Source organism: Gadus morhua, chromosome 23, assembly GCF_902167405.1.
Source record: "Gadus morhua chromosome 23, gadMor3.0, whole genome shotgun sequence".
Lineage (NCBI taxonomy): Eukaryota > Metazoa > Chordata > Actinopteri > Gadiformes > Gadidae > Gadus > Gadus morhua.
Window position 1 is genome coordinate 5,382,749 of NC_044070.1, and position 133,897 is coordinate 5,516,645.

A 133,897-nucleotide genomic window follows, 5' to 3' on the forward strand; every position below is an offset into this window, starting at 1 on the left:
GAGAGGGGAGGACAGGGTGGATAATCAGCTGTGGGTTTAGTTTTCATGACATGCACTACAATCTGCTACTTTGAACTCGGCTGCCATTTAGGGTGACTCCATTTGTAGAGGGTTGGTGGGAGGGGGTAAATATGAAGAAGAAAATAATACATTCTTATCCCATGTTGGCCGTTTGAGACTTGAGTGACTTATTAGAGACATGTGAGTGAATTATTAGAAACCGTTGTGGCTCACAGAGATTATAGCGCCTTCATCGAGACACTTTGAAGTGAGAGTGTGTGTATCTGTGTGTGCACACGCACACGCCCGCGTGTGTGCCAAAGACTGTGGCCGTTTCGTTTCTGTTACTCTTTCTACATGAAAAGGAACGATTGGCTTTAAATAAATCGACAATCCTATTACTTTACACGTCCAGTATTTCAAGGTATTCCCGAGCTAATCAACCAATTATTTCCACAAAAATGTCTTCCAACCAGCGACACAGACCACAAACAGCTCAGCGTATTTATTTGTTCTTAGTCCATCATGTCTGGAGGTGCTCCCATGCCCAGCCTGTTACACGGTACTTATGGATATTACTTTCCATTGATCAGGAAGTGTGCCCCCCCCCCGCCCTGCCCATCCTGAAGGGTCTGGAAACACTTCTGAACGGGGACCGAGCAGCAGGTGACCGGCCACCTGGTCTTTGAAGTGGGCCTGCGCCGTATTGATCCCGTGCATATTCTCAAGAATCAAAGAAGGCATCAAAGGCATAACTAAACTCTTAAAGACCCTGTGTGCTGTGTGTGTGTGTGTTTGTACACACACCCCTTCCTCCTACACCAACACCAACAGCAGAAACAGGAGGGCATCAATGACAGCGTGAACAAGCAAAGCAGGTGGTGGCCACTGGCCAAACCAATCAGCCCTCCACCCCCCCCCCCACCCGTCGTCCCCCTCCTGCCTCCAAATAGCTAAGCTAACCGTCTATTTATATACATAAGGAAGTGGCCAGCGTTCTGGTGGATTGATTTTGATTGTTATGATATAATCAATACACCATTACTGATTACACTTACATAGGTGATTCAAAGTTGTGTGAGGGAATTTTCCGCTTTTTTCTCTTGCTCGCTGAACAAACCCGGATTGTAGAGCTATAAAAATAAAGACCACGCAACACCATAAGGTCAGAGCCGCGGCCATGACCACCAATCACCGAGCCAGCCGAGCAATACGGCGAGCCATCAACTCCACCGCCAACGACCTCCTCGCTATTGGTTAGAACGGATATCACCACCTTAACTACGCTGGAAGCTGTCCTTCCCCACAACCCCAAGCTATTCCTCAAGTTCTAGACCCCCTCCACGCTTGATGTATCACTCTCTCTCTCTCCCTCCCTCTCTCTCCCTCTCCATCTCTCTCTCCCTCTCTCACTCTCTCTCTATCTCTCTCCCTCTCCTTCTCTCTCTCTCCCTCTCTCCCCCCCCCCCCCCCCCCACCCCCCCCCCCCCCTCTCTCTCTCTCCCCAACCCCTTTCTCTCTCTCTCCCCCTCTCTCTCTCTCTGAGTCTCCATGGCCCCAGCAGGGTTCCCAGGCTGCCAGGACGACCACGGCCCTGGGATTACCCTCATGGCATGAGTCTCTGGGGCCCCTCACTCTCGCTCCCTCTCTCTCTGTGTCTGTCTGCCTGCCTCTCTCCCTCTCTCTCCCTTCTCCCCCTCTCTCTTTGGCCCTCCTCCTTGCCCTCCCTCTTCCTCCCTCTCTTCCTCTGGGTTCCCGCAATGTCTCTCACCCACACTCCCTCCCCTTTGCTCTCTCTCTCTCTGTCTTTTCTCTACCCTCCCCCCCTCCTCTCAGCCCCTGCCCTCCCCCTCAGGACGGCGCACGGCGGGGGGCCGTGGGTCAGGCGGTGCCCCTCTCCCTTGCGCCGGCCGTCGCTGAGTGCTCCTGAGACGCGGACACAAAGTGGCTCCCTTCTCCTTCTCTTTTTTTTTCTCTTCATCTCAACAACGTTGAATTCCATTGGCTGTGATGGGAGGATTCACGCCCAGCGCTCCCCAGGGAGCCAATCGGGGGGGGGGGGGGGGAGAGGAATTTTAGATTCGAGCGATTCAGAAGGCCTTGCTCACAGGGTCTCCACATTGGTAAACACGTGGCCCGTGACACATCGTTTGTTTAATGTATACGTTGAGAGATGTATATTCCTACTTCGAGTATGGCTCTGATCTCCGGTTCTAAACGTATATTTTCCTGTGTGTTTTTTTCATTGTGTGCTACAAAATAAGAGCGAGGGGTTGTTTGTACTTAAAGCCTCAATGTAGAAACAGCATGTGAACGAGGCAATCTGGAGCGGTGCGCCGCAGCTCACTGTACAACCCACAGGGAGCACGGCAATCATGGAGGGCTGGGTAAATGTATGGTCCTTCTGGAGCAGCAGGAGTCGTTTCATACGCAGGGTGCACCTATAGGCCTAATCCACCAGTACATTAAGCAAAATAATAATAAACCAGTACCAGTGCATTGAGCAAAAATATAAAAATAGTTGACTCCATTTATTTTATTTTTTACCTCTAAATACTCCAAAACAACTGTTAATGAGTGAGTTAATGAATGTAAAGTGGTCTACATTTTTGCATGAACAATGCAGGTTAAGTATAGCGTTAGCCATTAGCTCCATACAGGGTCTTCCTGTGCCTTATGCCCCCTGTGGGATCCCATACAGTCATCGTCACAGGGCAGGAATAAGTGTCAGCAATTCAAACACAAATACAGATACATGGTAACTGGTTCTCCTTTTCCACTGCATCTTCTATTAATACCTCCTTTTTTTTTTACCGGCCAAAAAACATACATAGGAGGCTTGGGACTCTCCACAAATGCGTTTGATCATTAAGGAGCTCATCTGGTTTTCTAATCAGCTCCCATTCGTTTAATCTCTTGATTGTGTTCCAGGAACACCAAAGCAATTTGGCATATTTTTTTGGGTCTTTAATGCAAGCAATTTTTTAAACATTGCTCTGCGACATGATTTTAAGGTGGATGTTTATCTGCTTTTTTTTCTGCTTTTTTTTCCTTCTTCATTTGCTATGATTAAAACTCAAAAATCATACAGGAACATTCTAGATGGCGCTATCCTCTTCAGAAAAAGCAGCTCAGGCAATAAGAAAAATAAAAAAACAAGCTTATCCTGGCTTTCCTCAAGAGACTGAAGCACAATGGCCACAATGAGGCCGCTGACCCCCGAACGCCTCCTTTCCGGGGTGTTCCGTTGGTGTTTTATCATTTATTCCACGGGCGGTGTCCGCTAAGTGTTTGGGGTTGTTGTGCGCATCCCGTACTGGGAGTGCCCCGGCCCCGTGCTGACTGAGGAACATCTCCTCGGGAAAGCCTCTCCCCTCCGCTGACCGCCCAGGAGATGGGACTTGAGTAATGTTCTCGCATTAGAAAGGGGCCAGCAAGGCGCACGTCCGCAAATTAGGATAATTAATCCAGTAGGGCTCCACCATCGCCCATCATTCAGTTGTTTAAGTTGTTGTGCTGTGATTTGAAAAATAAGTCAAAAGCCATCAGACACACTAATAGTTCCAAACCGACCAACCTAGCATGACTTTGAGTTACCAATCCTTTTTAACATAATTACATGTTATAACAATATGTTTTACACTGTAGTAGCGGTGGACATGGCACTTCTACTCTTCTGACCTTGTAACATTGGTTGTGGGTCACTTTGATTGACATCGTGTTTCTATTCCAGCCACTTAGCTACTTACTTAGCCAAGAACTGGCGTCCCAAACGGCGGACTGAAGGGCCACGGCGTACGTGGGCGTGGCGGGACATTCGCCTTGCTTTGGGAGGGCGTGACCCATGTCATGTAATTAAACACCAGACGTTGTAAGCGTCGTTTTAAAACAAGATATTGCGGTGACTCAAACACTGTGTGACGGCAGTTTGAGACCTGTTTTAAAAACTGTTTTTTCTCCACTTGATAAAACAACAATAAAGCAACCTCTATTGGGTTAATTGACTGATTTGGGGGACTTTATTTAACTTTAAAGAAAATTGTTATTCTTTTAACATACTTGGACCACAATGGCCTCGCGAAGGGCAATCGGGTGTTTAGAAAGAGTGTGGAAGAGGGCTCTGTCCCTGGTTTAAAGAGTGAACTGATGCAGACTGCAGAGTGAATAGGCCTTTTACAGGTCAGCGGCTCCATTCAGCCCCCTGACTTTGTCATTGTGCGAGCGTCATAGATGGACCTAATTAATATTCTAATCATAGGGCCCCCAGAACATTTTAAACTGAATTATTCTGCGAGTGCCACTTCCCTTGATTCAGTTGTTCTGCGACACCGTTTGTAAGTAACTAAGAACTAACATGAATTAAACTCAAGTCTTCTATGAGCAACATTTGTTCTGGCTTGCTCTTTATTTTCACTCAAGACATATATCATTCCACTCCTCAATTGTTATATTATACACTGCATAGTAAATAGAAGATTCTTAGAAGACTCCTAACAGTGTATTGCTAAGGTTATAATATTGGGTTTCATGTGGAATTAATGAAGAAAGTCATGTTATGAATAATAACAAACAACTCAGTACTGTGTTGCCTTAAGGTAAAAATATGGGTTAAACAATTATATATAAAAAATACAACATACAGCAAAACCTTTTCAAGCTTTGAGGTTGAATGATAATTATTCATGCTTCACCTGGGTGAATACCAAAAAGTGTGATACATTGTTCCAGCTCTTAATTAACATACTGTGATAAGTAAATACTTGTGCCCGGATTATTAAATTAAGTTGCAATCTACATTAGGGGTACCTGCATAACTATTGGAAATAGTACACTGCCGATTTAGCTAGTAAACACTCTCAAGTGACTTAATGTAGAAGGGGCTACAGCAGTATTTGGAGAATCAGGCGTTTTGGAGTGAAAGCCAGAGGAATAATTAAAGCAAAAGCTAACTCTTGGTCGCACTCGTTCGGCTTATTGCGAATCTCCTAACGATTACAAATCTCTTCACACATTGACTCGGATTCCCAGTTGATCAACATAAATATCTCCGGCGATATGAACACAGGGAAACAAATGCTCATCCTCGCGCAGCACGGCAATTTTTATCATTGACAAATCCCTCGAAAACCGCGGTGACACAACGTCCTCGAAGCGCACTGTAACACCGCTGTTGATTATCCAGCCGCAAATCGACGTCGTTAGGGCCCCCGTCAGGACGGGGCGCGTCTCCTCCTCCTCCTCCTCCGCCGGGGGAGGGCAGAGAGTTATGGAGCTGTGGAGTGCCGTACAGAGGGAGAACCCCGAGCCCGGCCTCCTTTTGGGGCTTTGGTTTTCACGACGGAGCCCCTTCAGACGGGGTAGGAGGTGGGGTAGGAGGTGGGGTAGGAGGTGGAGGGGGTGAGGGGGGAGGGGGGCACTGCGAACAGCCTGAAATGCTAATTTCCATACGATGATAAATCTGCGGTATGAATTTGTCAGTACAGCACTCCCGCCCCGAGGCTGCGCGTTATTGCTTTATTCTATTAGTCAGTTATTACCAGCGATCACAGTCGACCCCCAGCGCCCCCCCCCCCCGCTCCTGCGCTACCCCAGCGACACAAAGCCCCCCCCTTTTACATTACATTTATCAGCCGCTGCACAAACGCTGGAACCATACGACGGCGGCGGCCCTCGGAGCCCCGTTTCCTCCGAGGGCTCGGGGGCCCCGGCAAGTGACAGTGGGGCCCTCCAGATGTCCCCACAGTGAGGTCTGATCAGCGTGGGGGCTAGGTGCCGGGGACCCCATCGGGGGCCACTTAAATGGGTCCTCCCCCATTAACGTCTCACCCAAGACGTCTTCTGGCGCGACCCCGTGTTTGTGGAACTGAAAACGGGCAATTTTGGGGATTCTGCTAATAGAGTGTAATGTTGATGGAGAAATGAAATTGTTAAATTGTGTGTGTGTGTGTGTGTGTGTGTGTGTGTGTGTGTGTGTGTGTGTGTGTGTGTGTGTGCAGTGTGTGTGTGAATTAATATATGTATTTATGTTTGTGTTCAGAACTGTCTTTGAGGCCATGCCCGTGGCTGCTACTGTGTACTAAAAGTAGCTAATCGTAGCATTAGCGGAGGCGGCGTCACTGGCCAGATGTTTGGCGCTCTGTCCTCCTCCACCTATTCATCTTCTTACAGTACCGCTAGCCGCGGGCTATTTACATCACAATCTGCCGAGTAATTACCATACCATTTAATATAATGCCCAGGCAATCAAAGGGCGATAACATGCAATTAAGATGGCGTCTCTTCAAAAATGTATGTAGGCAATCTTGCCATCTCTCCGGCCTTCGAGAAGATAAAGTGTCTCGCCAAATGTCAAACTCAAGTGACTTAATCCGGTTATTTTCAATTAATATGCATGTCTGGCGACGCCGGCTTCGCCACTGCGGTAGACGTTGATGAATGGAGCTCATCGCGCCCACATTTAGCCTAGAGACACGGGTTGTCAACCGCTTTGCTGAAGTCACCTGTTATATCCGCCGTCCTTTTTTTAAACTATCTTCTCTTCGTCCTCCATTTGTTTTGTGCTTCTTCTATACCTCCAGGCCATTTGCCTTCTTCTGTACCCTCCCTCCCCCCTCCCCGCCCCCCCTAGGACGACTAAATCCTGTGTGGGACTGTGGCGGAGAGGCGTTTATTGAGCGAGGGAACGACAGTCTGGGAGAAAGCACGGTGGGTATAAACAGGGTGTGACGTGCTATAATTGTTTGTTGTGGTGTCACTTCGCTGAACCCCAGCGAGAGCCTAGTTGGATGGGAGCCCGACGTCCCCGGCTGACAGGTGGGGTAGGGTGGAGGTTGGGGGACAGGAGGTGGTGCGGATACCCAGGACGCCCCTGGCACCACCTGGGCCTTCAGAGCCACCGTACCGTCTGCTCATCGGCCGCGCCTCTCCCTTGGGGAACAAAGTAACCTTTGCCCTGACGTGCTGTTTTAGGACCACCATCACCACCAAGAACCCCACCAGCACCACCAGCACCTTAAAAACCCCACCACCACCAGCACCACCACCAGCACTACCACCACCACCACCACCACCACCAGCACCAGCACAACCACCACCACCAGCAGCACCACCACCAGCACTACCACCACCACCACCACCACCACCAGCACCAGCACCACCACCACCACCAGCAGCACCACCACCAGCACTACCACCACCACCACCAGCAGCACCACCACCAGCACTACCACCACCACCACCACCAGCAGCACCACCACCAGCACTACCACCAGCAGCACAACCACAGGCGAACACAAGTGGGGCAGGCGCCCGGTGAACTGATTAAAGGGTGGATGGGGGGGTTAGGGGAACCAAATGGTCTGTCAACGAGCACAAGAGCTTTTTAATAGGAGCAGAAGTGGGTGCTGCTGGATGCAGCGGTGCGTCTGTGACAGCGCGTAACGTTTACACGCGGCGGCGGCGGTGGCGGCGCCGGTGGCGGCTGCTGAAATGAGGAGGAGGCGGTTCCGTCACGTCTCGCCGGCTCTCTCCTCGGCCCGCCCGGGGGACCGCGCTGCCCGCCGTTTGAAGATTAAAACATCGCACTGTCATTTGCTGCTCCACTGGTTGCTCTCCTCCAAGAGGGAGAGTCGAGATATGAATTGCGTTTCCTCCACTGACACTCCTCCGCCTCCACCCCTCCACCCCTCCACCCAACACACCCCCGAACCAACAGCCCCCCACCCCCCAATTCAGAGCTGATTATCAGCCCGGTCTTTTGGTGTGGCCTGCCGTGTTTCATGGTGGTCCGAGGAACAGAGGAACACAAGCCAGGAGAGAGAGAGAGAGAGAGAGAGAGAGAGAGAGAGAGAGAGAGAGAGAGAGAGAGAGAGAGAGAGAGAGAGAGAGAGAGAGAGAGAGAGAGAGAGAGAGAGAGAGAGAGAGAGAGAGAGAGAGAGAGAGAGAGAGAGAGAGAGAGAGAGAGAGAGAGAGAGAGAGAGAGAGAGAGAGACACAAGCAGGCCGAGCGGGGAGGCGGATCTGCTGGCTGTTGTGTGTGGGTGAGCCATTGTTCCCGGTACAACGTGCAGAAAGGTGAAGCTTGGCTGAGTCCACTTTGCCTGTCCTTGGTTGCACCGTGTGTGTGTGTGTGTGTGTGTGTGTGTGTGTGTGTGTGTGTGTGTGTGTGTGTGTGTGTGTGTGTGTGTGTGTGTGTGTGTGTGTGTGCGGGGAGGCATGCACCTTTACCAGTGTGAGCCACACAAGCCTCTGACCCATTGTGCGCTCCTCCCGACGTTTCCGCTCATGCGTCGGCGGCCGGACCCCGGTGCGTGTCTGTGACCGCGCCTCCCGGAGCCCCTCTGTTTGGCCGGCCCCCCCGGGGCCCCCCTGGATGTCTCCATCCAGCACCCGCACCAGGACTATAGGTGCCTTTAATAGAGCCATCAGTCAGGGGCCCCGACCAGCCAACCGTACCGTGGGGGCCTGAGCTTTAGTGCTGGGGGGCCGCATAGCGTCAGCGGTGAGGAGCGAGGGCCGTTTATCAAAGTGCATCCAATGTGAAGGGGGCTGTTAGTTAAGTGTGTGTGTGTGTGTGTGTGTGTGTGTGTGTGTGTGTGTGTGTGTGTGTGTGTGTGTGTGTGTGTGTGTGTGTGTGTGTGTGTTTCCTATTGAGCTAGCGACGAGTGTGTTTGGTGGTGTCGCGGTGCTGCTTGGCTGGCCCGGTACAAGGCGCTACAGTGTGTGGGTGTTTAGTGTGCGTGTGTGTGTGTGTGTGTGTTTCCTATTGAGCTAGCGACGACGTCAAACACAGCAGTGTGGTGGCTGAGTGAGAAGCTGATATTTAAGTGATATTTAACAGTGGAGCGATAAGGAAAAGCTTGTTTGATTCTATGTTACCAGGAGAAAAGTGACGTCTGGTTATTATTTCAATATTTGTGCCTGCGTGCTTGAGTGTGTCTGTGTATGTGCATGTCAGTGTGTAACTGTTTGTGGGGATGTGTGTGTATTGGGCTATATGGGGTCTGTGTGCATGAATGTGTGCATGCAAGTGTGTAGGTATGTGTGGGTATGTTTGTTTATGAGTATGTGCACATGGACATACTGTGTGTGTGCGCGCGCGCGCGCGTGCGTGCGTGTGTGTGGTTTTGTTCCCGCCACTTCCTGCGTGACCTTCTGGTGTGTGAGAGTATCCACAGCGTGACACACACACTACTCTGTGTGGTGCCTCAGATCACGCGGGTCCACACTGCTGACATGACATCATCGGACCCGCCCACTTTTGGCCGCATCACAAGTGTTCTCATCGCTCACGTTATTCACCACGCTTTAGCCTTTTTCCATTTATTTTCCATTTCTGTATCACAATCTCCTCAGAGTACTGTAACCCCTCACCCAGATAAAACGGTAGCCTAAGTGAGTGTTTCGTGTCCCACAGGACGCCGTTCCCCCCCCCCCCGGCCCTCTCTCATTGGGGGGATGTTAACGCGCTGACCCTAAGGTATGGGACATCGGTGAACCACAGGGAGGGCAGAATGAAGCCCATCTGTCCGGCACTCACTATCGCTACCCCTATACGCACCTTACACAGGAATCCTCTCAGGCTTGAACAATAAGCCTTGTAGCGGGCAGGTTCAATTCAGGCCTGTGGTCCTGTATGCCTCATGCGGTACCCTCTCACTTTCTATTCCCTTTCCTTTCTGTCTCCACTGTGCCATCCATCCAACCATCCAACCATCCATCCATCCATCCATCCATCCATCCATCCATCCATCCATCCATCCATCCATCCATCCATAACAGCACAAAAGCTCATTCTTTTTTTGTACATATAGACACAAACATTTACTCAACTCTGCTGTTGAAGTGTTACACCCTGGCTCTAAAGCGTTCTATTGCCTGTTCCACTAACAAGGATACTCAGTAATGGGTAAATCATTTGTGCTGCTTGAGTGTGAAATAGTTAGATGCATATTTATATACTTTTGGAGGAAGTAGCTCCACAGAGAATACATGCTAATGGTTGTTTACTAAATCCGACCGGCAAATAAAAAGCAAATACAATTCAAAAATATTTGAATTCATTAACTTAAGAGCATTATTTTTTTATCATCTCAAAACAGTTTTAAAGTATTCAATTAAGAATTCATAGAGAAATATTTCCAGCATATGGAGCAAGCAACGTAATACATTCTTCGAGATAAAAATATTGCCTTGGGGTGAAACTGAAATAGTTCAGCTGTTTCCGATCAAAATCTCTCTCCCTCTCCCTCTGCCTCTCTCTGTCTCTCACCCTCTCTCTCTCTCCCCCCCCCCTCTCTCTCTCGCTCTCTCTCTCTCCCTCTCTCTCTCTCTGCAAAAGAGAAAAAACACACACAGGAGTTGAGATGTAAAGATAGCTTGTGGTGAAATGTATAGATCTCCGCTCGCGTGGGACATGGGGAGCTTGTTTAGAGAATCCCTGATCAAAGCCGGGGCCCCCGGGAGCCGCTTTATTAGATCTCACACCTTCACGCCAGGGGCCAAAGAACAGAAAATCAACAAACAAAATACTAAACAGCCGTTTGTGTGCAAATAAATATTTAGGACTTTCTTACATTTCCCATCGCTGAGCAATCCCTTTGTGTTTATGTTTTTAAGGGTGTACCTTAAAAAAACCTTAGGCACAGGATACTATCTAGATCGACTGGTGAAGTCATCATCTCTGCTCCCCTTATGCTGTGCGATCCCCCCCCCCCCAAATAATCCTCCTCCCATCCTGGGCCCACCATGGCAATCAACCAATCGTGATATCATCAGCATAACGACGCAAGGGGCAAGACAGCAAACGCAGCGTTTTAATTGGCCGGGCATGGCTTTTGGGTAACCGGAAGGCTTTCTTGGTTGAATGAGATCTGGGCATGTTGCCAAATGAATAGAAAACGCAGCTCTCTCTCTCTCTCGCCCCCCCTGTCTCTCTTCCTCTGGGGCTAGCGATGGAGCTACCCCCTCGTTTGTTTTAGGGGGGGCACTCCAGATTTGATTTTAATAATATTAATAATGCCAATGTCTTCATTTTGTCTTCTCTGCTTTGCCTCCTAGGCCTTCCAGAGCGGTGGCTTGGGAGGGAGGAGCGAGTGGCAGAGTGATGGAGGTGAACCACACACACACACACACACACACACACACACACACACACACACACACACACACACACACACACACACACACACACACACACACACACACACACACACACACACACACCCACCCACCTCCGGACACTTAATAGTTTCCCTGCAAGAGAGGAAGGAGTGTGAGGGACCATTTGATGAAATGAAGGTTGACTTCTCCTGGTCGTCTATGGAGTCCGTGGCCCTCCCGACCCCTGCACTAATGACTCATAACATTATAATCTCTCGTTATCCTTTCATATTTCTGAATAAAATCACATGCATACAGGATCTTAAGAAGAAATGCTAATTGCATATCCAGGCAACGGAAATAAAAAGCTGCACTATTATGTATAGTTAACACCACAATGTCCCCTCCTCACCTTCTGAGGTAGCTCTATACACACACACACACACACATGCACACAAGCACACAAACACCCCCAAGTGTTTTTTCTCTCTCTAAATGAACTGTCTGGCCTGGGAGCTGGCGAAAGCCAGAGGTTAGAGCGACCATTTTCCCTCCCTCGCCGGCGCGTCGCCATGGCGACGGATATAGAAATCCCAGCGCCTCCTGGGAAGCGAGCGGCGGTGACACCATACAGTCGCACTTCTGTGGTTCATAAAGGAGAGCCCCGCCCGGTCAGGGACGGGTATTCAGGCCGCCCCCCCCGGCCTCAACGCTCTACACACCCTTAACAGGAACGATCTGGACCCAGAGGGTGGGGAGGGGGGGGGGGGGCTTGACTCCACGTCGGGATTTGACTCCAAGTATCACCCAAAGATTCACAAGTCGAGGAAAGGTGACCGCTTGATTTGAAGCGCCTTGACAAGCCTTCAGCAGCCCGGCCTGCTGTTTGAACAGTGGATTTATTCTATTTTGTAAATATTTGGTTAAACCCGCACATTTCCAATATGTTGCTTGTGCTACGTTTAGAGCCTCCACACCACAATAATATAAATATAATTTATTTTACACATAACAACACATTTTTCTGTGTTCCTGTGCTTGTGGTGTGTAAAACGGGGGTTGTACAAGACATGAGAGGCCTCTACTGGCCAACAGAGATCTGACATCCGTCGCAGTACAGTAGAAATAGGCCAAGTCTCAAGTCATGAGGGAGTACAGCATGCCTGCTCCCCCCCCCCCCCCCCCCGACTTAAACAAAAGCTCTTAGAGCATAAAATATAAGGCTAGGCTAACTAGCCACAGGAGCAACACATGTCATCACAAGTGAATTTCTCAACAATGGCCATAAATGAAATGCAAAGATAAAATGAAATGCTCACATTTCTTTTATGTTTTTGTGGCGGTGTTATCTTTATCTAAAAAAGGGGGAAAGGGGCTCTTCCTCTCCTTGTTAAAACGCATGTGTCAAAAAACGTTCGATAAAACCGTCAAAGGCTTCACACTGCTCGCCACACAAAGAAAATCGATACCATTAAACATGAAAAAAATAAAAGCTTAAGTGTGTCTCCTGAGGACTCGTATCTTATCGTCTTGAGTTGTTTGTCAATAAAACATTCTTGAACATTCCCGGGATCCTAAATTCTTCATTACATCTCCGAGACAAAGGAATTTGAGATGTACCGTCTTCTCTTATTTTTTTGTTCCCCCCCTACCCTCCAAATGTTTTGAAGATTCCAGGTTAACCGATAAATCAATAGAGAGAAAAAGAAAGGAAGAACAAAAACAGGGGAACATGTCTACCCTTCGTGCAATCAGAACTCCTTTTTAGCACCTAAGTTGTCTGGGATTGCCCGGCCAATCACAGCCCAGTCGCATCGGCCCCAACATTAATTTCCACAACCCCTCTCCGACTCCTACACAGGCATACAGGCAATCTCCCCATTAGTTAGGCAGAGGTAGGAGACCGCTTGACAGGATCTCGCCTTGTTCCCATCCTGCTACGCTGAACCGCGGCGGCGCCTGGTGACAAATCACGTTAAATTTGTGCACACGCCCGTCCGCACGGTGCTTGAGCTCAAACACACAAAGTGGAATACGGCTCTCTGTGACAGTTAACACCCAGGGCTCAGGCAGCGCAGGGTAACGTGCCTGAGATCTGCGTTATTCCTCCGCTGGTACACAGACGACAACCTCTCCCCCCGGCGCGGTAACAGCTTGGGGCCATTGAGGTGTATTTAGGGGCTAGGTGTGTGTTTATTCTGCTTTATTCTGGTTTATTCTGGGTTACTTGTTTATCTGCTCTTCCAGTTGATGGAGTATTGCAGCAGTAGAGCGTAGCCCCAGTGGTCGGAGTCTTAGGATTTGTTTGTGTGTATGTTGACTATAAGTGGATGCCTTGATCCAAGGTGACTTCAGGTACGTGGCATTCAGGAGCAGGGGAGGCGGTCCGAGCATTGGGGAATGACCACAGTACTTTTCGGCCACTAGCAACATCCCTCATCTCCATCGCTACAATGAGAGAAAGGACATTTGGTAACGTCACATTCACATTAAATAACTCCGCCAAACATTCAGTGCCGAGCAAAACACAAGCTCTGTGCGGCATGACATCATACATTGGAACAGGCCGGGTAATAGCCACACCTGTGTTCGCTGCTCGTCTTATTAAGAATCACTGTCACAACATCACACCTCCTCCTGTCATAATCACGTCCGTGATCGCATCTCACAGTAGACAAAGCGCATCACTGACCTAGTAAAGATTTGGCATGCGGCAGGCCGTCCTGGATTTACAGACAGACGCACAGTAAACCGAGCCATAAACCACACAATAAAGCGGCGCGGTTTGATAGGGAAAGCACCTCGCTTTATCTTTAATGAGACAGGAGTTACCGTCATAAAAGCCCAGGGGGTGCAGTGAAGAGTGGGAGTGGGGAACTATCTGCACAGACGCATTGGAGTGTGTTCAGGAGGTGAACGTACACATACCGAGTTATCCCACACACACACATTCACGTCTTGACGAAGCATGCTCGAAGCCATGCTGTGTGGAGAAACAACAAACATCACGTGCATTGTCCTGAATAAAAAGAGAAGAGCAAATATTGAGTTCTCCGTCTCTACCGTTGAATGTTGACTCTGTGACATTTAGAGGGTGGGTGTCCTCCAAGTGGCATGACCTATGCCCCACCCTCTGGTCCCCACCCTTTATGCCCCGTCACCCCTCCTGTAACTCCCCAAAACACCTCCGCCCCACCCCATCCCACCCAGCCCGGTCTGAGCCTCATCCCAGCGAGGAGTCCCCTCGGATGGGAGCGCTAGGCCCAGCGACGCCACGGCTAAGGAATGCTTTGCGGTAGGCTAAGGTCACCCCCCCCCCCCCCCCCCCCCCACCGCCCCGCCCCACTCCATATTCCCCCCCACCCTTCCCCGACGCCTTCTTTCAGTCTTAACCCCCTCACCCCCCCCCCTCCCTGGCCCGAATGCCTTTCTCTATTAATCAGAGCGCACCGCTCTCCCTCTCTCCCTCAACTTCCTTCCTCAAATCCGCGCTAAGCCTGTCATTTCTGGCCATTATTTACTTTAATGGGCTTTGGCTGATCCCAGGCTGCAGCCATGGATGTGAGCATAATGCGGCTGAGGGGCGGCGGGCCGGGGCGCGAGCGGCGGCGGCGGCGCTAGATTAGCCCGTGGCAGATGGGCTTTACAGAGGCTTCCTGTGCGCAGGAGTGTTGATTGAGAGGGCATAATGAGAGAGGTGCCGTCCGCACAATGGACACGGCCACCTCGCTGTACCTCTCGCGTCCAAACAACCCACCACCACCCCCCCCAGCCCTGTCGCCCCGAACCTTCTCTGACGCCCTGAGCTGGTTGTCCCCACCACCCTTTCCTCCCCCCTACCTCTCTCTCCCCCTTCTCCCTCTCCCCTTCTCCCTCTCCCCCTTCTCCCTCTCCCCCTTCTCCCTGTCCTTACCCCTCTCCCTTTCCCCTCTCCCTCTGTCTCCTACGCTCCCTCTCTCTCTACCTCTCCCTCTCTCCCTCCCTCCCCCTCTCTCTCCCCCTCTCTCTCCCCCTCTCTCTCTCTCCCTCTCCCTCTCCCTCTCTCTCTCTGAAGGAGGAAGTCAGAGTGCAGAGGCAGGCACAATAGCAACTGTAAATAAGCATGAATGTTAATCCAGCATTAATTGGTTTCCCTCTTAAGCTGGCTGTTCACTTCCACAGGCTCCAGCTCCACTCTGGGTCATTAGCAAGAGAGATAGAGGCCCCCATCTCCTTGTTTACTTTCAGCAAGGCAGACTGCGGCGAGATACGCTAACGGGATTTACACTCGCAGTTCAAAATGGAAAGTTTTGTCGGTTTTTGGGACAGTTTTAGGGAACCAAGCTTTAGCAAAGGTCAATAAGATAAACAGTTGATTGACCAGTATATTTAATGTTAGGAATGTTGGTTAAAATGTACAAGAACCATTAGTCCCTTGATTAACCAATAACACCTCTGTGGTTCTTAGGTTCTCCCCCATGTCCACCTGTCTCTCTCTCTTTCTCTCTCTCTCTCCTCACCGGCATTGAATCTCTCTGAGCTGTTGGCCCAGACAAGAACTTTGCTTGTGTGTGTGTGTGTGTGTGTGTGTCCAGAGTGCTGCAAAAGTCGCCCCCCCGGGGGTCAAGTTTGTGTACAAGAGTTGAAATTTTGTTGCATCCGACTTTGTGTGTCTCCCACTCTGAAAGTTTCCACACAAGGGGGACCCACTACACAATCCCCAGTCTCCAATTATCCCTACGGCTCCGAGCGCCTTAAGCAACTTTTCTTTTTTAAACCTCCCCTTTTCACTCGCCTCTTGTCTAGCGATGAAAGAGAAACCAAGCACCATGTCAAGGGAAGTCGGCTGCCTAGCAACAAGGGCCACAGTTTAACTCCCGACTTGCTCTGGAGTTCTGAGTAATGGGAATTGACAATGTTTAAGCGTTGTTTGTTGCCTGGTGAAACGCAAACAAAAATGGATTGTTTTTTCCCTCAAAGTCCTGAGCAAGATTGATGTTTAGAGACCATAATGGTGTCGTTCATTTCTCCCTTGTGTGTGTGTTTAGTTTTTTCTGTGTTTTCTTTCTCCTCCTCCTTCTTCTCCTTCTCCTTCTCCTTCTTCATCTCTGTGGTCCGGGGGTGGATGTCATATCTTTTCATGGCGAGTTAAAGGTTCTGGAGGAGCATGGAAAAGGCCGGCTTTTCATCTCGCTGGCAGACGGACGCCTTCCCCGCGTGCATTCCTACCACTGGAAGACGTTTAATGATGCCGTTCAGGGGCCCTCTGTTCGTCTCACCCAGAAATAATTTAATAAGAAACTTTGGCCCTTTTGGAAGCCTCTGTGTCTTGCCACAATGGTGGACTAAGGAGCAGCTCAGAGCAACAAAGACAAGCCATTAAATATGAAAGCCTTTGATACTTTCCATTTCTTCCCCTTCCCCGGCCACTCTTTTTTCTTTTAATAATTTTTTTTTGTTTTATTTGTGTCTTAGATTTTCTAATCAGGGTGGATTTTGATATTGTCATAAGGATTTTTTTTCCAGTGCAACAAAGCCTTTAAAAAAATAGGGCATGAAAATGTTTTGGGTTTTAAGTGTTAACACTGATGTTAGATTAGTGTGGTTTATATACTGATAGAAGTTTCGCCTGGTTGGTTTTATAGACTTAGATTGGTTGATTTAAGCCAATAACAACAAGGATACTGGACTTCAAGTACCAAACAATGCATAGTGTGTGACTGTTCGATAAATATGAACAACAACAACATTCAGAAGAGGTCAATCTGGGAGGTCAACATCATCATGGCATTTGGAAAACCGCCAAAGAGTTGTGTTTCACTGGTTAATTTACCATCAGGACTCCGACTTCAAAACGTCACTCCAACACATTCAAGTAAGTTTCCACTTTGACAAAAAACTGAAAAACAGCCTTCATCTCTGTGTATGGCATTATGTGCACACAAGCCCATTCAGAGAGAGAGAGCTCTGCTCTTGATGGTATTATACAGAAAACTGGTCATTTCTTCTGCTCCGAAGAGCATTTCTCAAAGCAGCAAATTACACAATAAGAGAACCATCCATCACAAAGGAAAATTAGTGTAGAAATAAATGGCAGTCTCTCTCTCTCTCTCTCCAACAGGCCGACGGCAGTGATTGGGCCACAATAACCGTGGTGACATCAAAGGCTGCCGAGGCCCCAGTTGAATTGGGGCTGACCCACAGAGGGCCGTCGACCTAAACAAACAGTGGATCACCGCCCCCTCCCCGCACGCGCGCGCACACACACACACACACACACACACACACACACACACACACACACACACACACACACACACACACACACACACACACACACACACACACACACACACACACACACACACACACACACCTCCAGTCCCCTACCCTCCACATAGCGGTTTCACAGGCGGTACCCGGTAAGCCGCGTTCACACTGGACATCTAAGTGGTATAGTTCTACGCCGTGGTGGTGCTCCCCATTACGGCTGGGCTCCTAATCCCAGGTTCACCCTGGCTCTGGCCCATCGTGTCCAGGGCCAGACACAACACCGAGGACATTCAAAGATCTCAAATTTGTTAATTGCAACACAAAAAAAATCGGGGCAGAGTATAAAAAGGGCATCCCGCTGGTGTCTTTGTGTGCCCCGCGTTGCCTTTTCACGGCCGCTTTAAACATATGGAAATTCTAATCTCTGTGTAGCTTCTTGGGTTTTTTTTTTCCCCCCGATATGCATTTCAATTCAGCCCTCATACAATGGGGCTCATTTGACGTGTGTGATGTCAGCGGAGGGGCTATGCATACGAGATAAGCAGCATACAGTATAGAGAGACGCAGGGCTTCGGTGCCTTTGATCATACTTCCCTTACTCTATTCATTTTTCCCACAGACTGTTATCGCAGGGCGCACTGCCTCCATGTCCCACGTTCAGCGGGCTTTGATCAGTCGTACCAAACGGTGTAATAGCACTTGTAATGGTGCTGGGAAAAACGGCCGCAAAAAGGCAAATAACTGAGCGATGAGTGATCCTCAAACCGCGGGAGAGATCAGCCACCAAACAAGGCGGATGGAACGCAGAACCGAGCACGCTGCCCAACGCCTCGCAGAGATGTTCCCCCACCCTCACGTATTGGGCCTCGCATTTCCAGAGTTGCTCATTTGCTCGACTACCGACACGCAAGACTAATCAAGGACTACATCTTGGAAACAAAGCGTTCCGCGCAACAACCAAAAGCACCACAGACAATAAAAAAAAGGACATATCTGACGTCTCACAGGTTTTGACGTTGTCAAAAAACGTCTTTGGGAGTCCATAACAAATAGCTCTTAGCACTTGTGCCATCTGTCCGTAATGAGTCCATTTTCTCCCACAGTCATTTCCATACTGTATTGTGCATCGTCCCGACAACATTTGCATAATTGTTCAAAGATTTTGCGCCAAAAGAGATATCCATGCTGGGAAGTGAGAGAGAGGGAGAATGAAGAGATGAAAAGAAAAGAGAGAGGGAAAACAGAGCAGGCAGAGAGATGGGAAAAGATGTTTGGGAATAAATGTGTGGAGAATAATCCTTTTCTTTCTCTCTCTCTCTCCTTCAAGCTACACAGTAACCTAATCAGGACTGGCTTTATCTGCTAATCCACATTTAAACTTTAACCTGTAGGGGGCCTCTTTGTGTTAGTTAATGTAAGCATAAAAACCAGAGGCTGGCCTGAATCCCTAATCAGATCCATCATAAATTGTAAGACGAGAGGAAGAAAGGAAAACAGAAAAAACTGATTTCCAAAAAGGAAATTGGAAATTAGCGTGACTTCACCCTCTCCATCCAACGAAGAGAAAAGAGGGAAAAACAGGAGGGCAAGTGTAAAATAAAAATGAAACAATGCCGATATAACAAATTAGTGGTGTGGAATGAATTAATGCTCAAAAGGCCAACTTCTTAATCAGCTCAGCCTTGGCCGCCCTCGATTCAGGAGCACACACAAGAGTCACGGTCACTTGGTAAACCGAGGAGATGGAGGAGCGCAAAATGGAGAAGGACATGCATATCATACAAATATGTGTGAGACCAATAAGTGTTCATGTGATTAAAAGCAAAGGGCTCTTCTGAAAGGGGAGATTGTTGGGCGACATACGGGACGCATTCACATCTGATGATGATAGATGACGGCCTGTGGCAGCGGACATATTGGGGTATTAATATTTTAGTACATATAAAGAGAAGTCAGAAGTTGGAAAGAGGGGGCAAATTAAATGGGACCCCCTCTGACAACAATGGTTAATTCATTGGAGACTTTACAAAAGGGGGGGGGCCTTCCATACTGCAGTACTAAATGAACCTGCTACCACAGTTTAAAACTGCTAAAATAATGTCAGTCACACTTGGACTATTTTCTGTTTCTCAAAAGTCTACGTTACCCCTGACAAACTATGGCTCACACAAATATAAGCACACTCCCCACATACATTCAAGGGAATGTTTAAAAAATAATCAAACCAGTGTGAACCATGAATATTCATCACTTACCAAATATAAGCAAAGACCCACTCCCCCGCCCCCAAAAAACCAACAACGCCTTGTTTACCATGACATAAGCACCACTCGTCGGATTTTACCAAGTCAATTACCTATGATAACTGCTAGATGCTAAATGGTGCAATTCGCATGAGGGATATCCATCGCGAGAGACAAGCCTTGTTTTGCTCACAACATTAAGAATCTGTTGACACTTCACGTTGACTCCTGAGCATTGGCTTCCTTAAAGCCCTCTCTATGTCACACCATCGAGACAAAGAGTTTCAGGTTATAGTGAATTGGGAGGACCTAGAAACATAATAATATTTAAGAAAATTTTAATTAGTCCATCTGTCGTTCACATTTGTTTTCCTTAAAGCTCTCTATGTGTTACACTATGAGACAAAGAGTTTTGGGTTATAGCAACATTTGAGGACGTGGAGATAATAGAAACTTTAGAAAAATGAAATTAGCACTTGACCTGGGAAAAGATAATTACATTTGATGAGCACTTGGGATTCAATTTATTGGTTGTTGTTTTTTCTAAATCCCTTTTCATGTTGAATCAAAGAGTTTCTGGTCATAAGGACTTGTGAGGTACTAGAAATAATACAATATTTAGGAGAAACTTATAAGCACTTATTTTCCTTTACTATAATACGTTTCACTGCTGAGACAAAGAGTTGCAGCTGTGTAAAGTAGTGAAAAGTGAGGACTGAGAAATATTTAGGAATGACTTTTGATTCATGTCCATGTTGTTATCTTTTTCTTAAACCCATCCACCAGTTACACAGCTGGGAAATAGGACTGGTTTACAGTGACGTTGTGAGGACAGACGGACATGCAAAAAGAAAAAGAAAAAAAGTGATGATTAAAGCCCTGAACTTGAACATGTCCTGGCGTTGTCACACACTGGGGCTTTAGAAAAACTAAGAGTTCAGCTGTGTACTATAGCGGCATGTCAGTAAGCTTTAAATAATCACTTTAATAACAAAAAATAGGACCTGAGACTCAAGAACCACCGAAGAGAACAAAGTGTCTCCTCTTCTTCAGCTAAAATGTTTCTCTGAGAGCATGTTTGTAATCACACTCAAACGCACAAAATGCCCTTATCCCTCTACCATGTGCGCTTTTATCCACCATTAAGACACGAGGCCTCGTGTGGCATCAAGAAGGGAAGAAAGGGACAGCGTGTCAGTCGCTCCTTAGTCTGGTATCTCGCTGTATAATTTCCCCTCCATTAGAGGCAGAGACAAGCCTCCGTGGCGGTAATAAAGTAGCAGACATCAAGTCATGCTGTCTAGCCTTTTTTACCCGCAAATCCTAGAAATCATTGGCCAAACCCCCCCCCCCCCCCCCCCCCCCCCCCCCCCCCCCACACACCTCTAGAATACACCTGCAAGTACGATGATGACGATGATGACCCGAGTTGGCAGAGATTTCCAATTTATTCTACCCTAAATAAATAAAGGTTAATGTCGAAGGTACTTGTGTCGCTCAGAAGCAAATCAAAGCAATATGATTTTAAAAGTTATTTAAGAGAAAAATGGTATACATAAATACAGCCTACATGATTATGTGTGGTAGAAATGAACAGCGGAATGTACCGGCATAACAATAATACGATTATTGACAGTTCAGGAAAACATTATTAACCGTACAGGCTACACTATTAAAAAATAATCAAACTAGTGATAATAACAAGGTTCCTTCACAGATTACAATAAACTAAAGATAATACAGATAAATCGTATGGCTATCAGCAGCGTGCGGGTAATTAGCCTGGCCTTTAAGAGAGGGTGAAGGGCAGAGGGGGATGCAAGCGTGGTGATTATGATTTCCATTTTAATAAAACAAGCTGGTCTCATGGTATATCACGTGCCGCTCTATTTATGAACTGTGCATTGGCAGCAGTGGTGGTGGTGGTGGTAGCGGTTGTGGTAAACACGGCCCGGGCAGTGGAAGATTGTACTGGGGGTCTCTGGGCAAGGTGACGATGCCCCCACCGCTCTCCGAGGTCTTCACGCATCAGCGGAGGCCTCGCTGTTCTTGCCGGCCTCTTGTTATTGTCTTGCTTCGACCGCGGTCCCTCGAGCGCTTCAGTGGGATCTGACGCCATCTAGTGGCGGCACAGGCTCACTTCAGTGCAAGCACACCACATACACACTGTCTGGGGGACGATAACAAATACATTTACCCACCGCCTCACCCTCAAAAATAACATCAAACTTTTGTCTGATGAAGTGTGTTCAACCTCCAATAACCCTGCATTGTATTTTAGTGAGAATAGTGCAATTACTTAGCATTGTTACCAAATAGGAGGCAGGGGTTGTGGTTTTTGCAGGGCCCTCATCTGGCCATGACTGCCAGAGAGGATGAGGCTAATAAAACAATTTTCGGGGCAATACACAGGGGCTGCTAATAATTTAGAAAAGCCATCTCAGGGGACGTGTAATCTTGGTACATCCTCTAAAGCTTATTATTACCATATCATCACAATAAAGTTGTCTCTGTCGCATTAATGTTGCTCCCGAATTCTAATGAAGTTGTCCGGTCCGTTTTCATTTAGCAGATTACGGTACATAAAGAAACAATAACCCACGCGGCGGCTTTTTGCGTATGTAATCACGCAATTTACCACTACTCCTAGGTCTCATATGACAGGCCAATTTCCACACTTATTAAGCCCCCTGACACACTGGAAATAATCGTATTAAGAGTTAAGGTTTTTTTTGTTATTTTGGGGTGTGCAGGGTTGAAATTGGCCCCCTATTTCTGGGAGACCTGATGGTTTAGGTAATAGACTCTTAACAGACCTCACGACGTCTCTATTGCCACGGGCCTGCGGGCGGGGGGGGGAGCAGGCCAAGAGACACCAGTCAATCCCAACAGGAGGAAGAGAACGCCAGGGCCCTTCTCGGCCCTCCACTGCCACACCCTGCTCCCACTGGGGTCCTCACCCGGGGGACCCTTCAAGCCCCTTACTGACTAGTCATTTAAATCACAGGGGTTCAGCAGATAGGGGCCGGGTTTTAATGGCTCGATAACGGGCAGGAGGTCTGCCGGGGCCACCGGGGGCCCGGGCCTTGGAACATAACCCACAGGGGGGTGTGTGTGTTTATTGGCCGCTTTGTTTAACACAGCGGACATTTTGTGGTGTTGGTGAGCGGGGTGGTGCGGCCCGTCGGGTAACATGACCAGTCGCGGTTTTGAAGTGGGTGTCGTTGTAATTCAACGAGGAGGGGGTGAAGCGTGGACACGCCCTGGCACCCTGGGGTGTGTGTCCCCACTTCCCCCCCCCCCCCCAGCCCCTCGCTCGGCCCTCTGAAGAATGCACACACACACACACACACACACACACACACACACACACACACACACACACACACACACTCGCGCTCTCTAGTTAGGCCTCCGCCACATCCTGGTACTTTTATCTTTGACCTCTGACCCCGGGCACATCTGGAAACATAGTTGGAAGCAACCAGGAGGAAGTCGGCCCCCCCCCCCGTCCCCCCTAACCCCCCACCACAAAGCGCTGTAGTTATGGTAGAAAGACTTTGGAGCATTTAGGTTTTTCGTGCGACAATGTATGCTTTGCAAACATGGGGATGGTGCCGGTGTCTGACCCTAGTGGTGCGGTGCAGCGTTTGACAGGACCAGTGAGTACTGGGTGGGGGGGGCGGGGGGGCTCAGTTGGAACACTGGCGCAGCCGGCAGTCATGTAAACATCTCCGAGGGACGGGGGGCTATTGGAGGCTTTGATGTTCACATGTTTAAAAGACGGCTCTTGTGTCTTAATGGACACCGCACATCACAGCCAACGCAAACATGTCCAGGCTGGAATTCTGGGAAATTGACAACTTATTTTATTTTTTCCACACTTTCCGGACATCAATGTCTCCATTTCATGTGTATTTGTTGTTTTAATTAACAGGGCTGCGAGTGGGTGGCAGGATAAACTATACAATATTAGAATACATGTGTAGGTCCAAATATATTCACTTTATAGATTTGTGTTTTCAGTGTGTTTCAGTGTTTGGTTTTTCAGTGTGTTCATCCCTGTGTTCATCCCTGAATGTATGCCAACACCCACACCATAATGAACTCCTTGTAAAGTCTTTGTGCTTTGGTGATACAATTGTGAGTCAGAGAAGATGACCAGTAGAAAAAATAAAACTAAAACAAAAGCAGCCCGCTAAAGATCTCCTCCCCAGTTCCTGAACAGCGAGACGTAGGGCTGACATATGCGCCCGCTGCCCTCGTATTATGAGACGTTTGGCCAGAGATCTATGGGGTTGCGATGTTATTCGCTTTTCATGAGCGGGTTTATGTGAACATCCCATTCGAGGGGTCGAGGAAACAGAACCCCGGAACGCAGGGTGACGTCCACACTTATTGCTGCATCAATATTATCTTCCCCTCCAAAGCTGCCTTTTTCTATTTTTATTATTATTATCACCATCATTATCATTTATGTTTGTATTCCTCATTAAAAAACAAAACGCGTGTCTGAGGGTCCTACGATATTAAACGTTACAGTGTCATCATTAAAACAGTCATTATGCTCCTATGCAGAGCCACAAGCAGGATAACATGTGACGATATGAATGGATGTTGTGTTGACGGATCAAATGTCCACACGTCTCGGTGGAATTATTGCCTCCACAGATTCTGCTACGGATCTTTGACTGTCTCGCAGGAATATCTTCTGGAATATCTTTAGTGCCATCAGGGACTCTGCCAAAAATGTATCGTACGCCCTTCTCTGGCCTTACGCACTCAGAAAAGGCCCACCTGCTGAGGTGTGTTATTTAGATAATCACTCGTTTGGACCCGGAGGGGCTGCCAAAAGTTTTCTCGTTTGATGTTTGCTTTTGTTTTGTTGTTAGCTCATCTTTCAGGGGACCCTGAACAGCCACAGAGCCATCCATACCCCGAGTCTCCCACCTCTCACAGGCATGTCTGAGAGCAGCCAAGAACACTCGCTACTTGTTAAATAAATAAATGCATTATATGAGATATGTAATGTTCGTAAACGTCTCCTTACGTCAGGCTCCACCGCCGTCCCCCCAAAGCATTCTGTGATATATCGCCGACATCAGCTCGCCCTTTTTTTCCAACTACGCACGCTCAAATCCCGGCGTCTCCTTATTGTTTGTACAGCTGTTCGAGTCTCCCAGTATATTCAACGTCGGCGGTTTATTGTGCCGCGAATAACCACAACAAATAACCTACCAACGCGAGACATCAAAGCTGTATCATCGAAGCTGTCGCACAACCCCTTCTCTTTGTTCCCTACTTTAAAAACAAAGTGAACACGACCAGCACCTCCACCAATATATCCTTACCAATCGAGTTTCCAATAAAATAAAAAAGTGCCGTAAAAATAACGACTTGTATTTTTACATCTGTGGCGCTGGCTGTGCAGGGATGACCGTTTTGCACATCATCCTGCACTGTGGTTTCCCGGCTTTACGGTCTCAAGGTCTATGCTCCCATTTTATTCCTTTATGGGTCCCCTCGTTAACTCAGGCCCAGAAACAACTGCGCAAAAAGAAACATTTCCCCCCCTGATAGTTTTAGATGATAATCTGTCCGATGGGCCCCCTTCATTGACTATTGGTTCCAGATAAAGTGTTTGTGATCGGCATGAGTCAACATGCATTAGCGTTTGGTGGCTTAGAAGATGTTTGTATCTTCACAGCTGAAAAACCCATCTGATGGAGCGACTCTGTTTCTATCTCTGAGCAAACTGTAAAGCACTTCATTGGACATCAATGACTGGATATCAAGTGTGGAAAAAAGAGAAAGAAAAATTGTGGTTGTGATATAAACAACTTTGAGGCGACAGAGACATTAAAGAAAGACACAAAAATGTTAAGAGATGGAGATAGAGATCGAAAGAAAACGACTATCGTCATAATAGGGTCACATCACCCCAAATCCACAAGTTCACTTAAGAGTGTGGGGTGTCAATAGATTATAAAAAAGGTTTTGTTATGCAAATCACAATCAAACGATGGAGAAATAGACTAATTGCTTGCTCATTTTGCGCAATAAAGAGTCAAGAATCCAGAGGTTATTAACATCTGAGAAAGTGTCCTTCATTGGAAACCGACCTCTGCAAAGGCTCTTGTTACTTTCCTTTACTATATTTTCCTATTCTCATTTTAATGCTGTATTCTGTATGCAAGACAAGACAGCCAGACCCACCACCAAGGGCTTTGTGGGTACATCCCCCGATAAGCCCCGGGCACAAAGACCCCTTGTCTATTACTGTTTTTGTTTTCCCAGGAAGAGTATGGCTGTTGGTTAATTAGCAAACATCATCCGACAAGACTTACTGCCACCGAGGATTTCATATTTTCGTATTTTCCACAAGTTTCTTTCGCCCCGAAGCCTTCTCCCGGATCCCGCCACATGTTTGTTCTACCAGAAATGAGACGAGAGAGTTTAATTGCTGTGGAAGCACGGCAGCGAAGCACAGCAAACCCCCTGCCCACCTTATCCACACACCAAGCACCCCCCGCCCACCCGCCCGCAACACCCCTCCAGTTACACACAAACTTCTCAGTTCAGGGCTGGCTAATTATGCTAATAGCCGACCGTTCAAGCGTGCTGATGATGTGTGTGTTTGCTGAGGGAAGTGGATGCGTTTCCCGTTCGCGCTCGTCATAAGCCGGCTGTGCTCGCACGCCCCGTACGTTACTCCTCTCTCGTGAGATCACTGGAGGCACCTGAAGGCACGGAGACTATGCCCTCATCCATCCTGCCTAACCCATTACCCTCGGACAGGGAAAGGAGGATAAATATTGTTGCAGATGCCTAAACTCCACCCCCCCCACCCCCCCACCCCCCCACACAAATGAGACTAGTGTTCGGAGCCCAGATTCATCACGCCGTGGCGGGTTGTTTAAAGGCTTCCGAAGCCTTGGCCCTTCGGCGGGAAAGAATGGCAGCACATGTTTCTGTATCACTCACCACTGTGCCGTTGCCGAAGGGTTATGATGATATAGTCGACTGCCTCTCCTGGTGTGCGGCGCTCTTGGAGAACCTCCATACCCCCCAGTCTGTCAGCCCTGCGCGCTGATCTCATCATCAGACCACGCGGAGCCATCGCAGCCTTTTAGGAAAAACACAAAGGGGTTTGTATTGTTTTAATTCTTAATCCTATACCGGATTTAGTGTGTTCTATTTGACTCTTTAGTGGTTTAGCCAGGCCCTGTAATCCAAATCAACGTAGTGTGAATGCGTTAACCAGTAAAAGACACTTCAATAGCAATCCATTATTCAAATAATAATGAAACAAAACTGCCGTGCAAACCATTCAGTCATTTCCCAAAGAGACTCAAAGTTAATTCAGATAGAGATTGTCAAGGAGCCGGTGTGTGGATAGGAGTACCTTGATGAAGGACGCCTTGCAGAAGACCTGAGAGCAGAAGTGTGTTGGCTCAGAACAACATGGCACATGGGTTGTGGCGGTGGGAACGACCGGGCTCCCGGTGAAACCTTTGGTTGACTGCTATCAGCGCCAGAGGAGTCTGCTTGTATAAACAGAACATACACACTGAGGGCCCTCTAGATCTGGACCGCCGCTTATGATTAATCTACACACGTGAGGAGAGAGGGTCTTCTTCATTGTTTTAATGAGAGGGGGGTCAGGGGCGGGGAGCTCCTCTGAAATTTTGGGGGGTCTAAAACATTATACAAAAACATGCATTTCTTCATTCCAATGCAATTCGCTACTTCGAGATGTGTAAACTTGTGATACACAATAAATAAACACTAAACCACATCACAATGGCATATGGAATAATAATTTGAAAAGCAGTCATCACGACCCTTGGATCATTCCAAAAAATTCCAAAAATTGCACAAAATAACTTCATCCTAAATTCTCAATTCAGACACTTGTCTTCACTCATAGCAGTGGTCGACTCAAACACGTTTCTCTAATTCACCCTCTCCTCCGAAGAGCCGCATGCAAGTTCTGCTGCCTAACCATGACCCGGTGGAGCGAGCAAAGGCAGAGGTGGCTAAAGGAGGGGGGGAGGGGGGGGGGTTACAGTACCTGTTGCCGTGGTCGACGCTCTTAACGACACTCGACGGAGCGGCGGCCACCTGTGGCCACGCGGCGTATTTATGTTGGCAATATATGCAAAAAGAATTAAGATCGTAAAACTGGATGACCACACAGGTCGCCGCCGCCGGAGTTTACCCTGAGCGACTGCCGTTTCGCGGAAGGCCCGGGTCTTTTATTTATGCAACTGTGGATTTAAGTCAAGGTGACTTGAATCCACCCCCAGCCCCCCCCCGTACAAACACTCCTCCCCTGACTTACGCTGCTCTGTGGCCGTGATGGGGAGACTGATGACTTGACACGACAATCTGTCCGTTTGCCTTCCTGAGCTAGTAATGTGTAGTGGTGTGATTTAGATTGTTTTCGGTGTTCTTTCTTGTCGATGTAATGCTGTTATCTTTTTCGGAAGAAACAACAGAACGCAGACCTATGTGCAGATAGCTGCATATCTCAAGGAGATATGGCAAAAAAACAAAACAATGAAAGAACTTTATGATCCATGTTTTCTTGTGTATGGCATCATTTTTAACTGAGATGCACCTTAGTACAATGAGCAGGATTTTAAAGGTCAATGTTTGCGTGAAAGCCTCTGAATTTAATACTGACTACGGCAACCTTTCTTCCTGCTCTGGGCTTGTCAGGCAGACCACTTGAATGGCAAAGTTCATGGCTAACAACAGAAGGATCATATTCACCTTTTCGGGAAAAGCCAGGTACCAGCCACTATGGGTGCTCCACTCCTAATCACCCTGGTTTCTAATGATCACTCTCCGCTATCCTTTTTCTTTTAGCGATGCTTCTGTTTGGTTGGATCTAAACATAGGGATAGAGAGAAACAGAGGAAGAGCTAGATAGAGACAGACAGAGTTAGAGAGAGACTTTCACAACTTAAGTAAGTTTCCCCCCATTTCTTTTCAACTTGATATTGTTGTCTAGACTCCAGGCTTGAGTTTCCCGGGTTCACTTACGAATGTCCCAAAGCTGCCATTACCAACACACTTCTTTCAGGAACTTTGCAACGACTTTCTCTGTTCGACAGCCTTAAGGGTCCCCAGCTAGCTAGCTAACTGCTTTCTACCCTACTGATACAAGAGGCAAACATAATATTCTGGAGATATTCTGGAACAGTATTGTGCCAACCTATATTGTTTGGTCCCTCCTCCAATAAAGGGATGCTGGAATGACAGATTGGTCTCCAGGCAACACTCCTCTTTTTGCCCATGCGTCATGTGACTCTAAAAGACAGACAGATAGACAGACGGCGAAACCCATAGGGAAGTGGCTTCGTAATAACTCTCTGTATATTCCAACCACTCCGCGCGACCACCACCGCCTCAAGGGGGAGCTCTAACCTGCAGAGCGCAGGGGGAGAGCAGCGAGTAAAATAAACACAGGGCTGACGCTAAATACTTTACCTGCTACCCCTGCTAGCCTGGTAGAGGAAGTAAGGACAGGAAAAACTGTCTCCACCACCACTACCACCGCCTCCCCCCTCTCCAGCCCAGCCCGAGACATCTTCTCTGTGGGCTGCTGGAACAACAAGACTCAATGCGATAGAAAGTCATAGGGCTTACGAGAAGCGGAAAATAACCACAATGAAAACGTGAGGGCAACGCCACCCGCGCCAGACACACTATCAACAAAGGGGCAGCGAAGAAAAGCCACTCCACACAAACGGTGACCTTTGACCCAGGCACTCCACTCCCACTCCCCCTCCTCCTCTCCTCCCCTCCCTCTCCCCAAATCAACACTTTTCCTTCACACACTCGTCGGCGAGACGACGGGGGAGCCCCGGAGTTTGTGCAAATGAATGATCTGTCAGGAGGCTGTTTATATCCCCTCTCGCTCCTTTACTTAACACTCCCGCATTAAAAGAGAGGAGCTTTTTAATTAGCTACGGACTCCTCTCTTTTTAATCAACTCACAAACGACGTCCAGCTGTGACAGCCGTGACAGGCGGAGAATGGCGACGGCGGAGCCACTCTCTTCTCCGCCCAGGAAAGAAATAAATAAATACATGAAGTCAGATTTCTCCAAAATTAAACGTAAAAGAGGTAGACAACCACACACACACATACACGGACACACAGATACACACACACACACCGTGGGATTGATAGGTTTAAGAGGACATTTTGAAGATGAAAATGTAACTGAAATGTCCTTTTACAGAGAAGAGATTGCTGCTGGTTCTTTGTTAATAATGTGTGAAAGTAGAAGCTGTAGAAGAGTACACGCCACGGTGTTATGGAAGTGCTGCTTTGGGTGTGGAGTCTCACTGCCATAATTCAGCCATCCTGTGGAACAGATCTCCTCCCAGATCCACATGATCGCATTATTTCTAAATAATTTTCTCTTTCTATCGTTTGATTGTATAAGGGCTGAGGCATTTTAAACTCTGCGACAATGTTTCCTTTGATATATTTGACAATATAAATTCTATAGAATATTTTTTAATTTAGTTTGTTCCTCATTGTGTATGTGCATACTTGCAGTTGTGTGTGTGTGTGTGTGTGTGTGTGTGTGTGTGCGTGCATATTTGTGTGATGCGTGTGTGTAGATGCATTTATGTGTGTAAGCTGTTAATAGTATTAAGCAGAAAAGCCAGACCAACCCCAGTGTAAGTGTAACCGAGGAACTGGGTTCCTTCATTTGATTTAGCTGCCAGGCTGCCAGTGGGATACTCAGAAATAATACCGTGGATCCGGGCGGCAGCTGTGTTCTGCTTGTCTCCGCTGAACAGATTGTGTCGGTCGACAAGAAATAGAAAAAAGTAAACAAATTAGAAAAGAGCTACTGCCGAACAATGGCTCAGATTAAAAGAGCAGCATCGTCTCACCCCCCGTCCCCCCCCTACTTTCTAGTTGCCCGAGACGACACGAACGCCATCGCTGACATTTAGCATGGAGACAATGAGTAATCTGATACGATGCCTTGGAACAGGGATAAAACGCTGAGAATCAGCCATGCATTTGGTGCGAGAGGCGTCGCCAATATAGGCAGTCTTCTCGGAGGACCACTCTAATTAAACAAACGACTCGTCGAGCCCCAATCAAATGGCGCTTGATTGTTGAAGTGAGAAGCGCCAAGCGCAAGTAGCTCTGTGGGCGGTTCTACGGCGATGTCGCTATTTTACCGGCGCAAAAAAATGACTCTTGCGCCCGGCGGAAATCTAAAAAGGTTTGGTCTGAAGTAGCCTAATTACCCGTAGGTGTGGTTTGGGCGTAACGTGCGATAAACCAATGGGAGTGCCAGCTCTTATCCCCTTTAAGAGCCATAAGCACATTTGAATCTGACGAGTTGATATTTTGACAGTGCGTCTGTAGTTTCCGATGAGACAGATGCACATGAATTTCAAACTTCAAGTGGCTCAGTTTTTGGCCAAATAATATGGCCTAATTCACACATGGAATAAGTTTTTCTTCCACAACTTCAGAAATACTGAGTCCTCAAATAAGTCTCAGCAAAGAAAACTTAACACACATATGATATGCGGTAACTGTGGTTGTATTTAATGATATACATTATAAACATAGTATCTCATCAGTATTGTATGCATTATCGTTATCGACTTGTGTTCCTAATATGCATGTGTCCCCCCGTTAATATACTTAGCCATGGAGTTTGTGTGTGTTTAAACAGATGTACGCGCACTGGTTTGTGGCGCAATTGGTTTTTGAAACTGCAAATAGCACCAGGGAACGTTTGAGCCAGAACACGCCTCCTCCTTTCGCTGAACCGCCCCTTGGGTCGCGAGATCAATCCCTAATTTACCGACGCGTGGCGCAGGAGGGAAAAGAACGCTCTGCGCCTGTTGCAAACTAGCAACGACACATGCACCGAGAAACTCAATTGCGCCGGATGCAAGATAGGGCCCAGAGTGTTTTCTTACAAGTGTAGTGACAACAATAACTTTTCCATTGGACTATTTTACTACATTAAGTTGCAATTAGGTGTAAATCCAGAGCGAGGATTAGACGGGATCTTCTCGTTTGTGCAGAGAGAACGTGAGGAAGTAATTCTTTCCTGCACTCCATGCAATTTTCCAAAATTAATGTAAAATTAATTTATTGCTACAATTATACATCACTAATAAATTTGCACCACCGTGTTTTATTACACTTCCTGCCGAGGAAGCTGTCACAGTACGTCTGCCGCGGAACTTCGTTAAAATGCTACATTTCATTACATAGGCCGACGCTCATACTTCTGCCGATTTAGTTTCCACGCAACCACCATTCTTTTTTCTTATTCTTCGCCCAATTCACTTACCCAGACTGACTGCGAGTGTGTGTGTGTGTGTGTGTGTGTGTGTGTGTGTGTGTGTGTGTGTGTGTGTGTGTGTGTGTGTGTGTGTGTGTGTGTGTGTGTGTGCGTGTGTATCGCTGGAAGTTTTCCATGCATCATAATCGTTTCGCTAATTCACTATGCTAATTGAGTAATTAATTCGGGAACAGGAGATTAGAAAGGGGGCAAAAAATAAAGAAATAAATAAACAAGTAAAGCGTTGAGTTTTACCGCCGGGGCTACCATTTCGTTTTGACATTAGAGATGCAAACTGACTAAAATATTCCGGCACTTTTGCTTCGTTAGCCCAGGGCTAGCCTCGTGTGTGTGTGTGTGTGTGTGTGTGTGTGTGTGTGTGTGTGTGTGTGTGTGTGTGTGTGTGTGTGTGTGTGTGTGTGTGTGTGTGTGTGTGTGTGTGATGAGCTTAGTGACTAGTCACATCCACCCCGGTGGCCCCTTCACCGTGGATGTGAGCACAGATAAGTGCATCCTATAGTGCTGCCACTGAGCTCCAGTGGTCTGATCATCCCTGCCCAGAATTAGAGCTCATTTGGTTTTTAGTATTAGCTATTAAATGGCGCAGACCACACAGGAGCACAACAACAGCAGGCTGACCCTACATCGTTGATAACCTTGAATAATTATTCATATTTTAGAATAACAAAAAACAATACATGGCTCTGTAGTGGGGCAATCGTGTGTGTGTGTGTGTGTGTGTGTGTGTGTGTGTGTGTGTGTGTGTGTGTGTGTGTGTGTGTGTGTGTGTGTGTGTGTGTGTGTGTGTGTGTGTGTGTGTGTGTGTGTGTGTGTGTGTGTGTGTGTAATACAGATATGAATCCACAAGATGGCACTAATAGGCCTACAATACACTGTTTCAAACACATCCTCATTGGTACATTGAATATTATGAACCCTGCTGGGGTCTAATTTAGCAAGTAAATACACTAAATATAATTTCCAGTCAACTGACAAGGCCTACACACTTTTGATTAGGTAATGATTGAGATATATATTCAATCTTATCAGAGCTATTTTTCACCAAATCCATAATTTAGCTGCAATTGGCAAAAACAATAAACTTAAAACCCTATCATTATTTATAAATGGATTTTGGTGGTGATATTCAGATAGATTGCATGGTGTCATTTTATGACTACAGACTTATTTTTTTGTATTAAGTATCACATGAAATATAAAATTTGACGTTAACATAATATCAAGAAGATGAGAGCTTTTGTGAAAAAAAGTACTTGTTCACATTCATTTTTGTCCACAAGGGGGCATAACCGTGACAAAGGGTTGGTCATCAAATTGAACCAAATAATTTTTTTTTTAACTAAATAATCTAGATGAAGGGTCATTAAATAGTTACATCCTTACTGTTTCAATACACATTTCCCATGTGGTGACTTCCCAAACACACAACATTAAAATATTATATCTCTGACTCTCTCTCGCAAGGGTCTTTGGTCCCAAGTGTCTCACATGTCCGAGACATCTTGTTCTGAACAGAAATGACGATGAAAGAACGACGAAGCCTAGTGACTCATGCGCCCGGGAGAACAGTTAAAAGGTAGTGCTAAAGCTTCCCATGTTTGTGATCAATCAAAGCGCTTTCCCAAGCACAAACGACCCCACTGGCCTCCCCAGGGCGGTAGAGCTGCGGGCGTATCGCTCTGGCCGGCCTTCAAGAGGACATCAGAGAAGCCCAGGGTTGAGTCAATCGAGTCACAGCTAACGACCGGCCTGGTCATTCTGGTCACTTGTTTCACTGTTTGACTATGATCTCCAGATGGGGAGGGTGGAGTGAGGCTGGTGGTGAAGAGGAGCACGAGGACTGGACTAATGGGTGCATGGGCCTGAATAAAAATAGTGTTTCCAGTATGGCTCCCTTTCATGTGTCTGCTGGTAAAGGTTTCTTCTAGCCTGAAAGCCAATGACATGAGCAAGACCCTGTTATGGTGTGTGTACGTGTGTGTGCCTGCCGATGTGTGTATGTGTGTTTATGTGTGTGTGCCTGCCTGTGTCTGAATGTGTTTTTGAGTGTGTACGTGTGTGTATACTCGTGTACGTGTGTACGCCTGCCTCTGTGTGTGTGTGTGTGTGTGTGTATGTGTGTGTGTGTGTGTGTGTGTGTGCCGGACTCTGTGTGTGTATATGTGTGTACGTGTGTGTGCCTACCTCTGTGTATGTATGTGCCTGCCTTCCTGCGTGGATGCGTCTGTGTCTCGTTGTGTGTGCGTATGTGCCTGCCTGCGTGCGTGTGTGTCTTGTTGTGCGTGTGTGTGTGTGTGTGTGTGTGTGTGTGTGTGTGTGTGTGTGTGTGTGTGTGTGTGTGTGTCCTAATGACCCTTTTTGCCTGTACAGATGGCCTCCATGGTTTTTTTATACGCAATTATGACGAGTCACCTTTACAGTAGGCTTGGATGAGTTTTCCACAACTGCTGGTATAAACACAGTAAAAAAGTACCGCGTCATTGGGCAGAGCTGTATTTTACGGGCTATCAGATCACAGTTTACGATGACAGTGTACATGTATGTGTATGTTAAAGAGGTATGGAGAGCATACGTGGCATGGAATGGGAACCATAGAAGGAACTGGTGGAACATCATTTGGGGCAGCGAGAAGAGGGAAAGGGGTAAACAAAGGTGATTCACTGGTACCTGTATGTACCTCTCCTCTCTCTTTTATAGGGAGAGAGAGAACCAAGACAGAGAGACAGAAAGACGGGGGAGAGAGAGAGAGAGAGAGAGAGAGAGAGAGAGAGAGAGAGAGAGAGAGAGAGAGAGAGAGAGAGAGAGAGAGAGAGAGAGAGAGAGATTGACTGTTGATTAAACCTCCTATTTAGTCAAATAGAAGATGCTGTTAGCCAAAGCAACATACAGTGAATTCAGATAAATGTCATAAAGGTGTCGGTCGGATTGCTTAAGAATGCAAAACCTCTGATCCACCAACATTTACATCAATTCAAATGCCGTACTTTATGCTTGCCAATTTCTTATTATCCAAACATTTCCCTCTAAATATCACCACTGTCGCAATTTCCAAAGACACTGCACAGATCTTCTTTGGCGATGAGAGTCAAACTGATTTCTATGGCCCCTTAATCACAGTGAATGCCAAAGGGCCTTTAGCGACAACACCCCCTGAACCATAAGCCTTCTGAGGGGCGCAAGGAGACACCCCCTCCCATACCACGTACCCCATTGGGAGCAGGCTTCCATGAGAAGGAAAACAGAAAGGTCGAGTGCAAGAACGTACGTAATCACATTGACTTACTACCATTGGACACAGAACAACACAATTAAAAGTTTCAATATAAACAAAGATGCATCAAAGACGTTTTGCATTGAATGGCAATTGGTCCCCAGGGATGAATATAAAAAAAGATCTAAAAGAGTGAAAGAGGCCAGTAAGTGGTACAGTCCCAGGTGGTGTATGGTGGTTGCACCGAGCCCCATAGTGATTCATTAACATATCCTGATGCTACTTAAAAATGGACAAGAAATCTTCAGGGAACCTGAGAAGCAGATCCCCCAGACCCGACATGTGTGCAAGTTGCACATGTTTCACAACGAGGCGAAGCCATGGGAAACCTCCTTGAAGAGGCGTGTTGAATGGGTCCGATTGATTGCACAAGAACATTCCATTGTAAAGGAAGAAATGATATCCCAATAGCTAACATGTGTCCATGACCGGTTGTGCAATAGCTATGAGATCAGAACATCATCCTTTGTTGTAAAAGGACTTAAGTGTATTTTAAATATAAAGTCTTGATTGGCTGGAGCTTAATGGTATATGCTCATTTGTTTTGTACGGCAGGTTATGCCTCGTTTCCACCGAGCAGTAAGGTACGGTGCTTGCATTACGGTACGACTCAGTTCACTTATATTGGCATTTCCACCGCAAAAAGGTGGGCAGGGTCTCAAAATAAGTGTGCTTTTCAGTACTCCTCCGTTGGGGTACCAACCGTCTAAAAGGGTGCCGAAAAGGAGGAGCTACACACACCATCCGTCAGTTGGTGGACAGAATCGTCTCTTCCGTGCAACAGGTGGATTAAAACAAACATAGTTGCTCTTTGTTTAATGTGTCACGTACTTCTTTGTCTTTTAATTTATAAGCAACCGATCTGTCCCGCTCCGAGCCACACCGTACCGCACCGCAACGTACCGCGCCGAACCTTACCCCATCGCTCGTTGGAAACTAGGCATTAGAGACCCATCTAATTTGACATATGAAATGGTTTCTTACCTTTAATAGCAACATTTGTAATCTCGCCGCAACATCCAAAGAAACGTGTCTTGGCTTTTCTGCAGAGGCTATCAAGGGGAAATAGCTGACATTAGAGGACTGAAGAACCTTACTAAACCTGAGCTTCAGCATCCCTGGAAACCACTGTCACAGGAGGCCGTTTACACAGACCATTTCCATTCAACTATTATGCGTAGACAGTGTTTATTTAACAAGGTGTTTGGTCTAAAGGGAAGTCCTTTCTGTCACTAGCACCAGCAGGCTAACTAACAGCGGTTAAAAGGCATTCAAACAAGCTTAACTGGCCTTGGGGTTTTCATTCTTTCAAGTAGAAATGGGTCTGACTCATTGAAAGAAGGTAATTGCTAGTGTTGTTCTGATCTAATTAAAGAAATTACGTGAGAAATAGCCTAATGAACACTACGTGTTGGTAAGACACGCAGTGTTCAGGAGTGAGAAAGATATCAGCAATCAGAAATGAGGGAGATAAGGTGTGGCGAGAGCGAGAGAAACAGAGAGACCAGGGAGAGACAGAGAGAGAAAAATGACGCAGAAGTGAGAAAGATATCAGCAAGAGAGAGAGAGAAGGAGAGAGCGAGAGCGAGAGCGAGAGCGAGAGAGAGAGAGAGAGAGAGAGCGAGAGCGAGAGAGAGAGAGAGAACCACAACAAGAGGTTCAACAAGAGGCAGATGCTCATGGGGGCTGATGCGCTGCCGTGTCTCATGGTGAAATCTATACGGCCCTTTCAACCCAATGAAAAATGAGAAGTGTGCGGTAACTCTGTTAGCGGCGGGCGGTGCGGCCAGGGGTAATAGAATAGGGACCAGGTTCGCAGGTCCCCCCGCCACACTCTGTGTTAGAGGCTGAGCTAACCTGATTTGAACCCCGCCTCCCCCGAGGGACCCACCCCTCCACCCGACTGATTGAATGAACCATGATGGACAGTTTACCAGCAGCCCATTAGCGCTGATGTCGCTCCTTTTAGTTCTTGCGTTGTTAATGTGTGTGTGCGTACCAGTAGCAAGGACTGGGTTATCTTGGGCCTTCGGTGGAGATACAGTGCGCTTGGGCCCTGGGGCGTGGCTGGGGTTATCGGCTCACAGAGTGGTTCTCCATTGCTTTTCCCCTCATGGGGATCACTTTCACTTTCCCACTTACCTCTGAAACAGCGTAAGCACTGCAGGTACACCCAAACGTCCGATAGCATAGCCATGGTCCTTTCACGTCCGTAATGTGTGAAGTACTGGGGTCAGCATGTGCCTTTCTATAGCTTCACTCAAACCACATGTTCTGACCATGGGACCGGTTTTGATGTTTGGCTTATGTCGACACACGTGGAGTCCATTCACGTGTGAAGATAACTTTATGTAAAAGACAAAGACCAAATAATGATTCATTGCCGAGGGGCACGTAACACACATTGCAGTAATCAATCATTACCATTGCAACTGCATGGGAGACAGTATGGATAACATCTTCCCTTTATCCAGTTCTTCAGTTGCGGGAATCTCGGTGTGTTGCACTGTTTTCCTTGGTTATAGTTCAGCAATACTTGTACCACATGGTACCAGCCATTCTGATGGTAAAATAAAGCACACAGCACATTAAATCATGCATTTTATGTTGAAACTCTGACTAAACTCGTAAATGAATGCCACGAGTTCAAAACACCCTCCCTCATGTACAGGTGAAAATGTGTTCATTATCAATCCTAAATAATTATGTCATCGACATGGTCATTTCAAGACATATTGAGACGGCTATTTTAACCAGTTCTATTTATAACAGTGATGAGATGTGTTGAGTGCGAGAGAGAGAGACAGAGAGAAACAGAGAGAGACAGAGAGAAACAGAGAGAGACAGAGAGTGAGAGAGAGGGAGAGAGACAGAGACAGAGAGTGAGAGAGGGATAGAGAGACAGAGAGAGACAGAGAGAAACAGAGAGAGAGAGAGAGAGAGAGAGAGAGAGAGAGAGAGAGGGGGAGAGAGACAGAGAGAGACAGAGAGAAACAGAGAGAGACAGAGAGTGAGAGAGAGAGACAGAGACAGAGACGGAGAGAGAGAGAAAGAAAAAGAGAGAGACAGACAGACAGACAGACAGACAGACAGAGAGAGCGAGAGAGACACAGAGAGACAGAAAGTAACAGAGAGAGACAGAGAGAGAGACAGACAGAGACAGAGAGAGAGACGTTGCTGTGTACCAGGTTCCAACAACATGTCTCCCTCGTTCCCTACTCCCATCTCGCTCGATCCTTTCACTCCTTCAAGATTAATTAAGAGCGTGAGACTAATCAATCTTCTACAGCAGAGAGGGAGAGGAGAAAAAATATTTACAAAGCTCCCCGGGGAGGGGTTTCATTAGGGTGTCCCACTCCTTGGGTCGCCATGGCAACGCGGTCCGAGGGGTGGTGTGAATCTTGACCCCTCGGAGTGCTGAGGCACGTCGCCTAGCATGTCAACATGCTAGGCACCATGACGCCCAAAGTGGAGGGATCTATGATGCAACATAAAGTAACTCCGAGACCAGATACACATAATAGCATCCCTTCTTCCACAACACTGTCCTCATTCCCTCTGAATCCCAACAACACAGGGCTTGCATAGGCAGTGAAATGTTGCAACATCATAAAAAATAACATTATGTTAACTGAGGTTCGACATAGATTCACAAAGCACAGCAAGACGTCGCATGGACCCCCCCCCCCCCCAACCCCCAGAGATCAAATCATCGAACCCATCCTGTCACCATAACCGGTTCAACTCTCCAGGGAATGGAACCAACACCTCATACGCCATCACAGGCCAATACGCTTCTTCTGTGTTTTTGGTTTAATGCTCCCTGTTTCTTGTTAATCTTCCTCACTTGGCTCCTGTTGATTGGCAGGGGAGACCCCTGCTGTGGTGTTATTTCCTTGAGGCATCACCCCCCCGTGTGCAGCCACTCCACGGGGGGCCACACTGACCCCCCTCCGCCCCTCAAACCCTCCCGCCGAGGGCCCCTTGGACAGTCTAGTGCCTCTGTGAGTGCCAGGGGTTAAGATACTGCTGGAGCATCTCTGTTCTCTCATATAAGAGTCTAATCTTTGAATTGATTAATTGAGGTTGTCAAATACTCACCACACCAAAGAGCAAACCTAAAAGGAGAAGCTCTGAAAACCCAAACTTTATAGACTGGGTTCATAGATTGGATTCATTTATTTAAATTGGTTGATGATTAATAATATTCTTTAAAGGATTTAGTGGTATCTAGAGGTGAGGTTGCAGATTCCAACCAACTGAATTTTTTCTTGTAGAAATATATCAGATATAAGATTGCATTGATAATATTAATTAAATCCTTATCACCCAGCATTGACTACAAATATGTCCAGGTCATTTTAAGCTACAAGCAAGTACATATTGCAACTTTAACCAAAATACCAGCGACCCCCTCACAATTCTAAATCTAATGGGAGATAATGTTGATTGCCATTTAAAAAGAAAAATGTTGATTGTTACTATCGCAAAGCCTATCATTCAAACAACACCAATATTGGACTTTCTATGGTTTGAATTAAGCCGCATGCAGCGAGTACTTTAAAGTCTTAGCCAAGGGGTCTCCCACATCTGTAAACAATCAAAATACTTTTGCTTCTATACGCTGTCATGTGAAACAAAACGTTGCTTTGTTTGCTTTGAACTGTACATTGGAATCCTTTCAGCCGAAGAAACAAACCCAAAATGGGCGTGCTTTGTTTTCGAGGTACTGTGTATTCTTGTCGTGTGACCTTGATGCCTTCCGCTCTGCACTCCTAAATCTCTGTTAGGGGGGTCAGCTGAATGCTAGGAAAGGGAATGTTTGGAACAAACCTACAGAGACCAATCACCAGCGGCACAGAGGGGGTTTCAATAATCCCTCCAAAGGAAGGAAGACCACCAAGGGGACGTATCCTTCCCCAAAGGAAAGACCACAAACATTTTTACAAACGTGTATAATTTGACCTGCCAATCGTGATTCATTACATGTTTTCAGTTTGAAAGCTCTAGCCTGGAGAGTGGAGAACCAGACTTCAGGGGTGTTGCTAACAAATATCGGCGCCCCGCAATTTGCAGCGAAGTGGGATTTGGGCTCGAGAGGGGGGGATGAGGGGAGAGGCTGGCCGCATATTGATGGGACCACAGAAGTGTGTAATTGACAGGGTTTTTATTTGACAATTAATTTGGCCTGATGCTTGAGGAGGGCTGGGGCGAGGGAAGAGCGCTGTGTTCCTAGCGCACCGCTGAGTCACGTTGCTTTAGTATCCAAAGGAGAACAGCAGGATAATAACTGGACCAGGAATGGGCGGGTTTATCACATGGGCTGACAGCGAGATGGCAATAACACCAGAATTAAACTTCTCCCTTTGGAGGTCATAGGCAGTGTGCGCCAACAACAAAATGTATTCCCGATTGGGTTCATTGTTTCTCTGTACCGAGGTTGTAAGCTAATAGCTCTCAATGGTCCCAATAGTTGTCTCTGAGAGACGTTCACGTTGTGGCACAAGGTGATATGAACAAATTCTCGGGGATCCCAGTGTAGTCTCGGCTTCGACTCCCAGCTGGACGCTTTTGGGTTCGATCCCTCAGAAAGAGGGCTACATCCATTATGTCCTCTATAGTGTCAGTATTAACTGGAGGCCCCCTAAACCATAAAATAGCAATGGCACATCTGCAAGATATCTACAGCTTCACTTGAGGCAGAGAAAGCATTCCCCAAGATGATTTCAATGTTAGGAAACTTACACCAGACAACAAGTATCACATTCTTCAACTCAGCTGGTTAACGACAATTGTAAACCATCTTTGACCTTTCTATCACATGATTTTCATCATATGAACACAAAATAATCAGAAAACCGTGTGAAGAACCGTGGTATAGTTAAAAGTGTATTTTTTAAACGCCAAAAGAACGATAACGTCCAATAATATACAAAACAAACCACACTTTTCCTGGCCATATTGGGTCATAAGGAAAAGAAGGTAAAAGGAATGGCAGATTCTAAAACAGTCAGCCTGGCCAAGGTTAGAGTTGAACACAGGTTCACTACACCACAACTGAAAAAATGTACAAGAAATCACAGCAGACGTCACTGTAGGTTAACGGCACAGAAGTTGGTCGGTTTGAATGTAGCAGGAATCTGCTGTAAAGTCGTAAGAGTCAAGTAGGGACACGATGTAGCATGGATCCTGTTATTTAACTTAAACCAAACACTACATTCCACAGTTAGAGGCCGTATGTCAATATTGTCTTCTTCAGGGTTACTTTGATTTGATTTGGGAGAAATGTACACCTTCAATTAATCTGTAAAAGGTAGACCGCCATTACAGATGATGAGGGACTGCACTTAGTAGGGGTCACGCTAATAACCAATGATTAAGAAGGCACAAACAAACATCAGCAGAAAATGCTTAAAGTGCTAATGTTTCGGAACTCCTTTGTTCCCATGACAACAATCCAATGTTTTTGCCGAAAAACAATGAATCGTAGTTTTATATAAGATGGTGATTCTTATTAGTCTTGGATGGAGCCGGTTGCAGTTGGTTCCATTCAAGTTGTAATCAGTGCTTGTCGGTCGGTGTACCGCCTCTCTCCAACAGGGGATTGTGTGTTGTGTAATTCCACAGTGTGTTGAATAACCTTTAATAAACAAAGCATGTTTCCCATCCACATTGTGGTATTAGCTCAGATTCAATTCAGCAGTTCCTTGCAATTCTTCTGGGTGAAAAGGACTGATGTACTGATTTCTTCAAGTTCTTTGATCGCAATGAACATTATCAATGCACTCATTTAGTATTATATTTATCCTGCCCTCGAAACAACATGTTATCTAAATTATGATGATTGATGGTGATAATTTTGTCAACATGCATATAAACACACATTTATAAATAGCTGTGAGTGCAGATTAAAATCCCACTGAATCTCTCTGCAAAACACATTTATCGGTGAGCAACATGATCCTCATCTTGCATCCGGCGAGAGGAGGATGGGGCAAAGCAGCAGCGACGCAACTTCTCGTTGGTTCTGAATGCCGATCAGTCGTTCTGAATTAACGGAATGGAACAGGACAAGATGACGGCCGTGCCAGTCGCCATCTTGTCCTACTACCAATACAACCAAATCCATTAATTCAGAACGACTGACCAGCATTCAGGACCAACAAGACCTTGTGTTGCTGCTGTTTTGCCCCATCCTCCTAAACCAACGACTGAGTTCCCCCCCCCCCCCCTGAGATATTGACCCAGCTGACTTCAAACCAACAAGACCTGGCCTTGCTATAAATGAGGCCGCAAGAAGAGCGATGCAACACTGCATGTTGCATCGTCCTGGAGTAGCAAAATAGTACCATGCAATAGGTACAGTTGATGGAATGGGATTGTAAAATGCCAGTGATGTAGCGCTCAGAGGTGACAGGGCAGGGGAGCTGCCCTCTGAGGGGCTGAGCATGTTTAATGTGTCAGAGAAGGGGCCGCGGATGTGGAGAGGCGCTCGTCTTTCAATGCAGTTCAGATAAGGACAGTCTGGTTAGGATAAGAAGCAGGCTTCTTGTAAACCAGTGCCTGCGCGCTTATTTCTATGCTTTAACGCATACAGTCTCACGCATGCACACAAACACACGCTCCCCCACACACTCATGTACACACACACACTCATCTACACACACATGCTCAGGTATATACACTTGCTCACGCATACAAACAACGCCATTCACAGACATGTGTTCAATACATACAATCTGTATGATGAGTTGTTGGAGGCTGGAATTCTATCCATTAGGCAGACACCTGAGTAAATGAAACCTAGAACCACACGCACACACAAGCACACACAAACACAAAAACACACCTTTCGACGTCACCAAATTGAGCTGTGCAATCAGGAATGGGACAGCACGAATGAGATTGCAAATTTGACCCGACTCCCTCCCCCCTAAACACACACACACACACACACACACACACACACACACACACACACACACACACACACACACACACACACACACACACACACACACACACACACACACACACACACACACACACACACACGCGTAAGTTAATGTGAGGTTAGGGCGCTGCGTCTGTCACCCGATAAATGGGCCTCGGAAAGGCACGACGCTTCCGTTTCATCTAAAGCCAAATTTATTTGTTCACTTTCACACACTTAGTGTCTGAGACATAGGCGTCAACATGATGAATCCATTTAATAAGAGGAATTAAACCCTGTAGTCGACAAAACAAATAAAAAAACTCTGAGGCCGCCAACCCCTTCTAACTCTCCGATCGTCTGAAGAGCAAAGCAGGTTTCCATGAACTAGCAGAACACGTTTTACACAAAGAGAGGTTTACACAATGTTTACACAAACAGATAGGACCAACACAACCAGGAAAAACAGATAGGATCGTGCACATTTTCCAGGAGGTCCTGGCCAATGTATGTGTGTGTGCGTGCACTGTGTGTCTCCGATAAAATCAAATATCAAAAGTATTCACGTGGGAGGTTAACATCAGTGTACAAGAAGGCAGAAAGGCCTGGGTCCGGTATCTAAGAAATGTGTTATAGACAAATCTTATTAAACAAACAGGAAGCCATCGGGAAGGCCTGCACCAGGCCTTCCCGATGGCTTCCTGTTTGTCTAATAGATTTGTCGTCTCCAACATGTCCTTTTCGTGTGTGATTAACTGAGCCCTGTGGCTACATGGTTTTTTATGACCTCAGGTCGACCGAGGGAGAGGTCAACGGTTTCCGTGACGTTGAGCTGGATTTAAACCCTTTGGTGAACACCAGGATGTGTGCAGGTCTCAACTCCCCTCTCGGTGGGCATGTAAATCTCTTACAGTTACAGTTTAATCACTCGTAGCTCCAGATATTCGCTGGGAGCACACAACTTTTAATGTGAAACACATGAATACCCTTCTCTCTCTTGCTTTCTATCTTCATGCTCCTGCGGGCATTGCTCTTTCCTAGTCATACACAACCACACACGTACAGACACACATAGAAAGAAACAAGGTGGCACTCTCACTGTGACACCCACACACAAACATACACACACAGAAACATGGTGGAACTCTCACTGGGATACACATACTCACACAAACACACGCACACAAAAAAGGTGGAACTCTCACTGTGACACATTCACACAGACACATAAACACACACAAACGAGGTGGAACTCTCACTGTGACACTTTCACTCACACACACTGGCACACAAATACACACACACACACACACACACACACACACACACACACTCATACATACAACAACAAACATGCGGGTGAACTACGTTGAAACGTACACCTGCACACACACCAGCGCACCCACACAATCACGCACACATAAACAAGCACACACAAACAAACACACATACACTTCTACCCAGAGCCTAGCTAACAGGGTTAACACATTCACTTGTTTGATATAAACACACAAACACACACACACTCCCACACCCACCTAAACACAAAGACACACATCCAGAACCTAACTTACAGGATAAATTCATTCAGTTTGAGGAAAGATGTAAATATTTTCCTGGCCTTGGCTACCCCAGTGAGATGGCTCCAAGGTTGTCCTTGACACCTCAGTACGCAGGCAAAACAAACGCCTTCTCTCAGCCACAATCGACCCATCGCAAGTACGATGGGGGGGTCCTGAAGCCCTCTGCAGCGGAGGAGTCATTAAGGATGTTCACAAACAACAAAAGACAGGATGGTATGCTGTTGACTTCTTCAGGCGCTACGCTCATTCAACAGATATATTGTTTACCTATTCACTAAAGTACAACCCAAGTCCTTATTGCTATTAAAGGGATACTTCTCCGATTCAGAACCGGCGTTCTACCATTATAAAATTGCTATTGTAATAAATAGGGTTAGGGTTAGGGTTAGGGCTAACCCTAACCAAGGCTCCCCTTGGCCCAGCTTTCCTGATCTAATTTTCTCCTGAAATGACGTCAAATGACGCGTTTGACGTCCAACTTTGCTTGCCTGCTAGAAGGGCCGAGGACTACAAACCACTGGTTCCGCACACCAATAAGGAATGAGGGGAGGCGGGAGCTCGCACACGAGATGTAAACACAGCCAAAGTACATTTTGAAAATGTATTGTTGGATTCTGACATTCAGGGCTATTTGTACGAGCCAGAATACAGCCAGGAAGAATTGACACAAATAGAGAAGGAGGCTGCTGCGGCTGCAGCTGAGCAAGCCTTGCCTGTTGCCGAGGACGAGGAGACAGAGCGCGCCGGTTTGCTCTGTTCGCCTATAGAGACTAACACAGAGTCCCTGTGCTGCAGCGAGTTTCAGCGATGCCAGTTTCTTCTAGAATAAATGGCTGAATCTGGCGAGGACGGGGCCATGTGTGTAACCTCTCACCCAGGCTTTATGCCTCATCTGAACAGTAGGGTATTGGATACATATTTACGGACCCTGAAAGTGAACTGGAAATGCCAGCCAAAGCCCGCCGGGAGGAACAGAGGTCTGAGCATAGAGAAAGTGTTAGTTTTTTTACTAACACATTGGCTACAATAGTTTTGAGTCCCAGGGAATGTGAAAATGTAGTTATCCGAAAGTAGCCAATCGTATTTGCAGAGCATAGGCTACGTTACGTTAGCTTGAAGTCTGTGTAATGCTATATAGGTTACTCAAGGCATAATTAATCTTGCTTTGCTAATGTTGTTCTCTTTCTTTCTTAGACAGTATCGGCTTCCTGTGTTGTCCAGCCCATCAGAGCTATTTACCCAGCACAAGATGGGCAGTACCATGGCTACCAGGAGACAGTAGATGCTCAAGATGAGCTGAGACTATGTTGACTCTAGCAAACGCACCCTACACGTTTTAATTTTGTAAATAGTTCATATTTTTTCATGAATAAAACTTCTAATTCATGTTGGTTGTTGTGATTTGTTTACTAACCCAAGTGCTGTTATACTAAAGAAGACCTGCTGCATAAGATAAACCATTATTTCAGCTGGGGAGAAAAGGTTGAATACAAATTGATATGCTGAGCTCCTGTAATTAGCAAATGTTTTTATGCTGTACAGTCATATACAAATGATGCGTTTGAAAAAACGAGAGCAGAAGTCTAAACTAGTCAATGTAATACAGGGATATGTTAACAAAGTTTGCTCGCGCTACCACTCGCGCTAGGACCAGGGGTCCTTCCCCCTCCAAACGGAAACAGGCGGGCGGTGCAGCGAGCACAATGCACCGCGGTATGTGGAGGATTTCTTACTTTTGAGCCAGAAAGACACTTTCTGCCTTTTCTCAGGTTAGGATGAACCGATTTTAATTTTCTTTGCACATTTATAATACATATAGTTATATACTTCATATAACCTTCATATCTCCACTGGTGAAGAATCCCTTTAAACGATGTCTGCATTTGAATCCAGAATATGTTGGCAACGGCAGAATATTTTGGTGTTGGTATTGTGATTACTATTGGTAGTCCGTTTGTAGTGCGAGCAGTATTGACCAATCATGTTTCAGTTTGCTTTAGTTGCATGCAAGTAAATAGTCAGTTTGGAGGGCAACAATCTCAGAACCCATCGGTTATCATCTGACTACGATTCAGCTTTTTATAAGCTGTGATACAAATGTATAGATATTAGCCAAAATGTTGTCTGGACCTGAAACACCTTCAGAAGATATTTAAAATAATGACCAGCACACAGAGAAGGAAGTCGTGGCCTGAATATACATTATCCAGCTACACAGGATAGGAATATTGCCCGGTTTCCTCTGAGTTAAACAGATACAGATGATAGCAAATGAGTTACAAGATTGCACAATTCAGAATCGAGTTAACTTCGTAACTCCCTCTACAACTGAAAAGTTTTGTGACGGCATTGAAAGTGCTATCAAGCCGGGGACTGCAAGCGATGATCATAACACATTTTAAAGATCAATAATAATTTCATCACTAATTGTTTGCATCTCATTGTTGTTTAACCTTAGACTGTTTATGACGTGGGATTTGGGAAGCTTTGATTACGGCCGGGTTTCTTCAGTATAGAGAGGCAGATGGAGGCACAGGATGGAGAGAAGTGGGCCAAGCATCAAACGTTGGCCTCCACAATAGACCAAAACAACTTTGATTTAGCGTCTGTCACCCATTGGTTTACAAATGTTATGAAGCCGTATTTTTCACATTAAGAGCACCGCCGTTGTTTGAGATATTTTTAAAAGGCAGTGGAAGTTATGCATATTTGTAACATTCAGGGTGGTCATTGAATGGCCATCGATGCATTAGTCCATATCCAAAACTCATTATTATTTAATCTTTAATACATTTCAATGAAATAAAACCGTCCAGAGGAGACCTCTCAAAATATAAAACATGGAGATGAACCAGCTACTGGGTTCGCTTTGTATAAAAAAAATGAACTCCAATTCACTTAGAATGGATAGAGTGTCGATAGTCACTTCTACCAGGGCTTCACGACCAGGTGGTCAAGGCTGCCGCTGTCAACACCTTTGGCGATTGGTGTTCTGGTGTTGATTTACAGTTTTCTTATGGATATCAGAAAACTTTATGTGTCAGAGAGGTGTGACTTTGAACTGGGATTGTCCAGAGCCAGTGGTGATGAGAGCACATTTCAAGACAGGTGAGGGGGATGGGAGTCATGGAGTCAAATGCAAAAATAGAAGTACAGGACAAAATAGAAGTACACAAATGTCAATAGTGTATTTCTCTAACCAACTCTGGTTGGTTAGAGTGTGGTGGGGGATGCCAAAACAAGCAGGACTGGGGGAGCCGGCTGACAGTATTTATAGATTGTCTCTTTTAAATTATCTGCTTCGCTCAGTCTTTTGTCGGGTTTCAGTAAGACAGTGAAATTCCATCAAGGAATTAATAGACGAAGATACTTGTGTGTTAACCAGAGAGAAGGATGTGGGGTTGCTTTCTGACTTGTTGAAGGGACTTGGCTAGGGCTTTGGTGTTGTTTGTTGTGATCACAGAATGAGGAAGTGAGCGCGCAATGCCGCCGGAGAAATTGGATGGGAGTTCGCCATGGAAGATTTGTAAATAAACTTTTCGGGGTGTTTTGGTTTCTTTGCAAGCCGGAGATTAGATTACATTAGAATGCCAGAACATGTTTCCCACTCCCCAGCATGCTTCTGAACAACACAACATCGGCTCTCGCTCCTGCCTGCCGGCATGACTCGGTCAAATGCAGCACCAAACCAAATCGCTTTACTCCTACATTGGTCCTGCACTAATGTCCTGTATTACAGAGATATAACTCATATTATGGATCCTATGATCTCAGTCCTAATGCCTTTAATAAATACTATAACTTTATTGAAATACTTTAACCAGCTTAGATATACCTCACAATTAAATACATTATTCAAATGGCTATTACTCAAATTAGTCAACAAACTCATAATGAATGAAGATTGGTTAAAATTAGAGCTGTCAGTTAAACGCGTTATTAACGGCGTTAACGCAAACCAAATTTAACGGCGTTAAGTTAAAATATAAGTAACACAACAACGTAATTGATGTTTTTGGATATTGAATGACAAGCATTGGCAGTATTTTAATCGCTAAGACAGCGGGAAGTGACGCAGTGGGGCCCGCTGTCAGTCACTGGTCTACAGTAAACTCACGGTCATCCAATCTAACACGGTGTTGCCTTTCATTGCCAGGTGGCCATGACCACAGTTTGACATTTTCAGGTTCTGCTTTCTTCAACGGCTGCATCTCCTCCCTGCAGCAGCCCACCACGTGTGCATTGGTAATTACCTCCAGTAAGTCAACAATTCATTCTACTGGGGTTGAACGGAGAACAACACGCCTAATCGTGTTCAGAGTAATTTGATTAGCGGACAGCAATCCCACTCTGGCATCCTCCAGGGGGTAACAACACCAAGGTCCAGCCACTTCCTGTTGGTCGAGGCCTTTACTCACAGCTTTAACACGGTCACAGTGGTTAAAAGTGTAGAAAGTTGTTTAAGTGCCACAGCTTCTCCTTTTTAGTGGCTGCATTAGTAGAACTAATCAAACAAAAAAACTAACTGCCAATTTCGGTTTGGCAATCTGTAGCTACCTATAGAAGGATATTCATATTTATCTACCAAGTGAACCATCCAAATCTCCATGTTAAATCTCAATCCATCTGTTGCTGTCCCGCCTAGACAATAGTAAATCACTGCTGTGTAATGGAGTACTGTAATAATATCCTGTGCCCAGTCGCTCTGACATATTTGTTTTTGTTTGCGATATGTCGAAGATGCACAGCCCTGATATTAACTGCCCTGGTTTTCACTTCCATAAGCGCTCCCCGGGATGAGATGATTAGCGTGGTTAACTCCTAATAAAGTTAAGACCCAGTACAGCTTTTGGTTGATACCAAAGTGCAGGTGATGGTGCCTGTGACAGGATGTGCCATCTCTCTGAAGTGATAAGGTTTTTGTTGTTTTTGTCCCTAATGGATTGATCCTTATCATCCAAGGAGAGTTGAGGATTTAATGGCAGACGATCATAGTGCGCAGAGGTGTAAATGGCCCTGTTGCTGTGTGTCACAACTTGATATGCTGACGCTCTCCACTCCTTCCCTCTATCCCTCTCTCCATCTTGCCCCCTCCCTCTCACTCATTGTCTCTCTCACTCCGTGTGTTTCTCATTCTCTGTCTCTCCCTCTTTCTGTCCCTGTCTTTCACTCTCTCTTATGTTCTACCACTGTCTAACCTTCTGTTTTCCTGTTTTCTCTCTCCCTCTCTCTCTTTTCAATATTTCTCATTATCTTCTCTGTATCACACACGCACTCTTTTTGCACTCTCTTCCACTGTCTCTCGTGTTCTCTCTCTCTCACGGGTTCCCTCTCTGTTTGCCTTTCATTTCCTATCACTCTCTATTACTTCTTCATCTACTTTCTAAACTTTCCTGTATAGAAAGAAAAAAGGATAAATACGAGAAGCAACGGCAAGCCAAACGATCCAACATTGTTAGGAAACTAAACGCTCCTGAAAGAAACTAGTTGCTACTTTGAACTTACTTGACCCCTTGATAAGAAGCTCGAGACTTGCCTAATGCCATGACCTCGGAGCTAAGATCACAGGGCGGGAGACGAATACCTGTGAGGCTTGTACCGTCGGCGGGTGTGGCCAAATGATTTAGCCGGAGATGGGTGGGGTTAGGGGGGTGACAACCAATGCTGCCTCATCCGTCAATGTCCATCTCTGTTGGCGCAGGACATCTAGGCGAGGGTTGGAGGTAAGTAGGTCACCGTATCGGCACCTGTCACCTAGCGGGGAGACAAAGGGGGCCATTGAGAGACAAAGAGCTCCTCAGACTCCAGCGGTGACCGATGATTGTTTGCCGATGCTAATTATAGACACTTTTCCACAACAGTTTGGTTCTTAAGCCTCCAGTGATAGACGCATCGTATTTAGCTCCAATTTAGTCCATAAATCAAATGTATTTTTTACTCTTCAGGGATTTCACATTCCCCACCTGTTCCCCACCGATGAGTGATGCAGCGCTGTTTAAAGACAACTTAATGTAGTCGGAACTAGGAGATTGTGGTGGATGGATGCTCCCACCAGTATTGTCATGCATGTTAGGTGTCAAGTGATTGTTCTGTCGCACACGTATACATAGTACATAAATGTGTATATGTGAGGGGAGTGCGCACGCAGACACACACACACTTTCACAGCATCAAGATGGGAGTGACAGCTGGGTGACAATGGAAAACTCGCCTATGCTTAGAAAGCTCGGCAATGCAGGGTGTCCATCGGTAATCCAACTCCAAGACCCTGATCCCCCACCCACCCCCTCGCCTGTCCTGCCCCCCGACATACACAAACGGACACAGAACTTTCACACCCTGGGTCAGGTGGCTATCAATGTTGTGAATGTTGAAGACAGGTCGAACAGAACCACTGGACAGACTGTACTGTTGTGAGATTTGTGGGTGTTTTTCTGTTTGTATGTGTGCGCTTGGTTTGTGTTAGTGTTTTCATAACACTTTTAATGATGGAATGGACGCTGCAGATTGTGTAAGAGAGAGAGAGAGAGAGAGAGAGAGAGAGAGAGAGAGAGAAGAGAGAGAGAGAGAGAGAGAGAGAGAGAGAGAGAGAGAGAGAGAGAGAGAGAGAGAGAGAGAGAGAACGGAGAAGGGGACAAATTGTGCAATAGCATCTGTGTTTTTATATTTGTGATTAAGCACAATAAAGTAAAGTATGTGTGCCCGTCTGTGAGAGAGACTCTGTGGGTCTGCATATGTTCCAACTAATCGTTGAGCTGACACCTGAAAACAAGCCAAACATTTAAAGTGCTCCAATATTGTGTCTCTGAGTGTGTAAAAAAAAGAGAGAGAGAGAGCAAAAGAGAGAGTGGTTGTGTGTGTGGTGTGTGTGTGTGTGTGTGTGTGTGTGTGTGTGTGTGTGTGTGTGTGTGTGTGTGTGTGTGTGTTTCTTTGCAAGTCTGTAAAAGAGAGAGAAAACTAGAGGGAGAAAGAGAGCACAAGAGAGGGGGAGTGTGTGTGTGTGTGTGTGTGTGTGTGTGTGTGTGTGTGTGTGTGTGTGTGTGGTGTGTGTGTGTGTGTGTGTGTGTGTGTGTGCATGTAGTGAGTGAGCAAGTGCATGGCTTGTGTGTCAACCAGTGTTCCTGCTTGTCTGGCTCCTCAAGTTAAGTTGACTCAGAGTCAGTCCCAGGCTCAGCGAGCCGGTCTCCCACTCTATCTCTCTGCCTATCTCCCTCTATCACCAGCATCAACAGCCCTCCGATCTCAGCCACTGCAGGTAGGAACTTATTTTACCAGTTAATCCACAGCCTCTTATTTTGCTTGTTTTTTTTTAATTTGTTGAAGGTTGCGTTTACTTTCACTGGGTTAGGGTCAATGAAGCGGACCGGAGAAGCGATGATGGAGGTGGACTGAATTGAAATACGTTTAAAAGGTTTTGCCGTGGTAACCGAAGCCATCTAGCAGTCCCGTAGATTGCGTTAAAAGCTTGTTTTTCTTTTGGTGTCACACATTATATTTAAGCGTATCTCTGAAATCTTTCTGTTCATTGACTAATGTATTAATTCTATGAATTTGACTATTATCAACGGTTGACGCTTTTATTCCTCTCACATTTATATCAACCAAGCTTTTTTCAAGCAGCATTCTTTGCGTCACCTGTTGCTTCGGTGAGAGTCACCATTGTGAGTGTACACAGAGAGGGGAAGAGAGAGGGACAGTGAAGAGTAGACGACCAAACAGTGGGGACCAGCCGGAGCTATTCTCTCATCCCCCCATTCACCCACGGAGCCCCCCCCCCCCCCCCCCCCTCGAAGCGGAGGAAAGGCTGGGACAACTTCCTGAAAAACATTGTCCCTCTCTGTGTGGAAGAAGTGATTTCCTAGATGGGGGTGAGAGAAAGAATGGGAAAACTGTATATAGAATAGCAAGGGATTAGGGAGGGAAGAGGAAGCTTATGAAGAAAGCGATAAGTAAGTGTGGGTTGGAATTACAAATGTTCCGGAATATACATTTATTGGGCTGCATGACACTGAAGACAATGGGGCCGAAGAAGTGAGAAGAAATCCTGGATAGCGACTTGAACTCTAAAGGTTCTTGTGTTGTTAAGTGTTAAGATTTGCTCAAAAAATGTCAAACATTATATCATCACACACTTTCATTTGGACTTTGGAGTGCGTCGGGACATTGGTTCATTCGCAAATGTCCCTGTGGAAACGGCACAGCGAGTGGGAACAAGGTACCAGCGACACAGCACGGTGAAGGGAAGTACTGGGGGTTTCACTTTGCATAAACAGTGCAGGAAGTGATGGCATGGACTGCATGGACGGGTCAAACGTCACATAAACAGCAGTAGGCAGACGAGGTTTCTCAAGCCAATACATCCATTAACCCGTGTCCTGCAGTCCGTCCGCTGGGAATCTCTCTCCCTCTTTCTCCCTCACTGTCCCTCTCTCCCTCAGTGCACCCACCCCCCCCGTCTCAGTCTCTCTCTCTCTCTCAAAGGCTCCATCGCTTTCTCGCCGCCTTTCTATGTTTCCCACTGTCTCCCAGTATCTCTCTCTTTCCATATACAAGCACTTGTCTTTGTATGTGAATAACTAGCTTTCATGTCCAATTATTCTCCTTCCAGCGAACCCAGGGTATCTCTAAGCTAAACTTTGTGACACGTGTATGTTTTATATACCTATATAAATATACACCACTTGTATATGGAAGTCTATGTGTTACCGTTTTGTGATGTTGCGTAACACGGCTACACATGTGTTTTGCGTTACACAGCCAATTATGCTGCTGTTATTCCAAAGGAGAGCTAGTGCTTGGCTGATCCTATTGTCTTCCAAAGGCCTACAGGTTGAGCAACTCTTCAGAGAGACTGCCGTAAGATAAGACAAGGAGGAAAGGGAGCCGGGAATTCAATTGAAATTCAAATCACCGTAGATTTGAACACCAGGCATGCATGCAACTATTCTTTGCATCTAGCCATATATACATTTATATTCACTCAGCTGATACCAGTCAAAATATTGACCGTGGGGTTAGTGAGGAAAATGGGAATTATTCATATTTAATTAAAGGTGTTAAGAGCTTTGAGATTGCAGCAGAGTTAACAGCGGTGATTTAGTCATGTACATTAGTACATTGGCTTACATTTTCCAAGCGATATCACGCGTGATGAGGAAAGGAAGGAATAGTGTGAAAAGAGAGGGAGAGACGCACACACACAAAGAGAGAGAGAGAGAGCGAGAGAGCGCCAGCGCTAAACGAGAGGTGATCATTGTTTGATAGTGTGCATAAGGGTGGTGGCGGCAGTGTGCCTGCCAGTAAGATGAAAGCAATGGTATCATGGTTCTCAATATAAATCATTAACTCCAGCAGATTGACTTTTCTTTTTTTGAGGCCATTGCCTCTTTTGCCAGCCAGATGGTGGTGCTCATGTCAGCGTATAAAATAAAAGAGCGGCCCTCAGATAGCTCTGTTGATGGGAACCAGGCTTTGAAATCCACTCACATTCTAACCCTGATTCAATCAAATTCAGGACTTGACGGTTTAAGCCTGCCATGAGTCTCCCATGCTCTCCAAAAAGTTCTGTTTTTAATTTTTGGAAATATGTCCCTGAAATCGCCAATGGGAACGGAATGTCGTCCATAGTGGACCAAGTCCCAGTTCATGTCGGGGTCGTCTTAAGTCAGCCGCTGGTCGCTGTATATTTCCAAAAATCCTATTTTTTGTTAATGTGTGGTTGTCACTGGCGTCATGATGCGTCCGCTGTTGTCTCACTTTGGGGACATTTCATGTTTACCGACTACGGGTGATGAAAGTAAAGTGGATATGTGCCTTCCTGCCTGCCGTCACCCAGGCTTTATGGCGGCCCCTCTGTTATGCGGTGCCCTGTCCCTCGGCCAACTCAAGGGCCACACGCTGCACTAAATCCGGCTTCGTCCGCTCAGGACCAACCTTTTATTACGCTCATTTACATTAGGATGGCCGCTCTGATACTTTGATATACAGAGCATTGGCTGTGAGTCTCTATGTGCCGAGTGGCGTCCCACCCCCGCCGTGCGCACGCACGCACTAACAAAAACAAACACACGCCGCTCACCTTGTGCATCTGCCTCATGGAAAAGTTCTACCGGTCAGGAGGCTAGTCCTGGCGATACAGAGGAGGTCGGGTGCATGTTAATCACAGAATGCCCTTATATGGTCAATGGAAGTCTTTAATTCAACTGTGATTGGTTGTTGTCTGCTTGTAGAACTCACATTGAAGGGCTGCAGTTGACTATAGTCGTGAGTGAAACGAAAAATGTGTGAATTTCATTTTCATCAGAAAACAAACATCCTGAGTGTTATCCATGATAGGCTTGTGGCAATGTTCAAAAGAAAAATACAAAATAAATGGTGCAACTAATTGCAACACATTAAGCAATACTCTAAAACGTAACGGCTCTCAAGTAAGGGGCAGATTTAATTTGTTCTGCGTTCTTTTTTTTACAAAGAATCGGTATGAGGATTTTGACGAGCAGACCCAGATATATTCTATTATTCTGTCCGCCTTTGCATCCACACAGTACCCCAAACTAAACTCTCCACACAGCTGCAACTGATATGGTTGTTGCTCTAGCGCTAGCAGGAATGCTCAGAGGTCCAAAGGAATAAGGTAGATTATTGACTCAGAGTGGAAGTAGGTCTCCTGAAGTATATTTGAACTTCCTTTTATTCAAAATGTCCAATATTTAAATGAACTATTACATTCATGAATATTTTCTTAACATCAACCAGATGACCTTCAGAATATGGACAGCGCTAAATATAGTGTAACATATACTAATTACTCACACACACACACACACACACACACACACACACACACACACACACACACACACACACACACACACACACACACACACACACACACACACACACACACACACACACACACACACACACACTTTATATAAGGGTCTAACTGTATGAAGTAACATTACTGTACATTAATCTGGTGTGCCTTGCATTGAACCAAGCCAACCAAGCTATTTGATTACTTGTAGCAGTGGTTCTTTCAGGCCCACATCAGGATCTCCGTGCGAAGGTCATTTACATGTTACAGGTCAGCAGGTTGAACCGGAGGGGCTGTGGGACAAGCAGCTCTATACTAGAATGCCATCTTGTGGCAAAATGGAGGTCTGAATAATAATAATAATAATAAATAGTAATAATAAGTACCTCATTAACAGATATGGCTGTTGGTGGTATAACGTATTGTACGCTAGATATATATTATTTGTACATTGTACAATCATTTTAATTCAAATGTATATGAACCATATACTGTGTTGTACATTACCTACATGTATTTATAGGTAATACTCATCCGTATATAAATTTCAAGTTATTTACCACTTAGTCACTTGTCCATTTATATATCAAATTTAGAACCCAGGCGGGGGGCTGAAAATCATAGAATCATACCAACCTACTAATTAAAATCTTTGAATGATGTTAATTTTCAGACTTCATTATCATACTTTGTCCTTTAACTTGGTGTTCATTGGTAGCTTTACAATATATTAGAATGTAAAAGTAGGCAGGGACGCGGGAAGTGGGGGTGCTTAGGGTGCTGCAGCACCCCCCTGGCGGTCCCTGGCTGTAACTGCAAGTGAGAACGTTTTCTGAACGAATCAATACTTTTTTTTTTTTTGAGTAGAATTTTATCATACAACATGATTATTCATGAAATTATTGACATCCACCCTTTTTGTTATATTTATCATATTAGCATTTCATTTTATTTAGGACATTGTCTGTGTAGGCTGACGTAGTGACGCACAACGCAGAACAATGCTGTGTGCGCGAAGGGAAAATTCGAAAAGTCAAGCTTGTTACAAGTGCAATGTGTCGCAGAAAATAAGTATTTTCCGATTTTTTTGGCACCAAGAAGGCAAAACTTCGCGATCAAAACACCAGCCGGACATCCAATTCCCTGCATTCCGTATGTGACCTGTCCATAGCTCAATATGGTACTATGCTGATTTTACATAAGCATGTTGGTGTTCAACATCTGTTTAACATTCTAAAACTGGTGTAAAATGTTGCTGGCCATATTAATAGACACGTTGGATGTTATCGTTTTGATTCTGGAATCCCGCACGTAAACTGGTTGGCAAAAAAAGAGGGACGGTTCACTTGACGGAGAAATCGTCACCTTCCTCATATCAGACAACTCGTAAGTCTGGATGAAAATGAAGGCTTTCGTTTACTGTCACTTTCCTTTGTAAACCTTTAGAAATAACCTACTGAATCCTTGTTATAACGCTGTTAATAATCCCGGACCGCAACAGCTTGTCGGCATGTTGTTAGTGTGTGCAATTCAGCACAGTATCAGCCGAGTTGACTCTAATTTCCACATTGTTTACTTGCTAACGTTTTCGAATAACAGTGGCTAGTTGGCAGAGTTAGTATTTTTACACACCAGTAAGTGTTTATCAGAGCGGAGCCCTAAATGTGACGTCACCCGTCATCTCGTCTCTGTAAACATTAGATGTTGCGCAGCATTTATTATGACGTCATTATATAGACTCTCTCTCAGCACCCCCCACTCGGACTGACTTCCCGCGTCCCTGAAAGTAGGTGTAATATTGTTAATAATTGCTATGGTATAATATAACAGAATATATAGTAAAAGAAATAGAAAGCTCCCTTAGTGGTGGTATCCTATATTAGGCTTGTGGCAATATTCAAAAGAAAAATACAAAACAAATGGCGCAACTAATTGCCTCACATTAAGCCATGTTCTAAAATGTAACGGCGCTGAAGAAAGGGGCAGAATTTTTATCTCCTAGTTGTACGTTCTGCCTTCTCCACAAATGAAGCACACAGAGAGAAAGCAGTCAACGATCCCCGGGGCTAATTTTCCACAGCGTGCAGGTTGGGCTTTTCTCACCGAGAGAGGTTTCGACAGAGCCGTCGCCACCGCCGCCCCGCTGGCCTGTTTGTTTAGGTGTGCGCTGATTAGAAGTTCACATGCTGCGTATCTTAGCACACCGAGGGCTCGGAACGTGACATGTCTTTTACAGCGACTGGAGCCGGAGCCCGTTTTTTTCCCCTCGCCCCCTGCTCTTCGGTGATTCCGAGTTTAATGGCGTTGCTATTTGAGCACGTACTTTGCCGCGCAGTGTTCATTAGCGCAGGTCGTAACGCGCAGCCTAAATGTTCTCCTTCCGGGTGCCGACGGTTCGCCCAGATGGACGGCTATTTGATGCCAACGCTGTACATTTTTACTGTCCCCATTCATTAGCGAAGGGCCGTTTCAAAGGGGAAGAAGTAACAATGCTGACTATGTCTATATAATATTTAAAAGGAGCTTAAGTGGAATATTGAATTACGTACAGCATCTGTTCTTCCGAGGGCTTCTTATGTTATATGAATAAAGCTAAGCGTCACAATAGGTTTTAATGTGCTGGTCCATAATGAGCTGGCATAGGGGGGAGCACTTTCAAGGGTCCGCATGTGAATTAGCGTTTATGGGCTGTAACGGCAGTAACCATGGCTCTCCCCCTTGACTGTCGCTGACATTTTTCTTTTTTGTTGTGCCTTTCTTTCCTAGGACTTGCCGAGGCCTTTCGCCCGAGGCCCGTATCAGTCACAGACAGACAACCCCCCGCTGACGGGCACCTCCTGGTTTTTAGCGGCCCCAGAGCCCAACGGCAAGCATTGGAAATGGCGAACATGACAGCAACGGCCTCCGAGGGGATAGAGCTGACCTGTGGCATGTCCGGGAGGCACAGGTTCATCTTCACCCTGGTGCCCGTGGTGTACGGCTTCAACTTCGTCATCGGCGTGGTGGGCAACAGCATGGTGGTGGCGGTCATATACCGCTACATGAAGCTCAAGGCGGTGGCCAACATCTTCGTGCTCAACCTGGCCATCTCCGACCTCACCTTCCTCATCACCCTGCCCATGTGGGCCACCGTCACGGCCACCGGCTACTACTGGCCCTTCGGCAGCTTCCTGTGCAAGGCCTGCGCCGGGCTGGTCATCTTCAACCTGTACACCAGCATCTTCTTCCTCACCGCCCTGAGCATCGACCGCTATCTGGCCATCGTGCACCCAGTGCGCTCGCGGCGCTACCGCACGGTGGGCTACGCGCACATCAGCTGCGTGCTGGTGTGGATCTTCGCCTTTGTGCTCAGCGTGCCAACCGCGCTGACACGGGACGTGCACTCCATTGTCAACGGGACCACGGTGTGCGGCATCCTGCACTCAAAGGACGCCCCGAGGCCCGACAACCTGCTGCTGGCCATCAGCCTGATGAAGAGCCTGCTGGGCTTCTTAGTGCCCTTCCTCATCATCATCACCTGCTACTGCCTGATCGGACGGGCGCTGATGACGTCCCGGCACATCCAGAAGAGTGTGCGTTCCCGCGACGACGAGGTGCTGCGCATGCTGGCCGCCGCCGTCCTGGCCTTCTTCCTGTGCTGGGCGCCGCACCAGGTGGTCCACTTCCTGCAGGTGCTGAACCAGATGAAGGTGCTGAAGGATTGCTCCATCTTGGATATCATCGACACGGCCATGCCCTTCACCATCTGCATCGCCTACTTCAACAGCTGCGTCAACCCCATCGTGTACGGCTTCGTGGGGGCCAACTTCCGCAAGAACCTGCTGCGGTTGCTGTGCTGCGCACAGCGCGGGATCCCCCTCCCCCATCCCAGCATCAGCTCCAAGATGAGCGCGCTATCCTACCGCGCCAGCGAGGCCCTGAGCCTGACCACCAAGAGCAAGACCTCGTCCGCCGACAGCAAATGAGGACGGGACTGGAGCGAGGACGGACTGAGCCGCCCTGCACTGGCGGAATGCGATGCTTGTAAGGAAACCCCCCAACTGTATTACTAAAGCACTGAAACTCCAGGAGAAGACAAGCCCACAGATGTTGCATGTTGTGTTCCTCTATATTCTATATGACGTCATTCCAGGATACCTAATTAACCGTACACAGCACTAGGGTGCGGTCACAATCCTTATTTATAAAAGGTGAAACGTAATAAATATGTCTGCCAGACTTACCCTTGCTAGTATATTGGTCCTGTCCTACTCATATATACAGCTAACGAGCCATCATACCAGTGAGAAATTAACTTAATTGTCCAGTAGTTCAAAATGAGCACTAGAAATATATATAGCATGGTTCATATACTGTATACTGCAAGTTTTCACCGTGTCAACCTAGCCAGAGTGATGATGCATTGACGTTATTCCAAATGCTGTGTTCTTTGTGTCTTTAATGGTCAAATGCATGCAAGTATGGACGTGGAAGACCACAGGCTCACTGTTGCTTTGTGCTCCAACAAATTGGAAGCCCAATACAATCGGATGAAAATGATATATGTTGTTATGACGAGGGGATATGTTTATGTGCTTTATGTTTATGTTCAATATGCTGTGCTCCCGGTGGCAGTGTTGAGGTGTAGGTGTACGTTGCATACTGAAATTTGACTTGCGGTGTTAAGGAAGTTCTGGAGAAATAGAACGTATCGCACAAGCACTCCATGCAGGGTGTTTTGCTGTCCATATCTGTGGTGATTGCATCTTTGTTGTATTTAAACATGTTCAATGTTGATGCTATAGTGTTGATACATTTTTTTGTACTTTTTTGTGTGATTGTACAGTTTGTGAATATATGAAAACATAAATAAAAGGTAAATACATGTACAAGGCTTGGTGGTGAGGCGCTGGCTACATCAACAATAAATTCTGTTGATTCTCTCGAGTGGGCATTCAAAAATAGGTGACCTTGGTTCACACAAGGAAAATATTAGTTAATCATTAAGTGAGCATCTCATTGGTGCAGCCAATTCCTCTGAAGAACACATGCAGGTGTGCAGGACCTTCCCTGGGGAGAACTACATCGCTGATTAGGATTGGGGACGGACGCAGGGACGGGGACTATAAGAGCGGACAGGATTCTGCCCCAGCTACACTGTGCAACGATGAAGGTCTTCCTGCTGTTTGGATTGGTGGCATTGGCCCTGGCCGAGGTCACACGCTTTGCGGGGTAACATTTCTGATCAGATTATAGAATGGAAATTAGGTAGAATATATGTGCTGGAATAATATTCCTCTCTAGCAACTAACTTAATTATCATGGGTATTTTATATATTTTTTTCTCCTAATAGGTAAGGTCTAGCTTTACTTAAATTTAGGGTTAGGGTAAAGTCTAGCAAAATTTAATTATAGGGTTAGGGTAAGGTAAATGTATAAATACATATATGGTTAGGGTAAATTAAATATACAAATAGGGTTAGAGTAAAAAACAAGCAGGAATTGGCTGCTTGTTTAAATACCCATTTATATGAATATCTTAAATATGTGCGTGAAATAAAGGCTCCTCAATAGAACATATTTGACTGGTTCCTCTCAGTGGTGTTCGTATTTAGCATCCTTTTCTTTTCTTTCTACCAGGGAGAAGGTGCTGCGCCTGAAGCCCGTGATGGACGAACACGTCGTGCTCATTAGGGAGCTGGCTGCCAGCATCGAGGTAGGGCCATCTCTTCACACCATGCCTTACCTTAGCGGGAGATTCTCACTCTGCACAGGGGACAAATTGGCTCGCTAAAGGTGATGTAGGCTAAATTGGATCCATTTTCTCAGGTCATCCGCACAATTTGTTCACAACTTGCACCGAAAACAGTCCGATTCTCCTTCCACTTTTTCTTAGCTCATTGTAGACATAATAGGCTACGTATCCGGTCCTTTTTTTAAGGATTGGACAGCTCCCTATAGCTACAAATAAACCCATACCTGAATCGAAAACTAGAAGGTCTTACCTGCCTCTTCTGACATTTTGCTTTCGGAGGGTCTCGGTTTTGCGTTCAAGTGTTGGCCTATGGCGCCCCCTGCAGGTCGACTTCTGGAGCCCCGACAGCGCTGAGATGGTGACCATCGACATTGATGTGGACATCCACGTGCCGGCCGCCTACCTGGACCTGGTCAGCACCATGCTGCAGCAGAGCGACATGGAGACCGAGTAAGGCAGGGTGTTGTGTGACATGTTATCCCCTCTCCTTTCCAAACATTGCAAAGGAATCCTAATCCTCATTTCTTTTCGATGCATTGCTGAAGAGAGCTGATGAAAGTATTTTTTTTTCTGTTTAAATGCTGTGCTGGATATGCATCAGGTTGTAATCTAGAATAGACTAAAAAAAGACTTCATTTAATTGCATTATTTCGTTATTTTGCTGACATTGTTATCCAAAGAAACACAGGCTGCCATTAATTCAGATACATGTCATGATGAAGCAGCAGATTGGGGGAAGACCACTTGCTCGATGATGCCTACAGTGGACTGTGGACACTAGGGACTCACTGTGGTGCTGTGTGGCCCTCAGGGTGCTGATTGAGGACCTCCAGGTCAGCATCGATGCCCAGACCGGCCCCACTCCCAGGACCCACAGCTACACCAACTACAACAGCTGGGACAAGGTAAGACATGCACCCATCGATCACACCACTGCTTTCACATTCTGCATTGACATGACATTTCTACTCGTACTGTGCTATATATTTTTTTGTAGTCTAACTGCATATTCTAAAGAATTTATTATTATTAATTGAAGTTTTTATCACTTTAATGACACCTTCATTTCCCATCTGGGATTAATAAAGTACTTGTTACCTTATCTTATCGAATAGATAAGATATGATAATTGTGATACATTCAGGGTATCTGCAGATTTCAGCAAGTCAAATCTAAGACTTTTTAAGACCTTTTTAATACCACCTTGAATGAAATTTAAGACCTAAAACATGCAATTGTGGGGGGGATCCTGCTGTATTATAACCCAAGCATAGCATGTGTGTCACTCAATGAGACTCATTCACCTACCCATTGCACGCAGATAATCATTTATATATGCAGCTAGCAAGAAAGAAGCCTCTCTATAAGTCCTTCCTGAAAAGTCCAACGAGAAAAATAATGCCCCGACAAATTTAAGACCTTGAGTTACAGTATTTAGGATCAGCATATAACATTTGGAACGAATTTAAGATTTTTCAAGGCCTTCAATTTAGAAACATGAATTTAAGACTTTTTAAGACTTTTTAAGGATGCGCGGACACCCTAGATACATGGATCTCACTCACAGCACCGTTTTGGATTCTCCTTGTCCTTCTGATATCTGATAGGACAATCTGATTCAATCTTTTGATGCTGGGATCTCCATTTTAGGTCCAGTCTTGGATTGCCGCCATCTCCACCTCCAACTCTGCACTGATCAGCAAGCAGTCGATCGGCAGCACCTACGAGGGACGCCCCATGACGCTGCTCAAGGTGTGTGCTCATGGACACCTGAAGGATATTTACTATAGCCACTGGGGTGGGGGGGACAGGTACTATAACTATAGAGGATTTACACATCAGGCATTGCTTTCGCCCAAATCCTCCCCTTGGCGTTTACTTCCTCAACCACCCTTAATAGATCACCTGACTTTGACTTTGTACATTTCTAAAGCATCATGGCAAATAACCACCAATCAAAAGTGTGTTTACGACTCAAGTAATTCCCATTAGCAAACAGATTAACCTAAATCTCGTCTCTCTTGGAACAGCTCGGCAAGAAGTCCAGTGTCACCAAGCCCGCCATCTTCATGGACTGTGGCATCCACGCCAGAGAGTGGATTTCTCCTGCTTTCTGCCAGTGGTTTGTGAAAGAGGTAGGACTAAAACGACAGCACCCCTCAGACCTCATGCCCTCAAACCGGCCACATGATAACACATCCAGGAGGTTGACTGCATACATTAAACATATGACAACAACTCTATAGTCCTTAGATCAACAATGAAATGGACACTCATTTGCAAACTACAAACACCATTTAAACAAAGAAAGCAAAAAGTTGCAGCCGCAATGAGGTACATATGCAGACGGTGTTTCACATACATCCACCAGCATTGGGTGTAGATCTTGCCCCCTGCTTCAGGACTTTCGTTAGTGGAGGTCCGCTCATTGTTGGGGCTGAACCGGTCATGGAAACATTTTGGCTGAGAACTTTATGGGTCTTCCCTCCACCCTAAAACAATCTTTATCTTTCCCAGGCCCTGTCCACCTACGGAAGTGACTCCCAGATGACCAGCCTGCTGGACCAGATGGACGTGTACGTCCTGCCCGTCTTCAACATCGACGGCTACGACTACACCCACAAGAGTGTAAGTTCAACAAGGCTCGAAATACATCTTCGTCCAATGGACTCCCACTCACAGTGTTCTGTTGACTTCACATAAATAGAGTTACATGAGAGTAAAGTTCAGCCATTTGGGACCTTGTAGAACAGGATGTGGAGGAAGACCCGTTCCAGGACCTCGGGAACCAGCTGCCTCGGGACCGATCCCAACAGGAACTGGAATGCGGGCTGGTGCAGTAAGTCAGCCGTCTGTGAAGGGTTACATATGTCTAGACATCAGCCTCCAAGCTGTGGACGTTGGTGTGTTTGGTTATTTAGGCCGAGGGAAAAGCAGTCTCATTGTTTTATCCACTTGTTGGCTAGAGTAAAAACACGTGTGTTGATAACTGTTCTAGTTTCCAAACGGTAAAGGAAATTTCTCTTCTCTTAAATTTCTCTTCTCCCACATGACATCTCTGCTCGCTGGGTTCCTTCCTATAGCAACCGGAGCCTCCAGGAACCCTGCAGTGAAACCTTCTGTGGCTCCAAGGTCGAGTCTGAGGTGGAGGTCAGGAACGTGGCCGATTTCCTCCGCAGGAACAAGGCAGACATCAAGGCCTACCTGACCATCCACTCCTACTCCCAGCTCGTGCTCTTCCCTTACTCCTACACCTACGACCTGGCTGCAGACCACAGTGAGCTGGTCAGTCCCCGACTCATTTTCAAACCGACCAACGTCACATTCATGCACATACAATAAGGCAGCCTAGGAACCACACAGTAAACGTCGTCAAGCAAAGCACCTGCTATAACGATGTTTGATTATTTCTGATATTTTTTTACTTTCTGTAACAACACCATTATGCAATGTAAAACCTCTCTCTTGGACTGGAGCATATATATATATATATATATATATATATATGGACATATTGCTCTTCATATTGTCCAATATATATTTCTAAACAACACTTATATAAACAACGCACAAGTTGCATGTATAGATATATAAATGTATTTACAGGATGCAATTCCAGTAAATCATTAAATGTGCATGGGAGACCTTCATCCTGTGTGGGGCCCCCCATCGGTCCCATTATCACACCGATCTCTGGGATTTCTGCCACTGAAAATCATTGACTTCCTGACTCTTGATCATGTGATACCCCCCTACCCACCCCTTCCTCATAGGAAGCATATAGGGGGCTCTCTTACCACTCCACGGGGTGTACGACGACGGTGCTTAACACTCACACCTCCGCTCCAACTCTCACACTGAGATAGATCTCTCTCTCTCTCTCTCTCTCTCTCTCTCTCTCTCTCTCTCTCTCTCTCTCTCTCTCTCTCTCTCTCTCTCTCTCTCTCTCTCTCTCTCTCTCTCTCTCTCTCTCTCTCTCTCTCTCTCTCTCTCTCTCTCTCTCTCTCTAAATAACTCTACGAGTGTTTCATAACCTACCCTCTCTATCCAGCTCTGCTATTTCCTGTTTGAGCCTGTTGTCTGTGCCAGTTCATTTCCTGTAAACACAAGACTTCTGCTTTCTCTCAGCTATTGATTTTAATATCGGCAGATTGAAAATATTTTCATATGCTTAGCGCACTTCAGGCTCAAAATGAGAAAGATTAGTGCAATGTTTCATGTTTGAAACAGAATTATACGAGGCTACATCACCTGGCATCATATATTCATGCTTGGTTATTTATTGGTTTTGGTAATACGGTGTCAAGCCACATCTGATATTAAATGTTATCTTCATAGAGGGGCCCAATACTAACCATTGTGTGAACCATGAGTATGTACCAATATACAGCCCTCCGTCCCAGTAGCCCTTTTGTTTAAGCTCCACAACTAAAATACAGAACAACTAGAATATGGAACAATCTGTGGTGTTCTCAGATAACACATCTCCTCTTCAGAGTTCATTTTAGAAACGGAAAAAACATTAAAAAGAAAAAAGAAAAATCCCAAAACAAGGAACAAAGGACGAAAAATGTCTGGTCCTAGACATATCGCAATTTTTGTACATTTTACAGATTGATTGTCTGTTTTAATTGTTCCCAGTCTCACGTTTAGTAAGTGGCTGGATGTCATATGTGTCCAGTATTGACCCTTTGTTTACTGACCTCCTCCATGGGCAGCTGAAGGTGGCTGAGGGCGCCTCGTCCGCTCTGCGCGGTCTGTACGGTACTCGCTACACCAGCGGCCCCGGAGCGGCCACCATCTGTAAGTATACAACCGCAAGAAGAGCCGTCCCTCTCCACACTCCTCAGAAGCACACAGAGAGAGAACAGAGGGCTCCTTCAATGCCTGGCTTCATAATAGACATGGCTAATTGTAAAAAGAGAGGCTCAATCTACCTTTGACAGTGATCAACAATACCACAATGTTCCCTCAGTATTAAGCAGTATTCATCATTTAGTATGAGTAAAATAAAGAAAGCCCTGCTCTACTCCCAGACCCTGCGGCCGGAGGCTCAGATGACTACGCGTACGACATCGGGGTGAAGTACTCGTTCACCTTCGAGCTGCGCGACACCGGCCGCTACGGGTTCCTGCTGCCCGCGTCCCAGATCAAGCCCACCTGCATGGAGACCATGCTGGCCATCAAGTACATCGCCGCCCATGTGCAGGAGAACCTGTACTAGGAGAGGACCCCCGCCCCCCAGCCCCTCTCCCCCCCCCCCCCCAGCCCCTCTCCCTCCTCTCTCCCTGCCAACCCAGCTCTTCTATCTCTTTTCCAGAGAGCCCACCCTCCATCCCTTCACTCTCACAGCAACCCCCCCCCCCCCCCCCCCCCCCCCCCAAACCCCGCCTCCTCCAGCCCTGTGTCCATGGTTACGGGGCACCACCCGCCATGTTTCCTCACTGTGCTTGACAGGATGTCAGGATGAGTGCAAACAATAAAATCAATGAGCCATCCCCACCTGCTGAATAATTTGGCATGTGTTTTGCATGTGTGTGTACACCTTGGGTGTTATGGAAATGCACCATCTTGTGGACACAGCTTTTGATTTGATTCTATTTAAAAAACAGAAAAGGTAGAAATAAAGTATACCATAATTTCCCTTTCTATGTTAAGCATTACAAACTAAATAGTGATTAAGCAATTTCAAGATATTAATAAATATATATAATATTTATAATCTCCCTTGAATGCATAAATAAAAAACCTTATACTTCTATTCAGCCTACTTTATTCATCAAAATCAAACAAAATCAATTCTAGGGTACGAAGAAGAAAGAGCCAATGGTTTACTGTAGAGCCCTTTGTGACTGCATGGTCGCTCTTTATTCACTGGCAGTGCCCAAAAAGTGGGCGTGTGTCTGTCCATCATAAGCATTCTGGCCAGCTTCACAGTACGCGACAGCCATACTGTATCACTGCTTGCTTGGCAGTGTGTGCATTCCGCCGAGCACGTCCATCACAAGCGAAGACAAAAGGGCCAAAGATTTGTACAGAATGTATCTGAACCGAGTTCAAAGAGATTAAAAAATGCGGTTGAGGTAGTTAACTACGATTGAGATACTCGAAGGTAGTGATGATAGTAATGGTGTTTCTGTAGTTATTTGCAATTTGATTTTTCCTACCGACGTTGATACTACTCGGTATCGGTAGTATTGCCTTGCATTTCTAAACGATGAACCAAACAGTTCAACACAAAATCACCCTGGTGTTATTCATCCAAGTACTGTTATGGTACGGCGGACGTAGTACACTCTCTGTGCCACTAGATGGCGACAAGGTGTCATTGAAACGGGATGACAGTCTGCAAGCGGCCTGCGCGCTGTATGCTCCCACGTGTGTCATGGACTTGCTCCATTTTTCTTGTCATAATCATATTCACATATAGCCTACTGAAAAACTGACACGGTTTGCCATAATTAATGCATAGCAAAACATACTGTCCTGGGGGGACGACGCCAACGACGACGACGACGACGACATTCATGTGAAACATAAATGTTTTCCAATAATTGGATGTTTTCCTCAGGCCCAAACCCTCCATTTCGGTTGTACTCAAGTTTAAAACTTCGGACGGCCTTTGCATTGACATTTAAATATAGTATGAATGTGTTTTGAACTCCCTGAACTTACCTAGACCCTCACCACAGACCCTGGACAGGGCGGTTTCCAGAACACCGTGTACTGGTTCGTCGAGAAGGTCCCTTTACACGCGGGGAGAGGGGTGTGGGTGTGTGAAGTGGGGACGTCACGTGACTCTCCGGTGAGCCACGGTATAAATCCTACTCTGAGCACGCGAGGTCCTTCTCTCACGTGAAGGTGTCCTGTTCTGACGTCCCGGCTGCACCGTAGCTTCGACTTCTACTCTTCAGTCATGGCAGGTATGTGACACGATTGGAAATGTGTTATCATTTAATTGGAATCTAATGGATGGCATGCATTTTGCATACTACTGAAGTCTTAGGAAGATTGTGGAAAAGTAGCTGAGCATGGTTGACTGCAGGTGGTCTCAACTGTCGACAGTTAGAACATTTCTTAGTTATCCATTTATCGTTGTATCACAGTGTGGGGTGTGTGTTAACGCTTCAATCTGACAACCAGAATATCTGGGTTGCGTTGTCTTCTGAACAGCAAATACTGACGCACTGTTGAATGATGGATTTTACTTGGAAGAGGACTGCCTACTGAGGCGTGCTTTTGTATTGTTTCTTGAATTCTGACAAAAGTTTGAGTATAGCCTCTTGGCTACTCAAATGTGCACCAGTGTTGCTTCTGCATTGTTACTTTAACCACAAATAAACATGAATGAATGGTTGATTGTTTACACCGTCATCCAGAGCACATATTTATTTCACATACACATGAGAGCATATAGTTTCCTGTACTGTATGTCATTCGGTTTGACGATGTTCTCTATTGTGATTATTTGTGTTTTAAGTACATAGTTTGTAAGAACAACTATTTTCTTCGACGAGACAGTTGTTGTTCTGATACAAGGCTTGGCCACCGTCTGAAATGCCTCCCGCTGGCATTTGAATTGTTGATGTATGGGTTCATTAGGCCGTTGTAAAACAATTTGGCGTGAGAACTTGGAAGTTGTTGAGGTTGGATCTTGTTGAAGCATTTGGATATACCGGTGAATCACTAGTCAAACTTTAGCTTGACAACTGTTTGGACCCAATAGTCACATACATACATGCACGCATGCACAAACATACATGTTTATAATTTTTTGTTAATTCCATTCCACAGACCAGGCTTTCGTCACGTTGGCGACCAATGACAACTACGCCAAGGGAGCCATGGTCCTGGCCCGGTCTCTGCGCAACCACCACACCACCAGCAAGCTGGTGGTGCTGACCGGCCCACAGGTCTCCGACCCCTGCCAGTAAGTCACCATGGACCACCACCCCTCAGGAGGACCCAGATCAGCCAAGGGGGCCGACCGCAGGCTAAGGGCTCTGGTTCTCCCCCCCCCCTCTCCCCCCAGGTCTGTGCTGAAGAAGCTGTTTGACGAGGTGCGGGTGGTGGACGTTCTGGACAGCAAGGACACGGCCCACCTGGCCATGATGAAGAGGCCTGACCTTGGGGTCACCTTCACCAAACTGCACTGCTGGACCCTCACACACTACTCCAAATGTGTCTTCATGGACGCCGACACGCTGGTGGGTCACCGGACGGACATCTTGGAATATTTGACGGATATCGACTTGTTTTGGAATTGTTTGTATGTACTTCTCTATTTGTGTGTGTGTGTGTGTATATAGGAGCCCTTATGTGGGTATTGTAGTGGCCAGTATAATCCACTACCAGCAGAAAGGTACTGGGTTCGATCCCACAATGTCTGCAGTCTACCTGTTCTTGAGCCCGATGCCTGACCCTCCACCTGATCCATTGTAACCCGTCGGTGTTCACTGTATGCTTTGGATTACAGCCCGTGTCTGTAATTGCAGCATGTGGTGAACTAATGAGTCACGGTACCGAGTGCGTCCCTCTGTCCGCCCAGGTGGTCTCCAACATCGACGACCTGTTTGAGCGGGAGGAGCTGTCCGCAGCCCCGGACCCCGGCTGGCCGGACTGCTTCAACACGGGCGTGTTCGTCTTCCAGCCCTCCATGGCGACCTATGAGAAGCTGATGCAGTACAGCGCCGAGCACGGCAGCTTTGACGGTACCACTCTCAATCATTTGTTGATCCATGTGTTTTTTCTTTCATTGAAATCTGCTGAGGAAACGTATTATTTGTCATTTCGTTTTCATAGTGCAGGTCACCTGACTCTTGGTTATCTGGATATATTATCTTTATTAATATGAAACCTTTTTTTGTTTTGAAAAAGGCCTTTTTTTGTGGTTTACAGATATTTGTCGGGTGTTCGGGCATCTAGCTTGAAACCGGGAACATTTTGGAATCAAAAAGGGAGGTCTGATCTCCTTATCGGCACCTCGCTTTCAAATCCATTGTATTTGTATACAAAGGACAGTTTTCTCTGTTTGGCCTTCCTAGATGCTTCCAGGTTTGAACCTGGATTTTAAAGAGCTGTTGCAAATCGGTGGTCAAATCTTGACCGATTAACCCATGCTTGCTGTGTAGTTTAAGCCAAGCCATGATCACCCAGGTACAAGGCGCTTCCTGTCTCAGGCTGACCAGACACGCCAGGTTATTCTCAGGGGTTATTAACTCTCTTGAATAGGGGGCCGAAACTACAATTTGAAGAGGCTCCCTGGTTTTACACAGATCACTGGTTGGCATTCAGTGACTCTTGCAACGCAAAGGGATTGTGGTCTGCATCTTGGCGTCAAATCATGTTTTTCCTCAGTATGTAGCTATTAAATATAGTAAGTTAAATGCAGCAGACCCTTATGCCAGTTGCAGAACAAGCCACCCTTGTGTAACTCGATTGCATCACTGCAGTTTTTTGAGGGAGTTTGTCGTAAACCTTGAAGACAAAAAGTTTATTCATGGAAAGGTATTTTTTTGACCTTCGAAAGACTTGGGCATAGTCAAGTACACCATTTCATCACTTGGTTTCAGATTAACTTTTGCTTTGATACACTTGTTAGCGTCAGTGTGACGGTATGAAGAGCCAGAAAACATTTGTGCTGTGATGATACGTTGATGAGAAGTATATTGGACAGTGATTAATGAACTGTTCCTATTTTTACTAAGCATGTTTCTGCTTATTTATATCAACGCTAAACAGTTGCGTCTGACAGTTCAAACACATGCTGAAGATTGGAGTTTGATAGGAGGACATCTCCTGAGAACGTGTCTCTTTATTCTTCAGCTTTTGTCATCCACAAAAAACAACATAACTAGACTTTTGTGGGGCTTGAAAAACTCCAGTGGAATCAAAACTGAGAGTGAACCCTTTTCTTATCCAAGACATTAACGATGACGGATTTAGTTTTGTTTTTTTTGTGGTTGGTATTCCTGAAGCACCAATTAGTCCACTTAACGATGGCTCACACATTGTGAAGCGAACACCCAGTTCTCATCCACTCGCGGCTGGCAAGCGTTCAGTCTGTCTCGTAGCACAATAGACAACAACAAGCAGTTTACTCTAGTTTGTGGTCCAGAAACAAGCCCAGCCTCACCTTTTAGAACCCCCCGAACTGACACTCGGATGGCCCAGTGGCATTTTAATGAATAAAGATGTTTATATATAGCTGAGGATGGCCCCCTTATGCACACTGGTCCGTTACAGCTCTCCCTTTGACCTTTACACTAGCTTTAGCTCTGTAGGCTGTGTGCGTGTGTCACATACATGACATAACAATGTTTTCAACATGCCTATTTGCTAACCTCGGCCCATTGCACTTCGGGTTGTCCAAAATCATGCTCCATTGATTTCCCTATCACGTGGACTGATGGAAAATGACTGCTGTGCCACGTAGCGTGTATCTCTCTGGTTTTCAGTGTCCAGGGTTGTCTGTTGCCAAGAAAAACGGGCCCAGGGAGGGAGGGAGGGTGGGGGGGGGGCATTCCTGATGGGTTATACTCATCCTCCTTTTTAAAAAATGAGGATGCTTGTTCCCAAGCGTAGTTTGGCGAAGCGTAGTCTGTAGTGTGTTGGTTTGGTTAAACCACTGCGGCAATGAGTGTTATTTCTGACCTGAAGGAGCGTCTGGCTTCAGGGACTGTACAGACTACTTACTTGTTTGTGTGACCAGCCACGTTTTGACCACGAGTTTAACACATTTAACCTAAATGTAGTCTTTGGGCCAGGGTTTGTTATGCAGATGTTTGCACTGTAGATTGACCTGTTTGTCAGTGTCACTGGTCTGACTAGATAAGGTTGACCTGCTCCTATGGAAGATACTGAGACAATGATTTGTTGATAGCTTAATCATTGATTACAGATGATTTCATTCAAAGTCTGTAAAGTTGTGAAAGACAACTGAGTGAGGGAACAAATGGCATGTGAGTCTGTAAATAATGACTGGGGCTTTAGATGAGCTGTGAAAGACCAACATGCTATTAATACCTGCCCCCCCATCTCCCATTTGAACAAATCTCCCATGTCATATCCTATGTGGGATGGCATTCGACCCAATAGAAGTACTGATGATGCCATATCCCATGTCCTCCACACCACTCTCTCCCACCTGGACAAAGGGACTATAGCTCGGCCTTTAACACCATTGTGCCAAACATTTTAGTCACCAAACTCAAACATCTAGGTCTAAATACATCTCTCTGCTCCTGGGTTCTCAGCTTTTTGATGGACAGGCCACAAGCGGAGAAGATTGGGAGCTGCATGTCAAATACAGTCACCCTCAACATCGGTGCCCCCCAAGGATGTGTTCTAAGTCCCCTGCTTTATTCCATACACCCATGATTGCACAGCCAATTACAACTCAAACTCTATTGTCAAATCTGCGGATGATACAGTAGTGATTGGACTCATCTCCAACAACAATGTTACAGCCTACCTAAATGAAATTAAGATGCTGACGTCATGGTGCAATGACAACAACAGCCTTGAACTCAACATTGCCAAAACAAAATAATTGGTGGTTGACTTCAGAAGGGACAAGCAGAGGCTACATCACACACCACTGAACATCCATGGTGCCCTGGTTGAGACAGTGAGCCACTTTAAATATCTTGGAGTAGTCATCTCTGAGGACCTTTCATGAACATCACACATCTCCAACCTGGTGAAATAAGCAAGACGGCGCCTGTACAATCGTAAAAGCTGAACAAATTCAGAATATCCAGAGAGCTGCAGAAAACATTCTACTCAGCAACCATAGAGTATGTTATTTCTGGAAATATCACAACCTGGTACGGAAATAGCAACTCTCAGGATAAGAAGGCCTTGCATCGAGTTATCAGGTGTGCAGAGAAAATCACCAGCACTGCACTCCCTGGACTTCAGGTCATCAACACTAGATGTTGCCTGTCAAGGGCAAATACAATTTTAAAGGACTGTCATCACCCTGGCCATAAAATGTTTCAATGTTTGCCCCCTGGAAAGCGGTTTCGTTCTCAAAAGGCAAGAACAGAAAGACTGAGATTTTTTTTCCCCAAGCCATACGGACAATGAATGCAAAATTACCCGTCTTCATAAACTTTTTATTTTATTTTATTTAATCCCCAGCCCCCCTTCTCTTTTTGGAGTTGCAGTCGCAATCCCCATTTCACTGCTAAATACTTGAATATTGAATATTTAATGATTAAGATATTTGAAATTGTGTACCATTCCCACTGGCCTAAAGTTCTATCCTTTTTCCTATCCAACTTGAACATTATATTTTTTTCAACATTGTTTTAATTTGATGCTCAATTGCTTGTAATTCTGTCAAGGAAATGCCTTTTCAGACCTGTTCTGACAGGGTGAGAAAGATATGCGTGACGAGGAGGAAAAATGGCTTTGTGGTTCTGGCAGTTGCGACGTTTACACATGAGTTGGCTGTCACCATCTTTTAGCAAAGCTATCGAACCAATTGCCAAGTCTGTCAATACAAATCTTTGAGTGGGGATGCCTTTGGACGGGCGCATTGCTGCTTGTAATGTCACCCATTGGATTTCTCAATCCTATTCCAAATACAGTAGGACTGTATCCAAGAGGTCCCTTCCACACACGTTTGTTATGTGATGCGTTGACGTGGCAAGAAGAGCAATGCTGCATGGATACTACCCAGGGCTGCATGATTTAGATCATGCATTAATACTTTGCTGGCAAGCGGGCTTGACGCCACTAGAGTGTTAACCGTGCTTTTCTCCTCTCCATTCCTCCAGTGGTCACTGCACCCTCATCTCCAGTGTCCTTTCATCCATTTTTAGGATCTTCAATCTGTTGGTTAGTGCAGAATAGTCGATTTGGTTAGGGTGTTTCACTCCCAGCTTAAGGGCTCCGGGTTCAAACCCCAATGTTGGCCATCTAGCTGTAGGCATGCGTGCACAAGGATGTTACTCAAAAATAAACATAAAAACAATTATTAACAACTTTGTTCATTCATACAAAGTGTGAATGCCTTGTAATATGCCTCTCGAGGGGAGGGGTTGACCCATTTGTTGCTGTTCCTCTCCAGGGGGAGACCAGGGGGTTCTGAACGGGTTCTTCAGCAGCTGGGCCACGACAGACATCTCCAAGCACCTCCCCTTCATCTACAACCTCAGCAGCATCGCCCTCTACACATACCTTCCTGCATTCAAACAGTACGTATGCAAACCCACCACCAGCCCTACCACCATCTGACTTCATATCGAACCGTTCATACGAAGGTAAGTCTTTTAGACGTAGAAAAGCACTGAAACAAGGTATAGTGTGTTTCTGTCAGCGAGCTCCTCGGTATGAGACGCAAAGCCATGAGGTAAGAGGATATGGGGTCACATGAAGGCAGGTTCCTGCCCCCCCGTGACATCAGGTTACCAGCAAGGAAGAGCTTGGCCGGGGGGGCCACGAGGCCAGGCCCCCACTCATGCCTCCCCAACCATTCAGCCGGCTGGTCACCCCTCAGGTTCCAACAGCTGATGCCGGGGACCGAAATAGAGCAGGTTTTTTAAAGAACGGTCATACAAGAGTAACTGGCTGCTCATTGTGCTCTCTTTCTGGCTCTTCTCTCTCTCTCTCCCTCTCTGGCTCCCTCTCTCCATACTCATAACCCTAGACAGTGAGCATATCGATAACATGACCGTTGGCCAAAGGGATCAAAGCTGAATCACTTCTGACTCCAGCTCTGACAACCTTATTGAGGAACTGGAGAGGCTTCATGGCACCAGTGACGGGGGACACACCAGCGTGTGCTGAACTGGCAAATGACGTAGCCTTCATGCAATATGTCTTTACCGACGAGCTGCTCTGTTTAGATTTATTGGCCATGAACGAATATATCAAATCAACATTCTGCAAGAATACATATCCGCCATAAACACTTGCTGATTTGAGATGGATCCTATATTGTTTTTTCTTTTCCTCAATGGGGAGCTCTCTTTTTCAAAGAAGCAATGCTTACTTCCTGCCGTCACAATCTCATTTTAAAAGAAAAAAAAGACATAGTTCAGGTTTTTAACAGCGCTGCATTTGTTCCCCCATTTCAGGTACGGAGGCAATGCCAAGGTGGTCCATTTCCTGGGGCAGATGAAGCCGTGGAGCCTCACGTTTGACCCCAAAGCCCAGAAGGTCAGGGGGGGCTCCCAGGACGCGGTGGCCTCCCACTCTTCCTTCCTCCTGGACTGGTGGACCCTGTACTCCAGGGAGGTCCTGCCCCTGCTCCAGGAGCACTACGGAGACCAACCTTTCCACTCCGGATGTGTGGAGGTGAATAAAAACATTGAGAATTTAAATAGTATATATTTTATTTTAATATTCATTTCATGTTTTTCCACCATTTTCTTAAAATGAGTGCCTGGATTTGGATTTCCAGGGTTCTTTTTTTAAAGACTGTCTTTTTAAAAAATGTCCTCATTCAACTTCTCCCAGTACAGTGACGCCTGTGAGGAGGGACAGGTATGGGGTGGAATAATAATAATAATAATAATAATAATAATAATAATAATAATAATAATAATAATAATAATAATAATAATAATAATACAAGCTGGGCCTTGTTAACCACTACTACTGCCGAGTCCCGTCTCTGGTTGTTTGCTTTGTGCCGGTTGGAAATATCAATGCTTTTCAAACAATAAAGGCCACTGATGCACTTAATTCATTCCATTTTAAACCCTGAAGCTGGTTTTCCACACTCTTCCTTGGCTGGTATTTAATCGGTCACACCTTTTTGCGTCCTCCATCGTCCAGGAGGAGGAGTGCCAGGAGGCCTCTGCTGCTGCGTCCGAGGCCTCCCGCCTGTCGTCGGAGGAGCGTCGGGAGCGCTGGGAGCGGGGCCAGGCCGACTACATGGGGGAGGACTCGTTTGAGAACATCCAGAAGAAACTGGACGCTTTTCTCAAATAAAGGAACGGCAACGCAAGATCCCTCGCTATGTCACTACGCTCCGATTCCGTAGGTCCTCTGAAAACCAAACGACCCCCGAATGCACGTTCACCATCTCCCACCCACCCGGTTCATATCAGTGTTTCTAAGGTCTTAGGAAATTGTGTCATCCCCTTTTGCTATTGGTCCACTTTGTTTGACGGTACAATGATCTGACAATCAACTGCGATGTTGAGGCTAAATTGGAGGAATCTAGCACTAAAGTTTGAACAACATGCCTGTCATGTGTTGTACTGGGGGGGACAGACAGACAGACAGACAGACGGACTCAACCAGAACTTGGTCTGAATTCTCTGGACGGTCGGTCTGTGGAATCGTGGCGACATTATGCAAGATGAATTGATGGTAAATCATGTTCGCGATCATATCCGTATTTGTTGCAGGGTGCTGATCCCTTTTGTATGAATAACAATGGCTGGACTGTGGGTAAAAGACGTGGGTCTGGTTTTGTTTGTGGGCTGGACGTGTGTATATTCAATTAATTCTGTTTTTGTTTAATATTCAGTCCGTAACGATTTAGATGCACCTTTTTTGTGTCTTGGACTTCAAATTCCTTGAATCCTACACTCTGTGGGGGCAAACGTTTACAAACTTGCATCTTTAAAGAATGAAGGCCAACTTTTGCATGGCCCTGCTTTGGAAAATCTGCTAGGTGTCTTCCCTTAATCCACAAGATCAAGTGCCTTACACTGCAGCGCTTGCTCTCTGCTAACCTCGGCAGGCTGTCTTCCAGTGTTGCTCTCTCCTTTGTCAACAACCATAACCTTGTCACTGGTCTTTTTGCCAAACGCGTTCACTCCTGCTGTGTTGCTCCAAATGTTTGTCACCATGACTCTTGTCACCAACAGAATAAAAACACATTAAAAGGAATGATTGACTGAAGAGCTTTTATTTGTGTTTAATAGCTTGCTTTCATTAGAAAATGTGTATTTGGTCAACAAACTATTTGAAACAATCCTGAACAAACACTAGACTGAGTTAATTTGGGTTGGGATTTGACATGCGTTTATGACCTGTGTAAATAAAACTTCACTGTAGAGGGCGCTTGCTGGCCATGTCTGGATGTATAGGGTTGCATTGCCATCTAGTGGCCACAAGAATCAGCAATGCACAAATTGCACAGTGTATGCAATTTTAACAACTAAAGTAAGATTGGATCAATTATCTTGAGTACAACGATGTCATTCTCTCTTTGCACGATGGACACTCGAGTTATGACTCAAGAGTTATAGATCTATCATAATTCCCATGGCCAAAATACCTCGTGATCGGAACAGGGGGCAGGTCCCTCCGAGTCCCATGACGTATACTAGCTCAACCAGCGAAAAAGAAGGCAAAAAGTAAACACGTTATTTCCTTAAGATGGCCTCGACTTCTTGGGTTCGTGTTGTGCTCCTGGTGTCATTCTCGGTCCTTCTGACATTGGCTCTGGGCTTCGGGCTGCCTGCGGTCCTCAACTTAGCTGCCGGATGCTTCGGCTTTGCAGAGAAGAGTGTCACGGAATGCATCGTGTTTGTTTATTTGGTTTTCGTGGCATACGTTGCAATGCCTAGAGTTCCTAGAGGAGTGGTGGAGGTATGGTTGTTAAATTATGCATGGCTTGTTATGTTGTTACGCACAGTGAGGTGATGTGTGATGGGTCGTGGATGCTTGACTTTGCAGAGCTTCAATTAGGATATGTTGTAGTTTTGAGTGCTGACACTACCATTGCATTGTACGCCTCGTCGTTGTTAAAGGAAGTCATTGTTTACAAGTTGTATTTTTAATTAAATGGTGTACACATACCCTGGTGACCACTGTCGTTTTCCCAGGTAAAAAACAAAGCAGTGTTCATCACTGGCTGCGACAGTGGTTATGGCAAAGCACTCGCTAAACACTTGCACAAACTTGGATTCACGGTGTTCGCAGGCTGTCTTTTAAAGGTAAATGTTGCGTTTTTTATTCAAATGTATATGCTCTGAAGTAGCTTATACACTTTAGTTTGAACTTCAACTTCCAACATCGAATCTGTTTTCAATTACGCATTTATGTAGCTGTAACACTGACGTATTCGTGGTTGTTTTTAAAGTATGAGCTATGCCGATCTTCAGGATGACGATGGTGAGGGGGCGAAGGAGCTGGAGGAGCTCAAGTGTGATCGCATGAACGTGTTGCAACTCGACGTCCGCAGTGAGGAGCAGGTCACCAAGGCTGTGGAATATGTCCAAGAAGGTCTTGGTGACAAAGCAACAGGTATTTACATCAGTGATAACTGCAATGCATATGCAGTATATTACAGTGAACTTGGCTGTTAAGCCAGAACTAACGATTCTGACATAAAATGACAAAATCCTGTGTGTAGCCTACACCTTTGTGTTCTCTGTGCTGCAGGCCTGTGGGCGTTGGTGAACAATGCTGGCATTTCAACATTTGGGGAAGTAGAGTTCACGTCTATGGATACCTACAAGCAGGTGTCAGAGGTCAACCTCTGGGGAACCATCAGGGTCACCAAGGCTTTCCTGCCATTAGTCCGCAGGGCCAAAGGTCTGTGTGTGTTTGTGTGTATTTGTGTTTTAAAGAGGTTTGGGTGACCCAGCCAAGTGCCCAGCCAAGCACTATCAAATCACACATTTATTGTGATTGATTAATGTGCACAATAATGTGGACTATTGTGATTGATTAATGTGTAACTTGATTTGATGAAAAAAGTTGTGTTGTTTCCCAAAGGCGTTGTTTTGAGAAGTGGACTTGTTTAGTTGTAGGGCTGTCCCCCTACGTGGTTATACATAGGAGTTCTCGTTAAATCAACCAATTTAACCTCAGAGTAATGTTTGAGGAATTCCCTCTTTAGACAGCTTAACTGTGGACCTGCATGGCTGCCAGCTTTAGGGCCCTCAGGATTAACACAAAGCCTGTGTGGTGGCGTCCGGGCCCTGGTAAACCTTTTAAGGGCTGTTATTTCAGACGTGTAAGCTACATCAATAACGTGTGTGTGTGTGTGTGTGTGTGTGTGTGTGTGTGTGTGTGTGTGTGTGTGTGTGTGTGTGTGTGTGTGTGTGTGTGTGTGTGTGTGTGTGTGTGTGTGTGTGTGTGTGTGTGTGTGTGTGTGTGTGTGTGATACCTGACTAGTACTGATTTATTGTTCATGTGCTTCATCATCCAGGAGTTTGACACAGACGGCAGCCTGTGCCCATTTATTAAAGGCACCCAGTGCAACTTTCGAGGCTTAAAAATAAACATTCAATTTCTAGTCTTTTTTACACGTAGTAAGTTTCAATAACTCCATACCATTACATACCGACATTCAAGCAGCAAAGATGAGACGTCGTTGTGTGGTGAGAACTGATAGAAAATCGATAACAACAACAATGCCGCGATTTTCTTTATTTTTTGTAACCTACAATAAATAAAGCAGGCTTCCAGTCATTGGAAAAATGGCTTCTCCCCACCGGCGATTGTTGTTTACGATTTTCTATCAGTTCTCACCACACAGCGACGTCTCATCTTTGCTCCTTGAATGTCGATATGTAATGGTATGGAGTTATTGAAACTTACTACGTGTAATAAAGACTAGAAATGTAATGTTTATTTTTCATTGAATGTTTACATAAAGTTGCACTGGGTGCCTTTAACAGCCAAACTTTCGGTTACAAAAATGTATTTGTTGAGCATCGCCATGTGTCTTTGCAAGGTCTAAGCCTTGAAGGGCCCTTATTTTACTACTAGTCTGTAGGGTCCAACAAGGAGTTGACTTAGGACTTGTTCGATCCATCATACATGTCATGTCAAGTGGATTGATTTGGAAGTGGCTTGTAAAAAAATGGGTGAACCGAATACTAGGGATGCACCGAAAATTCGGCCACCGAAAATGTCCCAAAACACAATTCTCGGTTTTGGAAAAGGTCGGAAAAAAAACCCAAACATTTCTATTTTTGATGATATGAGAAAAAAATTCAACCAGTGTGGAATGAGCCGGGTGTGCTTTATCAAAAGAGAGATAAAAAAAGAGCCGCACGTGAATTTGTAAACAACTAAATGACAATACAAAAAAAAAGAAAAGCAGCAAAAGCCACATTCGGTATTCGGTTTCGGCTTTCGGCCAACTGTTTCAGTATATTCGGTTTCGGTTTCAGCCAAGAATTTTCCTTTCGGTGCGTCCCTACCGTAGCATGGTGGTAAAACAAGGGTCCGTTAACCAGCTCATACTGTCTCCTCGGGGCTCCAACCCAGAAACTGGGTTGAAACCCCAGAGAAAGGACCAAGTTTCTTTAGGTCAAGTTGGAGCCCCAGAGAAAGGACCAAGTTTCTTTAGGTCAGGTTGGAGCCCCAGAGAAAGGACCAAGTTTCTTTAGGTCAGGTTGGAGCCCCAGAGAAAGGACCAAGTTTCTTTAGGTCAGGTTGGAGCCCCAGAGAAAGGACCAAGTTTCTTTAGGTCAGGTTGGAGCCCCAGAGAAAGGACCAAGTTTCTTTAGGTCAGGTTGGAGCCCCAGAGAAAGGACCAAGTTTCTTTAGTTCAGTTTGGAGCCCCAGAGAAGGGACCAAGTTCCTTTTAGTTCGGGTTGGAGATCTGACGTGGGTACCAGAGACATGAACTTTGAAGGGTTCGAGACCCGAGTTCTTCCTGGGTTAGATTCCTAGAATCCAGGTTGGACTCCCAGAAAAAAGGACCACGTTCCTTTAGGTCGGGTTTGAGTCCCGACGTGGGTACCAGAGAGACCGTTGATCTGATCTTAAATAAATTTGTAAACAACTAAATGACAATACACAGAGATGAAAAAGGAGCCGATCGCACCTGTTAAAATGAATTAATGAAATTAATGAAAAGCAGCAAAAGCCACATTCGGTATTTGGTTTCGACTTTCGGCCAACTGTTTCAGTATATTCGGTTTCTGTTTCGGCCAAGAATTTTCCTTTCGGTGCGTCCCTACCGTAGCATGGTGGTAAAACAAGGGTCCGCTCATACTGTCTCCTCGGTGGCTCCAACCCAGAAACTGGGTTGGAGCCCCAGAGAAAGGACCAAGTTTCTTTAGGTCAGGTTGGAGCCCCAGAGAAAGGACCAAGTTTCTTTAGGTCAGGTTGGAGCCCCAGAGAAAGGACCAAGTTTCTTTAGGTCAGGTTGGAGCCCCAGAGAAAGGACCAAGTTTCTTTAGGTCAGGTTGGAATCCCAGAGAATGGACCAAGTTCCTTTTAGTTTGGGTTGGAGATCTGACCTGGGTACCAGAGGCATGAACTTTGAAGGGTTGGAGACCTGCTTTCTGTCTCGGGGTTAGAGTTCTAGAATCCGGGTTGGACTCCCAGAAAAAAGGACCACGTTCCTTTAGGTCGGGTTTGAGTCCCGACATGGGTACCAGAGAGACCGTTGATCTGATCTTAAATAAATTGCACTTTCTAAAATGCTTTTTTAACTTTGCCTTTATTCTCTATCTATTTTACTATTTTTTTTGCATACGTTTTCTTTTGCTTATCTATTATGTTATTTTATCGTATGACAATGTTTATATGTGAAGCACTTTGAATCTGCCTTGTGTATGAAGAGTGCTACATGAAGGAAGTGGCCTTGCCTTGATGAGAACTAACGGACTCTCTGCCCGCAGGCCGTGTGGTGAACCTCGCCGGGGTGTACGGCCGCATGGGCTGCGTCCTGCGCTCGCAGCTCTGCGTCTCCAAGTACGGCGTGGAGGCCTTCTCGGACTGCCTGCGCTACGAGATGAGGCTCTGGGGGGTGAAGGTGTCCATTGTGGAGGCCGGGAGCCTCGCGGGCGCCAAGGGCAACCTGGCGCGCGACACGGTGTCCGCTACGGCCAACAAGCTGTGGCACGAGGCGGCCGCCCCCGTCAAGGAGGACTACGGGAAGGCGCACTTTGACCAGCAGATGGCGCTGGTGCGCTCGGGCTGCACCGCCGGAGACCGCGACGTGAGGCCCGTGCTGGACGACATCACGGACGCCATCGTGTCCAAGAGGCCGTACACGCGCTACAACCCCATGGAGCCGCACTGGTGGATCCGCATGCAGCTCATGACGCACCTGCCCGCCGCCCTCTCAGACCGACTGTACTTCTAAGATGGCCACCGGGGAGATCGCAGAGTCGCCACAACCCCCGTTGGTAGTAAGCGGCGGGAACGGACTCTAGTGCAATTGGTCCGTAGACTCCACCGACTCCCCAGGCCTCCTCCAGACCTGAATCCACGTCACTCACAGCCTTAAATGCTCAAACGTTCAACCATTGCACTTTGATTCTCTGTTTGTTTATCCCGTTATATTCAGGTTAATACGTTCCACAGGGTTGTTGTTGCCTTATGGTTTGGTAACAGCACGGCTCTGAGAGTCCGGATGAGGAGAGCTTCAGGTTGGATGGTGATGCTGAATGCCAATGGTATGCTGCTGCATGGGGAGGGGGAATTGAAATGCCTTTTTCTTCGTTTTTAGCTTCTGGCCGAGACCAGGGCATTTCAAGCGGAGTCTCCTGCCGTTCAGTTGAGGCCCGCTCCAGGAACCGGCCGGGGCCGGCCGGTAGGACTGTGGGCAGACCCTGCCAGGGACCCTGGTTATGTAATGGAAACAGAAGCAGCCTTTGTCTAACGCGTTTCATAGGATCCCGTTAGTTGCTTTAACAATTTCGTTTTTTTCCCCCGCTGCAAGTGGAGTTTCATCATTCTATGGAAGCCATAGTTATGACCGGAAAAACGTATCAGCCTTAAATATGTCTGTTCAGATGCAGCGAAAAATATGGTTGTATTATTTTTGGTTATTAAATACAATCTTGTTAACCTTGGATTTAGTACCACTTGAAGCCACCAGGGAGTGTCAAAGTATTGGGTTTAACATTGTGGCCTTTGTGTTGGCTATCTGTTGGCTCCTCATCATTCACAGCCCTGCTGAGGATCACCATGTTAACAGATAGATAGGCACTTTATCTTGTAAGCACTAGAGTACAATTGTGATATTCTACTAGATATTGCCTGTAGGTGCTGCAATGATTTCATTAAGAATGAATGTCAAAATATGATGTCATGTCAGTTAAGTATAATTTCGCAAATGTTTCATGTGCAGAAAACAGTAATGCCAGAACCAGATGTTTAACATTAACATCATGGTATCGAGTAGGCTATGTTATTGATATGAACCGACTTTTACGTGCAACCCGACTATTCAAAATAGCCTATGCATTTAAATAGCATTAAGTCTTTCCACAATTAGGTTTCATACAACTATTTTCAAATTAATACCTAATTTATTTTAATACCCATGTGTCTACTTAAACTAGACACAGAAGATTAAGCATAATCACACGGATTCAATCGCCATCTTTGTCAATTTCAGATAAGTGTACTCAATTGAAATCCTTCCAAAACAATCAGCTCAGTCTTTAATGTCCTATCAAAGAAGTGATTTGTATCAATGAATAAAACATTTTAATACGCCCAAGTATCCAAAACTGTTAAAAAAAACAAAAAAAAAACACAGAGGACATGATCATTTTATGTAGTTTATTACTTCCTTTGAACAGTCTAATAAACTCTGCTAATTTATTACATGTGAAGATGATTTCCACCTCTATTAAACAGTATTAAGAGCTTTACATTATACTTCACAGCACACTCGTATCCCCCCGGGCCGCTCCTGTCCTCTCCGCTCACAGAACTAAACCTTTGTGTGACAAAGAACACCATAGACGACATAAAAAGCAGCACGGACAAAAAGCACCGAGTTGACAGATTGTTGCTGTCTTGTGTTTATTTTATTTTTATCACCAAGCTCACTCGTTCTGCACTGGGGTAGTTCAGACAAACGGGCAGGATGCCGTTTTCCAAATGCACTTAATACTTGACAGAGAACTGGAGGTGACCTAAACAGTGTTAAGAGACTGAACGTGTTAAGGGCTGTAACAGATCAGAGGCCCTGCTACCATGGTGAAAGGTATCATGGGAATGAGTATTGATGCGAGGTCCTCGTCAAACCAAGCTTGTTCAGGAAGATGGCTTACGAGTAACGAAATCACTGAAGTCATATCGGAAGTGACTCAACTGCAGAAAGATGCCTTCACTGGGGATGTTTTGACTCAATACCACGCCTGCGTCTTAGAAACATAGAGGGTTTGACATGTGATTGCATTTGGAGATAAATAAATTGTCCTTGCCTTTATGATTCGGGAGGGCAAGTGGGGTTTGAGGCAGACATCACGCTAAGGGTTGACATCTAAAGGGAAACAGGGAATCTTTCTCACGCACACACACACACACACACACACACACACCCCTGTTTACATCACAGGGCCGTGTTTAATGAAATGAACTACAGTAAGGTCACTTGATACCATATAACATGGGCATTTTATGCATCACGTACGAATAGAACGCCACTTCTGCAATGCTCCCACTCCCCGTTGGAAATCCCTCCCCCTCACACTGATAAAGGGACGCGATCTCACCGTACCGAGGACGTGTTGCGAGCATCGCCTCCACCCAGCGCTCACTAATCTGAATCAGTTGACGTGCATGCAAAACCGCTGACCACATACACACTACAGCGAAGAGAGAAGAGGGAGTAGATAGAGAACAGCTTTGGCGATAGTGTTTCATTGTTCTTGCCAATAGAGGAAAGTGAATTGAATTGAGAGCGAAGGGGAGGGGGGGGGGGGGTACTAGAAGCACGCTGACAAAAAGGAACACCAAACCTTTGGTTGACAGTTAGCTATGAAGGCACTTTAATTCGTTTTTCACATTAACTCCTAGTGAATCCTTTCGACCAGGACATTATGTGTCTTGCCTAGTACTTACACTGATATTACAAGCAGAGGTTAAAAGGGGAAAGTTCAGGCGAGGCGAGGCCGATTGCAGCCCCTTAACCTGAGCGGTCGCTGTAAACTTCTTTTGACAATCACCCTGGTGGAATACCATTTCATTAACCGCATGGTCCGGTCGTTTGGAAGACCAACCAACTGCCGGGACCAAGGCTGGACCACACCTAGGCCAGGATCTGGATCCATCAAACATGTTATTTTCTCCTTAATTAAGGGTTCCCATATTGAAAGCAGTTGGAATATTAAGGATGGTGCCAAAGACATCCATTATTCTTACGACACCTATGTAGCATCCAGCTTTGCAAAATCAGATAGGAGACTGCATCTGTAATCTTCATGCAGTATCTTTAATCTTCATGCAGTATCTGTAATCTTCATGCAAATGTATGGTTTACACATTTGCGACTAGATTACTGATGCCGATTAGTGGGAAAAGCCTTCCATCGGAAAGAGACTTGATATCTCTAAAGTTTGTAGCCAAAGTTTCCAACGTCCCATATTTCTCAGAATTCTGGAAGAGGTAATATAGTACCACAGGAAAAACAAATCCAATTTGATCTTTCCCCAGAGCAACCAAAGCTATCGTGCACAAATGTTGATTATTTTACCAGCAGATGCAGTGAAATCCCAGTCATGAAATCGTTTGAGTTTGCTTGAGCAAAATGTTCAGTTTTGTTTACTTTTGTCTTTGAACCTCCAACCACCCCAAAAATAAATACTAAAATCCTGGAGAAAGAAAAGTCACAACTTAATTTCCATCTCAGATACATGATGCACAAGCAGAGGCAGTACTCCACCCTGTTCACTGAGGTCAGCGCTCTGGTAACTGTACCCTGTGGAATAAGAAGAGCCTCCAAAAACCTGCGCTTTTGTTTTGAAGGATCATTTTTCCATTCCTCATTCTGGAAAACCCTCTTCTGGTGCCGAGCTCTTATCCAAGCGAGCGATACAGCTGGCCAACGCATCATGGCGTCCCCAGTGGTGGCTCTCCCGGGCCTTCTGGACGTGCTCTCTAAATCCACCTCACTGTAGGTCCCTGGTGCCCCCCCCCCACCCCACCTGCCTCTCCGTGGTCCATTCTCACACATATAGAAGTCCTACCTAAGAGACTATACCTTATTTCTAACCCGCTTAACGGCATTCTAACCTCACAAGAGCCCAAACAACTAAAACAGACAGTGATTCCAACTTCTGGGCCTCGCTTGGCGTACAGCACTGTACTACAATGCAATATTTTTATTCCCCTGGTTCTTCCAAATCTGAACCGCAACAATCAACAGGGCCCATCCATCCACGACACAGCAAAAAAACTAACAGAATAGTGAGAATGCTTCTTTTGATACAGAGAGGCACAGTTATACAATCAGCTTTTCTTTCTGCTGCTCAACTCATAAAACGGCTTCACCATAGAAACACACAGGAGATTATGGTATGGTCAGACACGCTTGTGTGCATAGCTTGATGTACACTCACACAAACGTGACCTCAGGATGACCCGTCATCTTACTCATCTTCCCCTCCCTTCCCCGCTTCCTCCTCCTCCTCCTCCTGCCCCCGTTAAGGCTCTGATTGGTCAGCAGTGACATCACTGTGGACACAGAGGCCTCCCCTTACACCTTTACTGGGTGGTTGGGTGTGGGTTGGTTGACACAGATGAAGGCTGGGACAAAGTCTGTTGTCTATCATGGCAGGAAGCAGAAGAACCAAGAAGAGCGACAAGATCTTGAAAACTCAACAAGGAGGAACCATAAAATAATTATAATAATCGAATCCTTTATTCCAGAAATCGCCCACTCCAGCCCACTCCGGGGCTGTCAATCACTCTGTCGGTCATTTCCATGGCGCGTTGCCACGGCGCGATCTACGCTGGCTTGCTTCGGGACATTTAACGCTTTCAGATCCGTTTTCTTTTCAAATGAAAAGGGGACTTCGTTTGGTGGAGGGGGGGAGGGGAGAGGGGGGTGAGCAGTGTGTACTGTGCAGTGACAGCGTAGAACAACATTCAAAAAGATAAGGAGCCAGCAATACGTGAGAGGCGCTCAGGCCGTGGCGATACATAACAAATGGTTCGACGTGTGGCGGGAGACACAGGGGGGGACTTGGAGGACGGCGAGGCTTCATGTGCATGGACCGGTGTCTTCCATTCGCGACACATCAGTGTGTCATCGTTTGATCCAAAAAGGTCAATCATTAGGGGGTCGCGTTTCTGATTGGACTGTATCAATAAATATACTTTGGTCACTTAATTATTTTATTCATAATTAGCAGTTAGCAAAAAGTTGCGGAGGGATGGCGTCCACAACGTAGCATGTCATGAAGAAGAATCACTGTAGACGGACACAAAAAAACGCAAAAGAACAGATGAAAAATGACGTGAAACGTTTTTCAACCAAAAACATGTAGACTCCGGGCCTCCAGCATCTGAAGGGGAAAAGGTCTCAAGTCTTATCATTGTTGGGAGAATGGGACAGTTGAGAGTTAAAATAATCACATTTTTTTTAAAAGAAACAGTTAAAAAGAATATATATTATAAAAAAAAAATAAAAAAAATAAACTAAGATCTTGTCGACGACAAAAGGTGGAGATTTTCGTTGGCGACCGGCGAGAGCCCCTAGAAATACATCCTGGATCTTTAAGAACGGTCCAAAGACCACCAGCGGCCTTAAAATCCAAACCTTGGTTTAGGGAGTCCATTTTCTGTCCATAATCTCCCTCCCCCCCTCCCTCCCCCGCCCCTCCCCCATCTCCCAGTCTCTCCGTGCGTCTCCCCCGTGCTCTGCGCCCGTCTCTTGGAATGCTCAGAATTCCCAGCATTAAAAGTCCAGAGGACGCGGAAAGTCGTTGGGGCTTTACAAGTTCGAATGCATGTCCTCTTTTTCTGTGTGGAAAGGTGTCTGCATGCATTAGTGAAATGTAACAATGTAGTACGGTGTGTGTGTGTGTTTGTATGTATGCCTGGGTGTGCGTGTGTGTGTGTGTGCGAGATCAGGAGGCGGCGAGGGCCTTGACCAGATACAGTTTGTCCCCCTGCTCGCTGGTGAAGATGGGGGCCTTTTTGTAGTGTTCCACAAGCTCCTCCATGGAGCTGAACTTGCGCTGGCCGATGCAGTACAGGCTCTCCTTCAGCTGCACCTTGAAGTGCTTGTTCTTGCTCTGCGCCTTCAGCGAGATGGAGAAGTCGTTTGGCTGAGGACGGGGTGAAAGACGGCCATTATGAGAGAGAGTGAGAGTGTTTATCATCTAGAGAGGTTAACCCACACACACCTGTATAGTGATTAATCTTTCCAATACATTTCCCACCATGCATCAAGACCCTCTCCAATCACACTCACCGACGACTCGCTGTCTCTGATGAGGAAGTCCCCCTCGCTGCCTCGCTGGTTGAGGGCCACCTCGGCCTGGTGTCGCGTCACGCGGCCGTAGTACCACTCCTTCCCCGCGAAGCGCCCGCTGCCCGACGGCGAGATGTAGTCGCAGTCGGGCGTGGGCGGCCCCGCCGGCCCCGCCGACGACGCGTTGTGGGCGGCGGCGTCCAGCACGGTCACGTAGTTCTTGGGCACCAGGCCGAGCTGCCCGTCCGCCTTGCGGCACTTCCACCACTCGGGGTCGTTCTCCGGCTTCTCCACCACCTCCATCACCTCGCCCTTGTCGAAGTTGAGCTCCTCGTCGTTGACCGAGCTGAAGGGGTAGAGCGCCTGCACGGCGTGCAGCACGCGGCTGCCGTTGGCGCCGCTGTTCACCACCGCCGCCGCCAGCTTCTCCGTCAGCGAGCCGGCCGGGTCGGCGGCGCCGCCCGCGCCCGCCGCCGTGCCGTCCATGTCCTCCGTCACGTAGTTGGAGGGGAACCAGCCCGAGTGGCCGCTGTAGCTGCCGCGCCACCAGCCGTCGCTGCACTTCTCCATCACCACCACGCGCGTGCCCTTCACCAGGGACAGCTCGTCCTCGCGCTCCGCCGCGTAGCTGAACTTCACCAGCGCCGGCAGGTTCAGGTCGTACAGACGCTCGCCGTTGTCCGCGTACATGTCCGCCTCGGCGTTGGACGCCGTGTCGCGCATGCCGCCCTTCCTGCTCTTCACCTTGCCGATTCCTGAGCGGGGCGGAGACATGTACATGCAAGGTGTTTAGCAAACGGTTACATCAAAAGCTACAATATATGGCTGTGGGTACAATAAGGATGTTCATAGAACCAAGTGCAAAGCAGTAACTATCACTAGGTTCATCCATTCCCCCGTATACAACAAAGATAGCTAGGATAAGATGCCACAAAACCAAGTACTATAACCAGGTACAACATAAAATAAGTGCGTACATTAAGTGCCAGGACGTACAACACACAATAAGTAGGAGGGGTGGGACGGATGGCTAGGCAGGAGACGGGCTGGGGGTGGTCAGGTGACACATGGATACACGGCCACATGTGCATTTTCTAAACGCGCATTTAGTGGATTCCAACAACGCTCGCCCCTACTCTTAAACGTTCCATGTTAAACAGAAAACACTGATCACCATTTGTTTAAGATGCTCCAAGATCATCGGTCAAAAATCCATTGGGATGTCTGGATGGAAACGGGTTGAGAGGTTAGGTGCCGTACGGACAACTCACCACGGTGTGAAAGAGATGTTCAGTTTGGGTCGAATCTAAATACGTCCAATACGTTTACAACACCGAGCTCCTTAGTGCTCAGATCTGTGACACCTATTCCCTGTTAAACAAGTCTTGACAGCCAAACAATTGCCAAACACAAACGAGGTACACCCCAAAAATAAATGCCAGATTCACAGAAGGGAGTGAGAAGGAGGATAAAGGTGAAATCTAGAGAAGAGGTGTGGTGTGGGAGATGAATGGTGAGATTAAACATCTCTTCTCTCTCCACCCAACAGCCACCAGGCCTCGACACCCGCCCCCTAAATTAAACCCCGCCAAACACATTCTTAGGGATTAGGACTCTAGTTCTGGTGCCTTCTGCACGTGTGAAGAGGTCTTGGGTGAGTTCGAAACCTGTCCGGACACAGACTCATATTCAATCTTTGTAAAAAGCTAACCATTTGAAAGGGTTCAGTTTCCATGTGTCCCAACAGTGCATGCTAAGGCTAAAGGGCATTTTACATCATCCATTTAGTCATTTTAACAACTCAAATGTGTCAAGGCCCACTGGATAATAGTTGTTCAGGGGATAGACATTAGCCTAAAAGCAATGTAGCAAACCGTTACCTTGAATAGCAGACCTACCACACACACACCCACACACATGGAAATACTAGTTCACATGTTTTAAAGTGGCAATTATGAAGAACCATCTAAACGGAGATCGTAAGGGTGTTATTTGATTGGTGGAGCCAGCCACCAGCTACCCGACTAACGGCATGCATCGTCAAAATGTTAATCTTAAGGCCTAACACTTTCAAGCAACGGTCGGCAATTTATTTTAAGAGCATGTCATATTGGTTTAAATTCTCTTAACATGTCGACAACAATAAAGAAATCCAAACCTCTGACAAAGAACAATCTGAATGGTGTAATCCGTTGCTTTCGCAGGACTTCAAAGAAACCTGTCCTATCAATTCAGTCGGCCTGAATTAAATGATTGGACGGCCTACCTGTCGGTCTACTTACACGCATTCTGCCCATGCACGCTTTGCGCATAACCAGAGGTTTCCACAATGCTAGGCCGAGCTAAGGCTAAAGCTAGCACTAGTCATGTGTTTCTGGGGAGCAGCATTGGAGGGAGGCCTGAACGGGGACACCTTCTAAACTAGCGTACTGTGGCTGGTTTCCTTCAATTGATTCTTTATCAAGCGGACCACAAACTACTTCTGCGGAGAGTGGTAATAGCGGGCCAGTGTGCTCCACGGGGCAGCCGGGTCCTCCATCATGGCCGCCTAGCCCCCCGCGGCGGTCCGCCCTGGCCCTGAGGGGGGGGCCATGCCGGGCCAGCCCTGACCTGCTGCAGCACAGCCAGGACACCCGCCTCTGCCAAACGCCGTTCCCTTCCCTCCATCACTCCTTCCTCAAGCAGCACTTCTCTGAGCTTCTGACGTTATACCGAGACCAACACACAAATATAGGCCGTGTAGGCCAAATGCTCCAACATTCTTTCCTTAAACCGTACCCTCAGCCAGGATGACAATGGATCCGTCAGAGTGAACTGGAATAACACATAATTAAGGAGTACGGGGATGAATGAACCAAGAAGAACTAGCATTAACAGCATATCATTTACACAATAGGTGGCCAAACTGAACCATCATTATGAACAACACCACCTGGTTTGGGGCTACATATAGCCTCGCGTTACCAATCAATCATATTTTGTGTTCCGATTGTCACACTGCACTAGCGTAATAAACATCCTCCTCCAAGTCTACAAGAGCGTTGCTACAAAGTGGTTTTTTATAGGAGTGACAACTCTATATAAATAGGAGGAAAGTAGTTGAACTCTTATAAATTGCTCATACTCAAGAGTATACTCGCAAAGCAAAATGCAAGATTAAACTCGGGCCACTGGGTTTTTATGATGGCTATGAGTTAACAGAAAAAGGGTGTGTTATAAGTGTCATGGGTTTTCTGACTCCCGGGACGAAAATGTACCGGGTTTGAGCCCTAATCTACACCACTTAATATCTAGACATCCTTGAGAAAGACTTCTAACCTCTAAATGCCCCTCAAATGAACCGTGTATTCAGTTGAAAGTCATTTTGGTTAAAAGCCTCTGCTAATAGCAGTACTATTAGTGATAAATCATTTTGGATTATAGCATCTGCTAACAGCAGCAGTATTAGTAACAAGTCATTTTGGATTAAAGCATATATCAACAGCAGCAGTATTAATAACAAGTCATTTTGGATTAAAGCATATATCAACAGCAGCATTATTAGTAACAAGTCATTTTGGATTAAAGCATCTGCTAACAGCAGCAGTATGAGTAACAATAGTAAAGAAAAGGAGTGATGAATGGATGGGTTTCTGTGTGAATAAGCTCACCTTTTTGAAATCCAGTGATGGCTACTTTATACATCATGTGAGAGCTTATTGATCAGCAATGTATCAACAGATGTTTAGTGGCTTCATCGGGCGTGCAGTGTGATAATGTGACGGCCAGCGGCTTAATCTAATAACGCATAACGTTCCAACACAACAGCGCAGATTTGGTTCACAGCACAAAAACAATCATCCAAAAGGAGGTCATATAGCCATAAGCTCATCCAACCCCTATGATTTCATTATAATAAAAAGCACCAAAGTTACACCAATGTTGGCTGAAAACACATATGGATGCAACACCAACCCGTTTCACCATTAGTGTGAAACTAATTACAGCAACTCAAACCGCGTCTCTGACCAGCGGTTGGTTTGGAGGGGATTACCAGAGACTCTTCCCCCCCCCTCCTCTCTCCCCCCCTCCCTCCCTCCCCCTCTCTCCCTCCCTCTCTGGACGATGGAAACCTTGGAGCTCAACATTGGCAGGCCTGTATTCCTGGTCTTACTGGACAGGAATTCCAACTTGGCAGACCAGCCTGCTTAGCGATGTATAAAACCCTAGATACGGCTAGCACACCGAGAACTACACCGAGCGCTACATTACCCTTTATCCAAACATTACTGGCCGCTGGCTTAGCGGGCTAATGTGCTAAGCGCGCACCGCAACAGACAACACACCGCATTTAGCCCGACGTAAACGCTTGTTATCGTATGGTTATAAATATAAGCCTCGTGGCCACACCTAGCGGCTACGAGGGCAACAGGAAAGCCGATGCCACGGCCTTGACATCGCACCGGGCCAGCAGCGGCCCCAGCCCGGGGTTAAACAGAATGTATCTCCTGCATACTGCGTGTGCGGATGATATCGCTTGCATAATCAAACTCAGCTGGGGGAATTGCACAGGGAGAGGGGAGTTGTCCCAATCACCGCACTTTGGAGGATTATGTCATAGTGTGCGTGTCACAGTGAGGGAGAATATGACTTATGGACACACACACACACACACACACACACAAAAAGAGGTGTCTGGGAGTCACTTGGAGCGTAGACAACTGAATGCCCTAGTAGTGGAGTAAGGCAGTGAGTCAAAGGGCTCTCAGGTGCAGGCCTATCATTACAGACTGTACTTAAGTACAGAGTGCAGACAGGCCGCTGGGGCAGATGTCTGCCTTCCCGCTCTAGTTATAGCACCTCGCCATGCTAACTACAAACTACGAGCACACACACACAATACAACATAGAATAAATGGTGGAAAAAAATAAACCTGCACAAGATACATAAAATACATTGGAGATATCATGTGACATGCATATCAGCATGCATCTCACAAGTGTAAACAAATCCTTGCAAGTTAACCAGAAACAAACATGAAAGAGTCACTCTATTGAGCGCACACCTTCATAAACAGCTTATCCCCACAGGCACACCAGTCCTTTTCTAAGCCAACATAAACAATGACGGGAAGTGTTGAGCAAATGACAAGAAAAAAAGATGCAGCTTATTTAGACAAGGGCCAAAACTATCACACATGCATGTGGGGAGGGGGGAAATGAAAAATAAACTTGATTCTACAGCCGGGAGCCCCAGGATACAGGCTTTTGCTCACTGCTGGAAATGACCTAGTTAGCTCCAAACAAAAGGTCAGGGGTCGCACACACCATAAAGTGACACGAGGTACTAGCTCTTATCTTTCCAACAGACAATCTGATGTTCCTTTGTTTCAGTGACACAATACGATTTGCATTAAGTAAGCAGTGCGACCCACGCGTGCGGGGGGGCCAGAGGCAGGCAAATACAGTGAGGGCACACAGAGAGGAGGGATGCTGGGGCCCAACGGTATCACAGAGGCCCGGTTGTTCACCGGGGAGGCGGAGGCAGACCCTACACACACTTAACTGATTTCTTACCGCGTGTATGCCGGTCGCAAAGCAGCGCACGTGAACTCACGCATGCTTTTGAGTATTTATAGTTTAAAATATAGACCCGTATACCGTCCACAGAACCACCCCCATGACAAAGATAGACAGCGAGGCTAAATTAGTAGGTCATAGTAGGGTAGGAGCAGGCCAGGACCGTTTGGCCTACATTTGGAGAAACAACGAGTCATGCTAGGCTAGGCTAGGCCCGTAGTCCCCAACCTTTGACTCAAGGTCCACCACTAAATTATCATCAAGTTATTTTGTGGGCCACCTCATGTGCAAGTGAAAAAATTGCGTAAACATGTGCATGTGGGTGAGCCAAGAGTGCCTGCGCACCCATAAGACACTGGTAAGGAGGCCACGGCCAGGAGGAAACTAATCAACAGAAATCAATGGAAAACATACGATGGAGAACAAGACGGACTGCACAAAGGAACACTCATTCTGAAATAATTACAATAATAATACCATAATACTACATTTACTAATTCATTCATTTTCATGATCTTCGTTAGTTTGCCTTATATTGTAAATGTGTCTGTTCAAGAATAAAAACCGGGCCACTGATCGAGGGCTATGTAGGATCGTAAAGCTGTCACATCGTGGCTTCTTTGAGGTGAAGTCCGCCTCATCAGTGATAGTTGGCATACCGTGAGGAGGCATTAGAAATATAAACCACAACAAAGACCTCCTGGGTAAAACCCACTGCCCCCGTTTGTAACTGAGCAACACACTACTGCCGCTGTCGTAATCCATCGGTCTGGACTAACAACCAGAATGGATCATATTCTTTTTAAAGAGAAGGAAACAGGAAGCCATGTTTGCCTTTGCATGTTCGGAAATACAGATATATTAAATTTCTGTGTTTAGTTCCTACTCCTTAAAACCCACATCAGCAGATTCCTCTGCATGCACCACCACAACGTGGGGTAGTTTCACCTCCGAGGAAAGACTCCGCTCAGCTGTTCACTGGGGATTTCCTGCAGGCCACAACTGGAGGCTTGAACAAGAGGTTCCTGAAACGTTATGAAACCTTATGGATGTTAAGAAAACGAAAAAACCCTTGTGACTAAGATCCGCAAACACTTATACTCAATACGCAACAGAGATTCACACATGTGGCCAACGCAAACCAGTAGGTGAAGAAAGCATCCAACACCCCTAGTGGTTTAAGTAGTATACGTTGGTAGTTTGGCAGCTATGACACTGTACTGCACTTGATGCATCAGGCAATTCTTTCAAACCATAGCAACCAGTGACTCAAGGTTTCCATACAGGGAGGATTGACCACTCTCAGTGCAGATCTTTTGTACAGACAGGCCATCAACTAATTCAGAGGACTCAGCAGCAGTGGCCTGTACTCCTACAGACAAGTCCTACTGCTGATAAAGAGATGAGTCAGTTAGTCCCCCTGCCTCCTACCTAGCCCGGGAAATGGACAATCTCCTCCCCCAGTAAACAGCCCAGGCTACGCCACCTACTACCCCTAGTCTTAGTAGATGGATCTTCGTCTGGGGTCTACAGGCTGATTCAGAGCACTCTTTGTCATTTCTCGATTCTTGTAAGAGTAGAGTCATAAGAGCCCTTTTTAGCAGCGGGTATTAAAAAAATAAAAGACTAAAAGGAAACCATTGTATTGTGCACTGGAACTTTCTACGTCAATCGCTCCTTCCTGCGGCCTTCCTGACACGAGAAGGATGCAGAAAATAACCCAGAAAGCATCACATGGTAGATAAGAAAAGGGGAAAAAAGAAACCCAGCTGATACAGTTTGTGGTCCATGCCACCAGGATATACGCCACCAGTTATTTTGTAGAATTAACCGCGAATCAACAGGAAGTGGGAAAACGTGGAGCTATGTTGGAGCGGCACCGGGAAGGCAGGAACAGGCTTTGAGCCCTCCCTCGCTGGCCAGCTCTCCATTGTGTACTGCGGCCCTTTGACCCCGGCTGCTTCCCCTCGTTCCAGGGCTCTTCCTCTGGACGAAAAACACCCCGCGTCAGCCTGTCTGACAGCACCTCCACATCCTCCGCACACCCAGCCTACAAGGGCTGTGCAACAAAGTGATGCCTGACAGGAGGAGTCTCTCGATATTGTACGAGGAGTAGACCATCCACCAAAAAGCCGGATGGCACACTGCTTGGAAAGCAAAGTATAAAACAGAAATGAGGCCAAGACTACCAAACTGCTACACGTATTATAACCAAATACCCATGTCAGCTACGAATCATCACATTGTTGTGCGTCGCGACGACTCCATATTTCTCATACTCTGATTGCTAGGCAATCCACAGGTGCCCCAGCGACTAAAACCCATACTCATACACAAAGCACTGCACACAACAGTTGGGGGAAGCTATGGAATGGAGCATAGGAGTGGTCCTTGAGATACAGCCATATGGAACACAAGATGGCCTTCCATATGGCGTGCTGGGTAGGAAACGACACAGACAACGGCCTCTGGGCCTTTGGATGATGAGAGCGATATTAAAAAAGAGGCAATCCGAGAGAGGAAACACACATGGGATTGGGGGGGATGGGGGGGACGTTGTACACTGTAGTGAGAGGCTACTTTTCTGAGAAAAGGCCTCTGAATTACGTCAAGGCCGTGTTGCTGCATGCATGTCTGACGGATGGCCGTACAGGAAACACAGAGTCCTTTCAACTCCCCTCCGTCTGGGACTTCAAAAGCCCTCCACCCATCAGTCTCTGTGATGGAGGAGAGCCGGGGGAGTGAGGGGGAGAGCGTTGGGTTTGCAGTGGCAGGGATGCTTCACCTCGAGTACCCTGCTGCCCTCACAAAAGGTATGCTGAATAGAACTCAAGACTCGAGTCTAGTTATCATATGGAGGCTAGCCAATTCAAAAGGAGATTTCAAAAGAAATGCTTTGAAAAGCATGGCCTTTAAAGTTAAGCTCAACCCTAAACATTTTTAATAATCTCAGTATTTTCCGAAATGATTTGTGAAGACCACGAGAATACCGCCATTCTACTATTATATTATTCATGAGCATGTTTGAGTTTGGAATGCAAACAGTCATAATGAAAGACGGCTCCAAAACTAGCTGTAGCATATCCACTCATAATGGAGGTCATCTAATTACACTGGGGCCATGATCATACGGCTTCTGAATATGGAATCAGCGCGCCAAAAATCTATTTTGTTGTCAACCCCTCAGGCCACAAACAGGAAGTGGTCATAAAGGAGGTCTCCACCCCTCTTACTCTACGTGTCAACAGTTATTCCCTCTTAAAGCCCCTCACTGACCACTGCTCCCATCCTCTAGTCCTTCTCCGAAAGGCCAAAGACAAAGCAACATCCAACATAAATGGCTGTAACATGACTTGTGCCTGAAGGTTTCAATGATGCAGAGGCAAATGGCGGTGCATTTCTTCTTGTTTGCTTACAGTGTTACAGAGGTAGATAGCTAAACAGGGGCGGGGGGGACGACGAATACTTTGTGAAGGAAAAACAGTCTCACTTCCCCTATGCTCTCCACCAGCCAAGATGGAGCAGAGGGAAGAAATGTGGCACAAATTAGAGCTTCCGTTAGGTGGGGGGGGGGGGGGGGGGGGGGGGGAAGAGTGTGAGAGACACAGCGATACATCCTACTAGGAAAGTTGACACAAGCAACATGTGTCAACTGATCACAACACTCAGACGTTTGCAAACAGACACAGACAGAGGACACACACACCACTCGAAAGTTACAAGGTGTGATTACAGCATGGGGGGGGGGGGGGATCCGTGGGCTGCGGAAGTGCTGGGCGAGCGACATTCCTCTGGTAACCGGCGAGGAGGTGGTACAGCAGATAGAAGCCCCCAGCCTCATCCATCAACGCAGACCAAACCCCACCACGCGTTCTCATCTCACACACAAAGACTACAGTGTTCCACACACACACACACACACACACACACACACACGGTTTCATCCACTGTAGGTTATTATTCAGAGTCTATGTGTGTGAAGGGACCATCACAGTAAAACTAGCCCACCCTTCGTGCAGCATAACAGAGAAGGGGGCTTAAGGCTGCATCTTGAGATATTCCTAAATGGATGGATGGTTGGTTAAGGGTGGGCTTTTTTTTTTTTCTCCAAGCATGATAATGTAATCCAGCAAGCCACGGCCCACTAACTGAGGAGACAAATGAGAGGAGAGAAAAAAAAAAAAGTGTGTGTGTGTGTGTGTGTGTGTGTGTGTGTGTGTGTGTGTGTGTGTGTGTGTGTGTGTGTGTGTGTGTGTGTGTGTGTGTGTGTGTGTGTGTGTGTGTGTGTGTGTGTGTGTGTGTGTGTGTGTGTGTGTGTGTGTGTGTGTGAAATCCAACAAGTCCCAAACAAAGAGCTAGAGTTTCTATCTTATCGAACGAAAGAGAGACGGACAGACAGGCAGGGATAGTGAGGGCAAAGAGGGAAGGAGGGCTGAGGCAATAACAGCCGTTCAGTAGACGCAGAAGGCTTTTCAAGAGCACACCCGCCCAGCACACCCGCCCAGCCGGCGGCTGGTTCAGACGCAGCCCTCTAAAAACCCCTCCGACGACCCACTCTCTCTCTCCCTGCCTCTCCCTTCAGCGTCCGACATGGGCTAGCACACCAATCCGTCCATAAAACCAAGCTACATACGACACACTCATTAGCATACAGTCGGCAGGCAGGCTCCGAAAGACTCACAGCAGGGACGCGTGGGAGAGGGGGGGGGAAACGGTTTTCTACAAAGCCAAAGAAAGAAAGGCGAAAACAAAAAAAACACCAACAGTTCAAACTTCAGAAGGCTAAAAGGGGTTCCTTCTCCACCCTCCCCCCTGCCCCTGAAGTCTAGCGACACCAGTTGGCAACAAAGTTCAGAATAACTGAGGAGCTACAACAGAAAGTTCAAGAAAGTAGAAGAAATTTGGTAACTCACGAAAGAAATGTTTGAATAGGTTAGCCATGTCCATTTTGTGTGTGCGTCCCTCTCTCTCTCTCTCGCTGCTCTCCCCCCTCTCTTTCACTCTCTCGCTCCCTCTCCTTCCCGGCCCAAACTCTCTTCCCACTGCAGCTGTGGAGTTATTCCATGTGAACACCCAGAGAGCAGGGCGGATAGCAGGGGAGGCCCTCCTCCTGCACATGCCCAGACATGTGACCCGGGATAGCCAATGGGAGGGCGGGAAAGAGGCCTCCAGTCCAAGGGTGGAAGACAGAGGCCTCATGGAGAGGGAGAGAGAGAGAGAGAGAGCAAGAGCAAGAGACAGAAAGAAAGAAAAGGAAGAGCGAGAGAAGAGAGAGAGAAAGAAGAGAGCTAAAGAGAAACAAAAAAAGAGAAGGGAGGGAGAGGGAAGGGACAAGGGAAAGAAAAGGACAAAGGAGAAGAAAAGGGGAAGGGGGGGGGAGTGGGTTGGAGGTTAAGGAGAGGAGCCATTTCGTCATCTCAGAGGCAGATGGGAGGAGGAGGAGAAGGGGAAGAAATCCAGGGCCTTTCCAAGCAGATAGACTGTTGGTGGAATCAGGGCTGCTGACTACATGAGAGTGAGTCAGTGAGCGCCCCGCGTTACCGTTGCCCGTGGAAACTATCCCCGTAACTTTAAACAAACAGGAATCCACGGACCAGACAGGCTCTAAAACGTATTCAGACGCCTGCTGGGATCAGGTCTGACACAAGCTAACTCGATACAAGCTGACATACATCTACCACTTCTAATCATTGTTTGTCTTCTCTTAAAAACATGAGATTTTATATTTAACAGATATTGGACAATATTTTGTAGTCCAAATAACCATTGAAAAGCAGAATCTCATAAGTAAGTTTGTGTGGTCAAACTAAACAAAAAGGCTGGTGAGAGTGTGTTTCAGACTAGTGTGGGTCAGTGAATGCATGAGCGTGTTGTGAGCGTGTTGTGGGTGTGTGAGGACAGCTGTTTACCAGGCATCATGTGAACCCTGGGCTAGGGAGTGTGTGACAGGTGAGTTTGGTGGGAGCCCCACAGCTGTGGTCCATTACAGTAACAACATACACAGGCATTGGACACCAGATACACACCACACAGACCCCTCATGGATACAATGCCTCCAACTCAATTTTAAACCCTTAAACGTTTTAATTTCCATGAATTTATGGATGGGATTTAAAACAAGCTAGAGACTAGAGCTAAAATCCTGTCAGGGGAGGGGTTGTTATCTATCAACATATTCAGCCCTCGACTGGAGATATGAACCCATTCATGCACACGTACATGCACACATCTGGGCCTGCGCGTGACAATGTATGTGCCTGCGCATATCACATTCATCCGACACACTTCCCTTCTATGGGTCTTTTGTGTGCTGTAAACAAACCGCCCATAGCGGGGGATGACTCTACTGTAAGAGAAAGAACAAAAGAAAGACAACAAAAGTCAGAAATAAACCACCGAAACAAAGAGGGGAAAATTGAAGAGAAAGAAAGAAAGTAAAATATGAGAAAAGAAGAGAAAAGAAAGCGAGAGCAACGAGGAAACGAGAAAGGGAGAAAACCCCTTGGCATGACCTCACATCACCTGCTCAGTGCCCGACCCCAACGTGTGGCTCTCGACCTCTGCCCTAGCGAGAAGAGTCTTCCCCATGGGTTGAGTTGTCAAACCGCACTTCGCAGACAGACACCCTTTATTGGGTTGTAAACTAAAGTGACGCTGCGATCATAAGCACCCGTAGCGCCACCTTGCAAACAAAAAACAGAAGGGGGAGCCTTGGATGTGAGAAGGTGTACCCTGACTCACTCAGGTGGAGGTCATCCTATCCAGGATATGGTCTGTGCCACCAAGAGGGTCAGAAAAGAAGAAAAAGGGTCAACCATCTCTCTCTCTCTCTCCCTCTCTCCCTCTCTCCCTCTCTCCCTCCCTCCCTCCCTCTCTCCCCCTCTCTCCCCCTCTCCCTCCCTCCCTCTCTCTCTCCCCCTCTCTCCCCCTCTCTCTCTCTCTCTCTCTCTCTCTCTCTCTCTCTCTCTCTCTCTCTCTCTCTCTCTCTCCCTCTCCCTCTCCCTCTCTCTCTCTCCCCCTCTCCCTCCCTCTCCCTCCCTCTCTCTCTCTCTCCCTCTCTCTCTCTCCCTCTCTCTCTCTCCCCCTCTCCCCCTCTCTCCCCCTCCCTCCCTCCCTACTGTAGTGGTTATGTGCATATGTGATCCACATTTCTAAATGCAAACACATGTCTACATTCATACCCTAGTTCTATACGAGAGCCAAAAATCGATGCAACTCAATGGAAATAGGCATCGGCATGCCAACAATGGACCTGCATAGATTAAATGAGGAGTGATTACCTAATGCATTACAGCAACTTCCAATGACGCAATACCTTTTATGATAAACAATATGATGCAAATCAATACAACTCGATTAGTAATTCACTCTGATTAAAAGTGAGGGCAATGACTGCATGCACATGGGACTGTTGCCCTCCTACTTTGATGGACATGGTGATTTGCATTTGTTAGCGTTACTGTTTTGTAATTTGTGTGCAGAGTCGAAGCCAGGCCTTGCAAAGTCAAAGCAACACACGAGCTGAGCTCTGTAGCTTCTGCACAGAGAGAGGATGTGGGTCATGCTGTGTCTCCATATTTGATGTAAGGCTGTGGCAAAATATGGTACTTCAATTAGATAGAGTGTATAGGAATTGGTATCATTCCGAAGCCAAATGAGCTCCTTGGGCTTGTGAGAAGGCCTTCTTTTGGACTGGATGCCAACAGTGAGCCTGTACCCATCCAATTATCATAAATGTCTGCAAAAATTTACTTAGCATAAATGGACACACACACACACACACACACACACACACACACACACACACACACACACACACACACACACACACACACACACACACACACACACACACACACACACACACACACACACACACACACACACACTTCGTTCTGGTTCCATTACAGAAAATAGGGCCCAGGATGCACTTGCATGCCCAGAGATGTATAAACAGGTGGATAAAGTAGAAGGAAGATCTCTGAACATCCAAATAAGCCTGTGCTTTGCCGAACTCGCCTGAACTTGCAGTTAGTTTCACGTTAAAGACGTTTAGCAAAAGGCTCCATTCCTCGTGCCTCAAAAGTTATCAATATGCAAGGTCGGCCAATAAGACTAACATCCCAGACTGTATAAACAATATAATCATATGCATAGATGCAATATTATAGTACCCATTAGAAAGAATACTAGACTAAACAATCGGCAGATTACTGTACTCGAAAGTAAGAGAGAGAGAGTGAGTGATTGAAGGTTGAGATCGATGGTTGAAGTCTAGAACAATCTATTCAGATCAATTCATCACATATACGGGACAGTAATAAGAGACTGTAACCCTTAATGTGGCTTCTATTCAGTTATATATCAAAAATAAAACTGCAAAACTTGCGTATCAGAAAAAGGAGCTCTTCTTTACCCAGCGTGTCCTTGAGGTTCTTCACGATGGAGGCTTTCCGGGCGCTGTTCTTGCGCTCCACGTAGTTGGAGGGCACGAAGCCCGTCTTGTTGGTGGCATTGCGGACCCGCCACCAGGACTTGGAGTCGTCCAGGAGCCAGAGGCGTTCGTTCTTCTTGATGTCCAGCTCCTGGTCCTGCTGGGCCATGTAGTCAAACTTGGCAATGACAATCACCTCTTCCGTCATCCTTGACTAGGCGAGCTGTGGGTGAGAGGAGAATGAATAGGGGACAGAGACTTGTTAATGGGGAAAGCATGGGGATTTAGTGGATCAGATCTAAATGTTTATGGCCACCTCGTTTACCCTTACAGCGATTAATGGTTTGTCATATCATATGCTACCCACCTTTGGTCATACATAAATATTACTTTGAGCAATGCTCCGGCTGATGTGAAAGTGAGAGATTGAAACCAGGGTCACAATAACTTCCGCTAGGTCAACCTGATGAGGTGGCTGTGGTGAAGCCGGCTAGGTTATTATTTTTTTTTTTACAATGATGACACATAAATAGCCCATCTTTATTGGGGTTGGCAGGTTGGTTCCGCTTAAGGCCACATTATCCATGTTAACAGTCTGTCTGCAGGCAAAGGGCTACAGATCTTATTCTCATTTATCTAATGGCTTAAAGATTAATAGACAAAATGAAATACCTGTACTGCATCAAAGCTGAGAACTTCAAAAGATGCAGATACTTCCGTTGACCTATAAAAAGAGAAGACAAAGTTGTATGGCAACTGAAGTATTGAATAGTACCTTCAGCAAACTCGAGTACAGGAAGATTGATTCCTCATTGCTAGAGAGATAAGAATTTAAAATGTAAACCACTCGATACGGCTTAACAATTGCCAATATTAAGTGCACCGCAAGAACACGTTATCCATTTTTACAAATATGCTTCAAAATTTAACAAAACAAGGCAAGTCAACAACCAAAATAATACTTTAATAAGTGAAATTCTTCGAAGACATAAACACCATTGTTTAAATATCAAAAAATCGTCAATTTTCTTCCAGTAATATAACCATCCTAAGAGTTTGTGGTTAATGCCGTCGGTATCTATGACGGAATTACAGTGGTGCTGATTTCCTCTATGGTCCTGTCCAAACCATATTCTATTGTGTGTGATCAAACATCATCCAGAGGGTCCAGGAAGATGGCAGAGGAACAGAGTGGGGAGAACAGGTCATGTCTGCGTTTTAAAACAGGAAACTTCTTCAATTCAACAAAGGCTCAAAACAAACTTGTCGCCAGTGCTCGCCAAATAAATTAAGATCTGCCTTTGTTTAGAGCTTTGAAAAAAATAAAGACGAATCTGAAATCCAACGAACCATCTTCAAGTGCTTGTGATCCATCCAAAAGCTGGGCTATCAGCAGGATGCTGTGCGGAATACGTCTTCATGGTTTAACAAAGGAGACATTCACACACAGTGGGTCTTATGATCTGCTTAGTTATCACAGGGAGCAGGCTGCAAGCAAAGGTCCATGTTCAGTTGAACAGAAACGTTATCACAACGTCGGCCAGAGGAGGGGAGTGCGCTCTGTTTGATAAGGTCAGAGGTCATGGGAGAGGATGGAGCTCCGTGTCCACCCATCAGCCTACCCCCCGCTCAGGCCCCGCATCATCCCCCCCAAGGACCGCTGGATTCAGGACTCCTGAGATGAGGTTTTCATTGCGGTAGAAGCACAAGGACTTCAGACCGAGCTGGAAGCAGAGACCTGATCTCTGGCAAACAAGAGGACCCGTTTCAGCCCATAGGAATAGCAGGTCAAATGACCACATACATATAGAGCCAGAAGGAACACAGCACACGCACAACACATATATTTGTTCTTCTGGAAACTGATGAATTATGATGCTACAAAACCAGCCAATGAGACTATAGATGCCACATCTAATAGGGCCTTGCAGGTTTACAACTTCAGCTTGAAAAGAAAGGAGGCCGATTTATATATCGCGACTAAATTGTTTATACCACATGAATGATTTGAACACTCATGCCAAATTTAATATGCTGTCTCGGATGACTTTCTCTTGCAATGGATGCGTCAGCCAAGTTTCACAGCCCAGTAATATTAGGGTGGATTATACTGCGGTTCTCACCCATGGCATGTTATTGCCTGCCCCGATTTCATTTTTAATCAAATTAATAAAGATGCTACATAGAAGCATCATGGGGTGTGTGGCATGAAGAAAGAAACAACAACTGAGGGGGTATTTCCTCTTCAAGTGTTCTGTTTCTCAGGCCAACACAAAAAGGATCCCTCCCTCCCTGGGCTGGGCTGGGCTGGGCTGGGCTGGGCCAGAGCAGTCAGCCAAGGAGAGTCAGCATCCTAGTTTTCTACAGACACTTTGTCCATTTCTCAGAGCACTTATTCACTTGGTTCCTCTAATGTATTGATAATACAGTATAAAAAAAAAGTGCACTTTGCCGATTGAACTCCTACCACTCTTACCGACAGAGCAGATTGGATGGTCGAAAGACTGAGACTGTCCTGAGTGCTAAAGGCCTATTAACACCAGTATGATTCAGAACTGGTAAGTGGGCTGCGGGGGACCCAGCAGCTACGAGCAGATGCTCCCGTCACTACGCAGGATGTGACGAGGCAGTAGGCTGGTCCAGTGCATTAACAGAGGCGATGGAAGTCAAGCAGCCTCATCCTCAAACGAAGTACAACTCACCAGCTCCTCTGTTAAACCCGCCTCACACAGCAATGCCAAAATCCAGGAAAAACTCAGTTGACGTCGTTGCAAGATATTGCTCTGAAATAGCAATGCGATGTGGTAATTTCGCTCTCGATTTCAGCATCAAACGATCACAAAACTAATATAATCAGGGTTTTTTTTGTTTTGTTTTTATGTTTTATCGAAAGCAAAGCTGGATACATTTCTGTACATTAATTTGTTTTTGACATTTTCTTTTTGACCATTTTGTGTATTTTTTTAAAAAGAAAATTCAAAGTTCTCAGTAACACAGTGTTTTTGGGGAGACATGCTGAATAAATACATCATGCTTTCCAACTCAAAAATAAAAATAATCGTTTGTATAATCGTGATTTCAATCTTGACCAAAATAATCGTGATTATGATTTTTTCCATATTGATGTGGTGAACGAAAGACGTGAACCCCGGTCTGAGTCCCAGTGTACACCCGCCAAGGAGACGGCGCTTCCAAGCAAACCCGCCAAGCTGCAGTTCTCCTTTCTTAAGAGCTCAAAACAATTGAACAGCAAAGAAAACAGGCCGAAACAGTGATCAGTCAAGCTGTGGTGTAACGCTGTTACAGTATGTCAAGATCCCTACATGAAAACAGATTAAACCCGACTTCCGAATATGAGTAGTGGAAACTATTAGAGATTTTTGCATGCAACTTTTTGCGAAAACCCCGTCAGACAAGTTCTCACTGAGATTTCGACCACCTATCCCATTATAATATCTTGATACAGCTTTTTTTTAAATGTAACAAAAAAAAACTATCTAAATTCAAAACCTAACAGAGATGTAAGTTCGGAGATGATATTAAATTATGCAAAACTTCAGTTTGTCTGAACATTCAATAGCCATTCAAACGGCACATCAATTAAATACTATGCACACTCGTCAGAGGAAAGCCTCATCCACGTCAGACTGCAGACCGACGGCTCCACCTTATCTGCAGGCGGCCTTCTGTGGCCGGCGACCAGTCCTCCGGCTGGTCATCAGCAGGGACACCCCCAGTGCCCTCCAGAGCCTCCTCCACACGGCCTCCTCAGCACCCAACGACCCCGCCCGGCCACGTTGTTGTCACCAGCAGCCCCTTTGTTTGGCGCTTAGGAGGAGCGATCTGAGCACTTCATGCCAACCTTTCTTCTACAAAGTGCGAGTCGAGATAGTGAGGAGCAGCGCTGCAGCGAGTGCAGAAGCGTGCCGCCGCAGATGAGCCGTGCAGCGTGTAAGCTATCGTGGGTAACAGTCATTCAATACGAAGATAACGCTTCACCACATCCTGCGAGTGTGCAACAGCTGCCACAAGGCCTCTTCTGTTCAGTGGAGCTCGGGAGAAACAGACCCCCTGGTGGCCAGTGGCCACAAATACAAACCAAATATGTGGATCTGCAAATTACATAGCACAGGACAGTCCAAGTGTGGTAAAGGCCCCCTCCACCATAAACCATCCACCAAGTCCAGAGGTGGCACATTTTAAGCATTCAAACTGAAGCTTCACTAAAAACACAGTCAAGGGTCAAGCCAGGGGGGTCCCCCATCCTTGTTGCTTGAGAGCCAAATGCAAGGGGGGGCGGAAGACTGTACCTCCAGCGTGCTCAGAGAGAGAGAGAGAGAGAGAGAGAGAGAGAGAGAGAGAGAGAGAGAGAGAGAGAGAGAGAGAGAGAGAGAGAGAGAGAGAGAGAGAGAGAGAGAGAGAGAGAGAGAGAGAGAGAGAGAGAGAGAGAGAGAGAGAGAGAGAGAGAGAGAGAGAGAGAGAGAGAGAGAGAGAGAGAGAGACTGAGAGACTGAGGGAGTGACAGACAGACTGAGAGAAAGCGACAGACAGAGAGACATAGAGCCCTCAGACGGCAACGGAGCGAGCGCAGAGGGCCAGACAGAGTAACATAATCCCTGTGACAGCCTGCTAAAAATCACAGGGCTCTGGTGCCTTCTGGAATGTGCTCTGTGTGCTCACTCAGCCCCCTCGGGCAGTGCTGTACTTCCTCCACATCCCACACACACACACACATCTCTCTCTCTCTCTCTCTCTCTCCCTCACACACACACACACACACACACTTTGGCCACAGGACGGAGGACAGGACCCTGAAGAAAGTCACAGGGCACTCCTCGTGGATAATGAGAGGCATTGTTGGGACGCGGGGTGGGTGTGGGGGGGGGGGGGGGGGGACCCCTGGAGAAACGATCCCAGGGGCAGTGCATCCTCCCCCGGACTCTACGAGATGCTCTGAAGGCGGCAGCACTGCAGCGGAGCAGCGAGGGGTCATGGGAGAAGGGGCAGGCCAGCGCTGTGGGACAGGAAGCCAGGGACGTGGGGAGCAGGCCGGGGGTGGGAACAGAGAGGCAGCGCCGACCCCCTGATGACCACACGCTGATGAGACGCCCCCTACCCCGCTGACATGAAGGCCTTGACCTATGGCACATAGCCCCACACACACACACACACACACACACACACACACACACACACACACACACACACACACACACACACACACACACACACACACACACACACACACACACACACACACACACACACACACACACACACACACACACAGCGAAAGACGGTTCTAGGGGTGTAGTCATTTTCAACCAAAGAAAATAAACCAAGGGGGCTAAATAAAGAGAAAATAATAATTCATTCATTTTCTATAGCGCTTTTCAGTGACCCAAAGACGCTTACATAAAACACGAAGAGGGAGATGACAATCTGGGGGGACAAGCGGAAGACAGCACAACAGAGAACAGAAGCAAGGTGGAGTGTGAAGGAAGATAGGGATAAGGGTGGTTATGTGTAGGGGAGGTCATAGTCTTGGGAAAAGAGGTCGGTTATTAAACAGGATTTGAATATGGGAAGGGAGGGAGAGTCGTGGACAGGTTGGGGGAGAGTTCCAGAGTCGGGGGGCTGTTCTTGAGAGGGCTCTGTCACCGAAGGTTTTAAGTTTGGCTGGTCGGACAGTCAGAGTGAAGGAGGATCTGAGGGTTCGGGAGGGGCGATGGGGGATGAGGAGGTCAGACAGGTAGGGCGGGGCGAGGTGGTGGAGGGCTTTGAAAGTCAGGAGGACTTTTGAAGTTGATCGATGTTTGATGGGGAGCCCGTGGAGTGAAGAGAACGGGAGTGATGTGTTTACACAATCTTTACATTAACTTATAAATCAGCCACAGTGCACTCTAATCTAAATGAGAGCATAAATATCACTTAAGTGCCGTTTTGAGGAAGTCAGGGGGTTTCAGTTCCACTTTTGGTCCGAGTCTGACTCGGTTAGGGTCTAACAGTGTCTGACGGGCCTCACCGCACCGGGCAGCGGTCCCCCTAACCCTAACCCTAGTAGAAGGGCAACACGACTGAAGATTCAACTCTCGGTTTAGTTCTGCATTGGATATACTGGGTCGAGCGAGGAATCGGTTCAAGTACATAAAGCTGCACTGTTCCGTACTAGTCACGGTCCGTGGCATGCAGGTAATGTTGGTACCCAGAGAAACTTCTCAGTCTTGACATATGTGGAGTCGCTGTCCTGGCAGGGCTCAAGACTTACATCTTCCTTTTCGCTTTAGGGGCAGCCTAATAAATATGGTTGTAGGGCCTTTGCAGCATCGGCCTGTCTTTTGTCACGTACCATCCATCTGTTTACATTACATTTTAAAAGATGAAATTACTTTGAATTAATTGGCAAATGTAATTATCGCATAGTTGGTCCTTTTATTTTTCCATCGCCAGTGCCTCGACAACTCTTTCCTCACGAACCAACTATTCTTGCTCCTACTCCTATATCAAAAATCTATGCCCAATAATAATAATAACAGGCTGCTTTCTTATCCGGCATTTCGTCATCGACAATAGTGCATTTCTTGGCATGCTCTTGACTACTAGGGGTACTGCTGAGGTGCAATTTAAGTTCAACTTTGCAGATGTTACAAACAAGCATTTTAGTTGTATGATCATTTGGGGTACCCCCATACATTCAAAGCAGTGTGTTAGCCACCACCGCCATACAGCCTTGCTAGAACTTCCAGCACGGCTGTAGAAAAACTCAACCTGCCTCGTATCGCAGTGCCTCTCCCACTCATTATATTAAACACAGAACAGGACATAAAGGCCACGCTGCCCGACGCGGCGCGCTGTGCCTCGTCTGGTGTGAGACCCGCTTTACGTTGAAGCTCTGCTGTAACACTCACACTCAGATCAAGAGCGGATTCGAAGGCCACCGACTGTCACACTCGGACCAAGAGCGGATTCGAAGGCCACCGACTGTCACACTCGGACCAAGAGCGGATTCGAAGGCCACCAACTGCCTCCACACAGCACATGTGTTTAACCGATTACACCGTTTCAGATATTAAATATCTTTGTCACTACAGTTGGATTTTTAAATGATAGATGATGGCACAGCGCCACTAATACTTTGTTTGGGGAAAGAGATATTGATTTTTATCGGCATTTGTGTCATCCCCTGCTTAACCTACAGTATCGAACAGAGAACCGTGACCTCGAAACCGTGATATGAACCCAACAGTCGCTTTTGTGAGCCGCTCCACCTCAAAATGGGTTCCAAATCCCAATGGATGAGATGCGAGCCATGGTGCAAAGTCTGATCCTCCAAGCCTAACGGGCATTAAATGCGAAAGTCGACGGAGTATCGCAAACCACCACATGAAAGAACGTATGCCACACTTTTGCCATCCTTTTCAACCAAATGCTGCCACACCACCAACTTATTTGAAATGTTGTAAATGAGTTTGTAGAAAAGTAAATATTCAGTAAGTAGACTAGCAGTCACCCTTAAGTTGGGCGAGTTCAAAGTTGTGAAAAGCAGGGTGTTTGGACCTCCTTTCTTATACTTTGTATCGTCAATTAACCATACAATGATTAGAACCGAAACTACGGAGCCTTGAATAATATTTGTATTCATAATTAATGCTATTTCTAATACAGCTCGTCACTCAAAAATAACACACACACACACACACACACACACACACACACAGTGTGTCTGAGGTCGTTCAAACACAACTTACATGCTTATGAGTTATGACCAAACTTAAGTAGACTTCAACCATGTTTCCATTTCCCAAAACACACTCCCAAATAATGTGAGTTGAAAAGTAATCAGTGCTCCTTTCAGATATGAACATGCACACATTTTATTCATCCTACTTCATAACAGACAACTCTAAACCCAATTACACCATCTACAGGTCAAATATGTAATTCAGTCATTTTGTTGGAATTGCTTAGCACTCTGTATTTAGTGAATTCAAAAGGGACCATCGATACATTTGTAATGTCGAATTCTTGTGATTGAATGTCTTACCAAATACGTTACTTCTGAGTGTAGTGCTTTATCAGACAGCATATTCCGTACACTGACGCTCACTTTGTGTCCTGTGCATGAGAAATATCGGCCACTCCATGAAAAGAGGCTAGGCTACACTTATGCTTCAGGTGAGAACAGCGTGTATCCAATTTATTTAATGCCAAGCGACCCATATGTAATTTTTTAAAGCAAAAAAAAAAGTAATGACTTTGAAAGCTGTTTACCTCCTGTCAAACTTGTTTAAAAGAATCTGTATCCGACTGTCAGGTGACTTTACATTAATCCGTCATCTGTACTTCCCCTTTGTCCATGATATGTGAATTCCGGGTTAATAACTGTCAGAGCCAAGTCTCACAATAGAGCATTCAAGTGATTACAATTTAACTGCAACCATGCAAACTACATATTAATGGTAAATCTCTCTCCTCAAACCCATATGCAAACATTAATTCTGGGATCCATCCCATAAGGCAGAGCCATCTCCTGGGGACCCTCTGGACATCAGTCCTTTGGGGACCATGCATTCTCCTGGGTTTGAGAGCTTCCCGCTACAATCTCTCCTGAGGGACCCATTCTAGGGACACTGAAACAGCAAGTGTCTGATTATTTTGTGAAGAGAAAATCCCCTTTATATCCGAAAACCAGGATTTGCAGTCATAATGCATCAAACTCCGACGCATGACAGTAAACAGACTACTTTCCCCAGATTACACCTGGATCTCAGAAACCCGATCACCACCAGCACACCCTGATAATAGGACTTTGTTTGGGATTCTGATCCAGGGCCAGCCACATCCAAGACGTCTGGGAACAAGGCCAAAACTATATGAAAGCTCAATTTAAAACGTTAACAGAGCTGGATGCTGTAGGGGATTTCCATTCACTAATACAAGGCGAAAAGGGACTCCGGTTGAGGCTCTTTTTATCCACATATAGATACGTTTCAATAAAACCCAGCATGAGGCCTTCATTAAGCCACGCCAACGATCACCGAATAAAGAAGAAATATTGCTGGTTAACAAATCAGTATATTTAAATGAACCTTCACAACTGCGTGGGCGCGCGGCGAGCGTGCGTGCGTGAGTGTGCAAGAGACAGTCATCCCAGACAGTGTGTGTGCGGCCTTCCAGGCAGGTATACAGACCCCTGGAGTGAGGCTGTCACAGTAGAAACTAAACAAGCCACTTGGGACCTAACTCTGGTGCGCACACACACACACACACACACGCCACACACACACACACACACACACACACACACACGTGTTGATACTTGTGTGTGTGATGATGTTGGGAGCGGGCGGCGTTCTGATCAGATGACATAGTGATGCGATGGGATTCTTATGCCAGTATCATTCACTTATGGGCCGTTGCCATTTGTTTTGTTGGGCCAATCAAGTTACTGTTGACATTCAGAATAAGCCTATCACGCCATTGGTAAATAAAAAGAAGGAGTGTGATACCAAGGAAAAGAAAACTCACCTGCAACCATAACAGGTTGACGATGTTTACTGATCTTACCATCTAATATGTTGCCTAGATCATTAAATTGAATGTGTATATAAATAAAATAATTTAAAGAAAGGGGGCCAGACAGACCGACAGGCAAACAGACTTTAAAGTGCAGCCGAACACAACTGTGGCACACACCTCCTCAAGCTTGCTTTTTTTAACATTGTATTGACATTGTATATACTTGAATAGCTCAAAAATAGAACAAATACGGTGTGGACTACATCCTCTTTTCTGTTTTATGACAGAAACTACAGCCAGGCGAAACCATGATTAACATCAAACTGTGAAATCAAGTGTTAGTATTCAAACCACTTTGCACCCAAATGAGGAAGCATTTCCATAACCCGAATTTGAAATCTGAGCGTCTCTTCTGGACTACCGCATTCAGACACAATATCACTACTGCCAGACAACAAATATTTCTACATTGGCGATGATGGCACAGAAAAATCTGCTCCCAATACAAACACTTACAAACGCTTATCTACAGAAATACAGTAAATGAGTAATGAACAGGCTCCACGTGTGTAGCAGAACCAACAGTAGAGCGCCCACAACCACTACATATCCCATCCAGGTATGTTCACCCACGCTACCAAAGTAGTCTGCACATCGTCATCTGAAGCCCAGGTTGCATTAGGACCGGTCATAACATTGAAACAATTACTGATGTTAAAAATATAGGTCAATCACTGTGTACAAGAAAGCCCAAAGCAATCCCTTCAAAATCACAATACTTGTGTATTGCATGGCTGAGTCTCGTGGCATGAATTTCCTCTGCTATAGTTGGCCCTGGTTGGAGTCATATTGACTGATCAAACACACCTGCGTGTGTTAGGCAGCCACTGGAAAAACTTCAACAAGAAACCATGACATCAAAGAAGAAGGAAAAAAAGGAAATGAAAGCCAGCTTATGTAACAACTATGATGATGAGCAAAACCAAACGGGAGAGAAAGAATAGATGACTACAGACATTTGGTTTTACTACATCTCAATTCAGTGTCTTTAATAAGCTAGAATGCAGAACTTGTTATTTCACCAGAAGGATTCTTTAAGCCATTTTTAGGGTTAGGGTTGAGCTAAGAATCTGCACAGTTTGTAGTTTCTCCTCCTTGAGAATGATGGGGGCAGAATGGACTGTTATTGGTAAACCACAACCAGCCATTTAAAAAGAGACAAGGACGTTTTATTCTACATTAGGCCGAGGAAGCGAAGGCCAATTGCTAAGACCAACTGCCAATCAGCTGCCTCTAACTCCAGACAACTTCACAATAGAATGAGAAGACGTTTAATGTCTAGTAGGTATAATGGAAAGTAATCAAAGAAATAAACCATCTTGGACCTAGAAACAGGTATAAAGCTCACATTACTTAAACAACAGCTATTATCGTCATTAACCATAGGAAAAGATTATAGACAAAAAAAAAAATCTTGTCCCACTCCATTACTAAATGTAGATATAATTTGTAAATGAATGCATATTGAAGTTGAATGTTGAATTTATGATAATGAAGGGGGGGGGGTTGAAAAAAACAAGAACAAGTTTACGTTTAAACATGTCAGATAGTAGTCAGACCTTAGTCAGACCATAGTCATATGAGACTGGCATGTACTTCATATGCCATTTTTTTGTACGATGGAAAACACTACGGCCTACCTCGTTTCTAACAAATGGGATACCACAACGTCCCTTGCTAAAGGGACCTTGTCGTTAAAAAATGTAATCAGCCCTTTAAATAGTGTTATCTTCGAATGTACCAATCTTTTGGTAGAGACCACAATCTCCTCCATAGAGATAGGATGACTACATGATGATCCGCTACGAGGCCAGTGAGCAGACAGACAAAACATGACCATAGTGTCGTTGAGAATGAACGAGGCAATTCTCCAATTACATTAAAGCTAAATCCATTTGAGATATTTTGAAGAACAATTAAGTATTTTATAATCACTATGAGATGTACATGCACCCACCTGTATATATAATGCTGGTAAAAATCATCCACACAAACAGACATCATATATTTGAAGTCGACACCATATCCATCGTTATATCTATCAATGGATACATGGATCTATCTATCTATCCATGGATATGGATAGATATATCCATCACATTGTGATGGAAATGATGGAAATGCTTACAAACGGTGAGATGTAATGTCACACATTTTTAAATGACCAGCACTGACGATCCCATTTCTAGGTGATAACGGTTACGGGATATTATGCAGGGGAATAAAACAGGGAACCTGTATTATACTGAGAGGTCGTGTACTGATTTTATCTCACTGACTTCAGACAAGAAACAAAAGTAAGGTTAAGTTGTCAAGTATATCTATAGTATACACAGTCACATCAGGTAGTCGGACACGGAGGGTATGGGATGAATACAAGTCCGCTCTATGGGATATTCACCACCGCTAGTGGAGAGTTCTATGTGTGTTGTAAGCAGCCTTTTAATAGTATGTTGGCTATGTTGGCATGGAAAGAGTGGCTGGGCTATCTAGGCTGCCGCTAGCCCCGTTCCCAGGCGTCCCCATGTCACGACCGAACGCCTGGAGTGGGATGCTGCCCACGAGCGTTATAGGCTGGAGCGAGGGCGGGTCTTTTTGACATGAGTTTAGCGGCGTGAGGGAGGGAGGGGCTTCTGATATACAGATAACGTTTCCACGACATGTGTCGGTTATTGCTTTGTGCAATTATTCGTAAAACCTCCATATATATTTAACCTGTAATCGTTTGTTGTTCTGCTAGCCATGTTATTATTATAATCGCTTGGGGGGCTGTCGAATGGCGCACACAGGCCAGAGGAAGTAAGGAACCGGAAATTGCGTTGCAGTAGACCGGGATAACGCTAGAACGCATGGTCCTTCCACAGCCCTGGCTGCCGCTAGCCGAGTACATAGAGCATAGCATCGATCTTAGCCTGGAGCTAACTCGAAAATGGTTAGCACTGGAGCTAAGATGTGATAGCAGTAACGTTACTAGTAGCAGCAGCAGAAACACTCGTACCATACTCGTCTCTTACCTGATTGCAGGTCGTGGCCACCCTCTCGTACTGTGTAAATGGGAACTTTAACATGCGGGTAAATTATACAGTCTGTAAAGCCTTCAATATGTCTGCAAGTTGCAGATGCTTGTCCAGATAATGATATCCCTGTAGAAATAGCGTTCCGATATCAAGGCATGACATAGGGTAGGGAGTTAGCCAGGACGGCTAGCTGCTAGACAAGCCCCTCCGAGTCCGGCTCCTCCCACTCCAAATCTATTGGATGCTCTGTGATTTGGTCGCTTTGTATTGGACAGCGACGCTGTCACTCCTTAAACCTTTTTCTCTGAGCATATTCTATTCCAATTATATTCTAATTACCTACAAAAAAAGAGCCACGCATTCATTTGATAGAAAAACGATTGACATTGTCGCAGGCGGCTTACTTTTTGTTCATGGATAGCCTGTTTGCGCACGTGCGTTCATATGCACGCGTACACAACACACATGCCAACACATAGCTACACGTGCACACGTATGCGTGCGGCGCGCTCATATACACACACTCTCTCTCTCTCTCTCTCTCTCTCTCTCTCTCTCTCTCTCTCTCTCTCTCTCTCTCTCTCTCTCTCTCTCTCTCTCTCTCTCTCACACACACACACACACACACACACACACACACACACACACACACACACACACACACACACACACACACACACACACACACACACACACACACACACACACACACATAGAGGATGGCCCTCCCTTGGATGCCGAACAACATATCGAGGATAATTGGAAGGTTGAACATCACTACAGGATGCAATCTATTTCCTGCACTAACAGATGGGTATACCCTGCATCATCTCACTATGTGGCCCACACTCTCTTCTCAAGAGGCATTCAACTACAAAAACGGACTCGTTTAAATGCATGAACCTGTCTATAATGAAGAGAGGCTGCCGCTGGCATGGGTGCATTGGATTATACTTTGCCTTTAAAATTATTGTAATATTAAAAATATAATGACGTAATAATAATAGGCCTACTAATCTAAAATGTGAAGTCCACGATTTAGCTGTTTGTGGTTGCTGTAAATCAATCCCACAGCTTATAAGAGAATGACAATATGCTTTTATTCATAATTGCACGATTTACAGCTGATTTGAATAGTTTTTGCCTGAATAATGACTTACCTTACCACAACGTTTATAATTTATGTGCCTCTGAATAACTCTGACTCAAACGTTACATGAAAAAGATTGCAAAATTTCATTCGTAGGCTATGACTACACAAGAAATTTCATGATCTCAATAAAAAATGTCAATGCGTACAGTAAGTATGACAGAAAATACCTCCATTTGATCATTCGAAGGTTTCTTTTGGTGCAAACTGGTTCGTGAGTGCCATCTAGTGGATCTCAGGGAACCGTTCATGCTGTGGTACTTTCCAACCACAAAATCTATTCAACCCCTGTCGTTATTATGTCATTTTCTTTCTGGCAGTTTTGCTTTGCTGGAGAGGCCAAGCAGAGACTGATTCCCTCAGTTGGCGTTTCTCTAATTGTCCCAGTCTTAACCACGGAATTGCCTTCCTCTAACGAGAGAATGCAGGCATGTCTACTCAGTAGAAAAGGTGTTTAAATGCACTACCGCCTCTAACCATGAGCTTCTACCAGCTGCACGAAAGTAAACAGGAGACACGCACAGACAAACTCACTGGTTTTCCAGTGTGTTTTTTTATACAGCACACTATTAGAGCAAAGGGCGGTGTACAGTTTGACATAATAGTACTGGGGGAATTAATCATACAGGCTATGTCGTTCTAATGTAGTCTATTAATATATGAATATGGAATTTCACCACAGATATTTATTGTGTGCAAAATCAAGAAGCCAAACACATTCAAATGACATTGAAATGCAGAGTGGGCTACATAAAAATAGCCAACACTTAACCACTGGGTGAAGGCACCTTATTAACTAGTCTAAGCAACCATGGACTCCTTCGGTCTTGGTTCCATGTTATTTTTGGTGACACAGATATAATTGATCCTCTTCATGTATTGACGAACCACAGACGGGTGTATTGCATGTAAGCATGTAGTCGTCCTCCTTTGTGATAAAAAGTACAGCCTTTATGTTTAACCATAGAGGAGTATAGTGTGGAACTGGTGGAACTGAAAGAAGATTAGATGGGGAGAAGATGCATCAGAATAAGATATTTTGAGACACTCATAACCACACAGAATAGACCACACTGATAACATACACAGGGTTCCACAAACTGCCCTTGAAGCAAGGCAATCGGAAAAAAAAAACAAATAATAAAATCACCGTCACGTCTCTTTAGTTTATTTAACTGATTAAGTAACTATTTAAGACATTACACAATGATTGGCACTCTTCCACCAACACAATACAAAAAAAACCAACGCATCTAGGTCCAGACATTCTTCAAACAATGTGCACATGAACCAACACTGTAAACATCGGACTGACAAACAAAAATGATAAATAACAGGGGAGCGGGTCTCATTTGATGGGCGAGTCGAGGATCTCCTGGTAGTCCTGCCGTATGGCCCGGCTCACCCGGTACAGCTTGACCCCGGTCAGCGTGAACACGCTGGCCATGATGACCAGGCCGCCGATCACGTCGTACACCGAGGGCACCATGTGCAACACCGCCAGCTGCAGCAGCATGGCCACCACGATCTCCAGGTGCTGCACCGTGCTCACTAAGGCCGGGTGGAACTTGTTGAGGGCGAAGTACACGCCCAGGAACGCCACGGTGGAGCACGTGCAGATGCCGATCAGGTAGCCCCACGTCTCCCCGTCCAGGGGAATGATGGGCTCCTGCATGACAAACATGGTGGACGCGCCCCACACTGTGCCCGTCCAGCCGAAGGTGAACAGCGCCGTCCACATGCTGACGCGCTCCTTGATGGCGCGGTACACGATCATGGACAGCGCGGCCGTCAGGCCCGCCGTCACTGTCATTGTGTAGCCGAAGGCCTCCTTCCAGAAGCCCAGGCGGGACTTCTCCTCGTCGGCCACGTTGGGCACCATGACCAGGCAGAGGCCGAACACGCTGCCCACCACCGTCACCACGTCGGTGTAGCCCAGCCGCTCGTCCAGCAGCAGGAAGGCCAGCACGGCGCTGAACACGGTGGTGGACGCCCGCCACATGATGGTGCCGTTGCTGGGCGGCACGATGGCGAAGGAGGTGTAGGCGCACGTGATGGAGATGACGTTGCACACGCCGTAGCAGAAGAGCCGCAGGCGGTAGCCCTTGGGGCCGAAGGGGGCCTCGCGGCGGTAGAACACCACCAGGATGGACAGCACCTGGATGACGGAGCGGATGAACAGCAGCTCCAGCGAGGGCACCTTGGAGCGGTCGGCCGCCAGCCGCGTGATGAGCGCCACGCAGCCGTGGGCGGCGGCCGCGCCGAACAGGGCCAGCCAGGTCACCCTGGAGGCCAGCACGTTGGCCTCGCCGAAGCTGGCCAGCTGGCCCCCGACCCCCTTGTCCCGGGGCGGCGCCGGCGGCTTGGGCGGCTGGGTCTCCATGGTGCCGAACAACGTCCTGCCCCCTTTGGCCTCGTCCGCCAGCCGCTTGGCCGGGGGCGTGGCCTCCGCGAAGGTGCCGAAGTCCTCGAAGGAGGGGGCGTCGTCATAGCCCTCGTCGCCGGGCTGGGGGAAGTGGGTGGCGTACTTGACCGACACGGCGTTGGGGTGGATCTTCACCCTCTTCTTGGAGCCGTACTGAGAGCTGGAGGGAGAGGCGTCCATGTTGGAGGAGCGGCGGGAGGGAGGATCTGGGAAACCACAGAGGAGGCCGTTCTGTTTGTCACGTTGCCATGGATATGTGAATGGCAGCGTTTTTATTCTTTCTGTTTTTTTTCGCAAATTTGCCATTCTTTTTTTACACATGCACGCACAAACACACACTCACACACGCGCACGTGCACACGTAGAATCCCTACGCACATACATTGGCACCGTCCTTTTAGGATGCCCGTCCATATTACTCCCGGTGTTGTGTGAGTACAGCTATTTATATCTCTAGCATGATTTCAAGTAAGCCAGGCTGTGAACACAGAGAGGCTGATTCACTGTGATGGGGAGATGCCATTGCATAACACACACTCATATAAAGGGACGGCGTCTACTTAGAGGATTTAAGGAGCTACACTATGTTGTTTGTCAACTGTATTCTCAAATAAAATTCTCAAATACATTGATATGATGACAAATCTATATGGTATACAGAGTTTGATCATTTGTATCATTAAGTCATGCGGCTCAATTGTGTCTTTATCCCATTAAGAAAAAAATTGTGAACAAAAGGGGTTTAGACATGTGTTATTATTCTAAAGGAGACTATAAAGTCATAATATATATAATGACACTAAAGGCGTATTGTGTAAGCCTCCAGTAAATAGTTGACGTCTTCGCAGTTGACCATAACCCCACAGTATAATCTGAACCACAAGAGGGCAGAAACGTGTTTTTTTAACGTTCCCCTCGATTTGCCATCTACCCATCCCCTCCCCCTATTACAGCCAGTCTCTAGCTTTCACAATTTTAGGGACTATTTCGAAAGAAATCTTTTTCACCAGCCTGAGCCTAAATGTTGTAGCCTAATGAACATTTTAAAAGCTGTGAGCGTTAAAGTGACGGATGGAAATGCACACGTTTTATGTATTGTAATGTTACAGCAAGAATACAAATCAGAACAGTATTCGCATCTTCCATGAATTAATAATAGTAATAGATGTCATTACTATTTGTAATACAAAATAAAAAATCAATGCTCTGATAGGCTTATCAGTAGTATCGGCTTGTGTATTGTCAGTCTTCAGTAGCCTTTGATCTGTGAGTTCAGAAGAAGATTGATGGGATTCATTTTAAACGCTCTAAGCTCACGCTGGAATAGAAAAATAGAAAAAATGTTGTACTAGGCTTATACAAAAATGCGCATTCACTGAGGAGACAGTATTTAGTTTTTTTTAGCTCAAGATACCAAATCCATTAGGACCTATGCAATATAGGCAATATCATATCCGGTAGCCTATTTGACGAAAAGGATTAAGATTTATCCTAATAATTGTCAAGAGAGTAAATAAATATATTTAAAGTTAATATCTTACCTTATGTATAAATAATCCCTATGTCGAAATATGAGTCAAGTTTATGTCATAAATCAACAAAATCAGTGATTTCTTGAAGATTGGCTTTGAAAAAGTGCCAGTTCTCCATCTTTCTCTCGGAGTCGAGAGCGTGTTGAAAAGGCAAGGTGCGTGTTCGCACGAGATGCTCTCAACGGCCTCGACGGACGGAAAGGGGGCTGAGGAGGCGGGCAGAGCGGACTGAATTTACCCACCGCGATCACCCCTCCCCCTAGAAGCAATTCCCACCAAGACCCGCTACGTTCTGCTCTTTCGTCATCCATCATAGCGAAAGAAAAAGACGTGCGTCGGTCCATCTTCACTGACATTATCATCATCAATACCATCACACTCAGTACCGTCATCACTTTCATCATCATCAAAAGGTTTTTACAGATAAAGAGCAATCAAATGACCGCTCACATTTCTGTCGTAGTAGGCGTGTCTATAGGACATGTGCCGTCGTGTATGTATGCTAATGTATGTATGTTTGTATGTATGTCCTATATGCATGTATTTATGTATCGGTCTGTGATTGTGTGTGCGTGTGAGTGTGAGTGTGAGTGTGAGTGTGAGTGTGAGTGTGTGTGTGTGTGTGTGTGTGTGTGTGTGTGTGTGTGTGTGTGCGTGTGCGTGTGTGTGTCTAAGTGTGTGTGTGTGTATTTTTTGTGCTTGCGTGTGCATTTGTACATCCATGCATGTGTTTGTGTGCAAAATGTCTCATTATTGAGCCCCTGTTTTCGTCATTGTTATTTTTGGATAGTATGGGATGCAGGGCCGTGTCAACCAAGCTTCATGTAGCTACTAAATAAAATAGCCTAATGCAGGGTTTAAGATTGTTCTTCAAATGCTAACTGTTAACATCGTTACTAAGAAATGGGTTGGTAGACGATTTACAGCTCCAATACAACAGGCATTTATATTATCTTCATATTAGAGCAGAAAGCAGACTGAAATGAGATCCCCAGTTGCGTTTATGCCCCAGGCGACAGCAACATGCTTAATAACCCACCCACGCTATCACCCAAATAACATTTATCATCTAATAACTATCAGAAACAAAAGTGGCAGTTTGTCTGGCACTTTAGTAAGGTCACTTCAGCTCAGAATGTATCAAACACAACCAAAACAAACTTGAATGTAATTTAACAATAACTCTACCACAGTAAAGATACATACCCACTTTAATTTCGTAACATCATGTTCTGCATAAGTCATGAAGTATTGGACTGAAAAATGGCTAGGCCAATATGGTAATTTTGCTTTGCAGTCAAAAGTCATCAGAGCCCAAGGAGATGGTTTCTTGGTAACCTATTGAGGTACGTTCCAAACATTGATGTTGTTTTACTAACTTCAGCTTTGTGTAGCATACTGTATAGATCCTACGGGTTACCAATGAGGATGCATGGCCAAGCCTGGATGGTTATTTAGATTAATCAGATCAATCGCTCACAGGTGGGTGTAGGTGATATTTGGCAGAACCCCCTCAACGGCAAACTTGCTATTATAGAATTACATGTCTTAATAGCATTAGCATTATTATATACTGCAAAAAAGTAACCGAGTTAACCAAGGAGTACATCCTTGAAGGGATGAAAAAAAATTGTATTTGACGTCTTCAGCGGCTTCGACCAATTGAATTGTTGGCAGTGGCCTCTGCAAATTTTGTCTGGTACAACTTGCTTTAATAAAATGTGCTTTCTGTTCGAGGTACTTCATCTTATTTGATTTGACAGGATTATGAATTATTTAAATATCGTTTAAGCTTTCCGGCGAACAAATCTCATTTGAATGGGTTTTCTATGAATTCAGGATTTAGGTTTAACAAACATTGTTAATGGCCTCTTTCCTTTTGGCTACATTTTTCATTATGGATACTCTTTGCGGTTGTTTATTTAGCTCAAGCAGCATTTAAATAGTATGCTTTGATTGTTATCAGCTAAATAACTTCATTCGTAAATGCATATAAGTAAAATTGTTTAAATGTATTATCTTGTCCTTACATAACCAATATGACTTCATGATATGTAGTTCAATCTTTTAAGTGGGCTTTATTGTCATTACGAAACCCCGGTGATTGTTTAGTCACATCTCCTGGGTAACCCAAGGGGGCATAAATCCATCAGGAAGTCAAGGCAGTCTCCATGTTGGTCCCTTAATGGATTTTACAAGGTCTGGCTCGTTTGTCTCCCCCTGTCCAGGGTTGGGGCCGCCTGTCATTCAGTAAATGGTTGTATCGCTGTGTTCCTTGTGTTTGTCAGAAGACTGACAGCTGCTTTCTCGAAAAACTGAGACCCATCTCGCTTTTCTCCCTCTGAGGATTACAGGAAGTGGAAGAAATCAGGGAGACACCCAATAACAGGAAATCAGAATGTCTCTGAGATGTATAGTCTTCACATTGATACATTTTTCACCTTGCTTATTTGAGTGCCATATTTGTCCATAAATGAGTGTATTTTTGATAAAGGAAATGTTTATCAGAGTGAATTACCCAGCGATGTATAACCCATTCACAGCAGTTTCAACTGTCAAAAATGCAGTGTTTCCAAGCATTAGTCGTCCTTACCAACCGCAGTGAACACGCAGAGGCTGATACTTATTAAGATAATCGACTTCAGACAGCTGTGCACATTACACACCTTACAGTCTTTTTGCTTTGTAGTGTTTATCAGCATCCCATCCCTCTTTTGGATGAGCCATTGAACCGGGGTCTGTAATCCCTGTGGTCACAAAGGATCCCAAGGGATCCTCTCAAACCTGGCTCTTGTGCCGCACGGCCCTCTTATCATCCCCCAGTGTCCCCCAGTGATGAGATTGTTTCATTCCTCACCTCTCCACATTTTATAACACAATGTAGTCAACTGAATGGTCATCATTTCTCTCTTCTTAGAGAGACAGTATCAGGGCCATCTGCTTCATGTCAGAAACACAGTATGTGTGTTGTCATTCCTATATCATTAACACAATTAAATATGATCTAAAACACATATTCAACTGGTAAGTCGTTTATCAACCTCAAACGCCCATTCTCTCTCTGTATATGTTCCTCCCTGGTCATTAAACTAGAGCATGCGACCTGCAATGCCAGTAGCATGAATATCATTTCAGGCACACAGAGATCGGAAGGATAGCAAACACTGAATTACTTTCTTATTCAAAACTTGTTATTTATTCTCCAATTTTCATTAAATGTTATCATCCAATTCTTTGGGAATGTACATTGAGCCGAGGTTCCCAAACAGGTACAACAAAAGCCCCTAATTGGCTTCCAGCTATCTGCAGTCGGCATTCTCATCCTTGTTCAGATTGGCATCAGGTTTCACCAATCAATGGCGAACACATCTGCTCAACGCCCTCTAAGCTAGTTATCAGCCACATGACCCAACACCCAATCAGGTTCTAGCCAGACTGTATTGACCACATTCCCAGTACAACCTTAGATATATTCCACTTTCAGATCCCAAAAGGGAAAGTAAACCCCCAAATAACATGTTTGATCAATTTTGGTCTAACAGAGTCTTTCTTGTCTCTTTTCTTTGCCAAAATGTAGAAAGCTTTAAACGGGGAGGAATTCCCTGTAGAATACAATAAGGCTGCCCCTTCCGGCTTAAAACTATATTCCAGAGTGTTAGTTTTCTATTGGCTTTTAGTGTGATGTGGATTTAAGCAATACCCATCGTAATTGATCCTAACCAAGTCAACGTGTCAGTTTTTCGGCAGAGGTTATCCTGTTGAAACAGGGGTTACCCGTTAAAACTATTTATCATGAATAATAAGTGTGTCGATGGCCCCTACTGTGGTCTGTACACGGTAGCTGAACATCATGGCTGCTTCGTATGTCACTGTGCTGGGGCAGGTGATAGAGGGGCATGTGATGGAGGCTACGTAACGCTCACACTGGAAGCTTCACGATCTGCCTGGATCCATCGTCTGTGAATTATACCGCAAATATCAATTGAATCATAAGCGCTTTTCGTAGGTGCGAAGCCAACTCGGATATCAATGATTTCAGGTGTCAAATGGAGGGTAATAAATGTGTGGACACAGATTCATTGGATTGCTGTTATCTGAACAACGTAGTGGGTAGTGCTCTCTAATCTCTGATCTTATGAGGTGGAGAATTCATTGGATTGCTGAATAAACTAATATAAAATGAATATACTATGGCCTGGATCTCAGCCACCCATTAAACATTGATATGCATATTTTAAATGTAATGTTTAAATGTAGTGTTACATCTACCAAGACTATTTGTTGTGTGTGTGTGTGTGTGTGTGTGTGTGTGTGTGTGTGTGTGTGTGTGTGTGTGTGTGTGTGTGTGTGTGTGTGTGTGTGTGTGTGTGTGTGTGTGTGTGTGTGTGTGTTTGTATTTTTGCGATCCTTGAAACTCCAGTGGCCATAGTCAAAGCGGTGGACCAAACCAAGACACTTTGATTATTTTGGGCATAATGATATGGGTTCTTAATGGGTTAGTGGAGGAGGACTCCTTCTGTTATCGTCTGCTTATCCTACATATAAAGAGTGAGACAGAGAGAAAGGACATAAACTTTCCCCACATCTGGCTGGTACGATTGGGAACACGTTTGTGTAAACAGAGGAGTTTTATTAAAAAACAAAACAAAAAAAACATCTAATCAAAAATGGGGGTTGAATCCAAATATGTATCTTGAATAAACTTGGCCAGAGAGAGAGTGACACAAAGGAAAATGAAGAGGGAGGAGAGACAGCGAAAGACATAGGGAGCAGATAGAGAGACAATGCAAAGAAAAAGACACACAGAGAGATAAAGAGAGGTCTAGAGAGAGAGAGATAGAGAAAGAGTGAGGGAGAGAGAGAGAGAGACAGCAAGTAGGAGATAATGAAAGAGAAAAACCACACAGTTGAGACAATATTGGATAATAAAAAAGGCTTTGTTGTGTTTCTTGTCTTCATGGAGGGATGGCCGCCGACCTATCTCTAATGGCTTCATGGAGACAATGAAGGGGGCTCCGGTAAATTATGAGGTGCAGAAGGAACAATACTGTATGTGGCCGAAATCTCTGTCTCTCTTGTCTCCCTCTCTCCCGTACCAAGCCCCCGCACTATCTCTCTCTTACCCTCTTACTTTCGTCATCTTTTCTTTTTCTAACCCTTTGCCTGCCTCTCCACCTCACTCTCTCATCCTCCCTCTTTCATTGTTCGCTCTCCCTCCCTCTCTGTGTCCACCTCCCTCCCTCTCTCTCTACAGCTGTTAGAGAGCTGTTAGCTCTAGAGATGTAGCTCTGTAATTTAGAAATGTGACAGTAATAGCAATGTTTGAGAACTTCACACCAGTGCGCTTTGTATCATTTTGTAATTTTGTAGCATTTTCTTTGCATTTTAAGCAGAACCATTTGAGCTCTGGAGATAGTGTGTGAGGTAAAGAGGTTTGTTCTTTGGAAAAATTGAGGATATTCTTTAATATCTGAATATCAGAAATGATAACATCCTAGCCATATATGATTAAACCATTGAAACGGCTAGTGAAACAATGCTGCCGCTTCTTGCATGCCATTTCAAGTCACGGGAGAGAAAACAGATCAATAATGCCACGAGCCGTGCTCTAGAGGTGCTGGAGCAGAGTCCACAGCGATCAACTCCATCGCAGCGGGCAAATAAATAAAAGACCTGCAGCGGCAAGTACATCCGGTTCACACTGGAGCAGGTGAATATAGTAAACTCTTACAGCAAGCTGTCAACTTAACGGACACATTCATCAGATATTCTGTCATCTTTTTTCTGTATCTGTAGATAGTTGATGGCCTTCCCTAACCGGCCCTTCACCAGGCAGAACCGGTGACCGCAGAGCAAAAATATAGAACACACACACACGACAACCTCATTATTTGATCATCAGTATTGAATTAGTCAGCGTTATATAATGAGATCAAACGCCATTTGAAACGTTTGGGGAGCCTCTGACGAGTTCGGGAACAGACTCTGTGTGGGTCAGACGAGAGGCTACGGAATGGTTGGATAAAGGCAGTTGGCCGTCAGCTTGAGTCTGGGTGGTGTGGACCCCTACATAAGGTCACAGATTGGTTGATAAGGCGGGGGCCGAAGGGTCCGTGAATGGAAAGCTCAAATGTAATTCCTAATCAAAATAACTGTAATTGATGTCTACTATTAATCACATGTCGTTGATGACGATGTCATGATGCCATTTAGTGGTCCGCTTTAACCCTGTTCCCACTCAAACGGATTGAACGGAATAAAATAACAGAAATGCTCAGCAGAATGCGACACAACCATTGCAACATCCTTTGTAACAGCTGGGCAGCTGTACCTCGCCCCATTAATAAACAGCAAAGAAAAAGGTCATCAGAAAAGCAAAATGGAGTCGCTATTCTCTGAAACCTGAACAGACCAGATGTGGTCCGTTGATGATTTCACCTAAAGCAAGAAATAAAAAGCTTAACTGACCATTTCAGGAACCGGCATTTTCCTCTCCAAGGGTCATATCTGCGGGCAGGCAATCTGTCGGAAAACGTGTACAATCTGGCCGATCTGTCATTTAGAATGTGATTCAGGTTCTATTTCACTTATTTCTGGCATTTTCTGCCCTTTCTGATCGCTTATGTTGCTTTTCTTTCCTGTGAATCAGAGCAAGCAGTATGGTAATGTTTTGGTTTGAGTACTGAGTCTCAGAGGCTTGTAGTTAATTGACTTCAGGGACAAGGGGGGATATGAAACGACTAATGACTGCTGAACAAAAAACTGCAGAAGGTTTTCAGAACTCGTTTTACTTATTCATTGCTTATTTAACAAGCCATTCATCCATTTCCACTCACACCAAATTAGAGGATGTAGGAGATATGCATCTATGCTAGTTTAATGAATGCGTGAAGAGACCTACATAATGGTTTGATGTGTGTTTGAGATATTCAGAGTAAATAGGGCTACAAACTCCCCAGTGTCTCAACACATGTTATGTGCTGGCAACTCTGAATAAGAGAGCACCCTATCCAGCTTTATTTGAATAAGTCCCAAAATAGTCGGACATTTTTCGAGACACCATCAACCACCTCCTCAACCTCTTCCACCTCCTTCTCCTCCTCTTCCTCCCCCATTCTACTACAATCCCTCTTCCTCCTCCACCACCTCGTCTTCTTCCTCCCCCTCAACCACCACCTCCTCCTCCTCCTCCTTATCCACCACCACCTCTTCTTCCACCTCCTCCATGACCTAGTGTTCGATTTCACAATAATTTGTCCTTGGGGAAGAATGAATTTCAAGAGGCAGTTTGAGATGAGAGAAGAAACACAGAAACTCATTTCTACGGTCTGCAGTTTTAGATGATAGCATGTGAGATGCTGCAGGATCGATGGTTGTGTTGTTGGTTATGAAAGGGCGTGCTTTGAAATCGTGCCAAACTCGGTGTAAGAATTGAGTCTTTGCTTGAGGCCGCATAAACCCTTCAACGATGATAATAACAATAATTCGATTTTGTCATATAAAAAAAATGTTTAAAGGATACTTTATGAATCCCAGACCGGAAACATGAGTGTCACAGAGGCAGTAAAGGATAATAACAATTAGATAGAGAATCAAATGTAAAACAAAAGTACAGAACAATATATCTCCAAGCAAAAATAGGAGCGGTAGAAATTTCGAGGCGAAATAAAGCAGTGATGTTAAGCTGACAGTTGGTCTATGGTAATGCTGCTTAGCCAAACGTGTATTGAAGACTTTAAGGAAATGCGGGTATTTTCTCGCCAATGGATTAAGTGTCTTATCCCCCGAAGCTGTAATGACCAAGGAACAACGGCCAGTTTGTCATCCTCTGCCTGGCCTTTTTCCCCTAGAAATGTCTAGGAAATCTGATCGACCCATTCTAAAGTCCTTATTGATCGGCCCTCTCTCTCTCTCTCTCTCTCTCTCTCTCTCTCTCTCTCTCTCTCTCTCTCTCTCTCTCTCTCTCTCTCTCTCTCTCTCTCTCTCTCTCTCTCTCTCTCTCTCTCTCTCTCTCTCTCTCTCGCTCCCTCGCTTGCTCTCTGCGGCCTTGTTACCAGATCGAGGGAGCCGGTAGAGACGGTAGAACAGCCCCACAGCTGTCGCCTTTTGTTGCAACAGATGGTTCACGGAGACGTCGGAGTAACGGTGCTCGCCGGCAGAAATGGCAAATTACCCACCGCGTTCAATAAACCAGCCCCACCAACCCACCCAGAATATGCTCCAGTCTCTGCTGGAATGAACCTCTGCCAAGGCCGTCTAAAACAGCCACAAAAACATAACCCCAAATGGTTCCTTGCGATGGGTTTTACAACCTGGACACCGGGTAGCACGGCGGCGATCAGCCAAGCTTATCTGGATGCTCTTTCATCCGAGGCCGCTGCTCGTCATAGGTCGCAATACGCAATATGTGCATCATAACCGGAGCACACTACTCACGGGAATATATGGCTATAATTATAAATGAATGACAAGTTGTAATTACCGTTTTGTGTCATATCATTTTGTATGATTTTATTTTTTGATTTCGCTTTTTTTATTTGAAAGCCAATGCTTATCATACTTCATCATCATCATCATCATCATCATCATCATCATCATCATCATCATCATCATCATCATCATCATCATCATCATCATCATCATCATCATCATCATCGTAAGATATGAGAAGGATTCAGTTGAATGAGCTGTAGGATGGGTTATCGTGAGGGTTGCCAGAAGCTGCTGTGCAAGGGCGGGAAATGTCCTGAACGACGTCATACCTCAAAGGATGGAAAAGCAGGCGGTCGAGGAGGATGGGGCTTGGGGAGGCGGGGCCGGTATGGATGAGTGATGTGTCTGGTGGGAGGGACGTGATATCTATCAGATAACGTTCATCCAATCGAAAGACAGACAACCTATGGTTTAATTGGGTGTTTTGATATTCCGGCGGGGCATCTCTTAAACGCCTTCACTTAAACGCAAATCGACTTCTTCTGAAGCTATCAGACATATTGTCTTTATTAAACAAAATCAAACTGCTGTAACCTAAGTCAAATGTCGAATTGTAAATGTTTTATTAAAGGATAATGTCAATGAATTGACCAGGCTCGCATGCCAGGGTCACTTAACAATTTTTAATTAACACCTTTGAAGTGGATCTTTTACTGTAATAGAGCAACATGGCTTAAGTGATGATAACAAGATTTGATCATTAGTTTTTCTGGGGCTAAAAGACATCTCAAGGAGTAATAACTGATAATCCTCCCTGAAAGATGTTGGATTAGCCTAATAATCGCTACAGCTAATCGATACCTGCCTCTGTTTGGTTTAATGATACTCTGGGGAGAAGAGAGAGGGGAGGTTGCTCTGCCTGGTGATGTTAATTATCCATATGAACAGTCACACCACAGAGTGATGTTTAGAGCTCACTAAAAATAACCCAGATCCCCCCCCCCCAAACAGCTCTGGCAAGCCGCTCCTTGAGACGGATCTCCAGTCCTTCCTCTGCTGGTGTCTGTGCCCTCATTTCTCTCTCTCTCTCTCTCTCTCTCTCTCTCTCTCTCTCTCTCTCTCTCTCTCTCTCTCTCTCTCTCTCTCTCTCTCTCTCTCTCTCTCTCTCTCTCTCTCTCTCTCTCCCTCTCTCTCTCTCTCTCTCTCTCTCTCTCTCTCTCTCTCTCTCTCTCTCTCTCTCTCTCTCTCTTCCACACATGCACAAACTGAATGTGCCAGTGATGTGTGCGAACATGGAATAATAACAGAATCATTATGTCCTATTCAGCGGGCATCATTTTAGATGCACTGTTGAATTCAGGAAATGGATAGATCTAGATCCATCCATCCATCCATCCTTCCGTAGACAATCCACGTTACGCTAGGTTAGACGCTATTTTTCGATGACGAGACGTTTATTCATCCCGATAGTAAACCAGATGCCACCACATACGCATTGGACATAAAAAACCCACACAGACACACACCTCAGAGCAGGTAGGCTATAAGGCAACGCAGAGATCAGAGACAACTGGGATGCATTCCTGCTGCTGCATGTTGAAAGTTTACCCCGGCTGGTCACAAGAGAGACTGAAGACAGACACAGGCAAACAGACAGACAGACAGATAGGCAGACAGACAGACAGACGGACAGACAGACAGACTGACAGACAGACAGACAGACAGACAGACAGACAGACAGACAGACAGACAGACAGACAGACAGACAGACAGACAGACAGACAGACAGACAGACACACAAACAGGCCAACAGACAGGCAGACAGAGGTGAGAGAGAGAGTGGCAGAGAGAGAGACACGCAGACACAGACAGACAGTCTGACAGACGGAGATGCGTTAGACAGGGACAGAGAGAGACGGTCACAGAGAGAGGGCTCAGAACACACTGTCTATGTAGAGCAGGCATCAGGACAGATGGAATGGGTCTGTGGGTCTGTGGCAACGGTGTGTTCAGGGATGAGTCATCTGGAGGGGCTATGTGGTGACGTGGTTGGGATGGGCGGGGAGTCTGAGGGTAGGGGGGGGCATGGCACTCATCTCCCACTGTCATAACTGACCGGTGAGCAGAACCCATGGTGCTGGTTCCCCTGGCTGCCCCCATTCTCTCTGCCAAATCCCATTGCGTCTGTCTCCGATGTGAGCAGGACAGCTACGATGCACCGCTGTCACCTCAGCCACAGTCTGATGTGAGAGAGAGAGAGAGGGAGAGAGAGAGAGAGAGAGAGGGAGAGAGAGAGAGAGAGAGAGAGAGAGAGAGAGTGAGAGAGAGAGAGAGAGAGAGAGAGAGAGAGAGAGAGAGAGAGAGAGAGAGAGAGAGAGAGAGAGAGAGAGAGAGAGAGAGAGAGAGAAAGACAGAGAGAGATAATATAACTATTAGTTCTATATGTACATATGTACGTCTGTATGTTATGATATATTGTTATATGTACATATTGTTCTGACGTTCTCTTTTGTTATTATACATAATATTTAATGTAATGCATAACACTGTAATGCTTTGGCAACACTGTTTGGTTTACCACAATAGTCATGCCAATAAAGCTTTTTGAATTTGAATTTGAGAGAGAGAGAGAGAGAGAGAGAGAGAGAGAGAGAGAGAGAGAGAGAGAGAGAGAGAGAGAGAGAGAGAGAGAGAGAGAGAGAGAGAGAGAAAGACAGAGAGACAGACAGACAGACAGACAGACAGACAGACAGACAGACAGACAGACAGACAGACAGACAGACAGACAGACAGAGAGGGAGAGGGGCAAAGAGAGGGAGATAGAGATAATACAGGCTTTGTTGGTTCCACAATATCTATTATTCCAGAGACAAATTGCAATAAAGTGCATCTGTGCATCAGTGGTTAGGCCCCAGAGGGGGATGAATTAAGCCCAGTCGACTCACTACCCGGGTTCGGGGCGACGCGTCATGAGCCGAGAAGCTCGTAATGCAGGTCGTTCAGATGACTCATTCTGTCCTGATCTTTCCAGAGGGAACTGAATTAAAAATGAAATATTGTCCTAAATATGTACAAAAATACGCTTCATGACTGCTTGTTCATGCACGTTTAGCAAGCCGTTTAAAGCGTGTTCAGATAAGGTGGCAGACACACTCTTCATCTCTCTCTCCTACACCAAATCTAAATACGAGAGACAGAGAATTGAGAGAAAGAGGGCTGATGCTATCTTTAAATTGAGTGTGCTCATATGGATGGTAACATTTTATGGGGTGCATGCTTGTGTGTGAGTGTGTGTGTGAGTGTGTGTGTGTGTGTGTGTGTGTGTGTGTGTGTGTGTGTGTGTGTGTGTGCGTGCGTGCGTGCGTGCGTGCGTGCGTGCGTGCGTGCGTGCGTGCGTGCGTGCGTGCGTGCATGTGCACTCATAACAACGGAGAAACACAGTGCATGTTGAAATAGGGGCAGTGAAAAGCCCCATTAGCACGCTGAGGCGTATTAATTCTGATAAACCCGCCCTTTACTATGGCACATGACAGGGTTATTATACAGTACAGCCCATGGTGTGTTGCATGGCTGTGTTAGCAGGATGGAGAGGCCCTGTGCACACATCAGACACAGGGAACCCAGGCGGCTGACAGCGGAGCGAGAGGCTGAGGGGCAGGGCTCACCATGTCGCTGTTAAACAAGCAGCCACCGTTCAATAGATCAGAACCGTTTAACGTGCGGTTGCTTGATCAATACGGGGGGGGGGGGGGAAGGATGAAGGAGGAGGAAGTGTCGGCGCGGGAGAAACGCTGGCGCAAAACCGGTTTGTGTTTTTCATGAATAATAAAGAAAACGTTGGATTGCGAATGTGCTGTCGCCTGTAGCTATCGCAGAGATGAACACCGTTATTCTGTTTATTTCTTTAAGGAAAATCCCAACACGTTCTCAGTCTGTCGGTCCCTTTCCACATAATAAATGTGAATTGTTTTTTACGGCGTAACAATAACATACAAATGGATTTACCACGGATAGAACTGTGCAACATGCACATGCTTGCATCATTGTTCCATTGATTTATCTGGATGATGATATGATGTATTATTATCTACTATTGTGTTTTAGATTGTTGCAATTTCTTTCTCATTCCATGTGAACTCTTTGTGCATGAGTGTTATACTTCAAGGACTTTTGTCCTCATTAAAGCCGCCCTAGACCTTCTGTGTGCGTGCGTGTATGTGTGTGTGCGTGTGTGTGTGTGTGTGTGTGTGTGTGTGTGTGTGTGTGTGTGTGTGTGTGTGTGTGTGTGTGTGTGTGTGTGTGTGTGTGTGTTTGTGTGTGTGTGTGTGTGTGTGTGCGTAGATGTAATTTGTTAGGAAGTCAATTTCTCCCTGCTCTGATACAGCTGGCAGAAGGGTTTCACATACTTGCGTGCCGACCCCACTACTATTGTTTTAAGGTTAGGGTGAAACCATCAGCATGAATATTTTCTGAATCTGTGCGTCAAGTAAGATTCATTATAAACAATTTTACGATCCAATGTTCCGTCCACAAGAGGCTGTAGTGCAGTTTGTTTTCAGGGCACATAAGCTGGTCCACCAGGGGTTGGTAGAAAGGCCAGACACATAAAAAACACTGCAAATCTTTTCCACGAGGCCCACTGCAGCCCCTTCCTTACTTGGATCAATCCATTATGAGTAGTAGAGTTATTATGACCCAGAGGAACCGGCATGGGCACCGCAGAACGCATGGAGAAAAAAGGGGCTATGTAACACTACAAAGGATGTAACAATACCCATTGAGTAATAAGCTATGTTTAAATCCTGCTGGGGCCTGACTCAACCGTCTGCATTTGGTGCTATCCATTTGGCACTTCCTGATGCTCACATTCACACACACATACACAGGGGACCAAGCCTGAGCGCAAGCATTTTAACACGCAAACACACACGCACGCACACACACACACGCACACACACACACACACACACACACACACACACACACACACACACACACACACACACACACACACACACACACACACACACACACACACACACACACACACACACACACACACACACACACACGCCCTACACACACGCACATTTGTTGTTGCCCATGTCTTCCCGCCTCACATTATACCTCTGTTCTGTTTATGAATGAGCTGAAAAAAAGAACATTCCATCCCAATGAAAGACATTTATTAGGACGGCAGCGAGAGCAGTGGGGTGAGCCAGCAGACGCTACGCCTGCGCACACAGACGAAGAAGTCAATTGTGTTCACTTCAAAGCCTTCACTGGAACTCAGTGTAGCAGGGGATGGCTGGGAGAGGTTTGCTGGAGGCTGCCAAGTGTGGGGGCGAGAGGGAGAGGGAGAGGGAGAGGGGA

General features: G+C 45.9%; 6 protein-coding genes and 3 long non-coding RNA genes across 19 annotated transcripts in view; 4 read left to right on the plus strand and 5 right to left on the minus strand.

Moving 5' to 3' along the window:
- Positions 1-21,113: 21,113 nt before the first annotated feature.
- On the minus strand, positions 21,114-30,432 carry LOC115536832 (uncharacterized). 3 transcript variants are annotated; one of them, XR_003974720.1, is made up of 6 exons: positions 30,375-30,432; positions 28,373-28,490; positions 27,000-27,138; positions 26,579-26,720; positions 25,942-26,026; positions 21,114-21,764 (listed from the first exon to the last, which is right to left on the minus strand). It is a non-coding gene; the product is annotated as an uncharacterized LOC115536832 (long non-coding RNA). The 3 variants fall into 3 exon arrangements; XR_003974719.1 differs by lacking the exon at positions 30,375-30,432 and having other exon boundaries at positions 21,114-21,713; positions 28,373-29,360; XR_003974718.1 differs by lacking the exon at positions 30,375-30,432 and having other exon boundaries at positions 28,373-29,360.
- Positions 30,433-36,215: 5,783 nt separating this feature from the next.
- On the minus strand, positions 36,216-61,659 carry LOC115537558 (uncharacterized). Of its 2 annotated transcripts, XR_003974829.1 has the most exons (5): positions 61,549-61,659; positions 50,333-50,502; positions 37,657-37,792; positions 37,375-37,577; positions 36,216-36,284 (listed from the first exon to the last, which is right to left on the minus strand). It is a non-coding gene; the product is annotated as an uncharacterized LOC115537558 (long non-coding RNA). The 2 variants fall into 2 exon arrangements; XR_003974828.1 differs by lacking the exon at positions 61,549-61,659 and having other exon boundaries at positions 50,333-51,667.
- On the plus strand, positions 46,500-60,437 carry agtr1b (angiotensin II receptor, type 1b). 2 transcript variants are annotated; one of them, XM_030349553.1, is made up of 2 exons: positions 46,500-46,517; positions 58,331-60,437. In XM_030349553.1, exon 2 carries the CDS (start codon positions 58,444-58,446, stop codon positions 59,527-59,529), a length of 1,086 nt encoding a protein of 361 aa, XP_030205413.1. In that variant the 5' UTR covers positions 46,500-46,517; positions 58,331-58,443; the 3' UTR covers positions 59,530-60,437. The 2 variants fall into 2 exon arrangements, with proteins under 2 accessions (XP_030205413.1, XP_030205412.1); XM_030349552.1 differs by lacking the exon at positions 46,500-46,517 and adding an exon at positions 51,798-52,003.
- On the plus strand, positions 60,587-66,800 carry cpb1 (carboxypeptidase B1 (tissue)). Its single transcript, XM_030349545.1, is given in 12 exon segments — positions 60,587-60,775; positions 61,184-61,259; positions 61,624-61,748; positions 62,110-62,203; positions 62,949-63,050; positions 63,329-63,433; positions 63,816-63,926; positions 64,047-64,137; positions 64,382-64,393; positions 64,396-64,583; positions 66,017-66,101; positions 66,335-66,800. Coding segments are annotated over 12 exon segments (1,242 nt in total). The 5' UTR covers positions 60,587-60,710; the 3' UTR covers positions 66,523-66,800.
- A 1,227-nt stretch (positions 66,801-68,027) lies between these two features.
- On the plus strand, positions 68,028-77,153 carry gyg1b (glycogenin 1b). Of its 3 annotated transcripts, none has more exons than XM_030349554.1 (8): positions 68,028-68,221; positions 69,093-69,228; positions 69,331-69,505; positions 69,847-70,009; positions 74,377-74,503; positions 75,386-75,605; positions 75,768-75,794; positions 76,089-77,153. In XM_030349554.1, the coding sequence occupies exons 1-8, from the start codon at positions 68,215-68,217 to the stop codon at positions 76,242-76,244; spliced, it is 1,011 nt and encodes a 336-aa protein (XP_030205414.1). In that variant the 5' UTR covers positions 68,028-68,214; the 3' UTR covers positions 76,245-77,153. The 3 variants fall into 3 exon arrangements, with proteins under 3 accessions (XP_030205414.1, XP_030205415.1, XP_030205416.1); XM_030349556.1 differs by having other exon boundaries at positions 68,063-68,217; XM_030349555.1 differs by lacking the exon at positions 75,768-75,794 and having other exon boundaries at positions 68,029-68,221.
- Positions 77,154-77,568: 415 nt separating this feature from the next.
- bdh1 (3-hydroxybutyrate dehydrogenase, type 1) lies at positions 77,569-83,684 on the plus strand. The gene is made up of 5 exons (XM_030349551.1): positions 77,569-77,858; positions 78,095-78,205; positions 78,374-78,515; positions 78,654-78,806; positions 81,857-83,684. The coding sequence occupies exons 1-5, from the start codon at positions 77,646-77,648 to the stop codon at positions 82,321-82,323; spliced, it is 1,086 nt and encodes a 361-aa protein (XP_030205411.1). The 5' UTR covers positions 77,569-77,645; the 3' UTR covers positions 82,324-83,684.
- Positions 83,685-83,736: 52 nt separating this feature from the next.
- nck1b (NCK adaptor protein 1b) lies at positions 83,737-115,180 on the minus strand. 5 transcript variants are annotated; one of them, XM_030349547.1, is made up of 5 exons: positions 114,982-115,180; positions 103,061-103,112; positions 102,371-102,611; positions 88,396-89,150; positions 83,737-88,249 (listed from the first exon to the last, which is right to left on the minus strand). In XM_030349547.1, the coding sequence occupies exons 3-5, from the start codon at positions 102,594-102,596 to the stop codon at positions 88,049-88,051; spliced, it is 1,182 nt and encodes a 393-aa protein (XP_030205407.1). In that variant the 5' UTR covers positions 102,597-102,611; positions 103,061-103,112; positions 114,982-115,180; the 3' UTR covers positions 83,737-88,048. The 5 variants fall into 5 exon arrangements, with proteins under 5 accessions (XP_030205407.1, XP_030205408.1, XP_030205409.1 ...); XM_030349548.1 differs by lacking the exon at positions 114,982-115,180 and adding an exon at positions 106,056-106,651; XM_030349549.1 differs by lacking the exon at positions 114,982-115,180 and adding an exon at positions 103,739-103,999.
- An 882-nt stretch (positions 115,181-116,062) lies between these two features.
- Positions 116,063-120,543, minus strand: slc35g2b (solute carrier family 35 member G2b). The gene is made up of 2 exons (XM_030349612.1): positions 120,101-120,543; positions 116,063-118,765 (listed from the first exon to the last, which is right to left on the minus strand). The coding sequence occupies exon 2, from the start codon at positions 118,737-118,739 to the stop codon at positions 117,483-117,485; it is 1,257 nt and encodes a 418-aa protein (XP_030205472.1). The 5' UTR covers positions 118,740-118,765; positions 120,101-120,543; the 3' UTR covers positions 116,063-117,482.
- An 8,133-nt stretch (positions 120,544-128,676) lies between these two features.
- LOC115536877 (uncharacterized) overlaps positions 128,677-133,897 on the minus strand; it is a 6,444-nt gene continuing 1,223 nt past the window's right edge. Inside the window, exons 2-3 of the long non-coding RNA XR_003974728.1 lie at positions 130,641-130,764; positions 128,677-128,929 (exon numbers count right to left, since the gene is read on the minus strand). This is a non-coding gene — a long non-coding RNA (uncharacterized LOC115536877). The remainder of the gene's footprint in view (positions 128,930-130,640; positions 130,765-133,897) is intronic.

Coding starts and splice junctions, on each gene's coding strand:
- slc35g2b (XM_030349612.1), bottom strand. CDS start 118,739: ATGGACGCCTCTCCCTCCAGCTCTCAGTACGGCTCCAAGAAGAGGGTG.
- gyg1b (XM_030349554.1), top strand. Junction 70,010..74,376: donor CGAGCACGGCAGCTTTGACG/GTACCACTCTCA, acceptor GTTCCTCTCCAG/GGGGAGACCAGGGGGTTCTG. Junction 75,606..75,767: donor TCCACTCCGGATGTGTGGAG/GTGAATAAAAAC, acceptor AACTTCTCCCAG/TACAGTGACGCCTGTGAGGA.
- nck1b (XM_030349547.1), bottom strand. CDS start 102,596: ATGACGGAAGAGGTGATTGTCATTGCCAAGTTTGACTACATGGCCCAG. Junction 89,151..102,370: donor GAACCTCAAGGACACGCTGG/GTAAAGAAGAGC, acceptor CGCCCCGCTCAG/GAATCGGCAAGGTGAAGAGC. Junction 88,250..88,395: donor TCAGAGACAGCGAGTCGTCG/GTGAGTGTGATT, acceptor CCCCGTCCTCAG/CCAAACGACTTCTCCATCTC.
- bdh1 (XM_030349551.1), top strand. CDS start 77,646: ATGGCCTCGACTTCTTGGGTTCGTGTTGTGCTCCTGGTGTCATTCTCG. Junction 77,859..78,094: donor TTCCTAGAGGAGTGGTGGAG/GTATGGTTGTTA, acceptor TCGTTTTCCCAG/GTAAAAAACAAAGCAGTGTT. Junction 78,516..78,653: donor TCTTGGTGACAAAGCAACAG/GTATTTACATCA, acceptor TCTGTGCTGCAG/GCCTGTGGGCGTTGGTGAAC.
- agtr1b (XM_030349553.1), top strand. CDS start 58,444: ATGGCGAACATGACAGCAACGGCCTCCGAGGGGATAGAGCTGACCTGT.